At 42.9% G+C, this 144179-nt stretch overlaps 1 protein-coding gene across 1 annotated transcript; it reads right to left on the reverse strand.

Moving 5' to 3' along the window:
- Positions 1-12749: 12749 nt before the first annotated feature.
- Positions 12750-102334, reverse strand: LOC141982963 (collagen alpha-4(VI) chain-like). The gene is given in 40 exon segments (XM_074945574.1): positions 12750-13124; positions 14922-15190; positions 15425-15518; positions 17050-17721; positions 18383-18473; positions 28768-29261; positions 29355-29366; positions 36243-36279; positions 37534-37569; positions 46364-46426; positions 46809-46871; positions 46984-47019; positions 50562-50612; positions 51342-51404; positions 53011-53073; positions 53916-53978; positions 54161-54223; positions 64707-64742; positions 68705-68758; positions 70094-70159; positions 72165-72227; positions 72531-72584; positions 72672-72716; positions 75405-75431; positions 75954-76025; positions 78249-78302; positions 80808-80900; positions 80990-81135; positions 82575-82613; positions 82616-82652; positions 85129-85478; positions 87616-88191; positions 90702-91286; positions 91741-92298; positions 93310-93861; positions 95178-95801; positions 96561-97166; positions 99180-99769; positions 100190-100784; positions 102262-102334. Coding segments are annotated over 40 exon segments (8238 nt in total). The 3' UTR covers positions 12750-12951.
- Between the last annotated feature and the right edge of the window lie 41845 nt (positions 102335-144179).

The following is a 144179-nucleotide window of genomic DNA, read 5'->3' on the forward strand; positions in this document are numbered from 1 at the left end:
TCGCGGAGGTCCCCCTTCTTCGGCAGCAAGGCGAGCACCGCTCGCCTGCACGACAGAGGGAGGATCCCGCCCTGCAAGGACTCAGCCCAGACAGTAACTAGGTCTGGGCCGAGGATGTCCCAGAATGCGCGGTAAAACTCCACGGTCAGCCCGTCCATGTCCGGAGATTTATTGGTGGGCATGCGGCGGAGGGCTTCCGAGAACTCGGCCAGGGTGAGAGGCAGCTCTAGCCGCTCTCGGTCGCCCACGCTGACCGTGGGGAGGTCCTCCCAGAGCACCCCGCAGGCGCCAGGATTGGTCGGATCCGGGGAGAAAAGGCTTGTGTAGAAGTCGCGGGCTCTCCCACACATCTCCTCCGGATCCGTGAGGGGGGTGCCGTCTTCTGCTAGAAGGCAGATGACGTGCTTCTTGGCCCCCCTCGTTTTTTCCAGGGCATAGAAGAAGCGGGAGCCGCGGTCCATCTCCCGAAGGAGGCGAATGCGGGACCGGACGAAGGCACCTCGGGCCCGGTGGTCCTCGAGGGCCCGAAGCTCCTCCCGCTTCTCCCGGCACGCTCCGCAGAGGGACGGGTCCTCGGGGTCGGCGGCCAGGCGCCTCTCCAGCTCCAAGACCTCCCGTTCCAACTGCTCTATCGCCGCATTTCTCCGTCGGCTGGTGCCCCGAGTGTAGTCATGGCAGAAGAGCTTGGCGCGGACCTTCCCTAAATCCCACCATCGCCGCACCGAGGGAAAGGCACGCCATTGCTCTCGCCAGGCGAGCCAAAACTCCCGGAAGGACGTCACGAAGCTCTCGTCCTCCAACAGGCTATTATTAAAGTGCCAATAGGCCGGCCCCAGTCTCTCTGCACGGAGGGAGACCGTTATAGTAACTAAATGATGGTCGGAAAAAGGGGCCGGCCGAATGGTAGAGGAGTGGGCCTGTGAAAGATGGAAACGGGATAAATAAATACGGTCCAACCGAGAGTGGTGTGACCGATTGGCCTCCACCCGGACAAAAGTGAACGTGGAGGTGTCATCTGGGTGATGGTCACGCCAGACGTCCACTAGGGAGTGATATTCAACTATTCCCCAAAGAATATTCGCGGCAGCCGGGCTCGGCTCGGCGCCTGAGCGGTCCTGTTCCTCGAGGGTGGTGTTAAAGTCTCCTCCCAGGACCAGGCACTCGTGCGAATCTAGGGTGCCGAGAAAGTCGGACACCCGCTGGTAAAATTGTGGCCGCTTTGGGCTCATTTGTGGGGCATAAATATTAACAAGATTTACCACGAGCCCCTCCATACGGACTCGAAGGTGCAGCAGGTGGCCCGGCACGACCTCAGTGACCCCTAGCACCTCGGGCCGTAGGGTGGGGGAGAACAGGGTCGCCACTCCAGCTTGCCAAGTCGTGAAGTGGCTAAAGTAGACCCCGTCCCCCCACTCCAGCCGCCACCTGTCCTCAAAGGTCGGGTCCGTATGGGTCTCCTGCAGGAAAACTACAGAGTACCCTCCTTCCCGAAGGTAAGAGAGCACCTGGGACCTGCGGAGAGTCATCCTACAGCCCCTGGTATTCAAGGTTGCAATAAGAGTAGGCATCATGCGGAGGGCTGGTGGGGTGGAGGTTTCCCGGTGGCGGGGGTGTTTCTGGCCCCCGGCGGGTTGCGCACCAACCCGTGACCCATCTCATAGATGAGTAGATCGTTTTGGAAGTTGCGGGCCTGCTCGTAGGCCGCAGCACCGCGCCTGCCTTGCCCTTTGCCCTCCTTTATAAGGGCCCTTGTGGTCCGAAAAAGTTGCTCAAAGTCCCCCCAGAGCTGAAGAGCTAGCTGTACCTTATTGCGGGCACCACGGGTGTGTTCTAAGAACTTCCGTAGTGCATGCCGCAGCTCATGGGGGGATGGGGTTACGGTTCCCGGGGTATTCCCCGGTGGGACTCTTAATACAGCCTCGAGGTCCGTTAAGGCGGGTAGGCAGGGTGCGGACCACCGACGGGGGGTCTGACAGGCTGGGGTTATGAAATCCATTTCATGCCTTGAGGTGGAAGGGAATGGCGGGGAAAAAATTGCAACTCCTAATGGGTCGCGACTAGAAAGTGCAAAAACTGCTCCTTGGGGGGAATCTGCAGAAGGCGGAAAGGAAACAACCCCAGGGGCAGCAGGAGCATCGCAGGAGGGGATAAACTGGGTGGGGCTAGGGGAGGGGGCAGGGGCAAAGATAAGGCTCTGAGATTCAGGAGGCAAGCAACTGAAGAAAGGTGCCTCCTGAGCAGAGTCGAGGGTTAAGGGGTAAGGGAGGGGGCTCCCAGTAATGCTAGGCGCTGGCCCCGCGTTGGTCTTGGCGGCCGTGGCATCTGGTGGTGGACCACCTTCTGCAGGGTGCTCGCCCGGGAAGGCAATCAGGGGGAGGGAGTATGGGGAAAAAGGGGCTGGGGTGAGGTTGCCCAGTCTGAGGCCAGCCGGGAGTAGATCATCCTCTCCCTGGGTGACCGGGGTCAAATCTAGGGCCTCAATCTCCGCGTACACGGAGGAGAGGCCAGCGCCTGCTACCCCGGGGGCCTCTCCTCTAGGGCCCGCCTCAGCGGTCGCCTCGGGGTTCGCGGGGGGGTTCAGATGGTATCCGAGCAGAAAGGGCGTCCTCAGGGGTCTCGGAGGGGAGGGTCTCCCGTGGAGGGGGAGTTCTGCCCTCCAAGGCCAGTCTGTCTTCTCCTCCCGACACCAGCGGATGGACCTCACTCGTGGTCGTAGCGGAGGGCTCGATGTCAGTGCGTCCCTTCCTGGTCTTCCGGGGGGCTTCCGCGTCGGATGGATGCAGCGGAGCTCGAGCCTTCCGCTTGCTCCGTTTCCCCTGGACTAAGTTCCAGTCCTCCATAGCGTCGTCCGGGGGCTGGTTAGCAGGGGTCGTATCAGGGGGCGGAGGTGATGGTTCAGGGGTTCAGGGGGGCAGCGGTGAGGCAGCATGAGGAGGGGGGGGTTCTCCTTGGGGTGGGCCCTCTCCTATGCCCGATAATATCTTTGTCGCGCCCTCCTCCATAGGCTCTACTGAGGTGGTAGTAGCAAGGGTGGGACTCCCTTGCTCGCCCGGGCGTAGTAGGGAAGGAGTCTCCCGGGCCCGGGCGGGAGCAGCAGTGGATTGAGTAGGAGGAGGGTTGGTTTCAGGTGCTGGGCAGCCAGGGGCGTCGGCAACAACGGGGCCGATATCCTGCCGGGTCTCGGGGGTCTCAGGTGCCCCTCCCCTCCGGGCCAAAGGGCAGTCTCTGTGGACATGCCTGGCCGAGCGGCAGAGGTAGCACCGGGCCTCTCCGGTGGAGTAGAAGACCCGATAGCGGGCTCCCTGGTAGGGGACTAAGAAGGACCCCTCGAGCGCCTCCCCGTCACGCACCCCCGCCGGCGGTAAAAGCTGCACTTGCCGGCGGAAAGAAAGGACGTGACGGAGGGTGGGGTCCCTGCAGCCCAACGGGAGAGGGCTGATGACAGAGGTAAGCTTCCCCAGGGCGGAGAGAGCGGGTAACAGGGCAGCATTGGGTAAAAAGGGGGGAACGGAGGTAAGGACAAGGCGAACACCCAGGTCTTCTAGCGGCTCTAGGGGGACAAACAACCCCCCTACCACCAGGCCCCTCTCCACCGCCTCTTGGGCGGCAGCCTCCGTAGCTAAGAAAAAAAACGACCTTCCCATACATCTTGGAGGCCGCCACAATAGCCGTGGGTCCTACCACCTTCGCCAACGCCTGCACGTATGTCTCCACGTGGGGCGAGGCGGGCACCAGGAGGCAACGGACACCGTGCTTCCTGGTCAGGGCGGAAAAAGGGCCCCGACTGTTGGTGATTGTAGCGGAGGCAGTGGGTGGGCGAGATGACGAGGCGGCAGGCAGGGGGGAGCCTGCCACCACCCGGGCATACGTCCTGGGGGCCGGGGGGGGGACATATGTAGCGCTGGTGGAGGGAATTGCAGGGAGGGGCGCCGCGGTCGATGACGAGGCCACGGCTGTGGGGGCCGCCCCTGCCATGGAGGGCCCAGATGTTTTGGCGGGGCCCTTTCTTTTCTGCCCGTCCTGGCTTTTGCGGCCAGCTGGCAGAGAGTTCCTAGAACCTGAGGTGGAAGGGGGCATAGCAGCAGCAGTAATCGCTCCGGTGCCTCCTGCTGCCGGTGCCCCAGCAGGGGCGGTGGCAGGTTTTTTGGCAATCGTGATGGGGGGGGCAAGATTGGGGGTTGGGCGGGGGGGGTGGGGGAAAAACAACTAAATTTTTTAAAGGGGCCTCGCCTTCCTCATTCCCCGCCATTGTAAGCAGGGAGGGACGGAGAGACACCGGAAGGAAAAGGGGGAGGGGGGAAACAAAATAACCACTTCTCCCTACTAAGCTACAGGAGGGGAGAGGAATACCAAATGGGGTGATCAAGGGGGGGAGGGAAAATCCAATAATAGGGGCAAGCTATAAGCTAAGCAATCCGGGGGGGGGGGGGGTGTAAACCCACGCACATTTGTCCAAAGAGTCTCGTTTGGTCAGCTGTTATGTCCGGTCCGAAAGGCAAAGTTCAAAGCAAACAGCTGGATCTGAAGGCGGATGGCAAATTGCCAGCAGGGACGAAGCGGCGGGGGGGTCGTGACAGTTGTAGTAATGGTGTGGGGGGGTGGAGCGGGCACCGATGGATCAGGGGGGCAGCTTATTGCCACACCCCCTGTGCCACCACAAATGCAATTAAAACACAGTCAAACTCCCCCCCACGAGAGTAGAATTCGAAAAAAAAACCCCTCAGTCTTACGACCCCTTCACGATGATTCGTAGCTGTTTAAATTATGTCTCCTGTCTTCTGAAATCCTTCTTCTCCGGCCGTGTTGGCTGTGTTCCAAGGCTTCCGGCATGCTAAGAATGTTGTAAAGATAGTCCGAGCTGCCAGCAAAGCGGCTGGGTCTGGGGGCTTTCACTCCCCCTCCAAACAGCAAAATCGGCAATCTTCCCCCCCCTCCTCCGGGGGTTCAGTTAAGACAAATAGCTGCGCCCGAAAGCAGGCGAGGGGGGGTAGTATTGACTGCAAGATGGCGACTTATCAGCAATCCAAGGAAAAAGCAAGAAAGCGGTGGAGAATCAAACTAAATCAGCAAAGCGTCCAGCCCGGTCCGGGGGGGGGGACTAAGGCAGGGTCCAAAAGTAAGAAAAATCAGGGCCAGGGGGCTTTAGGAAAGAAAAGAAAGCAGATAGCTGGGGAGCAAGCTAGGGTCGGTCCGTCCTCCAACAGGGAAGGTTCCAGAACAATCAGGAACCTTCTGGAGACAATTAAGACAGGCAGATTAGAACACCTGCAGCCAATCAAGAAGCTGCTAGAATCAATTAAGGCAGGCTAATCAGGGTACCTGGGTTTTAAAAAGGAGCTCACTTCAGTTTGTGGTGTGCGTGTGAGGAGCTGGGAGCAAGAGGTGCTAGGAGCTGAGAGTGAGAACGTGGACTGTTGGAGGACTGAGGTGTACAAGCATTATCAGACATCAGGATAAAGAAGGTGTTGGGAGGAGGCCATGGGGAAGTAGCCCAGGGAGTTGTAGCTGTCGCACAGCTGTTCCAGGAGGCACTCTAGACAGCTGCATTCCACAGGGCCCTGGGCTGGAACCCAGAGTAGAGGGCGGGCCCGGGTTCCCCTCAAATCCTCCCAACTCCCGGTCAGACACAGGAGTCGTCGACCTGGACTGTGGGTTCAGAAAAACGGCCAAGCTGAGGGCTGCCGTGAAGCTCCAAGGTGAGCAAATCCGCCAATAAGCACAAGACCCACCAAAGTAGAGCAGGAGCTTTGTCACATATCACATAAAATAACCTATATAGAATATAACAAAATAGAAGTTATAAAAGTCTATTCCAGAGTCTGCAATTAAAACTGGATGTAATTTGGTGCAGATTTATGGACAAGGAGGAGATAGAAGTCTCTTTGAAGCATTATGCAAGTCACTTATTGGGAGACAGCAGAAATCCAGAAGTTTTTTATAGGCTTGAATATTTCATCTAATAAAAGAAATAACCAAAAAATTAGCATAGGTGCTATTATTCTCCAAGTTCCACATGTATGACAGTAATTCTTATAAAATTTGTAAAAATCACCTTTGCTTTTACTTATCTAAAATTACCACAATATATCATTTATTAATCATTTTTGCATCAATATTGTGACTTAGCCCCCCACACACACTTAATAGAGAATACTAATCTTTCTATAGCAGATACTTCTCAATTAAATTCCATAGGATAGTGTGAGGTCCCTAGAATAGAAGTTTTAGAAGTAGCTTCATATTGTTTCTATTTAGTAATAATTTTGAAGAGTGGTTTGTTATCGTATACAAGTCATACCATAGAAATGGACCTGCCCCTTTAAAAATAAGGTGGGGGCACACTCCGGGGGCTAGAGCAGTGGTTCCCAACCTTTTCTCTGCCACAGTACACCCTTGATACCTTTAATTATTTCAAGGCATGCCACAATATTGTCTCCAAATGTGGTCATGAATATTCAGGAGCCACTCCAGAATAAGGCTAATAGGGCTAAAATCACAACAACCGTGGAGGCGAACATTGGATTGCAATCTGTCTTTTGTGCCAGAATTAACATTTTCAACAGTGGAAACTAACATTAAAGCTAAATATAAGAATTCTGGACAAGAGCATGCTCAGTGGAGAAAGTGATGCACCTGAGAATAATATTAATAATAAATCATTTCTTCTCATTCCCAAAATAGTCTGCCCAAATGTGTGTAACTTTCTCTCTCTCTCTCTTTTTTAAATGCAATATAATTGTCCCACACAGTCTTGCCAACCTCAAAAGATCAACAAATGAGTCAGACCCAACAGATCAGGAGCTTAGGTCCCAAAATATGTGGTTATTTACAAAGATATTGCTTTTTTTTTCAGTCTGTCTGATTGGTGAAGTGCCTCTGCCCAGAGAGAGAGGGTTAGTGCTGTCCATGCTCCCAGATGTACTGGGTATGAGGATTCTGACCCCCTGCTGCAGGAGTTCTCACCCTCACATCTGCCCATCCCCTGCACAGCAATGAATTCTGCCCCCAACCTCCAAATCAATTCTGTGCCTCTAGTCTCCAAATCGGTTCTGTTCCCAGCCCCCATCAGTTCTGTCCTCACCATCCACCAGTCCAGTGTCACACCAATTCTGTCCCCCCAACCCCCTTCCTCACCTCTGCTTCTCCTGGGGTTTTCCCCAACTCTGGGCGTACTGCAGCAGGGTCCCTGCTCCCTTCCAGGCTTGTGGGGGGGGAGATGACCTCCAGGTGCTCTTCCTCCTGCTCTGGCCAGTGGCTGCGGGTGAGCTGGAGCACAGAGGAGCCAACTTGTTGCTCACAGAAGAGAAGGGGGAGAAGGAGATTGAGCTCTGATTGGTTGCTCTGCCCTGGCGGAGGCGGAGCAGTGAGACAGATGACCAATCAGAATGCGGCTTCCTCTTCCCCGTCCCCATTCTGCAGGACTCAGATTTGCTCTCTGAACCTCACTTTAGGGAATGGAATATGACACATGTATAATACCTGAAAGGAGCCTCCTCCAGGAAAGCAAAAGTACAGACTGCGATCCAGCTCTAATTAAAATACTAATTAAAATACAAAGGAAGGGTTTTTGTGCTCACATGGAGTTTTTCCAAAAAATTCGACAGCACACCTGTTCAGGCCTGACAACACACCCAACACGGGTTGGGAAACCCTGGGCTAGAGCGCCCTCAGTACCCCGCCACTGCTGCAAGAGAATGCTGGCCTATAGCTGGATGGTGAGGAAGTCTCTCCTTTAGGAGCCTCTTGCAGACAAAAGGTTTGAATTTCCAGAACAAACCACGTTCTCTCTGAAGGCTCATTCTTTTGATTAAGAATGATATCATAAAAAATTTATGGAAAGGTTATTCTCGCTATAGGTCTAATATCTTATATAGAATCCTATTGGTTGCATATCTATTCTACAGGACATTTCTTTAAGTGTTCCATTGAAGTCAATGGACATTTAAACTAAGGACTTAGGATATGGTCTTGTGATTACAGGACAACAGCCACACAGCATGGAACTTCTTGAGGTACTTTTTACAGAGTCCAAGTAGATTATTATGCTGTTTTCTAACTGAATGATACACTCTAGGGTTTGCCGTGGGACACCTGTACTTCTTGGGTGCTGATGTCACTTGGATTCAGTCTTATGCCTAGCTATGCAGCTATGGTGAGATCTTTCATGTGTCTTAAAGTTTGGTGCCTAGCTGCCTTAGGCACTTTTGAAAACTTTGCCTCTTCGGGCTTGTATGTACCTCACAACAGTCACGTATTGTGTGGTGTTCTATCCATATGTTGCATATTAGCACCTCTATCCCATCAGTCAGTATACATTGAATTGTTTCCAAAGAATTTGGAAATTAGCACAAAGTGTCTTTATAGCTCAGCGGTAATAACATGGCAAACTGTGAGCATGCATTTTGCACAACATTTTGTGAAGTCTGTTATAATCCATGTCAGGGCTAAATCTGGAGAAATCAGTGGGGAAAACTTCCAGGATCAAGCTCACAGTAAATATAGTAGACTGCTGTTCAGTGACAATAGAGGAGAGTAAGATAAGTTTTTCTTTTTAAAATTCTTTATTTTTAGGAAGGTTTCAGTATATTCTCCTGGTTATTACACTTCAAGACATTTTCTGCTATCCGTTATATCAATACAATTCCACTGCTTATTTTATATTCAAGTGCTTATGCCGTACCAGTTGCTGTGTTGTCTGAGCCCATCAGTTTCAGTGCAGTTGCACTTAAGTCAAACTGATACACAGAGCCAAACTCTGATGTTAACCAGATTTAGTCAAACCTAAGCACAAAAGGATAATAGCCAATTCAAAGCGAATGCTGGCACCCTGATATTAACTGAAGAACTGCACATAACATTGCCAGAATCTTCTAAGAGAACTTCCACCACAGGTTTCCAGTTTAAATATATCTGTAGACATTGCATGTAAATATATAATTTGGAGGAAACTGTCTGATTTGTCTCCTTTTCTCATCACCTAAATTTCAAGTGGCAGTGTTTTTATACTGGAACTGTTATTGCTGATTCTAAGGTGAGGGGAAAGAGCCAGCGAACCGGATACTTCTGAGCATTGTTGACCAGAGAGACACGCATGGCCAATTTATTTACCAGCACAAGCAAGCACAACTGTTTTGAGGTCAGTGGACATGAAAGCAATTTCTGGAATTAAACACTACTGAAACCAAACCATGAACCCAATTTAAATCAACTGAGTTGCATTCTTTTATGCTAGTGTCTAATTTAGCTCCTAAACTAGATCATGTTTCAGACACTGTTTGGTCCTGTCAGCACTGGTTGATCAATTTATGCTAAAAAAAAATTATAAATCTATGTACGTGAGATGTTAGTTATAGGCTGATAATGCCTATGTAACCCCTACCAACACCAACACCAAACTGACAGTCACAGAAAGGCCCAGGGGTGATTTAACTGCCTTTTTACCTCACAGGATCACTCTCCAGCAACTGATTCTTAGCATAACAGTGAGGTACCATGTATGACTGTTTGCACTGACATTGCCTGTAATGGATAGTGCACTTAATTTCCCAATCTGTCAGTTTGGTACATATCACAAGTGCTACATTAATTTTTTTTTTAAAAAAAGGATTGTTAAAATGTGTGCTTTAGTTCTCACAGTCAAAGGAAACAAAAGGATTCTGTGTGGCTTCTTTGTGCTTGGACAGTTTGGTAACAAATGCACATTTATTTTTATTCTACAAACTAAATTCCAATTCTGAACTGAACATTTGTAGTGGTTTCAGGCTCCCATGTGTACTGTTAACTTTGAATAGTAACTAAGGTTTAATAGTAAAATCTTTCCCTGAGGATTTGATGCTGATCCCACTTTTACAAGGGTAGTCTTGGCAGAATTCAATCTGTATTGTTCTATAATTATGACGGATATCTGTCTAAGCATTTTTTTTCAATTTTTGATTTAAATTTTCATAATAATAATGGGATGGGGTCAGGCAATTATTTAATGGCATTGAGATTCAAAAAGTCAAAGCTGCACACCTGTTAAAACATTGTCAACAGCACATAGCAAAATATACAAAGTAAATATCTTTAATCAAACTCTAGTTCTCAAGCAGCATTTTTCTTGCTTATCTGTAAACTTTGATTATTACCAGGGGAAATATTTTTTTCATCTGTTTGTGTATATATTGAAATTGACATTTACTAATTTAAAATCTAATCCTTCCAAGCCTACATTGGGTAACTCCTTTGACATCAATGAACATACATCTGATTTACACCATGGTGAGGGGGGGGAAATCAGGCTCTTTAGACCCCAGTCCTTGCTTGGGGTTTGCTACCATGGACTTCTGGTTGCCTTACTGGAAGATCTGCTTTAACCAAACAAGACAGGCTTTTAGTTATACACAATTACTGGACTCAATACAGAGTAGTCTGTGTGAAAGTTAATGGCCTGTGATATACAGACAATCAAACTCAATGATCTACTGTTCCCTTCTCAGCTTGAACTCTATGAATATCCTGCTGCAAACTTGACCGGTTTCAGTGGCATTACTGACTTTCCCCATAGGAGATCAGGAGGCCTGGAGGCTTTAAGATTGGCCAGAGTCTTTCAGCAGGATAGGCTTTAGAACATGTTTTCATCAGGTTTTTTTTAAATAAGAAATCAATGAACTATTTCTCTAATCAACGCAGAGAATCAGCCCCCTCCACCCCACACACACACAATCCAATCCCACCACACATACTCTCCAGCTGCAGCCAAATGGATACCATTTGGTGGGTGATATCACTGTGATATCACCTCCTCCAGGAGGGAGACTAGATTGCGTTGTAAGTGCTACGTGACCACCACTGATGTGGGGCAAGCTGTATACTGTTTCAAATAGGATGCTATGGGCTAGAGCCACAAAGGGGACTTAGGCTCAGTGTCGCTTCACTTTCTTTCAGGTGCCTTGCGCCTAATGAAAGTCACAGCCTCAAGCTGAGTGCCGAGGCTCCCAATACACTGCAAGGGGAGAGTTAGGCACTGAAGAATAGGATGCATGCTGAGTGGGGAGCCACCTAAGCTAGCCAAGAGGAAATGCTGAGGAGAGGAGCATGGCCTACGCCCAGCCCCTCAAAGTCCTGATTCCTCTCCTAGAGTTAGGCGCTTAAGCCCTTTCTTGCCAAAAAAAAAAAAAATGGTGGTGATGTTGCCACGGCCTCTACCCACCCCTTAACCTTTAGCCCAGGGATTAGAGCACTCACTGAGGATATGGGATATCAAGGTGCAGACCCCCGTCTGCCTGCTAGGGAGCAAGGATTGGAACCCACCTCTCCGGAGACTGCCATAACCACTAGGAGATGGGGTACTCTGGGTCAGGTCTGTCTCTCCTGTTGAAGCTGTTCCACTTTGTGTAAGTAATTAAATATCCATTGGGACAGAAAAAGAGGGCGAGTGATGCTGTAACCCAATGGCTAGGGTGCTCGCCTGGGATGTCAGAGACTCAAATGCCCATTCCAATGACCATTTATTTATTTCTACACGTGGCACAGCTTGAGCAGGAGGGATTGAAAAAGCCCCACCCAAGAATTTTCCATAGCCCAGCGGTTAGGGCACACTCCTGCCAGGTGGGAGATAGAGATTCCAATCCCTGCTCCAAATCAGGCAAAGGGATTATTTGAACGTGGGGGTCCCACAGCCTGAGGGAGTGCCCTACCCACTGCATTAAAGGTCATAAGGGAACCATATCTTCCTCTGATATTTTGTGCATGGCCTGATCTGTTAGGTGTCCTCTGAAAACAGCTACCTGATTAGGCCCCACAGGTGAGCTAGACGGGGGAATACCTAGTCTGAGCATTCTGCTGGGCCTTAGGTATGAGCTGGGTATCTGGACCGTGGCGCTGTGTGCATGCTGAATGGCAAAATTTAAGGTGCCTAAGGACTTTGTCACCTGTCCTTGAAGGTGTCTAGCTGAGTTAGGGTTTTGAGGTCCTAAATTTTGGATTTAGGAGGCTAAAATAGCAGTTAGGCACCTAAATCCCTTTGTGTATCTAGCCCTATGGCTGTAAAGCCACATTTTTCCACTGGGCAATAAAACTCAGTGCCAGGTAGCATCATGAACAGGCTCTAAAAGTAGTAGCATGTGCACTTAAAAAACCAAAAACAAACCTTACCTGAAATTCTTTGTGCTTTAAAGAAAAATACATGGCTTTCCCAGCAGTACCAAACACTAATGACCTAATTCTTCTGTATTTGTCCTACACAATCATTGGCATTTCGTCTGTGTGTTGATCCCTCAGTGAAAGGAATTTGAGCTATGCTGATTTATATGTGCTGAGAAGCCAATCTACAAGGCTGTCAAAATCAATTTTAAAAAACACAGTGGCACACACCTTAATATTTTATGTAGAAAGAATTTATTCATATTGGGTTCTTTAAAAGAAGGCTAAGAATTAGGCTACATTAGACACAGACCAGAGCAGAGTGACCTATCATAGCTCTACATCTTTTGAGAGCTAAAATATTGTTTTGACCCATTCTTTAACTAGGATTAATTCAGACAAATGAACCAAAACACTTTGACATTAACATCTCACCTCCAATATTATTTTATACAAATGTCTGAGGTATTGATTTATTTTCTTCAGTACGCTTAAAAAGTTCACGTTTTGGTGTTATGGAGCAGTATCAAGTGTTGGTATTAATTTTTACCTTACCCTTTTAAATAATGCACTGTTGGCTACGAAAATAATATTTCCTAGACCAGTTCTTCCTAAATCAATTTTTGTAACTCCATTTTCATTATTCAGTTAGCAGGTAAGAAACAACTAAAAATGCCCTCTTGCAACATGGATTTTAATAAGAATGTATTTGTTTTACCTAAAATTTAGAAGCAGTATTGTTAACTTAGAGCTTTTTCTTTTAATCTCTTTTTCCCCATTGTCCTTACAGCATAGTTGAAGAAGTGAAGTGGTTTGACTGTCTCCACTCTAAGAAGATGCTATGCACAAAGCTTCACATTCCTCTTGAGTTTCAAATCTGTTTTTGTTGCCTCCACAACCGCCATACCAGAATGGAGTGCAGACTTTCTGCTCTTTGTCATAATGCCATTTCAGATTGTAATCTTGACACTCTCCTCCATCATGATCCACTGCACAAGCATCTAAAAAAGGCAAATAAAGGTTATGGTTAAAGTTTGTGAGGGAGAGAACCAAAATCATCAGAGCTGGTACTTCAGAGGCAAAGAATATTCTGTTCAAGCTGGCAGACAACAGAATTAGTAAGCTTTCTCAGGTCTTACTAGAGAACACGTTGTCTGTCTAGAACATGGTTGGTTGGAGGGAACACGATTCTATTCTCACTTCAACTAGTGAGGTTTTGAAATGAGCGGAGCTACATAGGGGAAAACAGAAGTGAAGGGCCATATGGTTTTAGTGTCTAGGCTGGTTTATAAAACAGTTATACCTGGTCTATAGTGATCAGGCAAATCATGTTAGCATGAACTGTTCTAACTATGTAAAAACTGTTCTTATTTTATCCTATTGTAGATGTGTTCGTAAAGAGGTGTTACCAACCACATCTTCCTCCAGCAAACGACACTAAAGGCCATGCTTAACAGGAGAAATCCATGAAAGTCTCTGATCCAAGTTCAGTGGTGATAAGTTATAGTGGGAATACGCTGTTCAGAAAATAGGTATAAGTAGTGTAACCTGCAGCAATCTGACATACAGCAGGCCAGATTTTGATCACATTTACACCAGTGTAAATTCAGACTCACTCGGCTGAAGTCAAAGGCGTGACTCCAAATTTTCACAAGTGTATGAAATCAGAATCTGGCAAAGAAGGAAAGCCAGGTATCAGGAAAGCAAACAGGAGGATGTAAAATAGTGTGGGACAATAACTTTATCTCGTACTCTCCATCCTACCCTTCTTCCTCATCAGCATGGATATGCTGAATTGCAAATCAGTGCCAGTTACAGCTCCTTACAGCTGGGAATCCCAAGCGGTGGTAAGTGTATGCAGTGAATTGATGGAACATTTTTTTAAAGTAAGTGGTAAGTGAACCAATGAAGTTTGGGAACTGCTAGATTATACAAGTCTTAAGAAGTTTATATCACTATCAATGAATTAACTTGAGAACCATAAGCTGCAGCTTGTAAATTATATTGTATTTGCATTGCAGCAGTTGATCAACATACAAACGCTCCCCACACCCATGCATCTGCCCTTTGTCAACAGGAATTCTATTGGGTTGTAGATTTTCAAAAAGGTGAGGGGGAGCCACTAAATTAAATGTGGGTAACTCTTATGGAATTTTTGTGACAATATATCTAGTAACCAGATCTTTAACTTTCAGCCTATTGCATCATATAAAGAAAATCTGCAATGAAATACACACAGCTAGGTGGAAAGTGAACAGTTATCACTGGCAGGGTATGATGAGCCTCTGTTTGGATGGGGACATACCTGATGGATGACTCAGTCCCTTGTGCAAGAATGGGCGGTAGTGGAATCATGGACGTACTGTCCCCCATGCTAAGGCCTGTTGTCCCAGGAAAGGTTAGTGTTCAGAAGAAGCGGCCCTGTTAGCTCAGTAATAATAGAGCAATTTGCTGAAAGTCTCAATATCCTAGCAGGCTTTGAGGATTCAGTTTAATTTGGACTGACAAGAATTAGCTGCCTCTTTGTTTTGTTTAACTAGAACTGCAGCTGTATTTCTCTGATAAAACATTCTAGATCCAAGTTAAAGACTAAATGACAGCACCAGTTCTGCCCTCTGTTACACACATGGAAATAGCACAAAGCAAATTAGGCTGTATTTCATTTGTGTGGCCAACAAAAAGCTTAAGAAGCCAGGGAACTGACTAAATACTATGAGTCTGAGACAAAGCCCATTGCAAGCAACAGCAGTCTTTCCACTGACTTCAAAGGGCTTTGCCTCAGGACCTAGAAACCATACCATAGTTAGCATATGCAGCTCCAGTTTCTACTGTCTCCCCTAAGTTTTCTTCATTCTTCTCTGGGACTTCTCCATATTCCTCTAGCTTGGTCTCTTTGGCATTGCCCTCTGTGAAATACTACTTCTCCTCAAAATCATATTTTTCTTCTTGTCTGACATTTACAGGTTCCTCCTGAGTGGCTTCTGTAATTTCTTCTATCATTCTGCTTTCCATTAGCTCTTCCAAATTCCCACCACTGTCAACTCCACCAAATTCAGGGAAAGGTATCCTGCAGGGGAAATACCTCACTTTAGCAATAGTTTGTATGTGAAGAAGATGCAAAAGGCTCATTCACTCAAGTTATTGCTAATGGAAAACTTTGGGCCTGATCCTGTTTCCATGAAACCTAACGGGAATTTTGCCATTGCCTTCAAGGGGACAGGTCCCTTATTTGGAGAACAGGCTGTACATATGCAATTGTACTCCCCACATCCCTGAAACAATTCAGAAGGAGTTACCCTACCTCTCCAGAACAGCTACTTGCTGTTGTGCATCTCCTCGATTTAAGGCTTCACACTCTTCTTGCAGTTCTGGAGAAGGATAACTGTTCATTCCCCCTGTAGGAAGAGCACAGGTAGCAAAGTCTAAAAAATGCATGAAATTATTCTTGTGAATTTAAGTAAGGATCTTCCAATAAATAAGCATAGCACAACTAGAGAAACTGGAACCAAGAGACAGGACAAAGGAGAAATAAGTCCACAGAAAATAGCACTGGATATCACCCATATAGCCTGTCCAATAACAGAGGCTCAGGAAACTCCAAATTCACCTTGTGTAGATGCATCTGATTCTCTAATATACTGAATATCTTTTTATACAAGTTGGAGCTTCTATTAAATGTATTCCTGGTGTGGCTTGAAATCAATGACAGCTTCAAAATTAGACTTGATGCTTTTATATTGCTTATCTCAAAATGCTTATGAACATTAATGAATTATTCCTCATATCTGTGAAAATAGGGAAGTATTATCCCCACTTCACAGAGGTGGGGAAAAAACAAGATAGAGAATAAGTGATTTGCCAATGGTCACAGAGGAAGGCTGTGGTAAAACCAGGAATAGAACTTAGTTCTTCCTTGACTGCACACCTGATCCTTTTCAGAATTTGGCCCAAGACATCATTGTAATGTTTTGTATTATAGGTATTTCTATGGTGCTCATCACCATAGTATCAGAATGGAGTTTACCTTCTTTTGTATACTAAGCGTAGTAAGATGAGGCCCTGAAACAGGAACCCTTGTATCAGAGGCCTGAACTAAAGTAATGGTCAAGACTTTGCTAACATAAAGCAAAGTTCAGCTGTGAGCCAGAGGCAGGCCCTGCTCACAGAAGTTGGCAAGAAGAAGGCTGCTAATTGCACGTATACACATATCTAAAAGGTATCAAGTACTAATAGGATGAACATGTGCAGAACATTCTGGTACAAACACATTCCACAGAGATAGTGAGGAACAGGCTGTCCCATCCTAAAGGCAGGGTCAAAAGGATAATATGATGGATAGAGTTGTTTGTTCGAACCAACATGTACCAGAAGACAGGCAGCACCTCAACACGCAGAGGGCTTGTACCTTGAAGCGTCAGGAGTGATGTGTAACTTGTTTGTACCTGTGTATAAGAATGCATCCCTGAGTGGATAGCTTTGTCTGGCCTAGGGGGCAGTGGAGAGTCCTGCCACTGACTGAGCCGGTCCATTGTCAGGGAGCACATATTTGTAGTATGTCCTGTAGAGTCTATAGGGAACTATTACTGTGCTTCGTTTGACAATAAACCCGGGTGCCTTCGCACCTTGTGAGAGTCTGTGGTCATTGGGGGTTCTCTCGGGGTCTGCTGTGTCAGCTATCTGCACAGAGGCAGGACAGCACACAGAGGGAACACACGCATGCAGCCAGCTGTTATCAACATTGAACAGAGCAGAGCACCACACCGGTGACATCTGACGACACTAAGCATGACACTATAAAAAACTCAAAAACTTCTATTACTAGAAATTCTTGCGCTTCTCATGACTGACGGTGAATGTGCATGACTGATGGTGAAGCATTTCTCATTGCTTCAATAACAGGAGTAAGTTGGATTGTGTGCTACTTACGTTTTAGGAGGGTTAGGAAGACACGACTAAACTTCTGAGCATATGCCATTTCAAGTTTCAGAGCCCTGCCCAGTTGCACTAGGTGCTGTTCTGCTGGGAAGCTCGAAAGCTCTGTCAGCTCGCTGCTGGTAATATAGTTTCCAAGTGCTAGGGTGAACATGATGAATCCTTGGCACTTGGCTTGCAGTGAGACCTCTCTCAGTTTCTGTCTGTCCCAGGAACTCGTCTTACTTCCAAGTATTGTAAATATGACCCTGTGTTGTCTCGGCTCGGGGGCTTTGAAAAATATATTGTCAATTGTCCATTGCAGAGCATGACCAATGGCAGATGGCCCTTCCAGCTGGTGAACAGATTCTTGGATATGTCTCTTCATCAAATGTTTACCATTGTACATGATCAGATCAAACTCTTTGTTCACTGGGCTTGTGTTTCTGTTGGAGATAAAGCTTCGAGGAGCCTGCTGCACCAGTTCCACCCTCGCCCCTTCATCCGATCCCCTCGGCTGTGAGGTGATAACAAAGTGATCGAGCATGGTACTCACAAAGTCTTTGGCTCTCTCAAACTCATCGCTGTCAATGCTGCCAGAGCTGTCCATGACACAAGTGATGTCCATGTTCACCATGACTGGTGGGGGAACTGTCACTTCACAGTTTGTATCTGGTTTGCATTTAGCTAGGCAGGAAGCATTGAACTGTAAGCTATTTTACAGTGTAACAAAAGCAATCACTTTAAAACTGCAGTGAGGGTTTGTTTGTTTGTTTTTTCATTTAAAAAGTTTGTCCTAAAAATTATTTTGAAAGCTCTTCTAAGTTGGTCCGATAAACTACACTGACTGACTCCCTTTAAATTATGTTCTGAGATCTCATGGGACGTAACGCAGCAGTAGTAACAGAAAATGACCAACATGTGTTGAAGAGCTCATCTGTTTTTTCTTTCCTTGAAACCTAAACAAAATAAATGATACTGGAACAAACTCTATTTTTTATCTGACTGTTGGCTGTCATTCCTAAATATATCTGTTCCGTCCACTCCCTTTTCCTTCTCCCTCCTGGAAATGTGGAAGTTATAGTAAATGAGCCTCTTTTCCCAGAAGCATAACTCTATTGAGTAACTTCCACTAGAAGGAAAATGCCAAATTTTATCATTTCTTTCACCACGCAGTGGACAACTAAACAGCATTCTTATTCTTATATCTAATTCTTACTATCTATCTTGGCTAGAAAATTATTGCACTAATATCCAGAGGACCTGTTGCTGTGAAGGTCAGTGCATGGATACAACAACACTGTATCAGCTAACACTGATTTTTGTTAAGTGAAATGAGGAGCCTTACCATAGCAGAGTGTGCAATATGTGATGCTTTCCAAGCGCTGATCTTGCTGCCTTTCCCAAATAAGCAGTTGAAATCTTCTAGTGTCATCCATCTGTTTTAAAGCAAACATTTATTTAGAAATAGCTTAAACAAGAAGAACTGCACTCAAAGAATAGACCACTTTTCTGAACTAAGGGTATTTTTCTGCTGAAACAAACTATCAATAACTCAACAAGTTAATGGTTATAACACTGAACTGGCCCAAGCTAGAAATTGCGTAATTTCTTGGGTATTGTGCCAGTTGTCCATGAGCTCCTGCAGCTGCTGTCCATGATTAGGACAATTAACATGTGGAGGAGACAAAACATTCAGAATGGAAGGAAAAGTTAGCAAAAAATAACAAAAATCAACCCCCACTCTGATAAAGTACATCTGAAATAAAACTTTATATAAATTCTGCATCCAAGTAGGAAGGTCTAGTAGGTAAAGTGTTGTACTAAGATTCAAGATCAGCTTTCAGTTCTGGCTCTGCCGTAGTCATTCTATGTGACTTTAGGCAAGTTGCTAAACCTCTCTGTGCTAAGTTCCTGTCTGCAAAATGGAGATAATAGTGCTTCCTTTCTCCAACATTTTGTCTGCCTTGTCTGTTTAGATTGTACGATCTTTAGGGCAGGTACTGACGTCTCACTCTGCGTTTGCACAGCGCTAGGCACAATGGGTTTCAGATCCTGGCTGGGACTGTTAGGTGCTACTGCAAACAAATAACATAGCGTGGTCTCAGGTTCTGTGGTGTTTAACTAATATGTGGAGAACTAGAAGAATTCTTCCACGGTCTCCGCCTCAAAGAATTCTTTCACAACAATGACAACTCCACTCACAATTACCATGTTCCCACTGACAAGTTAAGAAAAAAGAATCATCTGACTGGATAGTACAGAGTGCAGAAAACCACACTCTTGATCATTACAGTGATTACTTCAGGAAAAAAAAATTAACTGCAAAATCCTTAACAAACATCACATCAACCATAATCTCTCCACCCGCCAAAAGAACAGCCAAACAGTACCCCAAAAAAATTTAAGCACCGGATAGTGATCAAACTGGCAAACAAAGAGTGTGACATTGTAGTCCTCAACATGATGACTACGTTAAAGAGGTCAAATGACAACTCTCCTACACCACCTACTATAAAGAACTCAGAAGACCCCACACCACAATTTACTCGGGAATTTAAGGATTCCATCAAATCCTTCCCCATACAACTCCAAGAGAAACTCCACAATCTCACCTACCCACCCAAGCAACCTTCTACATGCTTCCAAGATACACAAACAAGGGAACCCAGACAGACCCATCATATCTGGCCACAGCACCCTTACTGAAGGAATATTGGGACTCATAGAATCACTCATCACACAAAAGGCCAGCTTCATCCAGGACACAACTGACTACCTCCACAAAGTCCACAATATTAACAGCCTCCCTCGGAACACCAACCTCACCACTATGGATGTCATTTCCTTATACACCAACATCCCTCACAATTATGACCTCAAATATTTACAAGACAATGGACAACCCTCTGATATCCACCCCAAACACATCATCAAACTCATCCATTTCATCCTCACTCATAACAATTTTACATTCAACAACAAACATTTTGTTCAAACCATGGGAACAGCCATGGGTACTAGGATGGCTCCCCAATATGCCAACCTCTTCATGGACCACCTTTGAAGAATTGCTGGACCATTGCACCATGAAACCAATAATTCATCAATGATATTTTTTAACCTCTGGACAGACAGCTTAAACTCCCAAATAGATTTTCACCAAAACTTCAACAACCACCACCCATCCATTAAGCTCTCTCTGGAACACTCCCACACTAGCATTGACTTCCTGGACACCACAATCAGTTTCAACAATGGAACCCTACAGACAACCATGTAGAAGAAACCCCCGGATCACACACCTACTCTCCATAGATCCAGTAACCACCCCAAACACACCAAGAAATCTGTTATCTACAACCAGGCACTCAGATACCACAGAATACTCTCCAAGGAGAAAGTCCAGGATATACAGTTTAATACACTTAAAATTGCCTTTGCCAAGCAAGGACACTGCACCAGAGAAGTAGATTGCATCATGGAACCTGCCACCCAAATGCCCCCAAGAGAACCTGCTTCAATACAGAAATAAAACCCCCTATGACTGCACGCTCCTAACTGTCACCTACCACCCCACACTGGAACTCATACAGGATATCAAACTACCACCCATACTCAATGGGGACCCCATCCTTAAAGCAATCTTTCCTGAACCTCCCAATCCTGACCTTCAAACAACATCCCCCCCAACATCACAAGCTCATCATCAGGAGCAAGCTCCCCACAGACCAGGACACACCAACTCAAAGTGGCAGCAGACCCTGCCAGAACAACAGATGCAAAACCTGCAGACATCTCTCCACTGCTACAATGAGCAACACCCCCCCCCAACACACCTTTCAAGATCCATGGATCCTACGCATGCCTATCACAACACATGGTGTGCCTCATCCAGTGCACTAAATGCCCCAATAATAAATATGTGGGTGAAACCAGACCCTCACTTTGCTCTCAGATAAACTCACACAGGAAAATGATAGATAAAAACAACCTATTACTATGGGTGAACACTTTTCAGAAAGCAATCACTCTATATCTGACCTATCTGTCCTCATCCTCAAAGAAACCTGCACAACACTTTCAAAAGATGAGCCCAAGTGCTTAAATTCATAACTTTGCTAGACACTAAAAATCTGGACATAAGAATGGCCATACTGGGTCAGACCAAAGGTCCGTCTAGTCCAGTATCCTGTCTTCCAACACTGGCCAATGCCAGGTGTTTCAGAGGGAATGAACAGAACAGGCAATCATCGAGTGATCCGTCTCTTGTTGTCCACTCCCAGCTTCTGGCAATCAGAGGCTAGGGACACTCAGAACATAGGGTTGCATTCCTGATCACCTTGCATCTTGGCCAATGACCATTGATGGACCTAATCTCCATTAGTTCTTTTTTTAAGCCTGTTACAGTTTTGGCCTTCACAACATCCCCTGACAATAAGTTCCATTGTATTGTGTGAAGAAGTACTTCCTTGTGTGTGTTTTTAAACCTGTGGCGTATTAATTTTATTGGGTGACCCCTGGTTCTTGTGTTTACCTAAAGGAGTAAATAACACTTTCCATATTCACTTTCTCCACACCAATCACAATTTTATTTACTTCTATGATATCTCTCTGAGTCGTCTCTTTTCCAAACTGAAAAGTCCCAGTCTTTTTAATGTCTCCTCATACAGAAACTGTTCCATGCCCCTAATCATTTTTTTTTTTTTGCCTTTCTTGGTAGCTGTTCCAGTTCTAATAGATCTTTTTTGTGATGGGGCAAGTTTGTTCCCCAGTCACCCAGTTCTGTGAGATCCTGTTGTAACTCTTTGCAGTCAGCTTTGGAGGAGGCAGCATGGGCCAGGGGAGCTGAGGGTTGTGGGGAGATGTGGGGAATACAAGAGCAGTTCCCCTGAAACTGTGACAATGATATATTTTATTTCATTTTTTCTAGAGGCCCTAATCTAGCACAGTACTTAAACATGATTAAATTCAAGCACTTGAGCAGTTCCATTGATTTCAATGGGACGACTCAGAAGCTTATAAGTAAGCATATGCTTAAGAGTTTGCTGGATTGGGGCCTCAATGTCAGAATATATTTAATAAGAACTGGAAAGTCACACTATTAAACTTTGTAATATTAATAGCAAAAGTGGGCCAGTTGTGAAGCTTCCATCCAAATTCAAGTTTCTAAACCTCAGATCCAAACCCAAGCCACTTCACAAGAGAGTGTTGGGATTCGGAATTCTGAACTGGCCATTCATAAAAATAAACTTGACCCATGAAGGTGAAATCTGGACCTAGATCTGATCTTCCTCGTGTTTCTGAGTGGTTTGAATTCTGTGTCCTAGTTTGGGGTCCATCTCTAGTTAAAAGTGAACTGTAAAGAGAAAATGGAATGGCAGGCAAGCTGAGAAATGTGACTTGACCATCCCTGCTAACTGGGCTGGGCACAGGAGATTGAGCAGAGAAATCCATTTTTATTTACTTTCCAAAAATTCTTTCAAACCACTATCCTCCTGCCATGAAATCTGTTTTTACAGGTTTGCTAATGATGCCCCATATTCATCATTCTGTGATACTACAGATACCAGAAGAGTCAGATGCCAGAAGAGACATCATAGCCCCAGGAGGGTTAGCATGAGATTTCTGGTACCTGTGGTGCCCAAGAGCCAATGTCTCCTTGTAAACCCAGAAGAGAGAGCAGATTTAAACGTTCAGAGTTCAAGAGAGCATGAAACTGTTAAGAGGTAAATGGGTGGGGTCCGTGCAGTCTGCCTGGAGGATTGAAGCCGGTGGGTTCGGACGGCCAGCCTGGGATGACGGATCCCCCTCGTCCCCCTCCAGGGGGTGTCAAGAGGGGACCACTGCTCGGACGGCCCCAGCCCCCATTGGGTGCATTTCCACTGAGGCGATGCACCACAACTGGCTCTGGGTCGGCTGGGCCAGTGGACGGTGTGAGGTTGGTAGTGGCCCCCAGCGCACCGGGATTGGATCTTCTTCGAGTCGGGTTGCTTGGGAATGCAGCCCAAAGCTGGTGGTAAACTCCATCTAAGGCTAATTACTGGCACGAGACCGATAGTCAACAAATACCATAAGGGAAAGTTGAAAAGAACTTTGAAGAAAGAGTTCAAGAGGGCGTGAAAACATTAAGAGGTACATGGGTGGGGTCCACGCAGTCTGCCTGGAGGATTCAACCCGGCGGGTTCGGTCGGCCGGCCCAGGACGATGAATCCCCCTCGCCCACCTCCAGGGGGTGTCGAGAGGGGACCACCGCTTGGACGGCCCCAACCCCCATTGGGTGCATTTCCACCAAGGCGGTGCGCTGCAACTGGCTCTGGGTCGGCTGGGCCCATGGAGGGTGTGAGGCCGGTAGTGGCCCCCGGCGCACCGGGACCGGGTCTTCTTCGAGTCCGGTTGCTTGGGAATGCAGATTTAAATGGAGAGGGAAAGTAATTTTATATGGTTAAATTAGAACTGATTCCTGACATAATTATTGGGTGCTAATATTATCACAAGAGCTTTAAAAGATCATATCAAAGGATTGGTTTACAAATATCTCTGTTCTTCACATCAGTGGTTCTCAACCTTTCCAGACTATTGTACTCTTTTCAGGAGTCTGATTTCAGCCCTAGGTGGCGGGGCTAGAGCTTTGACTTCAGCATGTATATCTTAGCTTCGCAGGGACCCTGCTTGCCACCCCCTAATGCTGGCCCTGCACTTACAACTCCCCCCTCAAACCCATCCCACAACCCCCAGACTGAGAAATACTGATCTAGTATATAGAGCAGTGTAAACACATCAATGTCTGTATGAAATTACAGTTTGTACTAACTTTGCTAGTGCTTTTTATGGAGCCTGTTGTAAAACTAGGCAAATATCTAGATGGTCTACCCTACAGAAGACCTCTACATCCACCCAGGGGTACGTGTATCCCTGGTTGAGAACCACTGCTTCCAACTGATAAAATACATCAGTGCAATCGAGAGCTTTTCCATGTGTAGCTCTCTTTTAGAACAGTCTCCGTGTGCTATTACATAGTATCGTAAAACATGACATCAAAAGTAGCTCTAGAAATCAAAACTCCTTTGTCTCTTGAGTACTTGCCCTAAACGCTGCTACATACCATCAGCACCTTTAAATTGTGCCCTCCCTGCCCCCCACTATCAGCAGTTACCAGTCGCCTCTGGTTTGAACTTTCATTTTCTTGCTGGAGGGTTCCTGACATTTCTTGAATTTGCAACCCGGGGAATAAACAAGACTGAAATGTAGACAATAAAGTAAATCTGAGGCTTCACACTAGTCTTGTTTTGTTTGGATTACGGTTCCATATGGTCTTGCCCTTGGAAAGCATTTGTTACAGCAAGAATAAAATATATGGTCCTGAAATGTGTTGCTTTAGCTTGCCAGTGTGACCTTCCACTGTGGTGGTCAGACATACGCCTTTTACTCATCCCGTTGATTTTAATATATTGCTACACAACAGGCAGATTAGCTGTGTTTAATAATGGAAAACAGAATCTGATCCTTATCTTCCTAATGGCAAAATTCCTTGTGGCACTGGTGGTAATAAGGACTGCCTCTTAAAATGTACTGTGAATACATGTAACGTGGTGTTCATTATGAGATTTTTGTTACTGCAGTTATCTGATGCTGTTAACTTCACCTACCGTGCTTGGGTACACAAGCTGCTTATGCCAGAAGGTAGATATCTGTGCTTCTGGGTTTTTTTCCCCCCTTGCATAAATTGAGGCAACAGTGGGATAAACCCTACAATCTTATTTTGAATCTATATTTTATTTATCAATTTTGTTTTGAATCTGTATTTATGACACCAGTGGGACTTTTGCTTGAGTAAAGAATGCAAGATTTGGCCCTGTACATTCTAGTTGAGAGGAAAGAGGATGAGGAGCCCTGGTTAACGTTATTTTCTAATTACTGCAAATAGATTATTTATTCTATTCAGGTTCTTATACTACATGTATTATTCTGGTACCTGAGCACTAATTGGTTGTTTCACTCTGCACCTCTCCAAGTTGGGGCCAGAGTGATTTCATAGTCACAATACTCAAGCCAGTACTGGGAATCTATAGACTAGAAACAAATCTCAGGTTATCCTGTTGGGTTTTTTTTTTGTATATCCATGTAATATAAAAGAACACTGATAAAGACACAAGGCCTAATTCTCCTTTCAAGGGTTGCACTGGTGCAATTGGAGAATTTGGTCCATTTTCTTTAGCCATAAACATAAGAAGAAAACAAGGAAAGAAAAAGTGGAACCACTAAGCATTGAGGTTGAGGTGGAGATTAAAGATAATCTAGGTATGGGCTAACACCTAAATGAATGCTTTGCCTCAGTTTTTAATAAGGGTAATGAGGAGGTTGGGGGCAGTAGCAGGGTGGCTAATGGGAACAAGGATATGGAAGTAGAAACTACCACATCCAAGGAAGAAGCCAGATTCAAACATTTTAATGGGATGAAATCAGGGGGCCTGGATAATCTTTATCCAAGAATATTAAAGGAACTGGCACATGAAATTGCAAGCCCAATAGTGAGTGGTTTTCATGAATCTGTGGACTCAGGGGTTGCAACCTAGGAAAGGAGAATTGCACATATCAAGTACCTATATTTAAGAAAGAAATAAAAGATCTGGGAAACTGCAGGCCCGTTAGTTTGACCACAAGTGAATCAAAGATCTTAAAACAAATTTTGAAAGAGAGAGTAGTTAAGGATATCGAGATAAATGGTCACTGGGATAAAATACAACATGGTTTTACAAAAGGTAGATCATGCCAGACCGACCTGATCTTTCTTTGAGAAGATAACCAATTTTTTAAACAAAGGAAATGCAGTAGATCTAACATATCTGGATTTCAGTAAAGCTTTTGATACAGGTCCACATGGGAAATTATTAGTTAAATTGGAGAAGAGGGGGATGAATAAGATAATTGAAAGGTGGGTAAGGAACTGGTTAAAGGGGAGACTACAGAGGGTCACACTGAAAGGTGAACTGGCAAACTGGAGGAAGGTTACTAATGCAGCTCCTCAAGGACCAGTCTTATTTAATATTTTCATTAATGACCTTGGCACAAAAAGTGGGAGTGTGCTAATAAAATCTGCACAAAAGTTGGAGATATTCCCAATATAGAGGAGGACCGGAATACCATACAAGAAGATTTGGACAACCTTGAAAACTGGAGTAATGGAAATGGGATGAAATTTAATAGTACTAAGTGCAGTGTCATAGCTTTAAGGACTAACAACAAGAATTTTTGCTATAAACTAGGGATGTATCAGCTGGAAGCAATAGAGGAGTGGAAAGACCTGGGTGTATAGGTCGATCACACGATAACTATGAACCGCCAACATGATGAGGCCATGAAAAAAGCTAATGCAAATCTAGGATTCATGAGGCAAGAAATTTCCAGTAGAGATAGGAAAGTGTTATTACCATTATACAGGGTACTGGTAAGATGTCATCTGGAACACTGTGTGCAATTCTGGTCTCCCTTGTTTAAGAAAGATTAATCCAAATTGGAACAGGTGCAGAGACTGGCTACTAGGATGATCAGAGGAATGGAGAACCTACCTTACAAGACTTACAGCGCTTGGCTTGTTTAGCCTAAAAAATACAAAAGCTGAGGGGAGATATGATTGCTCTTTATAAATACATCAGAAGGATAAACACCAGGAAGAAAGAGGAGTTATTTAAGTTAAGGGCCAATGTTGGCACAAGAACAAATGGATATAAACTGGCCATCAATAAGTTTAAGCTTGAAATTAGATGAAGGTTTCTAACCATCCAAGGAGTGGAGTTTGGGAACAGCCTTCCAAGGAGAGTAGTGGTGGCAAAAAAACCTAACTTGTTTAAAGACTGAGCTTGATAAATTTATGGACGGGGATGGTATGATGAGATTGCCTACAATGGCATATCCACGACTGCTATTAACGAATATCTCCAAAAACTGGCAATCGGACACTAGATGGGGAAGACTCTGAGTTACTACAGAGAATTCTTTTCCAGGTGTCTGGCTGGTGGGTCTTCCTGAGTTGCTCCAGATCTAACTGATTGCCATGTTTGGGATCGGGAAGGAATTTTTCCCCAGATCAGAGACTGTTGTTTTTTTTTTACCTTCCTCTGCAGGGTGGGGCACAGGGTCATTTACTGGTTTGAACAAGAATAAATAAATAGTGGATTCTCTGTAACTTTAAATCAAGTCTTGAAAGCATGATCTGAGGACTTCAGTAACCCAATCAGAGGTTATGGGTCCCCTACTACAGGAATGGGTGGATGGGGTTCTGTGGCCTGCAATGTGCAGGAGGTCAGACTAGATGATCTTGGTTCCCTTCTGGCCTTTGAGTTTGAGACTTTGGCCTAGTAGGGCCCCATAAGACTGGTGGGTGACTGCTGGTATGGTTAGTGTGTGCTTAAATCTGTTTAATTTGTTTTTAATATGTTTTGGGAATGCCTTTACCTTTAAAATAAATATGCTTGCCTAGAAAGAGCTGGGTGGTAACTTGTAACTGCTGGCAATACACTGTTCATAGCCCTAGAAGAGAAAGCAACACACAGGCAGGCACTGTCCATTAGGCAGATTGGCTTGCTGGGGATATCACAGTATGTGGCAGGGAGCTGTGAAACTTTAAAACCCCCTGGTCAGAACTTCAGAAGGGAATGTGTCAAGGCTTCCTGCCCAGAGAAAAGTGATGGCTGGAGAGCTGAGACCCAGCTTGGCACTTCTGGAGTTGACCACAGAGGTGGGGATAGAAGTGCAGTTACCCTGAAACTGTGACAGTAGCTAAGGCAGCATTTAGTCTCAAAGCCTGCTATTGCTGATGATACAGAAGGAGGCGAGAACTCATCTTGCATCTTAGGTTGATCTGAAGGGCTGGCAACAAGAAAAAATGTTTTTATTTAACTTAAAACTGAGCACAGTTGATATAGAAATAATTCACAGATAAGGAATACGGAACCCATGGTACCATTTGTGGAGGGTTTCTTTGCAGAGCAGAACCAAAAACTTTAAACAACCCCTGAAATGTTTTCTTTAAGGTTTGGTAGCATATGGTATGCAACAGTTATTTTTCTATTTACTGTGCTTCAGTTTAAAATCATGTTTTAAGACAAAAGCTTTCTCCTTTGTTGTAGCTAATGGCAATGCATTTATTAAAATGTTTCACTGAATTCAGTTTTCTTTGGGGAAAATAGAGTGGTTTGTCTGCATTTGAATTCTCCAGAAAATATGGCCCCAGGTTTGTACGTAAACCAGGCTGTATGTGTTCCCCGACAAATGCTTAGCAATTGTCAATGTTAGAATGGGACATTCTATGACACAGCAAGTGAAATGAGCCTGGTGTAATCTGGATTTACACCAGGACAGACAATAACAGAAGTGAGTCAGTTGTTTCATGGTCATGAAATAAATCAGGATTAATTTTAATTCAGATGTCACTAAAGTATTCCCTTCTTAAAAGCTGTTATGATCTAAACCAGAGGTTCTCAAACTGTGGATCGGGACTCCAAAATGGGTCAGGACCCCATTTTAATGGGGTCACCATGGCTGGCTTAGACTTGCTGGGGCTCGGGACCCAAGTGGTGCAATGAAGTTTGAGAACCCCTGATCTAAACCTTCCTTTTGTAAGTTATTAACTTGGGTGCATAAATATTCTCATGAATTAGCCAAGTAACTGTTAATGAAAAGGATGATCACTTCTCACTGAGATTTCCCATTTGCTGTAGGCAGCCAGCTTACCGAGAAGGCACGTCTGATATTAGGGACTTCACTGAAGGCAATCACAACAGGAGTGATATCCAGGGCACCAAACTCCAGCACTGCTGTGTTGATGGAGGTAGCATCCTGTGATGGGCCACTGGTGAAAAATATGGCAACTTTTCTTAAGAGAACACCCTGACGAACCCGCTTGAACACATTCCTTGCAATGAATCTCATGGCCATTCCAATATTGCGTCTGCCCGAGGACCTCTCCAGCGGTATTCTCTGGACTGCTTCCAGCAGCAAGTTGTTCCTCTGGAATTCTGAGAATCGGATGAGGTACCTTGTGTTGGTATTGTATGAAACTATGGAGATGCGGGCACCAGTCGGACAGTTGCTTTCGCTGAGCTTGATGACCCGCAGCAAAGAGATCACAATATCCCTCATTCTTTCAAATGCTGCTGGGGTAACATCTTCAGACATATCGAGAGCAAACACCAATTCAGTTGGATATACTGGACATTTGGCTGTACCTTGAAATAAACATACTGTGTGAAAGGGTATCCATAAACCAATGTTGTCATTGTTTCTACAGTCTAAGGAAGAAAGAGTATAGAGCTATTTACCTGATAAGCAAGCTAGAAGGGAGCGATGGGAGAGAAGAAAAAAAAGAGAATTATTTTATTTTACAGTTACCTTGATTAGATTGTATCCATTCATACAGTGGCATGAAATTACTATAAGGTGGGTGCACAACTGGTTGAAGGACCAAACAAAGAATAGTTATCAGTGGTTTGCTGTCACTTTGGGAGGACATATCTAGGCATCCTGCAAGGGTCAGTCCAGAGCTATTTAATATTTTCATTATTGACTTGGATAATGGAGTAGAGTGTATGCTTATAAAATTTGTACATGACAACAGGCTGGAAGGGGCTGCAAGCACTTTGGAGGACCAGTTTAAAATTCAAAATGACCTTGACAAATTAGAGAGTTAGTATGAAATCAGTAAGATGAAATTCAATAAAGACAAGTGCAAAGTACTACAGTTAGGGGGGGGAAATCAAATGCACAACTACAAAATGGGGAATAAATATCGAGATGGTAGTACTGCTGGAGAGCAACCTGGGGGTTACAGTGGACTACAGATTGTGGCCTGCGTTGTGCAGGAGGTCAGACTAGCTGATCATAATGGTCCCTTCCGACCTAAATATCTATGAATCTATGAATGTGTCATCAACGTGACACAGCTGCAAAAAGACTAATATGATTCTGGAGTGTATTAACAGGAGTGTTGTATGTAAGACACAGGAGGTAATTGTCCCGCTTTATTTGGCACTGCTGAGGCCCCCAGCTGGAGTACTGTGTCCAATTCTGGGTGCCACAATTTAGCTGAGAAAGATGTGGACAAATTGGAAAGAGCCCAGAGAAGAGCAACAAAAATGATAAAAAGCTTAGAAAACCTGCCCTGTGACGAAAAGTTTTAAAAACTGGGCATGGTTAGTCTTGAGCAAAGAAGACTGAGGGGGGAACCTGAGAACAGTCTTCCAGTCTGTTAAGGGCTGTTATACAGAGAACCATGATCAATTGTTCTCCATGTCCACTGAAGGTAGGACAAGTAATGGGCCTAATCTACAGGAAGGGAGATTTAGTTTAGATATTAGGAAAAACTTTCTACCTATCAGCATAGTTACGCTCTGGAATAGGCTTCCAAGTGAGGTCATAGAGCCCCCATCATTGGAAGCTTTTAAAAACAAAGTGGACAAGCTGTTCAGGGATGCTCTAGGTTTACTTGGTCCTGCTGCAGCACAGCAGGCTGGACTTGATGACTTCTTGAGGTCTCTTCCAGCCCTATATTTCTACGATTCTGTGTGATACTCTTGCTTTGAATAAAGAGCCTGATTCAAAGCTGCTTGAACCTTTGATTAGCTCCAGAATCTGTATTATCTGCTTCTGTCATCAAGGGGGAAATTGTACCTTCTCTTCTCCTATCCACTGGTGCAAAGGACCCTACAGCAGTCAAACTGCAGGTCTGCTGAGTAGAATTTAAGAAGGCCATGCTTAGGGTATTTACCTCCTACATGGCCCGGAGCCCAGAGGTGTGGAGGTTGCGTGTGTTCTATTGCAGAGAAGGGTGGGGGCTCCATGGCTGAGGGGCAGGTGATAGGAAGGTACTTTCCCCTCTCCAGCACAGAGTTCCTCAGTACCCAGTTGAGTTACTTGTGCAAGGTGCTTTGGAGAGCAGGTTAGCCCAAATGAGAGAGAGACAAAGAGGAAGGAAATATTAATGGGAGCCAATTAAGGGAGATCATGTAGTGGAAGACACAATGAAGATGACTGGATGTGGAAGCTGCAGTATGTACATGATCCTGGAGGGGGTACCTGGAAAGAGTTTCGTCTGCATGAAGTGCCATCTGATAGAACTGATGGAAGAAAAGATCCAAGGATTGGAGATGCAGGTGGAAAGTCTGGTTGAGTTTAGAAGGGGGTTCGAGTGGATTATGGAGCAAAGACATGAGGCAGCTGAAGGGAAAAAGCTCAGACTTGCATATGGAAGCAGGACTGAAGAACTCTGAGGGGAGACTGCTGGGTGAAGAAAATGGACAGTGGAAGCATGTGACTAAGAGAACCAGGCAGAGGAAAAGACGGGCTAGTGAAGGAGAAATAGAGCTCAAGAACAGATTTGCAGAGTTGGAAAATGAAGAAGGGGCTCAGCAGGTGGTCACTGAAGGTGGAAGGGCAAGGAAGAAGAGAAGAGCAGCTAGTCCTATAGGAAAAGGGGAAGAATCAATGGTGACTACAACAAATATGAGCCCCAGGAGGATACAGGATGGGTTGAAGAGGATTACAATGGAGAATAGGAATGCAAAGAACTTGCAGCCAGAGGGAACAGGGGGTAGACTGGAGAATCGCACTGTCACCAGGAAAAGGCAGGTCTATGTGATCAAGGACTCCTTACTGAGAAGAATGGACAGGCCTGTAACCAGAGCTGATCCAGAGAATAGAAGGGTGTGCTGTCTTCCAGGTGCTAAGATACGGGATGTGGACCTGAGGTTGAAGAGGATCCTAAAGGGAGCAGGAAAGAATCCACCGATCGTCCTTCATGTGGGAACAAATGATACCAGTAGATTCTCGCTGGAATGTATCAAGGGAGACTATGCCAGGCTGGGGAAGACACTTAAGGAAATCTAGGCTCAGGTGATCTTCAGTGGGATTCTGCCTGTTCCTAGAGAAGGGCAACAAAGGTGTGACAAGATTATGACTATCAACAGATGGCTCAGGCAGTGGTGCTATAAGGAGGGCTTTGGGATGTATGGCCACTGGGAGGCATTCATGGTGAGAGGACAGTTCTCTCGGGATGGACTTCACCTGAGTAGGGAAGGAAATAGTCTTCTAGGATGGAGGCTGGCACAACTGATTAAGAGAATTTGGGGGAGATGGTTGGGAGATGTCCAAGTAATCTCCACACCAGATTTTAGCATTGAGAGGGAAGAAATCAAAGTAAGTAAGGATACAGCCGTGGGTAGGAGAATGGACATAAGGAGGAAGGGCAATGTGGATACCAGTCTAATAGGTCATACTGGCTGTAGAATGTCTCTGCCTAATCGGGTAAAGAATGTGAACGAGGCCAAACAGCAAAAATTAAGATGTTTGTACCCCAATGCGAGGAGCCTAGGTAACAAAATGGAGGAACTAGAGCTACTGGTGCAGGAAGTGAAACCAGGTATTATAGAGATAACAGAAACATGGTGGAATAGTAGTCATGACTGGACTACAGGTATTGAAGGGTATGTGCTGTTTAGGAAAGACAGAAATAAAGGTAAAGGTGGTGGAGTAGCATTGTATGTCAATGATGAGGTAAAATGTAAAGAAATAAGAAGCGATGGAATGGATAAGACAGAGTCCATCTGGATAAATCACATTGGGGAAGAAAACTACTAGAGCCTCCTCTGAGACAGTGCTCGGGGTGTGCTATAGACCGTCGGGATCTAATTTGGATATGGATAGAGCCCTCTTTAATGTTTTTAATGAAGTAAATACTAATGGAAACTGCGTGAAACTTTAACTTCCCAGATATAGACTGGAGGACAAGTGCTACTACTACTAATAATAATAATAAGGCTCAGATTTTCCTGAATGCAATAGCTGATGGATTCCTTCATCAAGTAGTTGCTGAACCGACAAGAGGGGATGTCATTGTAGATTTGGTTTTGGTGAGTAGTGAGGACCTCATAGAAGAGATGGTTGTAGGGGACAACCTTGGTTCAAGTGATCATGAGCTAATTCAGTTCAAACTGAACGGAAGGATAAACAAAGATAAATCTGCGACTAGGGTTTTTGATTTCAAAAGGGCTGACTTTCAAAAATTAAGGAAATTAGGGAATTGAATTGGATTGGACTGAAGAATTTATGGATCTAAAGGCAGAGGGGTCTAGGATTACTTCAAGTCAAAGCTGCAGAAGCTATCGGAAGCCTACATCCCAAGAAAGGGGAAAAAATTCATAGGCAGGAGTTGTAGACCAAGCGGGATGAGCAAGCATCTCAAAGAGGTGATTAAGAAAAAGCAGAAAGAATACAGGGAGTGGAAGATGGGAGGGATCAGCAAGGAAAGCTACCTTATTGAGGTCAGAACATGTAGGGATAAAGTAAGAAAGGCTAAAAGTCAAATAGAGTTGGACCTTGCAAAGGGAATTAAAACCAATAGTAAAAGGTTCTATAGCCATATAAATTAGAAGAAAACAAAGAAAGAAGAAGTGGGACTGCTAAACACTGAGGATGGAGTGGAGGGTAAGGATAATCTAGGCATGGCCCAATATCTAAGCAAATACTTTGCCTCAGTCTTTAATGAGGCTAATGAGGATCTTGGGGATAATGGTAGCATGACAAATGGGAATGAGGATATGGAGGTAGATATTACCATATCTGAGGTAGAAGCGAAACTCGAACAGCTTAATGGGACTAAATCGGGGGGACCCAGATAATCTTCATCCAAGAATATTAAAGGAATTGGCACATGAAATTGCAAGCCCATTAGCAAGAATTTTTAATGAATCTGTAAACTCAGGGGTTGTACCATATGACTGGAGAATTGCTAACATAGTTCCTATTTTTAAGAAAGGGGAAAAAAGTGATCTAGGTAACTACAGGCTTGTTAGTTTGACATCTGTAGTATGGAAGGTCTTGGACAAAATTTTGAAGGAGAAAGTAGTTAAGGACATTGAGGTCAATGGTAAATGGGACAAAATACAACATGGTTTTACAAAAGGTAGATTGTGCCAAACCAACCTGATCTCCTTCTTTGAGAAAGTAACAGATTTTTTAGACAAAGGAAACGCAGTGGATCTAATTTACCTAGATTTCAGTAAGGCGTTTGATACCGTGCCACATGGGGAATTATTAGTTAAATTGGAAAAGATGGGGATCGATATGAAAATTGAAAGGTGGATGAGGAATTGGTTAAAGGGGAGACTACAGCGGGTCATACTGAAAGGTGAACTGTCAGGCTGGAGGGAGGTTACCAGTGGAGTTCCTCAGGGATCGGTTTTGGGACCAATCTTATTTAATCTTTTATTACTGACCTTGGCACAAAAACTGGGAGTGTGCTAATAAAGTTTGCGGATGATACAAAGCTGGGAGGTATTGCCAATTTAGAGAAGGACCAGGATATCATATAGGAGGATCTGGATGACCTTGTAAACTGGAGTAATAGTAATAGGCTGAAATTTAATAATGAGAAGTGTAAGGTCATGCATTTAGGGATTAATAACAAGAATTTTAGTTATAAGCTGGGGACTCATCAATTAGAAGTAACGGAGGAGGAGAAGGACCTTGGAGTATTGGTTGACCACAGGATGACTATGAGCCGCCAATGTGATATGGCCGTAAAAAAAGCTAATGCAGTCTTGGGATGCATCAGGAGAGGTATTTCCAGTAGGGATAAGGAGGTATTAGTACCGTTATACAAGGCACTGGTAAGACCTCATCTGGAATACTGTATGCAGTTCTGGTGTCCCATGTTTAAGAAGGATGAATTCAAACTGGAACAGGTACAGAGAAGGGCCACTAGGATGATCCGAGGAATGGAAAACCTGTCTTATGAAAGGAGACTCAAGGAGCTTGGCTTGTTTAGCCTAACCAAAAGAAGGCTGAGGGGAGATATGATTGCTCTCTATAAATATGTCAGAGGGAAAAATACCAGGGAGGGAGAGGAATTATTTAAGCTCAATATCAATGTGTACACAAGAACAAATGGATATAAACTGGCCATCGGGAAGTTTAGACTTGAAATTAGACGAAGGTTTCTAACCATCAGAGGAGTGAAGTTCTGGAACAGCCTTCCAGGGAAGTAGTGGGGGCAAAAGACCTATCTGGCTTCAAGATTAAACTCGATAAGTTTATGGAGGAGATGGTATGATGGGATAACATGATTTTGGCAATTAATTGATCTTTAACTATTCATGGTAAATAGGCCCAATGGCCTGTGATGGGATGTTAGATGGGGTGAGATCTGAGTTACTACAGAGAATTCTTTCCTAGGTATCTGGCTGGTGAATCTTGCCCACATGCTTAGGGTTCAGCTGATCGCCATATTTGGGGTCAGGAAGGAATTTTCCTCCAGGGCAGATTGGAAGAGGCCCTGGGGGTTTTTCGCCTTTCTCTGTAGCGTGGGGCATGGGTCACTTGCTGGAGGAATTTCTGTACCTTCAAGTCTTTAAACCATGATTTGAAGACTTCAGTAGCTCAGACATAGGTGAGAGGTTTTTTGCAGGAGTGGGTGGGTGAGATTCTGTGGCCTGCGTTGTGCAGGAGGTCAGACTAGATGATCATAATGGTCCCTTCTGACTTTAATATCTATGAATCTATGTATATATTTTTTCTCTTTCAAAGGCGTAGTTGAAATGATACATTTCTATAGCTTTACTTTTTCCCTGATGAGTTTGACAGTGTTATCAAATGTAAAACGGATGGGCTGAAATCTATAGTGACTGTGTGTGTGTGTCTCTCATTTATATTGTTAAAATGAGCATCGTACATGCAAGTGCAAGGTAGCCCCGGAGGCTAACGCCTTGTATTTATCCACGGGATGGGTACAGCACAGGCAGAGGTAGTGCAAGGTTCCCTGAACTATCCATCAAGGTGACCCAGCCTGTACCTGGAAGGGTTAGCTCTATGCAGGAGATGGTAACTCACTTTCCACATCCTCTTCAGTCCATGGCCCCTGTGGTGAGTCTGCTAACAAGGGTGCTCATTAACGAGGACTGTGACCCGTGGTGAATAATTCAGATGCAGAAAAAATAAACAGGGAGTACAAACTTGTTTCTCATACATTCATGAATAGCCACAAGAGGTAACAACTTGCAGTCACTACCAGCTTGTGTCAGACTGATACCAGCCACCTAGAGACCTCAAAGCTTCAGATCCATCCCCTGAGCCATTGAGTTGCCCACTATGTTTCCATTTAAAAACTATGGCTATGCAAATTCCAACAGGGGAAAAGAAATAAACCCAGTACGTACGGCAGTTTTCTCGTGTGAAATTAACAAGTCCACAAGGCTGTGGGGGGGAAAATGAAAAGATGGTTAAGGGCCAAGAGCCAGAGTCAGCTCCCACTGGAAAATTCATGGGACTCTTTCCATTGACTCCCGTGGGAACTGGATCAGGTTCCAAGTCCCGAGCTCACTTAATCCTGCATAAATCCAAGTAACAACCTTACAGTCTGTACAGTTATTCAGGATGTACACTGGTGTACTTGAAAGCAGGATCTTACCCTAACGCAATAGTAGAAGTTTCCTACGTTTCATTGGACACTTAACCTTTCTCAAATGTATGAAGTAGATACTTTCTGAACTGTTCATTTTGTATAATATATCTGTGCATTAAGATCTATAAGATCATGGGACAGTCGTTGGCCTGGCCAGTGCTGCTGGGGGAGTGGAGAGGGTGCCAGGGGAAAACCTGATCGTCTCAGCAGGATTCTACAAGATGAGGAGAGCACTATTCTGTGAGGGGCATATTTCTGCATGTTGGAAAAGGAGCAACAGGTGCCCCCTAGTTAGCTCATGCTATTGACTGCTGAGTGATCTTGCCTGAGTTGGACATGTGCGTTAGCTAGCAGGCATGTGACACACCTGCAATAACCTGGACAAAGCTTACGGAATTAAGATAAACATTATTGATTTAAGTTTAATAATTTGAGGGTCCATTGTATTAAAAATGTAATTGTGTATGTGTTGTTGTGGAATTGTATGTAACTGCTTCAGGAGACTGACTAGTGCAATCTCTGGAAAGTATTAGGAACTGCAAAGGGCTTTGGGGGATAATGTGTGAGGTTGACTTCCTAGCCAGTACCTGGGGGAAGGAAATGCAAAGAGAGGGGCAAATTTGCATTTCCCTTCTCCCAAGTTACTTTGCTGTTTACCCTGGAAGTGTGTGCGCTTGGGTCAAGGCTTCTTTTGCCCTCTTTCCTCACTCTAGCACACCCATATAAGAGGGCAGGGTCTAGCCCGAAGTCCCTTTTGAGGTTCTGTAAACTAGTCCAAATCACAAAACTGAGAAAAGAGTTTTAATGTTTTAATTGTTTGCAAAACTTTTGCCTGGTTTAAATCCATATTAAAAAATTGTTTCTAAGTCCTTGGTTATTTATTTCACACAGGGCTGTAATTGTTTTACTGCAACAAGTACATGAAGGAAGCTTTCCTTCAATGGCTAGTAGCAAACTCTGTACAGTCAATGCTTCTTAACTGGAAAAAATGAAACTTAACTACATGCAGCATGCACTTAGGTTTTAGAAATGAGATGATTACATACAGCCATGGCTATGGTACCCTTTGGTCCTTTGGTGCCCTGGAAGAGATTTAACAGCGGGTTAGAAAATCACTCTCATACTAAGAGCAGGAACATATTTAATATATATTTAATGATGACAAAGGCCCTAGGAAAAAATCAGGCATTTCTGTGTTAGTGCACGTGTTGTTTTCTTGACAACTATTTATGGCTTTCCAATGTGATTGCCCAGAATATTTCCTGACACGGATGTCTGTAGACTGTTGCACAGTTGGGATGAAGACTGTCACTTTGACGTACTTTCTCCAACGAATTTTTCCTGCATGTTACCTAAATTCAGCATTTGCTGCTGCTGTAAAGTGGCATCATTCAGGATTATATTAGTTTCCAAAGTTCTTGCTAGTAGAGGGTGTCACGGTTCAGATATATCTGCACATTCGACCCCTCTCAGTATGCAAGACCTCTTGCCTTTGCGTCTCTGGAGTGGAATCCCACGATTCTCCCCTTCTCAGACAAGGTGCTGGGGTATAGCACCTTGTGTACCAATCCTGATTGTTCAGCAGGCCCAACTGTATTTTGCTGCCCTGCAAGACTCCCCTTGAGGAACTCTGACTTGTGTGTGAAATAGGGACCCAAACAGCCTTTTCAGAACAAAGTATTGTTTAATCTTATCTGCAGGAACACAGCATAATAAGAAAAAGGGTTTAATAGAACAGTCTGCATGCTTCTGTCTTACCTAAAGTGTAGGCAGGCCTATATATCCAAACACTTCTACCTCCGGGACTGGGTGGACATTCTGTACCCCTGCAATCTCTGCCTCTCTTTCTCCTCATTTTCAGGGGCTCGTGTTTTTACCCACTCTAAAGTTCTTTGTTTCAGCATCTGAATGGAATTCCCCTGCCTCTGTGTCAAGCCAGGCATGTGGAACCCAGCATGTCAGAGGTAATCTTTAAAGGGATCAACACCTGTATTGTCTCTAAGTATCAGTGAATGTGTAGCTACCAGCAATGTTTGCCCACTTTCCTGTCTACATGCAAACTAACCCATGACTAAATTTACCCGTAAGTAATCATATAGCAAACACCACAGGAACAATAAAACTAGTGGATGGTGTAGGATTCATAAAGGTTTATGCGCTTGGCAACATTCAGGGCACACCCGGAGTGTTGTGTAGGAGTAGTGCACACACTGCTCCTTTCAAGGGCATCAACCTTGGAATCTCGCCAAGATGATATGAACCATGGGAAGCCTCCCAGGACTGGACTCAAGGCCCGAGAGCAAGGAATGCGGTAGATAGAAATTGGTAAATAAGAATGTTAAACAAAGCCAATGTATTCCTTTTACCTGTTGGAGAATGTAATGCGCGGGGGGAGAGAGAGAATAAAGGGGAAGGTGGAAAGCTGACAGGCAGAAGCCCGTTAGCAGAGACCAGCCTGCTTGCTTGCTAAAAGCTGTGTTCTGTCTTGTCATTGAACCGCCACAACTGGCACCCAAACGTGGAGTATTTTTCGTTGTGGTAAGTATGGGAAGCTCCCTCTCTGCTTTGCAAGTGCAACACCGCAATGAGCTACAGTATTTGCTGCGTAAGGCTCAGCATGACTGCCCCAGTCGAGAACTCACTCTTCTGCTACAGGAGGTGAGTGCCCAATGCCCATGGTACCCTGAAGCCGGAACCCTTAAGCTAGCGGACTGGGAGCGGTTGGGCCAGACATTGCACAAAGAGCCTCGGGCGTCCGTGCAGGCTTTACATGCCTGGCACCTCTGCCGCGACGCGATATAGCGTGTCGCCCCGGACAGGCCCTCCCTCGCGAGGCTGGTGATCTCGCCACGCCCGTCCGCTCCTGCAGCCACCCCCCTCCTACCGATGCAACACGGTGTGTCACCTCAGAAAGACCCTCTCCCGCGCCAACAGAGGGGCTGCCGATCCCGCCACCCCCGTCCGCTCCTGCAACCATCCCTCCCCCTGCTTCGCCCCCAGTGCCTCTATTACCACTGCCTCCCTGGCCTTCCCCACCGGAGCCGGTGTGTGATCGCCCTCCGCCCGTAGGGCCCCATGCTCCGGGGCCCCCCGGGGGGTCGTCTGCGTCTGCTCAGAGGCTTTCGCTGGTGCAACAAATGGTTCACGCAGCGAAGACTCGCTCAGATATTACAGCAGAGGAGCTGGCTGATCTGGTCTCAGTTTGTCCGGTGACCTGGCAGGATGATGGCCAGGACAACCAGGTTGCAGACTGGGTCAGTTTGCCTTACTCGGTGATCAGAGAGGTAAAGAAAGTGATTCGCGAGTTCGGCCTCACTAGCACGTATGTGCGTGGTCTCATTGAAGGGCTAGGTTCTGGGTACACCCTGGTCCCTGAAGATTGGAAGGCGCTGTTGCGCATGATGCTGTCACCCAGTCAATATGTTATTTGGATTAGTGAGTATCGGCAGGAGGCGGAACGCCAGGCCCAGATTCATAGAGCGGAAGGTATTATTTTTGAGCACTTGGCAGGGGAGGGACCGTTTGCTACCGTTGAGATGCAGACTCAACTCCCTCAGGCCCTCTTCCCCCTTATTTCCACCTGCGCCCAGCATGCTTTCCGGAAGGTCCCGGATTCAGGCAAGCCTACTAAAAGCTTTGTCAGTATCCGTCAGGGTGCATCAGAGTCCTTTCTGGATTTTACCAACAGATTGCAGGAGGCTATCCTCCGACAGGTGGATAACGCTGCGGCAGCTCAGGAAATCCTGTTAAAAATGGCAGTTGAAAATGCAAATGAGGATTGCCGCCGTGCTCTCCAGACGGCGCAAGCCTCTGGCATTTTAGAGCTCTCAGACATGCTACGGGCATGCCAGAACATCGGCACACAAGCCCATAAAGCTGGAGTTCTGGCTGCAGCCCTGAAAAAAACCGGGAAAGAGGGGAAGCGTTGTTACCGCTGTGGTAAGGAGGGTCACTTTCAGCGGGAGTGCCGCTCATCGACGGCGCCCGCCCGCCCCTCAAAGAAGTGCCCCAAGTGTCGGAAGGGCTATCACTGGGCTAATCAGTGTCGTAGCGGGTCGGGAAACCGCACGACGGGTCCCTCCCGAACCCAGGGCCAAACGGGGGTGTTTCTCACTCAGACAACTGTTCCTCTGCCTTACAATCCATAGATTCCATGAGGGCGGCGACTGCCGGAAGTGCAGGGCTTGATTTGATTATGCAGGAGGACGCTGATTTTCAGTTGCCAGGGGAGGTTTGCGCCATACCTACACAGGTGACGGGACCTCTCCCTGCCGGATTTGTGGGTCTGGTTCTCCCTCGCTCACACGCTGGGAAACAGGGTTTTTTTGTCATCCCAGGAGTCATTGACGCCAATTACACCGGCGTTATTAAGGTTCAGGTATGGACCCATCTTCCACAGTTGCTCCCGCGTGGACGGTCAATTGCACAATTGATTTTAGTCCCCTATCAGGTGCCAGCCGCCGAGGATCGAACCCGGGGTGGAGGCGGCTTTGGATCAACGTTGTCTCACTCGCCGTCTCACAGCACGTCCTCTCCACTTGTTGCTCTGACAATGTCAGTCCGCCCCTCAAAACCTCAGTTAACACTTCTCTTAAATGATGTTCCTTTCACAGGGCTGGTGGACACTGGAGCTGACGTTACGGTGATTCGTGATCCAGAGTGGCCGGTTAGTTGGCCTACGGTTCCTTCTAAAGAGTTGTGGGGGATCGGGGGTAGTAAACCCGGGCGCCAAAGTTTGTCTTGGGTCACGGTCTCTAAACCAGGAGGCTGTGCCCTTGCTACAATCCGCCCTTTTGTACTCCCTGTCCACCTCAATATTTGGGGCCGTGATTTACTTACAAAGCTGGACACCACCCTCGATATTAATATATAATGGCTCAAAACCCTCCCTCACCCAGCTTGCCATCCGCATTACCATTGGTATGGCAATCCTTAGAGCCCATATGGATTGACCAGTGGCCCCTCCCTCTAGAAAAGCTGAAAGCGCTTCATTCACTTGTACAACAATATTTGCATGCACAGCGCTTGGAGAGCTTTACTAGTCCTTGGAATTAGCTGCTGTTATTTTGGCCTTTCAATTTTTTGCTGATTGTCCCTTTAATTTGATTGTGGACACGCATTATGTTTATCAGGTAATTGATCATTTACCCCTTGCCCTCATTACCCCTCAGGTCGATGCGGACCTTCTTCGCCTGTTTTTGTCCTTACAGTATTTCATCACCACTTGTAATTTCCCTTATTTTGTTGCTCATATTTGCAGTCATACCCCTCTGCCTGGGCTACTCATTGAAGGCAACGCGCGTGCCGATCGCGCGTTACGTGGTCAGGTAAATTCCCTTTTTTCTGACCCCACTGAAAGCCATGCCTTTTTTCATCAGTCTGCCTCTGTTTTGGCCCGACAGTTTCATATTCCTGCTGATCAGGCACGTTCTATTGTTCGTTCCTGCCCCCACTGTGCCGCTGCTGCCCCTACCTTTTCTTATGCCGTTAACCCCAGAGGTACCGCAGCGAATCAGCTATGGCAAATGGATGTCACTCATGTGCCACAATTCCGCCCCTATTCCTTTTTACATGTTTCTGTTGATACTTATTCGGGGTTTCTGTGGGCAACCCCACAGCGTGGGGAAGCCACTGCTAAAGTTATTCACCATTTGCTAGCCTGTTTTTCTGTTATGGGTCACCCAAGCCAGATTAAAATGGATAATGCCCCAGCCTATTGCTCCACAGCCCTCTCCACCTTTTGTGCCCAGTGGGACATCCGTCTCAAACACGGGATCCCTTATAATTCCACAGGCCAAGCCATTGTTGAACGTGCAAATCGCACGCTAAAAACCTTGCTTGACAAACAATTAAAACAAGGGGAGCTGCATCTCCGAACCTTAGGAGACATTCAGCAACAACTGCATATCCTTTTGTTTACTTTAAATAATTTAACGCTGAACGCAGATCAGCAGACCCCCGCGGATCGGCATTTTCACAAATGGAAAGACCGTGTGTCTATTACCGTCAGCTGCCCGATCCGCAATGGTTGGGCCCAGTGCCTTTAATCACTTGGGGTCGGGGATATGCCTTTTGTGCCTGCTATTTCCTGGAGGGGTTGATTTGGGAGCGCTTTCTCCGTTACGGGCCCGAATGACATATAACCTATGGGAAAGATTGGCTTCAATAGCAAATGTTACCCACTTTTGTTTATCTGATTCTGTAGCAGCCGGAGAACTGTTAGGTACATGCCTTATTTCAGTATGTCATCACCCTGAGGAAACTGGGAATGAGATGATGCTCGCCGCTTACTCGAACCTCTCTTCCCAGTACTCTAGTATGGCTAATTGGGGCCCGGCCAATCACACTTTACCTTTTTAAGCTTATTTTTTGCTGCTGCTGTGTACAATGTATTCCTTTTTGTTAAGGCTTTGTCGAGACCCGCCCTGGCAGGCTCCACGAGTTATGACCTTGCCTGTCCGGGAGTTAATTGGCTTGCAAATGCAAATTGATGGCTACCATGAGATGGCCGAGCACAAATAAACAAAAAAGGAGGGGATGTAGGATTCATAAAGGTTTATGCGCTTGGCAACATTCAGGGCACACCCGGAGTGTTGTGTAGGAGTAGTGCACACACAGCTCCTTTCAAGGGCATCAACCTTGGAATCTCGCCAAGATGATATGAACCATGGGAAGCCTCCCAGGACTGGGCTCAAGGCCCGAGAGCAAGGAATGCGGTAGATAGAAATTGGTAAATAAGAATGTTAAACAAAGCCAATGTATTCCTTTTATCTGTTGGAGAATGTAATGCACGGGGGGAGAGAGAGAGAATAAAGGGGAAGGTGGAAAGCTGACAGGCAGAAGCCCGTTAGCAGAGACCAGCCTGCTTGCTTGCTAAAAGCTGTGTTCTGTCTTGTCATTGAACCGCCACAGGATGGAACATATAATATTTGGAAAAAATTACAGGCAGCTCCCTTCCTTCATAGAGGGATCCCCCTGTCCTGGCTCCCCACAAGGATCCTACTCCAGTGTGAGGCAGAAGATTCCCTTAAGGACAAAACAGGGAGTATTGATTGAAATAAAAGTGATTTAAGTCACCAATTTTAATCATTATCTAAAATCATCAAGGAGGAAACCTTAATTTAAATAATTGATTTTAATCTGGGTTTGCAACTGTATTTAAAGAAAGGTTCATTTACTTGGTTGGTAACCATTACATGTCGCTTTGCAACTCAGGATAGCTTTTACACTAAATTTGGTACTTCTCTTTGCTAACCAGGAGGATACACAATCGCTACACACATTTTTAAGCAATTATACCGATACATACATTTATTCGGATTTTTTATTTTTGCATTTCTCATTATTTTTTTAAATGGTGAATGATATAACTCTTAGTTCCTAAAGTAACTTCATTCTTTCTTTAGGGAGGCAGTGTGGGGTAGTGATGAGAGCACTAGACTAGGACTCAAGAAACCTGTGTTCTATTCTTAGCTCAGCAACTGGTCCTGCTGGGTGACCTCCATGTCTCAGTCCCGCCTGTGACTTGCACTCCATATGTTTTATGGAAATATGCTTATGAGTGTGAACAGGATGTAACCTGAATATGCTTTATGCAAAAGGTCTCTTGTAAGGTATCATTAAAAAGCTTACAATCTACTGTGTGTGTTCATTCTATTTGTATGACTATCATTCTTGTACCTAAAACTAGAAATATGAAGTATTACTCTGAGGTCCTATTGTAATTATACAAAGCGTGGGCCATTAATGGTGGCTTAGGATCTTGATGGCTCCCATTAACTAGAACAATTGGTTGTAAATGGCTCTGTTTACTTGTAAGCCTTCCTGTGTCCCTGTAAGTCAGGCCAGAAAGAACAGAGGCTTGGGGCCTCACAGAACAAGTGACCATGTCACCTGGTACTGGAATCCATCTTAAACCTGGTGCTTTTCCATTTAGAAGGAGGGGTAGGGACCCAGAGAGACAAAAGATTCCCGCCTTGTGCCAAAGCTATAAAAGGGGGTGGAACAGAACAAAGGGGGCTGCCAGTTATGAGAAATCCCCTAGTTACCACCTGAGCTGCAACTAACAAGAACTGTACCAGGGGAAAGGATTGGGCCCAGACTAAGAAGGAGTCTATTCTGTGAAAGAAGCTTATTGGAACATCTCTGAGGGTGAGATTTACCTGTATTCAGTTTCTTAAATGTATTAGGCTTAGACTTGCGTGTTTTCTTTTATTTTGCTTGGTAACTTACTTTGTTCTGTCTGTTATTACTTGAAACCACTTAAATCCTACTTTTTATATGTAATAAAATCACTTTTGTTTATTAATTAACCCAGAGTAAGTGATTAATACCGGGGGGGATCAAACAGCTGTGCATATCTCTTTATCAGTGATTTCATAAAATATCAGGGTTAAGAAGGGACCTCAGGAGGTCATCTAGTCCAACCCCCTGCTCAAAGCAGGACCAAATGCCCAATTTTTGCCCCAGATCCCTAAATGGCCCCCTCAAGGGTTGAACTCACAACCCTAGATTTAGCAGGCCAATGCGCAAACCACTGAGCTATCCCTCCCCCCCAATAGAGGGATAGTGGTATAGAGGGTGGACAATTTCTGAGTTTACCCTGTATAAACTTTATACAGAGTAAAACGGATTTATTTGGGGTTTGGATCCCATTGGGAACTGGGTGTCTGGGTGCTGGAGATGGGTGACTTGCTGAGCAGTTTTTGGTTAAAGTCTGCAGCTTTGGGGGTGTGGACCAGACCTGGGTCTGTGTCGCAGCAAACTAGTGTGCCTGGCTCAACAAGGCAGGGTTCTGGAGTTCCAAGCTGACAGGGAAAACGGGCTCATAGGTAGTTTCAGCACATCAGGTAATAGTCCCAAGGTGGTCTCTGTGACCAAACCCATCACACCCCCCATTTGTAAAATGGAGATAATGATGCTTATCTCCTAATAAAGTGTTTTGAAATCTATCGATGAAAAGTGCTATGTAAGAGCTAGCTATTCTTCTCAGCAGTTGGTATAACCACTGAAACATGTTTATTGGCTAATACATGGTTCATTTTTTCACTAGGGATTTGTGTCAAACTGTATTTAGATGGAAATAGGAATTCAATTTAAAATATACCAAAAAAGCACTATTTTTATTTGTTAACTAAAACGATCTTATGTGTTGGGAACATAAGAAATAGAAGTAGATTTATCAAAACATGTAAACTAATAGAGTTATTACACAAAGGTGGTATTAATTTAGTCAGTGAATTCACAGATTATTTGGGTTATCACAGACCAGATTTTCAAAGGTATTTAGGTGCTTAAAGATGCAGATAGGCACTTTTAAAAATCCCACTAGACACCTAAAGAGATTATAATATTCATAAAATATTACAGACAGTAAAGAGCTCAATTAAGTGCCTAACTCCCATTGAAATAAACGATATTCCCCCCAATTGTGTACATAATTAAAAAAAGAGGCACTCTAATATTTGAGGTGGCCTCATTGATGCAGCATTGTATGTATTTATTTAAACAATTTCAATAGACTATAGTAAATTTTGGCCTTAACACAAGTTGTCATAATTTCACATTTAATTTTAAACACGTTTGTTTTTAAAAATAAAAATGTGTTTAAGTTAAATAAAAATCCAATTTTGAAATTTTTTCAATCAATTTTTATCTTCCCTGGGAGAGAAAAGATTGGGGAAGGTACAATTCTGCCCTCAGTTAATCCCATGCCATTCCATGGACTCCAGCAGGTTTTCTTGGACATATCTGAGGGCAGGATACATCTGTCTATTCATGCTTGACTAGTGAACTACATTTTATTGTGAGCAGCATTGTCAAATGCATCATTAATTCCAAATCCCAAGGTTAATATTCAGTTTTTAAATGTGGCACCTGTGGTCCTGGAGGTCCTTGGTCCCCTGGATTTCCCTCTAAACCTGGAAATCCAGCATTTCCCTAAAAATAGAAACTCAAGAATAGTTATCAAGTCAAATTTTCAGTTTGTTGATTCAATGTTTATAAGGACAGACATGGGGGACAGATCCATCGCCGATGAAAGTCTCCATAGCTTCACTGAAATCCAGTTGAGGAGCTGGCTTACTGCAATTTAAATAAAGATGATGTAATATACAATATAGAACAGCCCTCATAAGTAATAGAAATCAGTGAAGAACATTAATGATTGAGATCATCATACCTCTTAGACCTTGAAGCAATAAAGTAATAAGACTGATTTTCAATCCCTTTATGACTAGGGGCCACTAAACTCTAGAAACTTTCTTCAAGGCCCCCTTAACATATACTTATCAGAAAGATTAAGAGTGTTCATTATACTTACCCTTTTCCCTCTAATTCCTTTGGACCCTCTATCTCCTTGACTGCCTGGATCACCATCTTCTCCCTATGAGTGAATCAAAACCAGAATCTCTGTAGTGAAGAACACACACAAAAATATAGACACACACAGTCCACAGCAACATATACCAAAATCAGAAAATATCCATTTTATATACCTGTGGACCGGGGTATCCTGGGAATCCAGATTCTCCCTGGTATCGGGGAAAAAAAGAAACAGACCTTAAAACTTTATTAACCTTTTCACTGCTCCTTATTTGAAGATATTTTTAATCAGAAAAAAATTAAAGATTTCTTAGTTACAGTCAATTTAATTTACAGCAGCCATTTTTCAGCCTCAAATGGCACCATTCCATTCTGCCCATTTAAAGCTACATCAATTTAAATATTTCCAATGGTTTTTATTTCTCTTCTAAATACTATTTTATTAATTTTTTTGTTTCATTTTTAGTGAAATTAAGTGGAATTCTATTTTAGTGATCATATGAACATTGTATACGGTTCAAATCTCACTTTCCAGGAGCTGTTTCCTAATGGTACCAATGTGTTGGCCCCTCCCTTATATCAATCAATGGGGCATTCAGATTCAAGGGTTAGATCAGAAGTAGGGTTGTGTTGTTGTCGTGTTTATGTTTACTTCAGAGAAAGGAAATCATTTCACAATCTTTTGTGTGCTTTTTGTCTGCAGGTAAGAAATGTAATAGCTTCCATGAGTACCAGTCAGAGCTAAAGTACATCCTTTCCTGACCAGGAAACTAGCAGAATTCACTCTGTGTCTTTGTAAGATTGTCCCATGCATGTGTCTACCACGCATAGGAAGCTCTCTCTTATGAATCGGGACACAGTGATTGTTCTCACACAACCATCAAAATGGGGGGTTGCCCAAGAGATCCTTCAAACATGATTCTACCACAAATGATTTATTTCCATTTGCATGGTAGGTTTGTTTTCCGAAGACATTGCATTTAATTAAGTGTAAGTTAGCTAGTGAACCTATACAATTTATAGTAACCTTTGTAGAGGACTATATTTAAGTCATCCCTTTGTTGTTGTTAAGTGTTCCCTTTGTTGTTAGGAGGATCCCAACTTTTTTTGGATTAGATTCTGCCTCAGCTTTGGCCAGGCACACTATGAGGGAGAAGGGAAATAAGGAACCTTGTATGGCTCACATAAGGCTCAGAACTGGCCAAGCTCACCTAGCGATTATGCAGATTGCTATCCATTTACTCTCCCAAATGACGGGAAAGGCTAGGGAGTGAATGGAGCCCTGGCTCCCCCTTCTGCTGTGGAACTCATGGCCGCAGGAAGTTGTTGAGGGCAAGAACTGTTCAAAAAGGGACTGGATATTTACACTGGTAACAAGAATATCCAGAGTTAACATATTTAATAACATTTTTGCAAGGGATATTAAACCTCATGCTTCAGAACTAATCTCTAGCACTTAGAGAGAAGGATGAGATGTTTGGGCAGATTACCTCACTTCTGCCTACTACAGGGTTTAAACCAGTGGTTCTGAAACTTTTTTTTTTACCGGTGACCCATTTCACATAGCATGCCTCTGAGTGCAATCCCCCGTTATAAATTATGTTTTTTATAGATTTAATACCATTATAAATGCTGGAGGCAAAGCAGGATTTGGGGTGGATGCTGACAGCTCACGACCCCCCATGTAATAGCCCCGTGACCCTCGAGGGGTCCCAATCCCCAGTTTGAGAGCCCCTGGCTTAAACCTTCCTATGGAGCATTTCATAGAATCATAGAATATCAGGGTTGGAAGGGACCTCAGGAGGTCATCTAGTCCAAACCCCTGCTCAAAGCAGGACCAATCCCCAACATTTGGTGCTGGTCACAGGCAGGGATAGGACACTGGACTAGATGGACCTTGGGTCTGATCCAGTCTGGCAATTCCTTTAATCCTTGTTTCATGTACAGCATGCTGGGTAATAACATGAAAGGAATCCAAGCGTGTAAAACTACACTGACTCTTTATGAAGAGAACTGTTGACAGTGATATTGCAACGGCAACTAGAATTCATGCCATGAGCACAGCAACTGACTTCCAGTGCCTCCTCCAAACTCTTCCCTCCTGCAACCCATGCGCCTCCCTCCAAGCAGGTTGCTATATTACTAAGTAAAGCTAAATTGCAATAAGCATGCCCACATAAGGTTTTGAACCAGTTTAAATCTTTTTTAAACAGATTTCAGTTCAACAAGAGAGATGCTCATATAGACAAAGCCCAAGGTAGCTATCAAGGAGTTAAGTGATTTAACCAATAGAAATGTATTCAGAACTTCCAGGGAACAATTTCTATTGGAGCTGTCATTATCACCCTTAGGAAAGCTCAGGCTAACTGCAGCAGACTGGTAAAAACAGATAATTATTTAGCTGAAGTATGCCTAGCATAAAGTTATGAAGGAGTTTTCTCTTTCTCTTAATGAAAGAAAAGACTGGGGGGGGGGGGGAGGAGAGGGGCGGGGTTAGGAAACTTTGCCAAGAAGAAAAGACACCAGGAAGATGGCACATGGTATGCCATTTGTTTACATATGAACTAAAAGGAATTATTAATGCATGCTTAGATCAAGACTGAGAAGATTCAGGGTGGTGTTTGTGCACACCACACTAACATTGAATGTGACGTGTATCAATATTAACAGCTAACATGGGTATGCTTGCCGGTTCTTTCTATATTTTTCAAAAACTTCCTTCCCAACCTTTGTCCTTCCTTTTATTTCTTTTTTTTTTTTTTTGTATGGCCTTTAAGTAGAACAGTTGTTGGGGATTAACTAGAGAAAAATTTTACAGAGAAGAAAGCAGATGCAGTGGAGCAAGTTCTGAGATTGACACTCATCTATTCCCCTCAGATTTATTTTTGGAAAATATTATTATAATAGTGTCTGTTGACAGACTCTCTTATTTCTTAAAGCCAGTTTTCACTGGATGGTGTCCAGAAATCTTTTATCATCCTTTGTTGTATGCAGGGTTTTCTGTTTATTCCAATCAATAAATATGCATAATGATTGGAATGAATATTATAGGATTTTTATTTATTTTGAATTAGTATTGTTGTAAAATTTTATGGTCAGATTATTTTTCAAATGGGTCCCTGCAATGTGTTACACATTTTTTGTTAGCAAATCATTGCTCTCTCTCCATGTACTCGGGAAAGGGAATTGAGCGAGAGCGTGTCACAAGCTGTTTTTGCTCAAATTTCCCCCTTCCTGTCTCCACACCCAAAACAAAACAAAAAAAACAACTACTAAATACAAATATCTGGGGAGAAGTTCACAGACTAGCGGGCCAGATCCTCAACTAGTGCAGAAGAGTTATCCATTGATTCCAATGGAGCTACGCAGAATTCCATCAACTTTGGACCTGGCCCTTACTTTAAATCTTTTATTGTAAATAGTTTCTATATTTTTAGAAGAGATTATTTAATTATTTTTGTAAATAAATATTAACTTAGGGCTAGATGGTCCCTAGCTCTTCCTTGCTGAGCATACGTGCATGGGGATGTCCCAGGAGCCACTATGCCAGAACTGGAGGTAACTACCGCTACTGCAGCTCCAAATTCAGAAAGCCTGATATACAGGTACACATTACTGGGGATGGGATTAGCCTCTCGCATTCTGGGGAGGGACTCGGACAGTGTCCGAAATGTCCTTGGTCATGACAAAGAAATGACTGGTATCTTATTAGGCGTGACATTCCATGACAAAGACCTCTGCTTGATCTCACCTTTGCTCCTTTGCTTCCTGCAGGACCATACCCATTATTGCCATCTGGGCCCTGCACAGGTTGGAAAAGATACTGCCGGTTAGTTTCAAATGCAGAATTAGCTGTAAATTCAATACTCCATTGGCCTAAAGGAGCACTCATGATTTTGGGACCTTAGAAGCTATGGCTGATTATGTAGCGGAGGGTGTCACAGACACAGTCTAGCAGCTATGGCAAAAGCCACCAAGAGAAGATACAGCCTAAGGCCAATATCCTCCTCTCCAATCTACAGGGCACCTCACTTATATTTTCTCTCTCCCTAGGGCAAAATTCTTCTCTCCAATCCACAATGAGAGGAGAATTTTTCCCTGGAAGTCTTGAAAGGAGGGAAGGATAGGTCCAGTATAGAGATTGCACCTTGACTGGCATATTCATTTGCCAGGACTCCATACCAAATAAATAAATATGATTGTAAGATAGTTGCTTGAAGACGAGAATAAGTTGTTCTGCTCTTCTGTCTGATGGGTGGCTGAAAAAGCGCAAGTATCTTCCTTGCAACAAAATAAAGATACATAGACACTAAGACCAGAACACACCACTGATGATCATCTAGCCCGACCTCCAGCATAACCCAGCCAAGAAGGCTGTGACATTAGTGAGAAGACTGAAAACTGAGCAAAAAGATTTTAAAATATCCTAAATGGACAAAAATAGAATGAAAAAGAAAATGAGATGAACTGCAAGGCCTCACAACTCCCAGCAGTTAACACAGAGAACCCGAAAAGGAATAGCAAGACTTACAGGCATGCCCCTTGGGCCAGTGGGTCCCAGCAGACTCGTCTCACCAGGATCTCCAGGTTCACCCTATTACAATTTAAATACAAAAGAGATTACACTTTTTATATTTGGCTTACCAGAGAGTATTTTGGTTTTAGTACAAAGGGGTTAGTCACTAGGGTAAGAGTTGCGCTTGCATTTTCTGCAGATTAAAAGATGTAAATAGTAAAAGTTCAATAGCAGACCAGACTCAAAGCTTTTATGGGGGCTTCTTCTCATAGGAACTGGAAGGCACAGATCGAGTCAGACAATGCTGTGTGCACACATGCAGCCAAATCCCACAGGCCTTACTCTGGCAAAACTCCCATTGTTACCAGTGGCAGTACTGCCTGAATAAGGCCAGCGAAATATACCAATCACACTAGGAACCTGACTGGAACTCTACTGGCATGAAACACAAGTGATGTCAGAGTGAATTGAATTATTCAGCTTGTCATTGTGAAGTATGCTCTTAGCTATGTTCTTGGTTCTAGTTGGATTCCTTATGCTTTCCACTATCTCATGACGCAGTTTATTCCAGCAAGAACCACACCAACTAAATAACAAAGCCAGACTGAGGAGACTGAGTGTGGCACAGCACTTCTTAGATGGTGACTTACTCCAGTAGGAAGCAGCATTATCTGGTGGCTACAGGCTGGAGACAGGGAGTTAAAATTTCTAGGTTCTATTTCCAGCTTTGGTCTTCTCACTTCCACTCTCTTAACCTCAGTCTATCTCTGTAAAAAGTGAGTTTAAAATACCTACTTCAGAGAAGTTGGGAGGCTGAGTTAAGTAATATTGGTAAAGTACTTTGAAATGCTTGGATGAAACACCATGTATAAAGGATACTGTTGCTTTTCTTTAACAGATTTAGACTGCATATCAAAGACATAACCACAGGTAATTCAATGAAAGGAAAGGAGGGGCTAAAAAGTCTTACAAAGAAACAAACCATAAATCAAAACCTCCTAATGTGATATCAGACTAAAAATGTGGATTTCAATCCATTTGGTCTAACATCCTCTTGACCTAATCATCCCCACAGTACGCACGCTTTGCGGATTCCAACGTGATGGCCACTGTCTTGCTTGACACAAAAGGGATTGATCCAAGGACCTCCAGCTGTAAAACCATAAACTGCTACAGCTTGAGCTAAAGAGCCAAGGATTTCTTGTTGGGGTTGTAATGGACACATATCCTCTGCAGATTGGGAACAGAGGGGGAACTGTAACACACTCATCTATGGGTTACACCTGCACCCTAGCATGCAGGAGCTTTTTGTGAGTGACCCAGGCCAGGATCACTCTATGATGATTGATCTATGATGGGAACCAAGGCATCTACTGGTTAGAACAAGAAATGGGAAGTCAGGTTCCACATGTATCATCCTACTGTAGCTCTGCCACTGATTGGGCAACCTCGAATAAGTCACTTAGGTCCTGATCCTCAAAGATATTTAGGTACTTAACTCCCATTGAATCAGAGAGTTAAAGTGCCTAAATACACTGGACCTAAGCTTTGCTGCCCATATTTATCCATATGTAAACTATACTAATACTTACCTATATAAGAGGGGTTTTGTGTTTGTAAAGTGCAATGAGATCATTGAATGAAAGGTGCTGCAGAAGTACAATGTACTTCTTAAAATACTTACCTGTGGTCCTCTAGGCCCTGGATTCCCAGGAGAGCCTGCTGCACCTGGGGCTCCTGGATTAGCCTACAATCAGAAACACAAATTAAAGGATGCATTAGAAAAAAGATAATGGCTAATGTTCACCAGAGCTTGGAATGACTCTAGAAGTATTCATTATATTTGGCCCATCTACTGGCATTTCTCAGAGCTTTCAGGAACCACAGTAATAGTGATGTGCAAGACAGCCATGCAAATTCTTTTCTCTTTTCCATGTAAACTCTTTGAGATTTCCAATATTCCTAAGATATTATTTGTTAAAGCATCATAGAGGCTATATATACACAAAGTAACTGGATCTGAAAGCACGAGTCTCATCACACAATTGAAGTTTATGCCTAAATCTTGATATTTGTCCAGATCCTGACTGAGTTACACTGGTGTAACTCCACAGTAATTCTGTTGAAGTCAATGGTGTTACACCAGTGTAAGCGAAAACAGAATTCCGCCCACACCATCTATGCTGTCCCCTGTTCTTTCATCAGATCCCAGGCTTGAATCTCATGGGCAAGTCCCTGTAGCCACTCCCAAATGAAAACTCTTACTAACTAAAAGGGTTTAGTTACACTGGTGTATGCCCAGAGCAAGCAATGGAGTTACTCCAGTATACACCAGTATAACTGAGAGCAGAATCTGGACCTAAGCGTTTTCACTGTAACCATGAAAGAGCTCAGTAACACAAAGTTTCTCTTCTCTCCTGATTTACAAATGTCCTGATTTGGATGTTCATTACTAAGCTTTATAACGAAAAAATCCTCCACTTACATAGATCATATTTACAAAGATCCAAATATAATTTTGAAAAAACACACTGTCGAGAAGTAGACAAGCATAAGGTGCAAAATAAGGATATATTCTTTAAAACTAACCTGAGGACCTGGTATGCCTTGTGCTCCAGGAGGGCCTCTGACCCCCTGTGGTCCTCTTAGACCCTGGTGGATAAAGGAGTTTTAAAAAAATTATAATGTTGCTAACGTGCCAGGGCAGAATTTCACCCAGGATATTTGAAATCGGTGTGAACAAAATATTCCAAAAGGAAAATAGAACATTGAACCTAATGGCATGCTTTCTCCATACATGTCATGTAAAATAACTCAGACTTTCTTTCTGCTACCTGTGAGCCTCGTAGGCCAGGATCTCCTGGATAACCTGGTTCCCCACGATCTCCTCACCCACCCTGCCAGAAAGTGAGAGAAAAAAAAAAACACTTTACTTCATGACACGTTTACATCTACAAATAAACTGATCAAGCAATATTACTGCTGTTTACAGAAAGCTACAGTGATTTGCAAGCAGCAACCACCACTGAAGAAACATCAGCTGAAAAGAGTGGGGGCCAGGTAGCCTTTTTCTTGTTTTGGGGTCTGAGATGGATGGAGGAGAGGAGTAGGAAAGGCTAGTTGTATTTGTTTCACATGGTGATGAATTCATTTCAACAGGCCAATGTCAGCACTAATCTAGTGCAGCCCACTCAGTCAGTGCAAGAATTATCACTAGCCACAGTATAGAGGCGACAAGGGTGGTGGGAGTGGAGAGTTTCTTGAGTCTTCTTCCCCCTCCACATGCACACCTCTATTGGACTGCTCAGAATCTAGCCCAGCACTGAGAGTTTTCCCAAAGGTGGGCACCGGTATATGCCTCCCAGTTTAATTCCAGTTGCTCAGAAAGCTGCATCCCAAATCTCTGTGGAAAAATTAAGTTGTTAGTTTTTAAGATCAGCAGCGGAGTGTCACTCACATAAAGATGGCATCTGCACATGAGTCAGTTCAACTGATATCCAGGAGAAAGATCTCTTCATATTGTCTCTGTTGGACTGAGTCAAGTGTATGGGTTAGATCCAAGCAGTTCTGGAGAACACTGGAGGTGGTCTTTCATTGGGGAAATTATAAACATATGTCCAAAGATTCTGTGGAACTCAGGCAATTCCAAAAAAACAAGTCCTGGGAAAAATTGGATTTAAAATACTATACTCCACAGTTCTGAAGAATTCTTCATACTATGACTGAACTGGGAAGGAAATCAAAGGAAAAGAGAAAAAAACACGTGGATCTGAACAAACCTAGTGGTAGCCAAAGTTAAGATACTACAACATTGGGCATCTGATACAATGCCAGCTGTAGAAAAATGTGTCCCCCTCTATATTTTGCTGTATGCATGATTTTCTCATACAAGGCTGCCTTGTATGAGAAAAGGCACATTGGAGTTGGACCCAAAGCCCATTGAAATCAATGGGAGTCTTTCTACTAACTTCAATGGGCTTTGGATCAGGCCCAGAGATAACTCTCTCTTTTTCTTATGTTTCCCTTTTTTCTTTATTTCTTTTTTCTTCCTTAACACTTTCTCTTTTCCTTTGCAACCTTACCTAAAACTAGTAGTGTTGTTCATGTGTACAATGCACACATCTTCTCCTAGGCTCTAGCAGACTTACTGTCTTTCTGCCCATTGGTTATCCCTGTCTCAGAATGGCTGCCTTTTGTACTTCTTGTAATCAAAAAGTCATTGTCACAAAGTATTTAAAGTCTGCCTTTTTTGTTTTCATGGAACGCAGAAGCCGATTGGAGGTGAAACTCCAAAACGTTTTCCTTTTCAGAAAATAGTGAAAAAGTGCCATGTTGCTGCTGGATGGCAAAGTACTTTATTTTTTTGTACCACTTTAACTCTAGTGCTGTCGGTTTAGCACCTCTTAGAAGCCATTAAAAATCGTAAAACTGCATGGACATTAGTGAGTGCCATTTTGGCCCTCTCTGTGCAATTAAAAGACATCAGAAGTTTTGTCAGCCCTGATCACAAAACACTAATATCTGTCTTCATTTGAACGGCATTGGTTTTTTGTTTGTTTGTTTTAAACACAAAATGCTCCAGGCTGCCTGATCTAGTAGGAGCAAAACTTTCCCATGCTGTTTCTTTCGAGAGCCAAATCCTGTGGTCTAAAAAAGGGCTGCTGAAGACACTAGATGCAGTAGAGGCCAGGCGATTCTGCTTGCTGTATAGGGGGGAACAGCATGTGGGTCCCCCTGCACTAGTGTGCTGTGGAGCTGTGTTCTCTGCATCCCAGCACACAGATGGTGTCTGGGGTGAGACGAGGCCAGAGGATCTATGACTACATAGAACCAGCACCCAGACCTGTTGCGGAAGAGTGCAGCAGTCAGAGGGCTGCTGCTACCCTACAATTGCAATAGCAAGCAAGGAGCATCTCCACTATTGCTGGAAGCTTTCAGTCCGGGCAGAGGCCTTAGCCCTGAATGCCCATTAATTCACGCAGATGGCTATTCTATTTTGAAAAGCTGGGATGTAAGTAATTAAGAGGAATTGACACCATTGTAATTCGTGTGCAAAGTTCTCAGTTGTGGGCCCAGCTTTGCCCCCTGACTTTCTGAAGGGATGGCTGTGCATTAGGAACAACTGCCCTAAAAGGACTTGTCCGTTTCTGCACCCAATGATTTTATGAAGAAAGGTCAACATTTTCTCTGACAACCACATTAGAACTCCATTGCTTACTAGCACCACATACCACATAGTACAGCCAGACAAATGACAATACCCCTCATCCCCTGCCCCATTCTCTAAAGCTGTGATTTGTAATGGTCTTAAAACTGATCTGTTAATCTCACAGAACATCAATTATTACTTTTTGGCTGAAGCCCTAGAGCAAGATGCAGTCTTAAATCACTTAGATTTCCCATAGTGACACCTCCCCCTCCACCCCCCAAAAAAAGGGGCACCAGGAAAGAATGTAATTTTCTGTTTGTAACAGGACTACATCAATGCAAACTAGGTATCCTTTAGTTTGCCCCAGTAGGGTTTACAAATTGGCATTTAAAGCACAAGAGCTCTACAATTCACACCCCCAGGACAGCACACCCACACAGCCATACCAAGTAGAAAAGACCTAAGACAAGGTTTATTGACACCAAAGGCAGTGATTAAGAAAGAGACTAAAGGGGAATTCTATATAAAGAAAATTCAGAGGCAGCAATACTAATGTGTAATATTTCATTTTAAATATCCAGTCTTTCTGCAACATTTTAAATTAAGCATTTGTCACAGGAACAGGAGATCAATTCTGAAAATGTCTGATCCTTTCCAAGGAAGCCCCCAGATACCACTGTAATGTGTTCATTAGAAAGTCACAAGATACAGCAGGCTTTAAATCCAAACCTTCTTAAATAAGGCATAAGATTAAAGCTCTGTCTTTTTAAGGCTGTCTGAGGGAAAGGGTAGCTGAGTGACAGTTGATCATTCTTGTAACCTGCCTTAAGGTCCAATTTTGGTCCCCACACTACAGAAGAGATGTGGACAAATTGGAGACAGTCCAGTGCAGGGCAATGAAAATGATTAGGGGGCTGGGGCACATGACTTAGAATCTTAGAATATCAGGGTTGGAAGGGACCTCAGAAGGTCATCTAGTCCAAACCCCTGCTCAAAGCAGGGCCAATCCCCAATTTTTGCCCCAGATCCCTAAATGGCCCCCTCAAGGATTGAACTCACAACCCTGGAGAGGCTGAGGGAACTGGGGCTATTTAGTCTGCAGAAAGGAAGAGTGACAGAGGATTTGATAGCAGCCTTCAACTACCTGAAGGGAGGTTCCAAAGAGGATGGAGCTAGGCTGTTCTCAGTGGTACCAGATGACAGAACAAGGAGCAATGGTCTCAAGTTGCAGTGAGGGAGGTCTAGGTTAGATATTAGGAAACACTATTTCGCTAGGGGGTAGTGAAGCACTGGAATGAGTTACCTAGGGAGGTGGTGGAATCTCCATCCTTAGAGGTTTTTAAGGCCTGGCTTTACAAAGCCTTGGCTGGGATGATTTAGTTGGTGTTGGTTCTGCTTTGAGCAGGGGATTGGACTAGATGACTTCTTGAGGTCTCTTCCAACCCTAATATTCTATGACTCTATGATTAAGCCTAATCCTTTAGAAAGTAGGGCCTGATTCAAAGCCCAATGAAGCCAGTGGAAAGACTCTCGTTGAGTTCAACGGATTTTGGATTAGACTTTTAGGATATGTCAACACTGCAATAAAAGACTCATGGTTGGCCTGGATGAGCTGACTTGGGCTCACAGGGCTCAGGCTGACGGGCTATCAAATTGTAGTATGAACATTCAGGCCTGGGCTGGAGCACAGATCTCAGACCCGCCAAGGGGGAAGAGTCTTAGAGTCAGGGTGCCAACCCCAGCCAAAACATCTACACTGCAATTTTATGGCTCCACAGCCCCAGCCTGAAACAGCTGACCTGGGCTAGCCATGTTTGTGCTATGGGTCTTTTATCACAGTGAAGATGTTTCCGAAGACTTGTGCTACAGTCTGAGGTATGACTGCAGTACAAGTAGACATCCCGGCCGAGCCTGAATAACAATAGCAGTGAAGCCGCAACAGCATGGGCTAGCCACTCAAGTACATCCCAGGATCCTGAGCGGGTTTGTACAGCTTGTACTGCTGCCCACGTTATTCAGATCAAAGCTAGCTCAGGTATGTCTGCCCATGCGGCAGTCACACCTCCGACTGCAGTGTAGACATAGCCTTAGTGGGTAGGCAGACAAGATGGACGGAAATAGAAAGTGCAAGTAAATGAACTCAGATGAGGGGTGGTGGCAGGAGCAGTAGCAAAGACCAGTGACAGAATGAAAGGTACAACTGATTAAGTGAGCAGCCTCAGGATGCATTGTAGGTAGGTAAGTGACCATATCAGTAGGTACAGTGGAAAGGTCAGGAAAGACAGAGACAGAGGAGCCTTAAACACAACAAGGGAAAAGGGCTTAGAAGCCAGAAAAGATAGGAGACCCCAGAATCAAGGAGAAAAAAAAAGAGTAATGTAGAGCAAAAAATTGACCCTGAAAATGAAAAGAAGGGAATACTGTGGCACAGAGACCCCCTTGGCAAAGAGTCCCCTTTTCTTAGCAAACAACTCTCACCTCAGACCTGACAAACTCACTACACCAAGCACATCTTGCAGGATATTTATCCATAAAGCAAAACATGTTAGGTAACTACAAAAGGCTCGTAACTTGTCAAGATTTATAATCATTGCAAGATGTGTGTGCGGGTAATATTTAAGGAATACTGTATTTATATTGAAAATATGCTTTAGAGACTTGGAGTAAAAGTTAGTCACCAGGGGATAGTGTAGCTGAGTGATGGCCCCATTGGGGCTGTCATCCCGTCCTGTTTAGCTGGTGATGCAATGCAAAGCTCTATTGTTTAGCCTTTCACAATACTAAGACATGCAATGTAAAATCATCAGAGGCAAAGCATCAAAACCTCTTAATGGTAAAAAAAAAAAAAAAAAAAAAAACCATTATAACAAGACAGGGCTTTGCCCTGTCCGTGAATAGAAACAAAAGGCTTTTTTCAGTGTAACATGAGAGGGAGAAGCAGTCTGTATCCATTCACTGAGGAAAAACCCATGTGGAGCTGGGATGTTTTTGTGAATGTTGGGGCCTACTTCTTGTGGAACCAGCCAGCTCTGCAACAGATTGAACTCTGGGAGGCGGGGGCAGGGGAAAGCCTACTTTATTAGATAGGAAAGGTAACAATTAATAAGGGTAGAGTCAGGTTATGATTTTGTTTTGTATTGTAGCCATTTCCATCACTGTCTCTCATTTCTAGTTAAGTCTTTACCCTTCTTAAATAGACCTATTTTTGTTTCATTATAAGTGCTCATAAGTGCTGTGTAGTTTACAGGAGTAGTAATTTAAGGTAACACTGGTACACTAGGGACACTGTGCCTTTGGGAGCAGAAGATCTGGGATTTCTGAGAGTAGCCAGTGTCAGGGGCTGGATATCCAGGGGAATGATTCAAAAGGACTTAGGGACTGGGGTGCACCTACTTTTAACCTACAAAGTGAAGACAGAGCTGGCATAGCCCAGAGGAAAGCTCTGGAGTGGCTGAAGGGCTGGTGCTATTACAGAGCTGACATCCAGCCAGGCACAAGAAAGACTCCCCTCATGGCGGAGGCAGAGGCTATCAAGGTGTCTCACAGTTCTGGGTGCCCCAAGAACGGTCATAAACACACAGGATCAGATTCAACTCTGGTAGTGAAAAAGGGCTGGACAGTGGCTGGATCCGGAATTGGGTCCCTGGCATACAGCAGCTCCCAAAGGGTGCAGAGCTGCCATAATCATCTCCTGTGCCACTCCCTCCAACCTACCCTGCAGGGGGTACATGCTGAGGGTGAGGGGTGCTGGACTCTGGCTACCCTCAGCTGACATTCAGTCTCTTGGGTACCATTGCCACACAGCATCAAAGGCCAAAATACTTGTAACGGATTCCAGCCCCAGGGGTTCCTGGCCAGGAAGCCAATGAGACAGAGGTTTCGTATTTAGATATAAACTCACACGGCAAGTTGTGAAGTAGGAATGTGACAAAGGCACTATCTGAGGGGTCACCTGGAAACCAGACTGCAGCTGTCATGTTCCACTGGATACTGAATTTGAATCAGACTGCCCCCGATGTCACAAACTCGCGATGCCTCACAACAGCTCATAGCAAGCCAAAGATCAGTGCGTGAGATCCACCTCCACCAACAAAGAGACCCCATAAGCTACTGGGAAGTGCAGAAGGACAAAAACTCAGTAGGACTGTATATCTATTCAAAGACTGGTTGGCTGAAGACAGTGTTATGCCATTGAAGGGACTCTTCTGTAGCCTACATTTTCTTTGCATAAATTAATGTTTTATTCAATTTTGGATGCTATTGTTATTTATTAAGTTCCTCTTTGTGCTTGTCACTCAGTTTAAATTTATTCACAGCATTATTTTGCTTACGTTTGAGAAACCCGGCAGCCCTTAGACCTTTCTCATGCTCCCTAATGGAAATGCTGCCAGAATAAGAAGCAAGTAAGCATTTCAGTGCCTATCCTGTGCATATGGGGGGAAATGTGACAAACTCATGTAAAACTCAGCAGCTATTTCCAGGGGAACGGCAATGGATTTTTGAGGGGCTAACTCCACACACACATACATCCAACCTGAAGAAAAGCTACACTGCTGTACCACAATTGCTACTTGAGCCCAGTGACTGGAAGTGTGCTAACTGCCCTACTACACCAAACCCACCCCCATGCAGTTCTTAATCACTGGAACCACATCTGCATGAATTGGAATGAAGGGGATTGCACAAGGTGTAAATCAGGAAAGAACCTGTCTCTTACCATTTTGTAAGGGATAGCAGCCATGTATAGCATCATGTATTCAATAAGGTGGTGGAGCTCTGCTCTCTCCTGCAGTGTAGATCAGGGCCCTAAAGGCACAATCTTAGCCTGAAGATAGTGCCATAGAGCCAGAGGCAAAAGCGCAAAGCTTCTCTACATTTAATTTTTGTTAAGACAAACAAGCGAACAGCTCTGGGAAATTGCTTGGTGAGATCTATGCAGATTAGTAAAAGGAAAAATGAAAAATCAGAAAAATTAATATTATCCAAAACATATGAAGAATTACATTAAGACATGCCTATTGAGGCACTATTGTTTACGAAGTGACTGGTCACACATCACTAACATCATTATTTGCACTGAAGGAGCACGTAGAGGTCAACTAAGAACAGGACCTTACTGTGCTAGGTGCTCTATAGAGTAATATGGTCTCTGCCCTTAAGAGCATAAAACCTAAGCAGACAAGACAGAAGACGGGTAGGGCAAAAGGATATAATATGCAAGCAGAATAAGCAAAGTCCTGGTTTATAAACATCATCACAGTCCCACCATATTTTCTTAAGGTACCATGGGGAGGGTTTGTTTCCCTGCTTTTAAAATCATAGAACCTTCTTGAATTTCTTCAATGTTATTTTACTTTTGCCAGCTCATTATTAGATCCATCTGCTTTCAGATTTTCTTTGGTAACTGCATGGTTGAAGTGACTCCTGAGATAAACAATTCTTTTTCAAGTACACTACCTAAAACTTAACCAGCGATAGAATGGAGACAGAAATGTCTTCATCAATTAAATCTCTCTACAGTGTTTCTCTTCTTTGTTGCATCGCAGGGGTTAAACTGCTAATGGTTTTATAAGGGAGATACATTTTTTTCAGATTGTGCTTTAAGGTTCTTTCCTGGCACCTCCAATCAGTAGTAATTACTGTAGTACAATTGTGTTCAATCTATTCCTGTAACAGGTCTGGGCCCAATAGTTTGGAAGTTAATTTTTCCCATAAATTCCACTAGTTCCTAGAATTCTCTGTCCGCTGTAATTCACAGCATTCTGTATTTTAATATCCTGGAGCTGATTTGCTAGTTCTATTTGCAATCAGAGCACAGCTTTTGATTTGGGGGGGCGGGGGTATTTTTGTTTGTTTGTTTTTAAGGCAGCTTCATTTAAAACTAACAACCAGTTTGAAGAACAAATTATTATAAACTTGCCCTGAATCAATTTAGGCTGGAAATTACAAAAAGGTTTCTAACCATCAGAGGAATGAGGTTCTGGAACAACCCTCCAATAGAAGTAGTGGGGTCAAACAACCTACCTAGCTTTAAGATGAAGCTTGATAAATTTACAAATGGGATTGTATGATGGGTCACCTATGATAGCAGGGGACTGGACTTAGTGACCCAGGTGGTCCAGTCCTGTCTTATATTTCTGTGTCTCAGATGCATATCTACTATCCCTAATCAAGACCATCAGCATTCCAGCACTTGGAATTTCTCTTCCTGGACCGGCTTCAATCCTGTGTGTTATTTTTGTGAGCGCCAGAAGCAGCTCATGTGTTGCGGGTGCTCAGAGCTGGATGAAATTTGGAATTCCCAGTTCATGGGGAAATTCTGCCATTTCAAAATTTCCTGCTAACTGGAGAGTCCAAACATTTCCATTTTGGAAACACAGTCTTTCCAAAATCAAATATGCTTCCCAGATTCCAGTGCCCCCCAGCTCCAGGGCAGACCACAGGGCCCAGAGGGCTTCCAAACTCCCAGGCCAGCTGGCTCCCCAACTCCCACAGCTTGGGCAGCAAGCTGACCCAAAAGTCAGGCAGCCTGGGGAACCAGCTGGCCCAGGGGTCTTGCTCTGTGGCTGGGAGTCTGGAACCCTGAGAGCCACAGCTCAAGTCAGGGCTCTTACTGCTTCCAGGCTCCCCGATGCAATGCCAGGCACCTAGACCCTGAAAGCCAGGGCTTGAGCTGGGGCTCAGAAGGCTCCCTGGGTTGCCACACTCCTGGTTCCAGTGGCAGGAACCTGGAACCCACACTAAGCTCGGAGCCAGGGCTCCCAGGGCTTTCAGGCTCCCACCTCAGCAGGAGAGAGCCTGGATGTCCTGAGATCTGTATTTTCAGGACTTCCAGGCTCCCTGCCACAGAGCTAGAAGACAAACCACAATCAGAACCAAGGCTCCCAGGGTTTCCAGGCTCCTCATTCTGATACTGGGAGACGGGAAGCCTTGGGGTCCCTGGCCCTGGGGCAGACTGTCCCCAACAGCCCACTAAGTGAGCTGGCAAGGAAATAACAGGGTTCTGTTGGAACTCTGCTTGTGACTCAATGAAACTTCATTTAACCTAAAGTGTTGTCACAAAACTTCTCAGGTTTGACTCATTGCCATTTTCCAACAAAACTCTGGTCTCATTGTTGGTAACCCTGTAGTGGAAGAAGAGGTAACTCTGGTTGTGTGTGTGTGCGCGCGCGCGCAGGGCAAGGCAAGGCAGACGTAGAAGGAATCACTCATCTCTGTCTTGCCTTGTCAACAGTAGTGCAGATATTCACAAACCTTCAGCCAAGTTTTGTGTTGGTTTTAAGGAGGCTTAATATAATGGATCTGCACCAGCCTGCCTCCCTTCTTCTCAGTGGTCAGCTATTGCCCCTCACTAACTTTTTAATTTTTAACTGGTTGAAAAATATGTGTAAGCCTTAGAAGCTAGAAAATTCTCACATTCTTATCTAGCAGTGGTTATAGCTCCACTATTTGATAGAAATGGCACCAGTCCCTTGGTTTAGCTTTAAAAGAAACAAACCATCCACTGAACAGTGTTATCCTATATACACCACAGAGGCAAAATTCTGACTTTGGCTATCCATATGCAAATTTCATCAGTTAAAATGGAAGTTCCACATGCATATCCCAGTGGGAAATTTGGACATCTACTTTCTGGATTTGATTCTGAAACCAGAGATAACTTAAGCATTTGTTGAGCAAGGCTGCAAGATGGCATTTTGTTGCTTTACACCAAACATGACCAATCCCTGTTCTCCATTATCACATCGCTATATAGAGGGCTGGCATAAAGATTCTCTGGACATACACACTACTATGTAAAATGACCCCATTAAATGTGGGGTGTTTTCAGGTAAGGACTAGGGAGAAAATCATCAGGTCCCTCAGCCTTGTGTTGCAGGAATGAGCCCAGCTGCCCATTCCTTATAACCTAAGTGATTGACGTACCTCAGCTGATGTCAGTTTACATTGACGAGGCTACCATCACAAAAAATGAGCTAGAAACAGGCTTTTATTTCAGAGAAAGCTAAGATTCTCCTTTACATTTTTGCCCCTTCCAAATCAAAAAGACTGCTGGTCACGTGTTTCCTGGGACCTAAAGGCTGAGTAGGCTTGCAATGGACTTCCTGATTATTAAATACTTGCGTTCAGTTTCTGTGATCACACTGAAAATATCCCCTCTAAGACAGGCAAAAGCTCAGACTTGAGAGATAGCTATGTACAGATAGCATATACCAGTAATGATCACTGACCTTTAAGCCCTGGGGACCTCTCCGACCTTCTGCACCCTAAAAGACAAGGGCAATTTATCCAGAACTATGACCAGTAAATGAAAAATAATGGCCCTGGAGCCAAACATGGTACATTAATGGTGGGGAAATGGCTATTCCCAGACAAAAAACCTTGGTTAAGTGAAATTGAAGTTGAGTGTTCATATCAGTAAATTAAGGGTAGAAACTTTACAAAAGTATTATATTTATCAAAATACAGTCATTAGAAATGTAGGAAATTCAGAAGGAATTAAGCCTTAATAGGCTCCTCTGACTCCAATGAGTCAAAATAGGCTTGTCAGCTCCCAATGAGCTTATATAGGCTTGTGGGGGAGTAAGAATCATAGAATATCAGGGTTGGAAGGGACCCCAGAAGGTCATCTAGTCCAACCCCCTGCTCGAAGCAGGACCAATTCCCAGTTAAATCATCCCAGCCAGGGCTTTGTCAAGCCTGACCTTAAAAACCTCTAAGGAAGGAGATTCTACCACCTCCCTAGGTAACGCATTCCAGTGTTTCACCACCCTCTTAGTGAAAAAGTTTTTCCTAATATCCAATCTAAACCTCCCCCATTGCAACTTGAGACCATTACTCCTCGTTCTGTCATCTGCTACCATTGAGAACAGTCTAGAGCCATCCTCTTTGGAACCCCCTTTCAGGTAGTTGAAAGCAGCTATCAAATCCCCCCTCATTCTTCTCTTCTGCAGACTAAACAATCCCAGCTCCCTCAGCCTCTCCTCATAAGTCATGTGCTCTAGACCCCTAATCATTTTTGTTGCCCTTCGCTGGACTCTCTCCAATTTATCCACATCCTTCTTGTAGTGTGGGGCCCAAAACTGGACACAGTACTCCAGATGAGGCCTCACCAGTGTCGAATAGAGGGGAACGATCACGTCCCTCGATCTGCTCGCTATGCCCCTACTTATACATCCCAAAATGCCATTGGCCTTCTTGGCAACAAGGGCACACTGTTGACTCATATCCAGCTTCTCGTCCACTGTCACCCCTAGGTCCTTTTCTGCTGAACTGCTGCCTAGCCATTCGGTCCCTAGTCTGTAGCGGTGCATTGGATTCTTCCATCCTAAGTGCAGGACCCTGCACTTATCCTTATTGAACCTCATCAGATTTCTTTTGGCCCAATCCTCCAATTTGTCTAGGTCCTTCTGTATCCTATCCCTCCCCTCCAGCGTATCTACCACTCCTCCCAGTTTAGTATCATCCGCAAATTTGCTGAGAGTGCAATCCACACCATCCTCCAGATCATTTATGAAGATATTGAACAAAACCGGCCCCAGGACCGACCCCTGGGGCACACCACTTGACACCGGCTGCCAACTAGACATGGAGCCATTGATCACTACCCGTTGAGCCCGACAATCTAGCCAGCTTTCTACCCACCTTATAGTGCATTCATCCAGCCCATACTTCCTTAACTTGCTGACAAGAATACTGTGGGAGACCATGTCAAAAGCTTTGCTAAAGTCAAGAAACAATACATCCACTGCTTTCCCTTCATCCACAGAACCAGTAATCTCATCATAGAAGGCGATTAGATTAGTCAGGCATGACCTTCCCTTGGTGAACCCATGCTGACTGTTCCTGATCACTTTCCTCTCGTGTAAGTGCTTCAGGATTGATTCTTTGAGGACCTGCTCCATGATTTTTCCAGGGACTGAGGTGAGGCTGACTGGCCTGTAGTTCCCAGGATCCTCCTTCTTCCCTTTTTTAAAGATTGGCACTACATTAGCCTTTTTCCAGTCATCCGGGACTTCCCCCATTCGCCACGAGTTTTCAAAGATAATGGCCAAGGGCTCTGCAATCACAGCCGCCAATTCCTTCAGCACTCTCGGATGCAACTCGTCCGGCCCCATGGACTTGTGCACGTCCAGCTTTTCTAAATAGTCCCTAACCACCTCTATCTCCACAGAGGGCTGGCCATCTCTTCCCCATTCTGTGATGCCCAGCGCAGCAGTCTGGGAGCTGACCTTGTTAGTGAAAACAGAGGCAAAAAAAGCATTGAGTACATTAGCTTTTTCCACATCCTCTGTCACTAGGTTGCCTCCCTCATTCAGTAAGGGGCCCACACTTTCCTTGGCTTTCTTCTTGTTGCCAACATACCTGAAGAAACCCTTCTTGTTACTCTTGACATCTCTTGCTAGCTGCAGCTCCAGGTGCGATTTGGCCCTCCTGATATCTTTCCTACATGCCCGAGCAATATTTTTATACTCTTCCCTGGTCATATGTCCAACCTTCCACTTCTTGTAAGCTTCTTTTTTATGTTTAAGATCCGCTAGGATTTCACCATTAAGCCAAGCTGGTCGCCTGCCATATTTACTATTCTTTCGACTCATCGGGATGGTTTGTCCCTGTAACCTCAACAGGGATTCCTTGAAATACAGCCAGCTCTCCTGGACTCCCTTCCCCTTCATGTTAGTCCCCCAGGGGATCCTGGCCATCTGTTCCCTGAGGGAGTCGAAGTCTGCTTTCCTGAAGTCCAGGGTCCGTATCCTGCTGCTTACCTTTCTTCCCTGCGTCAGGATCCTGAACTCAACCAACTCATGGTCACTGCCTCCCAGATTCCCATCCACTTTTGCTTCCCCCACTAATTCTACCCGGTTTGTGAGCAGCAGGTCAAGAAAAGCGCCCCCCCTAGTTGGCTCCCCTAGCACTTGCGCCAGGAAATTGTCCCCTACGCTTTCCAAAAACTTCCTGGATTGTCTATGCACCACTGTATTGCTCTCCCAGCAGATATCAGGAAAATTAAAGTCACCCATGAGAATCAGGGCATGCGATCTAGTAGCTTCCGTGAGTTGCCGGAAGAAAGCCTCATCCACCTCATCCCCCTGGTCCGGTGGTCTATAGCAGACTCCCACCACTACATCACTCTTGTTGCACACACTTCTAAACTTAATCCAGAGACACTCAGGTTTTTCCACAGTTTCGTACCGGAGCTCTGAGCAGTCATACTGCTCCCTTACATACAGTGCTACTCCCCCACCTTTTCTGCCCTGCCTGTCCTTCCTGAACAGTTTATAACCATCCATGACTGTACTCCAGTCATGTGAGTTATCCCACCAAGTCTCTGTTATTCCAATCACGTCATAGTTCCTTGACATCACCAGGACCTCCAGTTCTCCCTGCTTGTTTCCAAGGCTTTGTGCATTTGTATATAAGCACTTGAGATAACCTGTTGATCGCCCCTCATTCCCAGTATGAGGCAGGAGCCCTCCCCTCACAGACATTCCTGCCTGTGCTTCCTCCCGGTATCCCGCTTTCTCACTTACCTCAGGGCTTTGGTCTCCTTCCCCCGGTGAACCTAGTTTAAAGCCCTCCTCACTAGGTTAGCCAGCCTGCTGGCAAAGATGCTCTTCCCTCTCTTCGTAAGATGGAGCCCGTCTCTGCCCAGCACTCCTCCTTCATGGAACACCATCCCATGGTCAAAGAATCCAAAGCCTTCTCTCCGACACCACCTGCGTAGCCATTCGTTGACTTCCACGATTCGACGGTCCCTACCCAGGCCTTTTCCTTCCACGGGGAGGATGGACGAGAAGACCACTTGCGCCTCCAACTCCTTTATCCTTCTTCCCAGAGCCACGTAGTCCGCAGTGATCCGCTCAAGGTCATTCTTGGCAGTATCATTGGTGCCCACTAAGGCTCATGGGTAGGCGGGGAAGGATTAGGCTTGTCTTTGGTGACTTTCCCAAGTTTCTAAGGCTCATGGAGAGTCCAAGGCCCCCACTGAGCACAAGGCTCAATGGTGGTCATAAATCAGGAATTCCTTGTATGATATATTTAAAATTTGGCAGAAGACTGTGCCTCCATCACAGACCAACCCTTCCAAACTTGAGGCCAATATTCCTTTGGTGTAGATTTTTTGTGTGGATAAAAAGTGGGGAGCAAAATAGGGCTTATAAATGGCAACATCATTGCATCCTCAACTATGGATCAGCTACTTCCATTCCATAAGGATAACTGCTCTTACATCAGTGCCCTCTTCACCCAACTCTCCTGGCACTCCATCTGTTCCCGGTTCTCCCTGCAAAATGAAAAGACACAATCAGCCTTTTAAAAAAAAAAATCAAGTATACATATTTCTTTTTATAGCCCTTCTTTGATATTTTTCCTGGAAATTTTTTCTTCTAATTGGATTGTAATCACCCAAAGCACAGCATTTGTTAGACCTAGTTCTGTGGAAAATGTGGTTAATTAAAAGTATCTAGCCAGAAGGAACTGGTCTGCTTTTCGGTTCCAACCCTTCAACCATAATCATCTGAGATTAGACAAAGGCTTTTGTGGGATCTTTTGTCTGTCCCTGTCTTCCAGAGAAAGCGGTGGGGATTCTGAGGAAAGATTAATCAGAAAGCAGTGACTTTTGTTGCCAGGAATTTATTAAAGTGCAGCTTTTCTCTGAAAAGCGATTATGCAAAAAGGGCAACTTCTTAAGGTCCGGGGCCTGATCCAAAGCCCACTGAAGTCAACAGGGGGGTTTCCGTTGACTTTAATGGTCTTTGGATTAGATCCTAGATATATTTTCACACAGTGACCAAGGAGTTTTTGAGATGTGACCAGATTTCATATGGATATGCCTATACCCACTGTATCTCTAACTTTGGTATTTGAATAGAATGTTGATAAACCCTTCCTTACAGCTTGGAAATCAAGAAATGAGGAACTATGGGCAGAGCTCCTTTGGTTATTTTATCTGTACTGCATCATTGCCTATCAAGATCAGGGCCACTGTACACACATATACTAAGTTTCAAGTTCCTGCCCCTATGCGCTTACAGCGAATCTAATTTAACCAGAAAGGATTCAGAAGACATTTTGTAAGCATATATCCAAAGCTGAAGAAACAGATCAGAAAGGAGTTCAGTCTACTCTTAAGGAATAAATCATTTTTAGCAAGCTGACAAGGATGATTTTGGTATTCAGAGTGCTTGATTTATTTTTTTTCTAAGCAGTATAGTATGAGAAATCCATGGTATTTCACTCATCAGAGTCCTATGAGAAATGAAGTTGGTGGCTCAATCCACCCTGAGAAGTCTTCTGTAGAAATATATTCATGCTGAATCCAGGTAACAAATTACAAATGATCTTCCTTCTGGTCAAACTGCATTCGACATCCATCAGCAAGCACAAAAACGTTACCAGCTCTAGGCACAGCATGGCGTTTCTATGGATTGATACAATAATAAAAAAGGGGCACACTTCTCCAAAGCCCTATGTGCTGCAGACACAGGTTATAAAGTAACATATAAAATTAAATAGCAGCTCACCCCCAACAACTGATAGAACTCAACCCTCTAAGAAACACACAGGTCTCCTCCCCACACAGCCCTGTTAGCCCTTAACAGTGCAAAGCTGTGTTTACCTGCTGCCCTGGCTTTCCTTTTTCACCCTCTGGACCAGAGACATTGTTGTTAATTCCAGGATCCCCCTGAAAAAGTCAAGACGATGTTAATTATTTTCGGCAATTTCTTCTTTGCTAGTGTAGCTGCAAAGGCAGGATATGGAAATAGGAGCAGAGTAATAATAATAATAATAATAAAAAAGGATTAATTCAGAAGATGATGGTAGCAAGAGGCCTCTGCAGATGCATTTCCACAATCAAAAATGAAAAGCTCTTTGCCCAAAGAGATGAAAAGAAAGTATCTGGATGGGCAATGAATTCAAGCTTGTAATTAAATGGTTGATCTGTCTGTTTAGGTATAATTACGCAGGGTCTATATAATAAGATTCCAGGATTGTCACTGTTTGTCATTCTGAAGCCTAAAATGTCTACTGAGTCAGTGGAAGTGATGGAAACAGCTACATGCATGGCTGAGAGTTCTTTTCTCTTAAGAATATCACCAGGTTCATTCATCACTGGGATTCACGGTCTGTTAACACACAAATTGTAAGTTCTCAGCCATTTTGCCTTTACAAACAACACCTGTGCAGTGTACAGCTACAGTAGCTCCGTGTCTAAGACATGCCTAGAGTCCCAGACCATTGTGATATAAGAGGTAACTCAACCAATCCTACCTTTACCCTAGAGCTAATTTGTATGCAACAGTTTCATTGGTTGCATAAGGGAGACTGCTCAGATGGTGGATTAACTGGCCCAACAGCCACACCCCTGCAAAAGTGGGGGTTTACATGTGCTGATAAGAACATAATCAGTGATCTTCAGCAAGATTTTATCCTGAAACGAATTGAATTATGCACAAATATTGTCCTTTTTTAATACAATACAGTGGGACTCAGGGAATGAAATCCTGACTGAAATCCACTGAAGTCATGACAATGGCTAAATTCTCATTTGCTTCAGTGGGGCCAGGATTTCCCTGATTGTTACTAGGACATCTGACAGTGTTCCCGTCTTAACTGAGCATTAGAAACTGGCAGGAGCCACATGATACTCTTTGCTATTTGGAGAAAAGGGCTGCAAAATGCACCTGAAAAGGTCCTGAACCTATGGTCTGGAGAGAGCAGAGCCTCCACTGCATTCTAACTCCTGGTCCTCAGACACAGCTGAAGCTGCTCCATAAGATTAGGGCTCTGCAGTTCATAACAAGGAGGAGTGAAGTAAAAAAGCAGCTGCTCTCTCCATCAGTGTACATTTCCAACCAGAAATCAGCCCCCGAGTTTCTTCTAGTGGAATCAGCAGTAACTCCTCCAGATGGCTGCAAATCTGTTTAGAGGATGGGGTTTCAGTTCAGCCAGCAAGTAGGGATTGCATGCCAGGATGGTTACAGAAGGGGCTGTGTTACCATGGATAAGGAAGCAGTGAGGCCTGTGCTCCTGCCCCTTTCTGGTATTATTAAGATGGGTATGTATCTTGGGGCATCCACAGATTTCAGGTGCCAAACCTCCAGCCATTAATGAGAGGGGAACTCTCAAAATTCCCTATCAGAGACAGGCAGGAAATAGTTTTCTCATCCAGCAAAAATCCCATCAGAGGGAGAGTGAGAAAGAGAGAGACCCCCCACCCTGGAATAGCCAAAAGTCCCCGGTCTGTCTGAGTCATAGCAAGGAACTAAACCTGCGTCTTCCACATCCCAACTGAGTTCCCTAACCACAGGTCTGTTGGATATTCTGGGGTGGGGATTTCTCTCTCTGACCAGAAATTCCACCCTAGACCTGAGAAACTGATACATTTCCACAAAATGTTTCAGTTTTATCAAACTGGCATTTTCCAACCAAAAGCCATTTAATCATAAAAATTCCTGACCAGTTCTATTCCCGATTTCCTCAGCAGGGTAGTGCATGGTCCAGGATTATCAGGATGCCCTCAAACATTACAACAAAATTGACATTTGAGGCAACTTCATCACCAAAATCTGGACATAACATGACAAATCTGGACTCAAAGATGAAGGTTAAAAGCTCTATTGCTATTCACTTCACTGAAAGTCTTTTCAGCCTGTCAAAAGTTAAGAGATACCACAGACTTTACTTACATGGTCTCCTCTTAGACCAGGCTCTCCACGCTCACCCAATTCTCCTCTAGGTCCTTTTCTACCCTTAAGTCATGAAGAAAGCGCATACAATTAGAATACAGGTAGAGAGCTACAGTATTAATGTCATCGTTAGATCTTTAGGGCCAGATCCTCACTGCCATAAATTTGCATAACTCTATTAAATCAATGGAGCTACACTGATTTGCAACAGATGAGAATCTGGCTTTTACACTTAAAATATATCTAACCAGTTTATATCAAATAATTAGAGAATGTGCAGCTGTTAAGAGGTCACAGAGGTTGCAGATTTGGCAGTAAAGGTTGGAAAGGTGACAGAAGCTTCCATCAGGGCTAAATACACTTTACCTGTCTTCCTGCGCTGCCTTTTTCTCCAGAAGATCCAGGAGATCCTCGTTTTCCCTAGAAAAATAAAAATACAAACAAACAATGTTCTTTCTTTCAGGTGAACCTCATTAATTTAATTCAGTACATGTGAATAAAGGTTACCTCCGATCCATCAGTCCCATCAATTCCATTTTCACCATCTTCACCCTGTTGGTATAAATAAAAATCCACATTAGCACACTAGTGAGCATTTTGGGGCAAGGAACCTGTCTTTCTATATGTACAGTAAAGCACCTAACATGATTTTGAATACTTTCAAAAGAAAGAATAATAGTTATTAAAAATATGAACTTCTTCAAGAATAAGAACCCTCTTTACTTTGCCATCAGTCATTTTTTCACATCTCCTTTACCACTTGCAGCATCCTTAAAATCTCAACAGCTTCCAGTATATAATCAGTTTGCATTTGATCTAGCATTTAGGTTCTCTTGTATTTTTGGTGCTCAATTGTTTTACTTATTTACAGTGTACTGTGTTCTTTTTAGGGCATTTTATATTGTGGTTGTTATACTTAACAGCTGGTAACAATTCATAGATTATTTATGGATTCAAAGATGACCTCCTGTATAACACAGACTAGGAAACTTCCCCAAAATAATTCCTAGAGCATCTCTCTTAGAAAAACATCTCTTTACTGGAAGTACAAACTATGTAAGAGTTTTGTAGACTTTGGGACAAATAAAGGCAATCCATTTTAATGGATTGTTTTAATAGAATTGTGCTTATTGGCATCAGGGTGGATTTTGATACTTTGACTCTAAAACAGCTTCACTCAAAACTGTGAATGCCTCCATGTTGTGTTAAAGATGTCATTTATCCAAACATTCTTAGAGCCAATCTGATGGGTGTGTAATTAGTGTTGAGACACCTGCTTTTGATTACTCCTTTCCCAGGGCAGCAAGGGCTAAGAGCTCTGAGAGGACGACCTAGTCAGATCCAGTGGAAAGCCAATGATTCCTCTGGTTGATCTCAGAAAAGGGTTAATGGGATCTGAAAGTAGTCCAGTCAGTCCTTCATCACTGAAATTCTTCAGCCAGGAGTTTTGTTTTTTTACAGGACTGGTAGGACTAATACATTACACAATCTACAGTCACCTTTTTGTATTGCAGCTGAGATCATATCACTAAAAAAATCAGAGCAAGTATCAGCCATTTCTGGAAGACAATGTCTTATAAAATAGCAACCCAAACCTCAGAAGCTTGTAATGTGAACTTGCTGTTCAGATGAAGAATTTGACCTTTGAATGTAATTGTCCTGAAGATTTACAGCTACAAGACATTAATGTCAGTGGGGGAACTCCTGAAATGTTTTAGAATTGCCCTAGTAGTTTTCTTTTAATTGAAAACTAAATGGAGTGCTCATCTTCTCCTTTTTGTTTACCCTTTACAAAAAGAAGAAATCTGATGCTCAGCTGGAATAAAGAAAGAGATGAAAAGGGACCTTAAATTGTTTTGTTACCTTGAGAATTGAAATGGGTAATACGCAAACACCCTGAAAGTGACTTTAAGGGCCTCTTCTAAAGACCATTGAAGTCAATGGGACTCAATCTGATAGCTCTGATATCTTCGATATCTTCGTAAATTGTTGTTAGCTTGGCCTTGGCAGTAATTAGCACTATATATTACATGCTTATGGGGCAAATTTCATTAGTTAGTGAAGGAGAGAAAATTAGACTGTTCCAAATCTCTTAGCTCATAAATCAGTGTTTACTGTATAAATATTCCACAACCACATCCTAAGAGATCACCACTTTTGTTTTTGCATTTTTTTATTTTTCTTTCTTGTGTTAACAGATCTGACCCCAAGTTTATAGTATCACATACCAAGTACAGCTTTTTCTAAATAACTGTCTCTAAAAGGCTTGGATGAGACCAAAGTTCTGATTCTCTTGACCTTACTGAGTTACCAGTATTGAATCCTTTCTTTGAAGTGGAGAGTTTCATTTTTAAATAACTTAAGAGGACACAATGAGCAGAGTGACTGAAGCACGTGTTATGGCTGAGATGCACATCCCAGATGAGAATGTTAGCAATGAAAGATATACGCTTTCCAAATGAAGTTTCGTAATGGTAGCCAAAAAAGGTGAAGGAGTCTTTGTATGTCAATAGGGTGGGCTTTGATTCAAGGACTGCACTAGTTTTTAGACTGCACTTTGTCTACGGAACACACATTAAGGCTGACATTTTCCTAAGGCAATTAGGCATTCTACTATCATTGGGTTTCAGCGTGATTTGGATACCTAACTCCCCTAGGCTCTTCTGAAAATCCCACCCTAGATTTCAGTCCATTTGAGCCAAAATCAGCAATGGTTTTGAAATCAATAATCGGGGCTGAATTGACCGTTCTTTTACTGTTATGTGTTTTAGATCTTTAGAAAAAGAGAAAGGTAAGGGAATTCAGGAAACAGACTTACCTACTCCCAGCACCTTTGCATTACCTCCTAGAACCAGCTAACCAGAGCTAGGGGAAGTTCTGGCAAACCTCTCTTGTGCCCCCAATAGCCATAATTTGGCCCTTGGAATAGTGTCACATTGGTAATTACTGCTGACTTTTTCACTGTGAGCAATTTAGGTCAAATTTCTGCAGTCATTCAGTTCAACTGAATCACACATCCATCGTCTCTTAATAGTCTAGGAGCAGTTCCCAACCCAGCATACATTTGCACAATTATATTGCAAATCCACACAATGTTTTTAAACTCAATTTTTGATACCCTTTGCCTTTGGGTCTTTAGCTAGCTTTCATACTTTCATCCTACAACATAAAGTAGAGATGACAGGACTGTGTATAATCAAGAGCCGTTTTATTGGAAGAAATTATAGAAAGAACACATACCCGAATTCCTCGATAGCCTCTTCCTCCCTGAAATTAAAAATAAGTTCTGTTAAAATTTAAACTATACCAAAAAACAGCTGAAGTGTTTTCAAGAGCTGGTGCAGGAGCAAGAAGCAGCTTGCTGAATCGATCACAGGCAGCTGCCAATGAAGGATCGAGTTTCAGGATCTACCCCATGAAAGCTCCTCGGTGCCCCACGGCAAATTGACATTTCTGTTCCTGTCCTAGCAATCAGGTTGGTTTGGCTTTAACTCCTCACTAGGGCTCTGTAGCAGCTCCATGGGTGGGAGATTCATTGGAGAGCTGCTGAATCAGCAGACTGTCCAGCCACCATTGCAATGTTCTTGTCCTGGCCAGCACCATCTAAGACTAGATACAAGACCAGCACACCCAGAAGCTAGAGGGTCACTCTGGTATTCTGAAAACAGGGCATAGCCATCCATAGGTCCTTAAAGAATGCAAAGAAGGGAACTCTTCTAGGTGCAAAATAGGTATATGGAAAGTAAAAATAAAAGGGGGGGAGGGATAAAGAATTCTTCTAACACTTGCCTTAGGACCTCTAACACCCGGGCATCCTCCTTCTCCTTGAGTTCCATTGAAGCCCATTGGACCTCTCTCCCTCTACAAAGCAAGGTAGAATGTTAAAATTCATGCGTTAAAAATTGGTCACTTGTTATTTAAAAAGCTACAATTAAAGCAAGCCAGAGTTCTTTAACTATCATCATCCACTGCACTAGGGACCTGACTAGGGCCCACTGAACTCAATGGGAATCCTCATATTGTCGTCAAAGGGCTTTGAGTCAGTCCCTGCAAAGTTGGAGCTGCATCACTGTTCTATGTACTTACTATCATGTTATGTTTTGTCCCCCCACCACACACAAAAAACTTCCTGACTCTGAAATCTTGATTTTTGAAGATTGATTCTTTTTAAAACTTTTCCTGAACTGAATACCCCTTTCCTCTCATATGGACATCTAGTCTTGGAAGGATTATTCCATGCGTCTCTTAGGGATGACATGTAGACTGGTGAAAAGATACAGATATTTTGTTTGCAGTGTTGTTGTAGCTGTGTTGGTCCCAGGATATTAGAGAGACTAAGTGGGTGAGATAATATCTTGTTTTGGCAAAAGAGACAAGCTTTTAAGCTTACGCAGAGCTGTTCTTCAGGTCTGGGAAAGGAACTCAGAGTGTCACAGCTAAATACAAGGTGGAAGAATCTTTAGCAACAATCTTGTCTCAGAGATCACATCTGTAATCTTTGAAAAAACTGGAGACAATTTAGGAGCATCCAGGAGCAGCCCCCAAAGACAGCAGCAAAATCTTTCATGAAGACTCATTAGAGTATTGTCTTAAGAAAAAAACAAATTCAGAGTAAGAGAGAGAGAGATCATTTGGGGTCTGATTGTGAAAGACCTTTGCAAAGACAGACAAGGGAGGAGGAGGGCACAAGGAGCCTTGTACCTCTTGTGCAGTCCCTGGGCCCTCTTCTCTACCAGTGTAATTACTCCAGATTTACACTAGTGCAAATGGGATCAGAATCTGGTTCCAGGTATAAAATAGTGATATACTGGCACAACATTATACAAAAGTGCAAGGGCAATAATGCAGCAGCATTCTGGACCTTACGCATAGCCCCATGTCCTACTGGACACATTAGACCTAAATTATGAGCTGGTTATCATGGAATAATAAAGCAGGGAGCCTGTAGTTATGTGGTACTGCCCCTTCAAGTTCTCCCCTCCTCAGTGCACCACCCATCTTAGTCCAGCACAGTATAATCAGCACAATATACCTTGTGTTAGTTATTTTATTACATTCGATTGTTTTGGCTTCCTCAAATTCTCAATGTACTGCAGATTTTTATATTGAAGTCAGGAAAAGCTGGAGGGCTTAGCAGCTGAAAGGGGAAAGTGGGGACATGGGAGTTGCTTTTAGGTTATAACACCCATGAGGCAATGAGGAATCAATGCATTTCCTTTTTCCCTCCCCTTTCTTGGCAGGGATGGAGGTGACCTGAAATTTTGGAAAGTTCATTTCTTCCATCTTTCTGCTGCTTAAGGTGAGTCATGGCCTCTGGGGTTGGAGGGCACAGCAACAGAGTGCTTTCTCCACAATCCCAGTTTGGAGGCGTTCTCCCACGGCCGGCACCAACCAGGCTGTCTTCTGGTCAGCCCCAGACAGTATCTCCAGTGGCAAGGTCAAGCTAGCCAAGCACACGCCAAAGCAGAAATTACTCCCATGGGGCTTGCATGCTTGTATATAGTTATCTCAGAAGGGGTTTTTGATGTGCATCAATAAAGTCTTTTAGGAGAGATGTTCAAGTGACGTGGCTGCAACACTATAAAACTAGTTCTCTGTTTATACTGGAAAATAAATTAATTTTTGTTGGCCTTCTCTGGGTGATGTCCCAACAGAATTTATGATTTTAAAAAGGAGGAAAAGAACATTTCTAGCCTTTTGAGTGTGTTATGCTGAAGTCTACAGCAGTAATAAATAACTCATTGCAAAGCCGTTGGTAAATGCACCAAAAATAATAACCTTATGCTGCTATACTTGCAATTGGCTTTTCTTATGATTTGCTGGTTTATGCTGAGAGGGAAAGGATGGCCTTGTGTGAGAGGCACATGACTGTAAATCAGGAGCTCTGAGTTCTACTCCGAGCTCCGCAACAAGTAGATGTGATGTTGGCAAATCATTTGGTGCTACGTTCACCAAAAACTATGTGCAGTAGAAGTCGTAGGCAATCCCCTTTCTGTGTACAAACGGTGGTGGTACATTTTCCAAGGTCTGTGGGGGGTTCCCAACATCCCCCTTAAAATGAAGGAAGGCAAAATGTTTACTTACAATTCCACCTTCCTCACCAGGATGGCCAGGAGATCCCTTGAAGCCTACACCTCCCTGAAAGAAACAAATGAATAAGATAAAACTGTCTCAGTTTTCCTCTTCCGCAACACAGTGCTCCTTTACATTTGATTACAGGAGGGTGGCTGCAGAACCGTGCATGTGCATATAGAAAACATACCTTTCAAACCAGAGTCGATTGTAAAGGGGAGAAAAAAAGCTGCAACTTGGACATTTCCACAACCACTACTAAAAGCCGTATACACTTGAGAAATAATCATTAGAACAGTGTTCAGGATAAGCCTTTGGTGTGCTCTCTGGTGACAGCCAGAGAGATCATTGATCGGTTTGATTTTATTCAATAACTTCATTAATGATCTGGAATAGGAAATAATAGACATGCTAACAAAGTTCACAGAGGGTACTATATTGTAAGGAGTTAGATACCATTGAGAACAGAGAAATAATATATTCCAAAGAGACCTAGAGATATTAAAAATATATGCAAAGACTAAATTTATTTTTGATTTGGAATGATGAAAAAAACTCATGGTCTCTTGGGGAAAATAACCCAAAATGCAAATATTCAGTGTGCAGGAGAAGCCTGGAAAACCAAAATGCTGAAAAAGAACTAGGAATGGCAGTGGACGGGCAATTAGTCATGAATTTTCAATATAATACGGCAGCAAAGTTTGCTTGAACGATTGTCGGCTGCATTTGCAAAGGCTTCATATCACAGGACAAGGAGTTAACAGTCTTTCTCTACACAGCCCTGCTGAAACTGTATCTTCCATATAGCTTTTATCGTCTGGACACCATATTGCTGGAAAGATATTGACAAAATAGAGGGGTTCATAGAAGAGCAGCAAAAATAAGCAAGGAGCTGACAGGATTGATTTATGAGTAAAAATAAGAACTGCATACATACATCTTGCCTAAGTGAGGACTAAGAGGGCTATAATAACGGTGAACAGATATCTGAAGAGGGTGTTTAAATTTTTCTGTGACTATTAAAAATAACCTGAGAAACTGTCTTTCAGAAACCCTGGGTGTTTGCCATAAAAGAGTGGTTTTTACATCTTTCTTTTCCTTCCTACAAAGTATACACTGTCAAGATGATGACTTATTTATAGGAAATAGTTAATTAAGCCTCTCTGGATGGCAAATTATCCATGAACAGGCAAATTTTGTCTGCTACTGGAAATTGTTTGAGCATTATACAGGCGCATATTCCAACATGTGGGTTATTTACAAATTATTTGCTTCAATTATTCAATATTTGTGATGTCAGACAATTCACTCTGATCACATGATAAAGTTTCACCTTCCTGAGTGGATGACAAATTTTTATAAACAGCAAAAGGGAAAACAAATCCAGGTCAAACAGAGTAACCAGTGCACAGATCTGCACAAGTTTTTGATTTCAGAGAATATTTTTGTAACTAAAAGAATGATGCTATGAATGTTAGCCTAGAATGAAAGAAAAGGGTTGTGAATGCAAAATGTTTGGCTCTTGTTTGAATCAATGTTTGCAAATACTTCCCCTCCTTCCTCTCCAGTCCATATTCATTCAGCAACAGTGTATTATAACCAATTGTTTGTCTCTCTTCTAAGTGAGACACATTTTTCACTCTGCGTTTTATTAAAGAAGCAGATAGAATGGAGAGGGCCAGATCCTGCCATGCTCTGTGACAAGAAAAAGAAAGGAGGCCAAAGCTGAAATATCTGGAACTTAATCTCTGGGCCTCAGTTTATTCATATGTAAAATGGTTAGAACAACAATACAGGGGTGTTACAAAGCAAAGCTTAATTAATTAATAACAAGTCTCTCAGATAAATGGCACTATAGCAACTCAAAGTAGTATTATTAAATATTATACAAGAAAAATGGCTACGGTTTGTTTTATAAACCAGCCTCTGTTTGGAGTGGCTGGCATGTTCCATGTTATAGCACCATTCCAAGTGGGAAAACTTCAACCAGTAGAGCCCCCCCATAACCTGATCTGATGGATTTCAGGAAAATATCGGAGAAAGCAACGTGAGTAACAAGATTTTTTTAAACAGAAAGTTTTGGAAGGACAGTACGATGCCAGGTGTGGCAACTCTGGCACATGGATGCAGTGGTGGGATGAGAAAGAGGAACGAGAAAGCATAAGAGAGGTGATGTTGGTGACCGGTGGGAAGCTGGCTAGCGTTCAAACTGCTCATACAGCAGTAGTAAGCTACCAAAGGCAATTAGCCATAATTACTAATAAAGCTCATGGTCAAGTGAGGAAGGGACAGGGTTATTTCTGATTACTGAATTGGCCTAAGGAGCGTGTTCAATGGCCATTAGTGTCAGAAGTCACACAAGCCACCTGTTTTTCTGTGTGTTTTACTGGTCAATATTTTTATAAGAAAAACATATACTAGGATAAAATTTACATTAGAGAAATGATCAAGCTTTTGTTTCCTGTTGTACTGGCAAGATTTGCAGGTGTTTTATGTGTATAACACTGAACTACTTTAAAGAAAGATTGGCAAAACAAACTAACTAACCAGTAGACATTTTTGTACACTTACCTTCCTCCCAGGAGGTCCAGTTACACCACGAAAACCATGTTCTCCAACACACTTAGCAAGAATATTGCAGCATTTTCTTTCAGCAACCACGTCCTGCAAAACAATTCGTGATATACTAGTTTATCAATCAGATTGTCAAAACGTGATGGTTTTGTCTTTGTTCATATCACAAAGGGACTTACAAGTTCTTTCCGTAAGATGTTTGGAAGTTCTGGAAATCCAATGCTCAGAGGTTGCTTGTATCCAAATCCTCTGCCAAACTCTATTTCCTGAAGTTCATTCAAATCCTGTATATTTTCCAGGCCAACCATTAAAAGTGCATCAAGGCCTTAAAAAAGAAATATGTTAAAACTGTTGTTTACCTGATCTGCTTTAATAATTAGAATAATGACCGTAAATTATTTGGTTTTTGAAGTGACCCATAGATAGAGCTGGTCAGGAATTGTTCAATTAATCTGTTTTGTCGAAAAAATGTGGATTCGTCAAAACCAAAACCATTTGCAGAACAGGGTTGGGGTCGACAAATTTACCAACTCAGAAAAATGTTGAGGAAAGGATTTTGAAAATGTCAGTTTCATTTTGATATTTTCAAAATGAAAAGTGCTGGTTTTCCTGTTCAAAATGACTTTTTGTTTCAAAATTTGAGCTAACTGGAGGTTAAAGAAGAAAGAAGGTTGAAACCAAAATGAGACATTTCAAAAGGTTTCAACTGACCTGAAATGAAAAATGTCGACTTTTCAGTTGGTGAATATTTTCATGAGCAGACAGCTACTTTCTGTAGTAGAATTCCTCCCAAAGTTATGTTGCCTCCTGAAATGCAGTGTCTTAGGCAAAAAGAAAAGGAGTACTTGCGGCACCTTAGAGACTAACCAATTTATTTGAGCATAAGCTTTCGTGAGCTACAGCTCACTTCATCGGATGCATCCGATAAAGTGAGCCATAGCTCACGAAAGCTTATGCTCAAATAAATTGGTTAATCTCTAAGGTGCCACAAGTACTCCTTTTCTTTTTGCAAATACAGACTAACACGGCTGTTACTCTGAAACCTGTCTTAGGCAGCCATCTATTTACTCTGTGCTTACATCTATTCCTTGCTATTACAGCAAGGTGAGAGATCATCATATAGTCTCTGATCTTAGACTTAGAGAGGAAAATAGAGGAATCTGGACATTTAAATCACGCTAAAAGTGGCAGAAACAAAAACAGTCAGCCCTCTTGGTTTAATAAAGAAAGATTATTAGCCTAGAATGAAAATGGAGCTGGTGGCAGAAACCCTCATGATGATACTGGGAGAGGTAAAGTCTACAATTTATTCAGGGAAGTGACAGCCCTGGCTCACTCAGAGAAGGGAGGGTGCTCATCAAGAATTCTTGGGCAATGCCACAACCATGCAAATCAGCATGAGTATGTGGAAGGTCTGCAGTGGGAGAGGAATGTAGCACTCTTTGAGTATGTCTGCATTGCAAAATAAACCAAAAACCCCACAGCAGCAAGTCTCAGAGCCCAGGTTGACTTACTTAAGCTTGCTGAGCTAAAAATAGCAGTGTAAACATTTCCTTTTGAACTGGAGCTCAGCCTCTGAAACCCAGCAAAAGATGTGGGTTTCAGAGCCTGAGCAAGAACGTCTACACTGCTATTTTTAGCCCCAAAATGTGAACCTGAGTCAGTTGACCCAGGCTCTGAGACTCGCTGCTTGTGAGGCTCTTTTTGCATTGTAGATTTATCTTCTGATGCAATGCAATGCTGGGCTGTCATAACAGGCCATACCTTTAATGCGAAGGGAGTCTGCTGTTGTTCTGAGCATTTTATAGTATCATCCAGCCCATCTGTAAACACTAAAAGAACCTATGAAGAAAACAGTGAATTACCATGGTGGTTAGCAGAAAATATGAAAAAACAATAACCATAATAATATCACCACATCTTTTCCTGGGTAGTTCTCAAAGCGCTGTGCAATCTTTGATGAGTTGAAATTTCAGGTTAACTTAAAAATTGCAATTTAGTATTGAAAATTGGTGACAATGTAGCTTAAAAAGGACAGAGTCATGGTAATTAAGCCCCAAAATATCTCTGGTTTGACAGTGGCTCCATTTGGAAGGATTTACCTTGTAGACTGCAACTTTTATTAGTGTAAACAGTTCAATTAAGTACCCAGGTGTTCTGGGCAAGGGGCCATTTCTATTCTTGTTTACAATTTGAAGGACTTTCACTGAAGTCAGTGGAGTTCTCCAGATTGACCCTGTTGTAACTAAGAGAATTTAGAGCAAGCAGTGTTTTTCCTTTGGGTGATGGCAGTCCAGGACTGAATTTGTCAGACTAACAACATAACAATGCTGGGCTGGGTTCTCTGGTCCATTCTGCCTACTTGATGCTTGATTCAGCCATAGCTGGACAGCAAAGAATTCCCCAAGCACACAAGAACTCTCCACTGGTGTAAAGCTGGCATATGCGGCTGAGTCAGCTCCTGTGCCAGCCACTCCACACCCCCAAGGTAGGAGGAGAGAAGGGGCATATTAACACCAAGACAGCGGGTATTGGTGAAGCAAAGCTTCACTACCCCTATCCTCCAATGGTATAAAGTCTCCAGTGGCATAAATTAGATCAGGCCCCCCATCTGCCCTAGTGGAGCTCAGATGCAGTGGCAAATTGAGCCCCTGCTGTGCAAATAATCTATCACAAAGTGTTGGAAAGTACATTTCTGTTCCCACTCTAAGCATGGTGGGATCAGTTTTTGATTGGAATAAATCCAAGTCTTGCTCAGTTAATGACTTCAAGATTGGCTTCAGTATTCCATAACCAAACATAACAATAAACAACAGATGAACATCAAACTACAAAGAACCAGAATCATTGAGTCTCATCCAACTGATGAGCAAAAACTTATTGCTGTTCAGTGACCTATGAAAAATGAATTCAGGATGTCAGTCCTGTTCTAAGTAAATAGTCAGGTGTTTATGTCACGCACACAAGTGCCAGAACAAAGGGCAATAATGGGTGCCCTTCTGGCTGTCGCCAATAATTAAATGGGTATGAAGTCTGAGCTACCTTCCAATTCCTAGAATGGTGACGACAGTGGAGTCATACAGATGTAGCTAAAAGCAGCATTAGGTCTGCAGGATCTTTGTTACTCGTCATCATCCATGAGGAGGGAAGAATTCAGCTCAACTCTCAGATTCCACATTGCATTAGTAGAATTGGCAGTTAGAAAAACAACATTTTTATAGGTAAACTGAGCAAATTTGTTCAGAAATCATTGAGATGCAATACAAGTGGACCCTCATGATGCCATTTCATAGTCGTCATTCAGAGAAGACTTGCACTTTACAGATTTTAACAGAAAAAGAAGAAAAACCCAAAACATTAGATATGCACCACTCCACACACCTATATAGAGAAGAAAGAATTCTAAAAATGCTGAATATGGAGTTTATATTCTTATCTGCCAGCATGGGGATTTGTGTCTGCGCCTCAGAATGGAAGTGAGGATACACTTTTCAGTGAGCATTCTAAATTAAATTAAGAGCACTCTAAACTAGCAATACCTTATAAGAATTCAGATAAGGTCTCCCTGGAAGATGCACTTAATATCCTAGAGGGGCTAAAGTGCCTTTCCTGAACTGGGATGTTTTTTCTGAATCAGGGCTTTAGTATGTAAAATTCTTTCCAGAACTAGTTTCTTAATCAGAAAAAAACATAAAAGGCACTGAATCTGAAATACTAGGAGGTGTCTAATTTCTATTCAAGTCAATGGAAAGGTTCCCCTTGACTTCAATAGGGATTGGATCAGCCCTTTAGACGTTTGCTTTCTCTTGGTCTCATTTCAACCTGGATGAACTATTTGCAGTGGACATGTTAGTCTACAGATATAGCCACTTCTCTGTTCATAAATTATCCATTGATAGACCTTGACTTTACTCATTTGTTATTTGAAATTATGTATAAGTGGTTTCTGTGAATATGTTTCTGACATGAAACATTCGCAATGATGTTTGCTTTGAGTCATTACTACCTGGGTTGTGTGATTAGCTATCTATTACAGAGTATTGTTCTGCTCCTTAATCTACTAACTGCTTCCAAGATGGACAAGTGAAAACTTCCCATGTAAGTACTTGCGAGCATATGGATTTGCCCAAGTATTTGAATTCCAGGAGCAAAAATTCACTCACAGAATTGTTTGCAGTAAGGGGTCATGAATGCTGTCAAAATGAATTCAAGGATTTATCTAAAAGAGCATTAATGATGTTTTTATTTCCTATGCAATGTTCACCAGCATTAGACTTAATATACTTTGAAACAATATAATTTATTCCATTTTATTTACCTTCACTTTAGCAGAGGTCAGGCTGAGGGATTTCTCCCAAAATGACTGTAAGAAGTCTGCATTCAGATATGTGTCCACAATTGTCTGTACAACTAGGAATTTCTGGACGATCTCTTCGTCATAGGCTTCAAAATCGGAGTCAAACAAGGACTGGCCGTTCTGTGCAAACACTTGGTACTTGAACCTGATGTTGATTTGAGACTCAAGAGTACAGCTGTTGTTAGTCAAGGACTCCATCCTGTGTAGAAGTTTGGGCAGGTACTTTTGCAGTTTCTGCTTCTCATGCAGTGCAGATATAGGCTTCATGCGCCTTGAAATATCAATTCCTACAGAAACATCTATGTTGCAGTCTGAGAAGGGGATAGGGAAGAAAATCAGTCATCAAATCCAAGCACTATTTTATGATCTTGATTTCTATCTGTACCAGTGACAAAACATGCTCAGTTTAAAACTGGGAGAATTAGAGAGCCAGATCTTCAACTGGTGTAAATTGGTGTCACTCCATTGACTTGCATGGGGCTATGTCAATTTACCCCAGCTGAGGAGCTGGTTTATATTATTGCACATAGTCTCTCTAAACCACCTAGCTAGGAAATAGCACCAGCACTCAACCCTGTAAAACTATTTCTATGTGATATTATTTACTGCTGGATTTGTTCTTCTGGGGCCGCATGCAGGGAGCCTGCCTTAGCCCCACGGCACCAGGGGTGGCGGCAATCCCGTGGGCTGGATCCAAAGCCCTGATGGGCCAGATCCGACCCACAGGCCGTAGTTTGCCCACCCCTGCTTTAGCCACTGTCTGCATAGTTGTGGATGCACTGGTCATGTCCCACCGACCCAGCTTCCAAGCTGCAAGTCTCCCAAATCATCTGTGGTGCTCAGAGCAAGGTGCCTGATTCTGTGTCAGTCTTCTAGACAGGACAAGAAGCTGGAAGTCTAGAAGCCCTGAAAGCCATGGCTGAGCTGGGAGCGTCAGAGCATGGGCTGTATTTCATTTCAAAAGTTTTCTAAATGAAACATTTCAATCATTTCGAAAAATTTTTTTTCAGATTTTCCCTTCCACAGGAAGTTTCTAAAACTGTTACTTTTCATTCCAAAAATGGAATGTTTGTTTGTTTGTTTTTTAAAGAATTTCCCATGGAACAGAATTTCCAGTTTTCACCCAGCTCTGCTACCAACTCTTGCATGAAAATAGGAGCTTTGCGTTTCTTATGAGTTAGTCTGCACCTGCTGCTTATGTCCTGCTGAAGTTCTAGGGCCAGATTTAGTAAAATAGGAGCTTTGTGTTTCTTATGAGTTAGTCTGCACCTGCTGCTTATGTCCTGCTGAAGTTCCATCTGGCCCTAGAACTTCAGCAGGACATAAGCAGCGGGTGCAGACTAACTCATAAGAAACACAAAGCTCCTATTTTCATGCAAGAGTCGGTAGCAGAGCTGGGTGAAAGTTGGAAATTCTGTTCCAAGGGAAATATATATATTTAAAAGTTTCATGTTTTGGAGTGGAAAAAAGAAGCCATGGCATGCTTATATATATATTGTAACAGGGTCGGGCTAGATGGCTACAGGAGAGTGATAGAAGGCAGATATATTAGCCCCAGATTAAGCGGGTCCCTTTTCCCTGGGTAAGGTAACAGGGGCGGTTCCAGAACAATCCGGAACTTGCTGGAACCAATTAAGGCAGGCAAGGTAATTGGGACACCTGGAGCCAATTAAGAAGCTTCTAGAATCAATTAAGACAGGCAGGCTAATCAGGGCACCTTGTTTAAAAAGGACCTCACTTCAGTCAGTGAGGGGCGCCCAAGGAGCTGAGAGTGAGCGGGCATGCTGCTGGAGGACTGAGGAGTACAAACACTATCTGGCATCAGGTCCTGTGGTGAGGATAAAGAAGGTGTTGGGAGGAGGCCATGGGGAAGTAGCCCAGGGAGTTGTAGTTGTCACACAGCTGTTACAAGAAACACTGTAGACAGCTGTGATCCACAGGGTCCAGGAGCAGAGGGCCCAGGTTTCCCCCATACCCCCAACTCCCTATTGGATACAGGAGTAGTTGTCCTGGACTGTGGGTCCCACCAGAGGGGAAGGTGCCTGGCCTGTCCCCCGACCCCACTAGGTGGATCAGCAGAGACTGTGGGGATTGTTCTCCTTCCGTTTCCCCATGCTCGCCAGTGATGAAGTTAGCTGAGTGAATGGCAGGTTTGAGCCACTAGCAAAAGTGGCCAAACTGAGGGCTGCTGTGAATCCCTGAGGCAAGCAAATCCACCAATAAGCGCAGGACCCACCAAGGCAGAGGAGGAACTTTAACTATATATATATATATATATATATATATATATATATATATATATATATATATATATATATATATATATATATATATATATATATAAAATTATCTATGATCTACAGAAAAGTGATTTCTTTCCTTTGCTTAATCACAAAAGTGTGGGACACTTTAGATAGATATACTCAATAAAAGATTTCTGTGACTTACCCTGGCTAGGACGATCTTCCAATTCACAGATTTCAGTGACAACCTTCCTCTCTATGGTTTTCAGCTCTTCAAAATTCTCCAGCACATACACCCTGCGTGCATCACCGGCAATTCGAAGCAACTCAAATGAGTTTGGACTTCCTAGGCCAATTGCAAAGATGTGTGTCCCATCATTCCTCACAGCAATAGCTGCCTCATCCACCATGTCGTTAGACTGCCCACCAGTAATCACTACTAGGCTTTACAAAACTCCTTGTTTTTTCCTGCCACCATTGGCAGTCTCAAAAAAGCTCTTGACAAACCTCAGACCTTTGCCAGCGAAGGTGGAGGTCTTTAACTGGACAATGCTTTCAATCCGTTCCTTTATGGCTGTGTCGGAGTGGAATTCATTGAGATATATTTCCTTCTGGGGATCTTTGCTGTACTGGATCACACCAACTTGGACTTTGTCCTGAGCGATAATAAAACTGTCCACGATTTCCTTCATGAATGTTTTCATGGCAGAAAAGTTACTTGCAGGTATTCTTTCTGACCCATCAATCAAGAATATAAGATCTGCCTGTTGGTTGCCACAAGCTGCAGGGGGGAAAAGAATTTACTTAGCTATGCAAATCTGGGAGAGTTCAGTCATTGCCTTCGTTCTCATCCATTTCACCTTTCCAACACCCTGCCCTCTTTGGGTGAAATTTCCCTCTGGGCAGAGATGCCAGCACAAGGGCAATCCACCACATAAGTTCCACTTAAACCCTTAGGTCCTCTGTGCAGAAAGAAACGTCACCATGTTTCAAGTAGCAAATGCTGGGAGAAACTAGCTCCTGGACACTTTATACACCATAACTATGACTTATTATGGAGAGACGGTGAGACTAGACTATGCAGAACCTGTGTCTGAAGTCAGGCTGTCAGCGGAATAAGGTTAATCTTTAATTCTCACTGAATGACAAGCAAGTGGTGGACAGTCAGCAGGTGTAATCAAGTAAAACACCATCCCTTTCTCGCCAAAATCTGAAGCGTCATACTAAGAAAAATTGCTTGCATTCTAGGAGACGAATGATGAGCTTCCTGACTGCCTTGAATGGCATGGGAACCAGAAGCTCTGTTGGTTTACTAGAAGGTTGGGCAGTTTCTTGTTTGTGAACAAGTTTGTGCTGCAGGAGCTATCTATCTCAGGTGCATGACATTTATTACAGGCAGCTTCTCGTCTGTGAGCTTGGTACTTCAAACTGAAAGTTTACATCAGAATTGTACAATGCTTGTATATTTCAGTGAACTCAATACTGTAGATAATGTAGCAGTAAAAAAGTGATTGTGGTGAAAAGAAACCAGCACAATATGCTAGGAGAAGAGTGTGTAGAGCAGTGGTGGGCAACCTGTAGCCCATCAGAGTAATCCGCTGGCGGGCTGCCCCACAGTTTGTTTAAATTTGCATGGCCCACCACAGCTCCCAGTGGCCGCGGTTTGCCGTTCCCAGCCAATGGGAGCTGAGGGAAGCAGCAGCCAGCATTTCCCTGTGGCCCACACCACTTCCTGCAGTTCCCATTGGCCGGGAACGGCGAACTGCAGCCACTGGGAGCTGCGGGCAGCCGTGAAAATGTAAACAAACTGTCTGGCGGTCCACCAGGGGATTACCCTGATGGCCTGCAGGTTGCCCACCACTGGTGTAGAGAGTCTTTTCTCAAGAATTGTTTGAGGTGAATGGAGAAGTAGGGTATCCAAATAATGTGGGTATTTTCCCCATGTCCCAGAAGCACTTTAGAAAGGGAGGACATTCTTCTGCTGGGAAAATCACCCATTTTGCAAGCCTAGGGCCACACTCTCATTGGGTAAAGGCCCATTTGATTTTTCAGCAGACAGAAAATTTGTGCATATATTTACCACAACTGCAAACACTGTTACCACAAATGTGCACATAAATGGGTCTTTAGACACTTACATACACATTTGCAGTTGTCCTGCTAAATATAGGTGTGTTATTGTGGTACATTTCTACAAGCACAAGCGAGCCTCTACATGCTGAAAATTTGCCTCTCGTAGCTTAATTCTCACATAGTCAGAGGTGAAAATAAGCCGGTCCAGTTCGGTATGGCATACCAGAAAGAGCCGGTACACAGCTGACCATACCGGCAGGACCGCTGATGAGGGGGGCCAAAAGGGGCAGCTTCCTCAGGGATCGTTCATTTCAAGGAAGTCTTATATAGAACAATTATGGAGTAAGGTGCCTATAAGGGATGTTTAAGCTAACCCAGGCAATTGGTTCTTACCTTATCTCTGGAAGTACAAGGGTTTTTATGCTTTATACATTTTTATTGGCTGAGTGAAGTGAGGCCCTTTACCTCAATTTCATGGCATACCTCTGTCTGTCTGTGACAAATAAATAAGAAATAATGGGGGGGAGAGGGCATGGGGGTGCACAAGAGCCCCTGGTATGGGGAGGGAGAAAGGGAGACTCTGGCATAAGGAGAAGGGGAAACAGGGGGCACACAGAACCCCGGGCGGGGAGGGAAATGGAGGAGTCCAATATGGAGGGAAGAGGGATATGGAGAAGGACACAGAGCCCCTGGCATGGGAAGGAGAAAGGGTGGCCCTGGCATGGGGTGAAGGGAAAATGGTGGGACACACAGAATCCCTGGCATGGGGAGAGGGACATAGGGGGGTCCTGGTATAGAGAGAAGGGGGATGGAGAGCACACAGAACTTCTGGCAGTAGGAGGAAAGGGGGGACCCTGGTATGAGAGAAAAGGGAAACAAAAGCCCTGATCCAGCAAAAGCACTTGAAGCACACAAATGTTCCCATAAACATCAAAGGGCTTAATCATGTGCTTAAAGTAAAGAACGTGCTTTGCTGGAAAAGTGCATAAGAAAACGATAGTGAGGGGGATCTGATTTTTGACATGTGTGCTGCTTTCCATACTGGAAACTGTCTCTACACTATTTCCACCCACCCCTTAACCTTCTCTCAATAGAACATTTTAAAAATGGATATTACCTGTGACTGACATTGCCTGTGACAACCTAGATAATCTGGATAAATGGGAGAAAACATATAAGAAAAAAAACACAACAGCTCAATTTAAAAGTCTCACTTACCTGGCTTTGCCTCATCACATACTGTATGAGTGAGGTTTTCGTGTAAGCTTTCCAGTTCATTATAGCTCTGTGCAAAGAACAATTTCTCTCGCTCTCCCACAATTTCTTCAAGCTCTGTTCTACTTGCTTCGTCCACTCCAACAGCAAAGACATTGATACCATCTTGCTTCAAAGATTTTGCTGCTGCTGGAAGATTGGGTTTATCCAAGGGTGAAGTTGGCTGATCAGTAATAAGCACAAGAATCCGGGTGACACTAAAAGATGATGTACGACCTCCATAAGCCATACCAAATCTCTCCCTGGCAAAATTCAAAGCCCTTGCTGTGAAGGTTAGCCCCGGCATAGGTCTCAAATTAGAGATTGCTTCTCTGACCTGCGATTTAGCAGAGTACGTATTCAGTGAGAAATGATCCTGAGGATCAGTGCTATAGACCACAGCCCCAAACTGAACATTGTCTTTTCCAACCACTGAGTCATTCACCACAGCCTCCATGATCCTCTGCATGCCCTGGAACTTCAAGTCTATGACGCTTCTTGATCCATGCACTACAAATATGATGTCTGCAACGTCAGTCCTTTTGCATGCTGTTGTTAACAAAACAAAGGAAACAAAGCAGCAATGTTATGATCAGGTCTCTCTCCTCCTTGCTCCCCCCCGAGTAGTTCTTTTGATCCAACTGCTAGCTGAAACCAGAAAGTGCAAGGACATTCCAAAAAGCAAGATACAAAGAAAAACTAAAAAGGAGGGCTGTGGGCATTTCTTTCTGTCCAAAAGAAAAATATATACCTGCCTGAAAAGAAATAAAATATGGCTCCTGAGGAAAACTATGAGACTATGGTCTGTAAAGAGAGTGGTCTTATTTTCTGCTATTGCATTTCACTTTACTATCATTGGTTAATATCACAATGGAAGAAAAGCTGAAGATCTCTACTAGAAATATGTGGGCAGAGAAGAATCAAACCTTATAAAGGATTACTAGTAAACACAACAAAATAAAGAAGAATTAGAAAGACCCAACAGGTTATTACTATCATTTACAATCCTCCGGGTTGCAAATTTCAAAGAGAATCTCCTTTTCCAGAAAGGTAAGGGAATCAAAGTTATCCTCGAAGAACACTTTGTCTTGACTTCCAGCAATCTCCACAAGTTGGGAGTTGTTTGCCTGGAGAACACCAATGGCATAGATGGTGATACCTTTGTCCCTAATGGTCTCAGCAGGCTCTCTCACAATATCTTGGGCCTCCCCATCTGTGATCACTATGAGATACTGTTTTACTCTGGGTCGCCCTCCTTTGGGTTCATCAAAGTAAGAGGAGGCAAAAGTTAGGGCTTTCCCGGTCATCGTTCCAGATTTAATCTGCCTGATTCCCGAAATGGCTCTCCTTAGGTCAGTCTTGCTGCCGTAGCTGTTGAGTTGGAACTCCTCCTGGGGCTCTGAACTGAACTGCAACAAGCCAATCTGAACTTTATCAGCCCCAATATCAGACCTGTTCACAATCAGCTATATGAAATCCTTCATCTTCTGAAAATCAACAGGGTGGATACTCTCAGAGCTGTCGACCAGCAAAATAATGTCGGCTTTCATGTTCCTACAGGCTGGGAAAGAAAAGAAAAGACAAAATTCTGAATCTCCTCCTGAGTATATTTGCCAACCACTCAGACTGAAAACTACACAGAAAATCGTGTCTTCCATAGCAGACCTCAAGGAAAATAAAAGCCTAGTGTTTACTAACAGCTAACAGTTACTGTTAAATTCTAAATAGTAAGGATTTATGTTCTGGTGCTGAAGATACTGAGTTTCATCTCCACTGATGACCATGGCATGTATAAACATGTAACCACATCCTGTTACACAGGCTCCTTCCCCCATCTCAGAATGTGGCACCGTAAGATTTAGACGCTGCCCTTGATCCACAGCCGCTCTGGATAAAGTCAGTAATGTGGCCCTAAAATGAGTACTTCATTTTTTTTGACAAACTCACCTGCTCATGCTCAGACTTGGGGATCCAAAATCAGAGCCTTCATCTATCTCCTTTAGAAGAGCAATGCATTACAGCCACATGTTGTTCTGGACTGTACCAACAGTGCTCAAAACGTGCGTATGTTTAGGGTCTCAAATAGTCTAGCATTAGATTATAGGCACTTCAGAGCAGGGGGGCTGCTTTCTGTTCTATATTTGTACGGTACCTAGCACAATGAGGTAGGAACCTTCAAGACCTACCATACTGTAAATAGTAAATATATATATATATATATATATATATATATATATATTTACATACATAAGGCCATCTTTAAGAATTTCAGCCTCTGGTGTCAGACTTCATTTTCTTTTGTGAGATGTTCAGTTAACGAAATTATACCCTCCCTGTGTCAGAAGGCGAAGGACAGCCTGGATTTCATCTGGCAAAGCATGTTGCGTCTTCTGAGACAATTTACACAAGAGTGAAGTTGTTTATTCCTGTTTATTTAGCAAAGCTATCTTCAGTATGCACCACATCTGTGCTGGGCTAATGCAAATAGTAAATACTATTAATTATTATAATGAGCACATCCAGGTGCTGTCTACTTTCTAAGCGATTGGAGTGATTTAGGAAAACCTCTTACCTTCTGGGGAGCAGATATCCTGCACAATATCATGTTTGATGAGCTTTAAGGAATCAAAGTCGTTTACAAAAAACATTCGCTCTTCTGTTCCTGCGATGTCTTTCAGTTCCTTTTTAACTGCATACCTGACGCCAATGGCATATATAACGATCCCTTCTTGTCTCAGCTCTTCTGCTGCCTTTGTCACCTGATCCTGGGATTCACCATCCATAATGACTATCAGTAACTTGGGAACATTGTCCCTGGTGGCCTTTGCAAAAAGACTTTTCCTATACCTTAAAGCATCTCCAGTATTGGTGCCACCTCCTGACCGCTGAATAACACGGACTGCTTCCTTTAACTGATTCATGCTGTTGTACTGGCTAATCACGAATTCTGTTTGAGGAGTGCTTGCATACTGAACCACACCAAAGCGAACTCCATTGGCACTGCCCTGGAACGTGCAGATCATCTCATTCATGAATACTTTCATGTCCTGGAAGTCATTTGGGAATATACTACCAGACCCATCAATCAGGAAATAAATATCAGCTTCCTCTGTGTCTACACAACCTAATTGAGAGGAAGCAAAGGGAAAGGTGAAAGATCTTCCAATTACTGCAGTGCTACAGTATGGTTTAATAGCAATCACAAAAAAATGCTGGCTATAATATTTAGTGTTGAAAAAATTACTACATTTTCTAAGCCAAGGGCAGACAAAAATCATAGGAGTCAGGATAACATATGGGGCCAAATTTTGCCTAATTTACACCCTGGACACACATATAACTTAATCCAAGCACTTGGCATGTGGCCATAAGGTGTTCACAAGTGTTGCAGGACTTGCAATGCCAAAGTTCTCCAACACAAGCAAGGCTATTGACAACCTATTGTCTGCACCAGTGTTCACCCAGATCCATGTGGATATATGTGTGCATTTGTGTGTATACAGGAGGACACACAACCAATTTTGTTTAACTTAAAACGTGGCTGCTAACACTGTAGCAAAGCATTCTTTCAATAGGATCGAGCCAGCTGTAAATCAATGCAGTACTTGTCCCATACAGTTGAATTATCTTTGATCCACCACTAAGGCCCATTGCCTGGATCAAGGGGATACTGATTGTACCTCTGAGGATGATGGCGATGGTTTGGCACCCCAGAGGAGGCTTGGCCAACCCTGAGGGCTGACCTAAATTGTGCCCCTTCCTACCACAGCCCCTACTGGTGTTGCAGTGGCATGGAATAATTAGCGGGGAGGAACAGCCCAGCTCCTAACCCACACCTGTTCCTAACCCAATATGCCCCCAATGTCAGGGTCTCCTGCAGAGCTGGCTCTGTGCCTGGCAGAGAGGCCCTTGCATTGGTGGTATTCACTGGTGGTGAGCCTTAAATCCGCCCTACAGCATCCTTGCGTCAGCTGCATCACCATGCCTGTATATTTATCACTGCTGGTGGGTGGAGGGCAACAGTGCATGTCCCCTGGCCATGACTTCCAAGGCATGGGACTCTGGAGATAAATAGGGTCTTCCAAGAGGTCAAAGGCAAAGGGGGATGATGTGAGAGGGCAGATGAACTCAGCCCTCCTTCTCTGTGTAGGTAGGGAGAAGATCCATGAAAGGTTCTTGAGTGGGAGTGAGTCCCCTCCTCACCCCAAGCTGTACATTCTGATATCATCACAAGTCTCATTTTTCAATGATAATGTAAAAAGAATATGACTGAATTCATGGCCCTGGATACTTTATTTGACAAAGATAGAGGGCCATAGTCTGCTCTCAGTTACACTGATGCAAATTCAGAGTATATCCTTGAAAGCCAATAGAGTTACTGAGTTTCCATCAATGAACCTGAGCAAGATTTTGGGCCGGATGTTCATATGTCTCTCTTACCTTCTTTCAGGGTCCGTGATCACACTGGGACTACAAAGGTTTGTGACACAATCTCACTGCAAAGCTGTTTCTTTATTTTCCATTCAATATTTGACAGCTGCAGAAAAGATTCCAAGTTGGTGACATGTTTCCTTGCGGGATACGATGCAATTTTATCCAGCTGGCTACTCTCTGAGATATTCTTGGTGCCCACGGCATAGACAGCAACTCCATGATGTCTCAGTTTAGAAGCAGGCTCATCAAAGTCCTCGTAAGACTGGCCATCAGTGATAACCACAGCTAACTGCTGTACGCCTTGATTTTTCCTGCTACCTGCCTCTTGAGTAAAAACCTTCTTCCTCAGGAAATCTATGGCAGCACCAGTGTACGTACTCCCACCTCGATATGGCAATTTTGTCAGGTAGTTCAAGATATCTGATTTGTCCTCAAATGTATCCAGGGTGAACTCTAGCCTTGGTTCATCACTGTACAACACCAAGCCAACTCTGATATTATTTGGGCCAATATCCAGAGCATTGACTATTTTGAGCAGAAAGGTCCTGGTCAGCTGGAAGTTTCTTAACCCAATTCTGCTGGATTCATCCACAAGAAATACAATGTCTGCTACAGATGCTCTGGAGCATACTAAAAGCAAACCAATCAAAGGAAAAGGAAGATAACAAGGTTACTGTAGGTTAGACTGCGGGATCACTGAAGGATACAATTGGGATAGTTTATTAAAAGAAACCAATAGCACAAATAATGAGCTAGATGGGAATGAAAGAGAAAACCAGCTCCAAAATCCTACAAACTTCAGAGAGTTCAGATTTAGATCTGAACTTCATGGTTCAGGCCCATTTTATAATGAGTCTGAATCAGATATTAAACAGATATAAAGGGATATTAAACTCCCTTTTGTCCAAATTATGGGGAAGTTTGCAGATTGAGTCTCTCTCGCAGCCAAACCAAGACACTTAATCACACTACCACAGGACTTTAGGGAAGTTCTTCTTTGGATCTGAATCTGGAGTTTCTTACTACGGCCCATCTCGAGAAAAAAAAAGTGAACAGAAAAACACTGGGCAAAATCCTCCTCTCAGTCACAATGGGCCACCCCTCTGAAACCAATAATAGGAACTCCTGGGTGTAACTGAGAGCAGAATTTCACTGCATATAACCAGTGCAGGTAAGTATTAGCAACTTTATGTACACAGATACCGCATCCTTACTGCCATGTGGCTACATAGGCGGTCCAATCTTTCGCAAGCACTAAATTCAGACATGTGCATTCTGCCCCCTTCTACCTAGTTATTTGATATTTCTCTTGTTTATGGGTGAATTATAGAGTTTCTCTTCCTACAAATGTATTCAAGCAGCTGTTTTCACTCTTGTGACATACTATACCTGCTGGCACTTTTGCATCTAGGGCAGAGTCATACTGTTGTTGAACTGATGCTTCCAAAACATCAGTAATGTCCTGGTGCAGCTGACTGATGCTCTGCCCTCCATTGACTTGGTAAACCAAGGGAGAGGTGGCTATCACCTCCATTTCTTCCCGATCCGAATTTTGGACACCGACTGAGATGACTTTCACTCCAATCTTTTTCAGCTCCTCTGCAGCTTCTGCGACATCATCCTTTGATTTGGCAGAAGTGATGACCACTGCAAACTGGGGGGTGCCTTGGCTAATTCGGCTCCCAGCCTCTTCTTTGAAAAAGACTCTGTGCAGAAACTCCAGGGCACTTCCTGTCTGCAAAGGGCCGCCCAGGAATGTGACACGCCCCTGGATGTGATTGAGCACATCTTCCGTGCTCTTATAGGTGTTCAGTAAAAACTCCACATGGCCTTCCCTGCTGTACTGGGCTAGGCCGACCCTGTATTTGTCAGTCCCAACATCAAGCTGGTCAACAATTTGGTAAATGAAATTTTTTATTTGCTCGAAGGTAGAAGACCCCATATTCACAGAAGAGTCAACGAGAAAAACAATGTCAGCATAGTGCTTTGTAAATGCTGAAGAGAAAGAAAAAATGTGACAAATTAGTGAAAGGGGTGGCTGTCAACTTGGAATCAAGTCTGGATTTGAATTGTAAACAGAACTGAAATTGTAACTTCTGCACTCATTGTTCTCTACTATTTTAAATTGAGAATTCTACAGCCTATTGCGTGGATGGTGCTGAATTATAACGAAGTAACATTATATGACCCTTGTTCCTGCAGCTCTCTGGAATAGACAAGCATCCCACGAAGCTATCCCTGTGAAAACTTCCATGGGGAAAAAAAATCCCATTTTTGACCAAATCTACATCTGACTATATTTATATATGTGGGGCCCTAGACTTGCTCCCATTGAATCTTCCATTTACTTCTACAGGAGAAGGATTGAGCTACTGATCTTTATGCTCTGGGGCTTCCTGTTCTGTTAAATCACAGCTTGTATATCCATAGACCAAACTGCACTTCTACTTTTGTTCTTGAGACATAATTTCCATTGAAGGAGTTTATCTAGCTAAGGCTAAGGCTACACTTGCAGCAACATGTAGAGTATGGGCACAACACATGTAGCTGCACACTGAATTGAAAGGCAGGCTGCATCCACACTTGTTACTGTGGTGTGTATCTACACACTGCAGCGAAAGGCCTTTTCCCGCTGCCTCCTCTCTGCCAGAGCTCTTCTCCATTGCTGGAGGCTTTCACTGTCGCAGTGAAAGGCTCCAGCCACAGGGTGGCAGTGGGACGCTGCACTGCTAAAAAAAGCTGTGAAGACATGGGAGGCGCTGCTTGGGCATGTGGAATACATATCCTGGGGGTTCAGGCATGCAGGCATTCTCTTCTACTCGCTTAAGCCATGCTTCACTGTCTACATTGCTATTCATACCCATGCTACCTGAGAATGCAGTGTCTTTATTCTACATTCTGCCGTAAGTGTAGCTGGACCCTAAGGGGCTTATATGAGCCCATCACTGTACTATCTGAGCTCCTTGCAATCTTTAATGTATTTATCCTCACAAGATTCCTGTGAGGTAGGGAAATGCTAACACCCCATTGTAAATACAGGGAACTGAGGCAAAGAGAGACTAAATGACTCGCCCATGGTCACACAGGCAGTCTGTGGCTGAGCAGGGAATAAAACCATTTTCTGAGTCCCAGGGTAGTATCCTTGCAACTGGATCATCTTTCCTCTGTGATATTTTTTGTGAGGAAAAAAAATCCCTACTGAAATGTGATTTGCCATGGGAAACATCAAATGGACACAGAAGTTTTCATTTAGTATCACAATACTATTTCAAACTAAAAATTGTTTCATTTTAAACTGAAAAAATATTTTTTGTTTTTTCAAATTTGGGGGGAATCCCCTTATTTTTACTTTCCCTCCTTTTCCCCCTTTGGAAAAAGGAAGGGGAATTGAGAAAGTAGAGAAAAAATGCTTTTCACACCTTTGACTGTTTAATCAACACTATGAAATGGTGTGAAAATATAGTTACTGCCCCCCTGGCCACACACACAAACACACACTTTGTTTTCCAAATTCTGGAAAACAGTACAAAAGTGTTGGACAGTGGAGAAACCGCAATCTCGAAATGAAAAACATTTGGGAAAATAACAAGTTTTCATTGAAAACTACATTGATTTTATTTAAAGAAAAATCGTCATCAGAAAATTCTCAACCAGTTCTAGTCAGATGGAATTTTAGCTATTTCACCTAATCTGTGAGCCTGAGCCTGATTTCACTTAAACCCTGACCTTGGAAAGCCCCTTAAGCATGTGCTTAACTTTCAAGTATATACTTAAAACCCACTGACTTCAATGGAACTCACCTACATGCTACAATTTAAATACAAGTTAAAGCTCCCCTCCTGAATAGAGATGCTTTCCTGAATTGGGGCCCAAATCAAGATTAACTCCATCAAAGCCAGTGGAGTTACACCAAGGTAAAACCTGTGTAAGTCAGATCAGAATCAGGATTGTTGCATTGGTGCACCAAAAATGTCTGAAATGCCACCATTGTAAGGGCAAGTTACTTACCTTTAATCTGGCTCTCGACTGCAAAGCACATGGTTTGCAAAAGGCTTCTGGGGAGATCTTGAAGGACATCATAACTGTCAATACCAAACAGAAATTTATTTAAAGGCTTGTTGGCTATTTCCTGAAGCTCAGTTGAATCCTGGACATTGATTCCAACGACATAGACAGAGATGCCTCTGGCTTTCAATTTGTTGGCTGGCATTTTGACCTCATCATTGGATTCCCCATTAGTGATCAGGATGACTACCTGGGGGACGTTTTCCAGAGCTCTGCTACCAGCAGACTCAGTGAAATACGTTGTCCTGACAAAATCCAGAGCTGTGCCTGTGTAACTCCCTCCGCTCTTATATGGCAAATTCTGTATCTGTTCCAGAATGTCACTTTTCAGTGAATATTGATTCAGCAAAAACACCTTGAAGGTCTCATCGCTGTACTGGGCCAGTCCAACCCGGATCTGATCGCTGCTCACATTAAGGCTTGAAACCAGGATGTAGAGGAAGTTCTTCACTTTCTGAAAGTTTTCTGGGCCAATACTTGTTGAAGTAGGCACTAAAAATACGATGTCAGCCAAGGTGGCTTTTGTGCAAACTACATGAGAAAGGTGACACAAAAAATGAAAAGGCAAGTTGTTTCATTTCTTTCACAGTTGTGAGCTATCTTCATCCTAAAGGATAAGTTGATTTCCCCCTACCAACCAAAATTAAATGGTTTTCAAACTGATTTTTTATTTTTGATTCAACAAAGTAGGTTTGTGTTTAGAGTCTGCCAACCCACGGTGCTGTTTTGGATATTTTAAGCTAAACAGATACTGTAGGAACTTGTCACAGTAAGTGTGTGTTCAAAGTTAGTTCCTCAGAGTGCCTGTATGAGGTAGAGAAAGGGATAAGGAAGATGCAATGAAGTTAAGACCCACGATTTGATTGCATGTCACAGTTTTAAACACTTCACCTATGAATATGAAAGAGAAAAAAGAGTGGGGGGGAGGAAAACAGGGGCTTGTAGACATATCTTGGGAGAAGTGGGTGATTTGGTTCACCTCTTCTACTGTGCTACAAAGCACCTGTAGCATATTATGAGAGATATCCCGCAGATCAGTGAAGTCTTCCACTTCATAGACGTGCTTGTCATCTGGATCACTAGCTATCTCTTGAAGCTCCTCCAAACTAGCACCTTTGATGCCAATGGCATACAGTGTGATGCCTGCATCCTTGACCGGTTCTTGGATATTATCCTGAGCCTGCCCATCTGTTATCACCACTGCAATCTGGGGGACGCCTTCCTGCCTTCGACTTCCAACAGTTTCCTCGAAGTGATTCTCCAGCATGAACCATAAGCTCTCCCCATTTTTTGTGCCCCCTCCTTTGTAGTGTAATGCTTGTATCTTCTCTAAGATGGCTTCCCTGCAGTTGTAAGCGCTCAAGAAGAACTCAGTGTGTGGAGCATCACTATACTGAATCAGACCTATCCGGATTTTATCTTCCCCAACATCAAAGCTGCTGACCATGATGTACAAGAAGTCTTGCATCCTTCTGAAGTTCTCTTTTCCTATACTCCAGGATCCATCCACGAGGAATACAATGTCTGCAACAGAAGCTTCCCTACAGACTGAAGAAACATAACTTTTTTCAGTTCTTACTGGATGTATTATCTAATATTACAATCTCAGTTCTTGTTTGCTTCCTGGGGAAAATAAGGCTACTTAAAGTAAAAATTCAGTAAAAAGCCACCACTCCTGCCTGTTGAAATTCCAGCTATCAGTTTGCTTGAAAACCCTACATACTGAAGCCAGTGGTCATGGATGTGCAAGTTCCTGGAATCACAAGAATGCAAAGGGATGATGCAATGTGCGTTTGCAGGTCCATTCTTATGAACAGACAGGGTATTGAAATTCACACATACCTGACTTACTTATCTGGCCTGGTCACAAGAATAGATGGTAAAGTACACATATGCATGCCTGTTGATATATGCACTTAAACATCTTCCACCACAATGCCCAGCACTTATGGTTTGGTGATGGTGTGTTGTCTTACTGAAGTTTTAGATCACAGGGAAAGTTACTCACGTGTGTTTTATGGGCCCAATACTACAATCATTTACGACGAGGCATAGTGTTTATTAGCATGGGTCTAAGAGCTTGTCTACACAGCAGGATAATGCACGCAGTCTGACAGTGTGACTTCTAAAGCGTTTCAAACAGTACTACGATAAAATGCACTAGAAAACCTTTAGTGCCCACTAGCTGGGACCACACAGACCAATTAATGTGCAACACACCAGTGCACTTCAGAAATCACACCCCAGAGTGTGCATTACCCCAACAGGTAGACAAGCCTTTAGTCATATTGACTTAAACAGGAGTAAGCACTATGTCATGCAATAAATACTTGCAGTATTAGGGCCCTGGGTTTTTAGTCATTCCAAAATGGCACGTCACCACCACCTGACAAAAGGGTAAAATGGTTATGACCCCCTGAATTGTTAAACATAAGGAAGATGGCCTGCATACTGACAGATTGCCTTCCTCAATTCTTCTATCTTCCAAAAGGGCTAAAGAGTTGATGTCAAAATGTTGGAGTGCTTATAACTTATCTAGAGTTGATAAGCAGCCTTGCAATTAGCAATCAGTACTAAATCTGAACTGCATGTGTTGATGGAATAATAGGCAAAGCTGGCATGAGTCTACTCCGAAATGTAAATATGCTAATTGTCAGCTATTGCATGCTCATTTGTTTTTAGTAATAAGATTTTTCCCTAAATTTTGAAAGCACTGAACATCAGTACACTTGAACCAAAAACAAACAAAAACCCCAAAAAGAAAAAGAAACACCACTAAACCATTTGCCTTAAATTTAATTCTGTAAAATTGTCTTTAATATCCTAATGCAAATGTACTCCTGGTGAAATTATGCTGCAAGAGCTGTCTGGAATTACACAAAGAATTAAATGGCACCAGGGGGTTGTTTTTTTACATATATTTGAATGGATAAGAAGCACAAAGCCCAATCCTGCTTCCATTAAAGGCAAAGGGAGCTTTGCTGATGACCTCAATGGGAACAGGAGCAGGCTCATGCTGTATTACCAGTTGTCTGGTCAGGGGAGCAGAATTTGGCTGCAAAAAGAAGAAGAAGAAGAAGTGTTTTCTGGTTGTCCATTCTGAAAGCCTCCCTAGAGAAAAAGAAAATAAAGCCATGAGAAACATACAGAACATCTGCCTGATAAAGAACTTGTTAGTCTTGAAAAAGAAAGTTTCTATAGCATCTTATTGAATTTAAGGACATTAGCTCACGTGATGTTTCCTAGCTGTGTACAGGACTGCAATGTACTTCACCATGCCTTGATCTTTCAAAATGCTCCCATCCACCATACGGACATTTGCATTCAGATGCAGACAGACTGATACTGGAATGAATATAGATAATCTGATAACCTCACTGGATCAGGAATAGTCAAGTCCAATACCTATAATTTGAGGGGACTCATACAAATCAGTGCTGACTCAGCAAATATTCCTATTCCCATTCCTGTTGTCAAGTTTACATTTTAAATACTATGAACAGTATTTTATCTTCATATTTTCCTCACTCACTATAGGAAATAAAGTGTTTGATCCTGGAGTGGATGAGAGTTAGGCTACTGACTTGAATGGGAACATGATCAGAGCCAAAATGAACTGGTGCTGATGTTTGCGTATGCAATGAGCTTTTGTTGCTGTACGAATCAAAACCTACCTTGAGCTAGGTTTAAGATGTTCAAAGATGAATAGGGGCTTAAAATTAAGAAAAATGGGAGTTGTGTCCCTAAATCCCTCTTTTGGCTTTGAAAATCTCAACCATATGGCTGTTAAATATTCAGATGTTACTTAGTGGCCTTTGGTTAAAACGGTCATCAATTAATAAAACAATAATGAATTTAGAAATGGAATACACCAATAGAGATAAGACCAACAGTAATACAAACTGACATTACTGAATGCATGAGCAAATGCCACAAGTATGCTTATCCCAATTCAATGTTCAATTCCCATCTCCTTTCCACCTAGGGTTGCCAGGTGGAACGACCAGTTGAAAAGGGACCCTGGCAGCTCCGGTCAGCAACGCTGAGCAATCCCTTAAAAGTCCAGTTGGCGGGGCTGGCAGCCTCCCTACATGGTTCCACGCAGCTCCCGGAAGTGGTGACATGTCTCTCTGGCTCCAAGGCACAGTGGCGGCCAGGGGGGCTCCGCACGCTGCCCCACCCCTAACTCCACAGCTCCAATTGGCCGGGAACTGCAGCCAATGGAAGCTGCGGGGGCGGCACCTGCGCGCAGAGGCAGTACACACCACACAGAGCCACCTGGCTGCCCCTACGCCTAGGAGCCAAGGGACATGTTGCCGCTTCCAGGGAGCCCCCTGAGGTAAGCACCACCCAGAGCCCATACCCCGCACCTCCTCCCGCACCCCACCCCCCTGCCCCAGCCCTGAGCCCCCTCCCTCACCCAAACTCCCTCCCGGAGCCTGAACCCTCACCCTGCATCCCAAACTCCTACCCCAGCCCTGAGCCCCCTCCTACACTCTGAAACGCTTATTTCTGGCACCAACCAGGAACCTGCACCCCCAGGCCAGAGCCTGTACCCCTTCCTACACCTCAACTCCCTGCCTCATCCCAGAGGCCCCTCCCACACTCTGAACCCCTCGGCTCCACCTCAAGCCTGTAGCCTCCTCCTGCACCCCAAATCCCTCATCCCCAGCCCCACCCCAGAGCCCGCCCCCAACCCTCTGCCCCAACACAGAGCCCCCTCCCACACCCTGAATCCCTCCATTTCTGGCCCCACCCTGAAGCCCACACCCACAGCCGGAGCCCTCACCCCCTCCTGCATCCCAACCTCCTGCCCCAGCCCGGTAAAAATGAGCGAGTGAATGAGGATGGGGGAGGGCAAGCAACAGAGGAAGGGGAGGATGGAGTGAGGGGGGTGGGGCCACGGAGAAGGGGCAGAGCAGGGGCAGGGGAAGCGTGTTCCGTTTTGTGCGATTAGAACATTGGCAACCCTATTTCCACCCTCTTTCCTGACTCATGGAAAGCACAAGTTTGAGCCACGTATTCAGCATAGGCAATGGAAATTGTTGAAATGGGCAGAGAGACTTCTTTTTAAAAATGTTTTAGCTTGTGTAAACTATGTGACAACAACCTATTGACCAGAAGAAAAAGAAATGTTGAACCACAGCAACGAAGCCCAGGCTCGTCTCTTTCTGCAAGCTCAGATGGGAAGATTTCACATGTTTTTGTGACATGGCTGAAGAGCCGCTTCTGCTCTTTCTGACTGGTTCCCAGCTGCCCTTCAAAAGCGGCCTGCTCTCTAATACTCCCCTCAAGGTCTGGCCAGGATCAGAACTGAACTCCACAGTACAAAGCACAGAACGTTAGCAGATAGAAGAAAATATATTTGGTAAACATTAAGAATAAAAGGGCTGGATGGCCCCCTGTGCTGACAGGAGCAGAGGGGAGCCAGGTGGGTTGGTTCTGTGCAGAGGAGGGAATGAGAAAATAAGGTATGGTGACTATTAATTCTGTGGCCTGTGTTATGTAGGAGACCAGACTAGATGGATCCAAGTGTCCCTTCTGGTGTTTAAATTCTACGAATATATGAGCTCCACATCATGATTGCCTGCTGCTTCAGAGGCCTGTCAAAGGCCCTCCAACCCCTACGGTGTTCAGGCTCTGCAAGTCAGGAGAGAGGGGTGGGAGTTAATGGCTTCCATGTTTGCTCTCCTCCAGATCCTGTAGGCAGCTTAACATATATTATTCACACACAAGTTAATGCTGCTCATTATCTCAGGCTTCCCCATGGCTTCTCAAGCACAACTCCTGGGCAAAGCAGTCAATAGCAGCACAGACTCTCCAAGAACCATGTTCAGGGAAGGGCAGAGGAATAGCTCATTACAGAGGTCAGGCCTTCCCTGCAAAATCCCCCTGATCTGCAAAGATGGGAGAGGAGTTTCCCACAGACACCTGGACTCCTCCGGCTTGGATCCCTTGGTCTGAGCACTTCCATTGCCCCCAAGCCCTTCCACTTTTAGGGGAGCAGTAGAATGAAACTCCACAAGCTGAGCAGCACGAAGCTTTCTGGACCCTCTGTCCCTCTCCCTCAGTTTTTCTGCAGAAGAGTATAACATGGCCCAAATCAGTGCCTGAGGTAAAAACGTGCACTCAGTGCCTCAGGTAAAAAGTAGCTCTGTGCTTTACTGTCATTTTCAAATTGCTTTTTCTGAATGCTACCTCCCCTACGACTGAAACGTCTTTGCTAAGATGAATTTTAAAATTTAAATACTTTATCCTATGAGTTGGGAAGAAAACTGTATAAAGTAAATAAAATGCATTTCAGAATCGTCTTAATAAGACAAAACAGTTCTACTGATGCTGTAACCAGGGTCCCAGGGAAGCCAGCTGAGGTCACTCCATTAGGGTGAACTGCAAAGCATGGGGTAGACAATCCCCAAAGCTGGTGGATATTACAATACATAGGTTTACCAAGCCAGCACAAAACAGCTTCTGTATTACCTCACTGGTTACTCAGAAGTCAACACAACAGTTCCCTTAAAGTAACCCAGCCTTGGGCCTCCACATAGGCACCCAGGTCAGATATGATGAGGATTAATGAAAATCTTATTTCGTCATATAAAAAGGGTTTACCAATCCCAAAGAATCTGACACGTGTTACACTTTGTATAAGATTCATTGCAATTATATAACAGTGGTAGAAATAATGATTTGTATGGTTATATTTTAATTAGACAACGTCACACCCCCAACACGAGATTGGTGTAGAAGGGCACAATTAGAGCTCCTGGATACAACTTAAAGACCTTCCAACATTGACATGAGCTGTGTTTATACTGAATTCCTTGCAAGGCCAAATTATTGATGCATGCTTTGGCCCAAGTTAAAAGCTTAGTCCATACTTTGTGAAACACTTTAGTGATTCCAGGGTTTGGTCTATGTGTTGACTTAACATAGCCATTAAAGTTCTTCAGAGAGCATTTACTCTGGCATTCAGCCATGAAGGTTGTGCAGTGTTGTACCTCAGTTTCCCTTTGTGCACAGCAGTTCAAGCTTGTAGCTGTTTTTCTGTTGTGGAAAGTTTTAGGATTGTGTGCAGGCATTAGATGTGATACCTCAGCATTATTAGGCCTTTTAATACAAAGTGTGTTCTTGTTGAACCAAGCAGCATAATCATAAGGGTTTCTATTATGTACCACTCTTAACATGTTCAAGGGTTTTTCCAAAAGACCATGCATATTGTACATTTTTACAGTTTTTGGTATCAGCAACAAGTTAGTTACACTCATTAGCAATAACATCAGTTCTATCACAAATGTACATTTATAATTATTTTTGTGATGCCAAGCCTTTTGTTTAGATTAAATTATTCTTTAGGTCAGCTTGTTTAATATCCCTTTTGAACTTTTGTAGCTTTTTCTTTACCTTAGGGTTTTCCTTAACATAGGCTCCAATTTAACCAGTTTTGGGGGTTTTTGGTATTTTAGAGATGAGTGAGGCAAGTCTGTAAGGGCACTTGGCCTTTCAATGGTTAACTTGCCTTTCTTTTTTCCCTTGTTAGCGAGGTAACTTGCATGGACACCATGCCTTAAAGTGACGCAACCATTTTCTATCATTATGTTTGAACTACAGTTTTCCTGCTTTTCAACTACCGATTTCTGCATCCACAAGGCATCAGATGCATTATAGCTTATGAAGAAATCACATGACAAATCCAAAGTGTCCATGGTCTATTCACAAGGCTGTGTAAAGCCAGGAATCCAGCCTTTTCCTTGAACCTGAGACACAGTGTTCATTTCCAATATTAGTTAAAAAAAAGCCTCCTTTAAGCTATCCACACTAGATTTTTCCAAAGCAAATTCAGTGGATTCATTTTTACTTGAAATACTTTGGCCATTAAGCACCAACACGCTTTCCTCAGAAGAGAGACTGTTTACTATCAACAATGGCCCATAAAGAGTTAATGGAAGTAATAATACCTTGTTACCCACACTAGGCACAGCTATTGACTTTTTACAAACTTCAAAGGCTTCACTAAGAAATTGTTTCCCTCCTGCAATATCAATAACTGCAACTGATTCTTTCTGAGCTTTATTTATGTCCAGAACCGACATTGGCAAAACAGACAAATTACAAAACTCCTTCTGAGTTTCACTTACATCCAGAATCACCTCTGGCCCATCAGGAGGATTTTTACATAACCCCCTTTCAGGCAACCTGCTAGACTCCATGGTCAAAAGGTTAAAAGCATTCTCTTCCTTGTTGCAAGTTTCCACACTGTCAGTGAGTAACAGTCAAATCACACTCATGCTTTTCTCGTGCCCTGGCTATGATATCAACCTGATCAGACAAGATTGTCATCTCTTTACCCAGCAACAAAATAGAAGCAACAGAATTGCTTAGTCCCTGGGAGCTATTTATGACATTAACCGGATGCACCCTCGTTCCAATGTCACTCCCCCTAGTAGACACAAACTTAGGAACATTTCCAACCTGGGCTTCAGTTAAATCCAGAATCAGCTCTGAGACAACTGACAAATGTTCAACCATCATAGGCTGACAGCCTTCTTCTATCTGCTTTACAGACAGAGAAGAGCTGGAGAAACATTCCCATTTAACAGACAAACAGCTTTTGATATTATTTCCCTTGTCCCAGCACACATGGCTGTTCACGGACAATTGCTTGGAGCGTGGGACAGCTTCCTTAACAGGCAAGTTGCCACTTCCAACAGACACATTGCTGCTTTTCACAGGCAGCAGCTCATCATAGGATTACTTTTACATTGGTTAGGCTCACTTTCACAAGCTTTCCAACACTCACCAAGAATGTACCCCTTTCTTCCTCAGCTAGGGTTTTAACCTGATCACCAACTTTAATTTGCTCTAGAGAAGCATTTCTCTGATCAATGAGTACTTTCTGTACTTTATCTAATTCCAGATTCACTTCTGAGATATTAGACAGACATTCAGAAACTTCATTCACAGACAAACAGCTATCTTCCTCAGACACATATTTGGAGAAACCCCCCATAGGTAAATCATTGCCCCTGTTAGACACAGGTTTAGGATAATTTCTTTCCTGTGACTGATTTATGATATCAACCTGACTGAACAAAGCTTTAATATCATCCCCAATCAAAAGATCGTTCGGCAATAACTTTCTTACAACCACTATAATTTCATGTTTAATAGCATTTCATTCAAGGTGGATTCTGGCTAAAGGCACGCTTACAGTAAACTCAGAGGATTACAATATTCACACTCTGATCTGGTAAGTAATCTTCCTCTTTGACAAGATCTGCTTTAACAAGAGTGATATTAGAAGCTGTAATTTGCCTAAACAGCTTTTACCATTGACTTTTACATTCTCTACACAAGTTATGGAGTTACCTTTACCTGAGCTTACAGTAAAAGCATTTACATAAAAGGTGGCAGTGTTGGGGTATATTTGGTTAAACACAGACAACTGCTTAGAGTCAAACAACATACCAACATTGTTATAAACTGGATAGATTCTATCCCCATCTTTGCTGTTGAGAGGAGCTGGCTTTTCAGGATGATACAGTTCCTGTTCCTTCATTCTCTTGACTTGAAGCTTAAGTTTGTCCACTTTTGCCTTAGCCTCTAGTTCCTGCAATTGAATATATGCCATTCTTTGTTCATGTTCAAACTGCAGCTGGTTTCTTATGGCAAGCATTTTCGCTGGGTCTGCTTCCTGATCACTAGTCATTAGCAGATTTTTCCGTTCTTGCTCTGGGGCTTTTTTCTTAAAAGACAACCCTCTCTGTGAACACAATTCTTCCAGGCTTTTTCTGTCAGGATCGTCATACGATCCTGGGTCACTCACTGTAACTGATTTTTAACCCCTAAACTCTCCATATCAGAATTAATTTTTACAACCATGTGGTTCTGATCCAAAAACCCAATTAACCTGTGGTAATTTGTATCCAAGCCAGACTACGCCACTGTAACCGGGGCCCCAGCTGAGGTCACTCCATTAAGGTGAACTGCAAAGAATGGGGTAGACAATCCCCAAAGCTGGTGGATATTACAATACTTAGGCTTACCAACCCAGCACAAAACAGCTTCTTTATTAAATGAATCATATTATTCTTTATGATTTAACTGGGAATTGGTCCTGCTTCGAGCAGGGGGTTGGACTAGATGACCTTCTGGGGTCCCTTCCAACCCTGATATTCTATGATTCTATGATTCTATGAAATCAGTGGTTACTCAGAAGTCAACACCACATTTCCCTTAAAATAACCCAGCTTAAGGCCTCCACCTAGGCACCCAAGTCAGATATGATGAGGATTAATGAAAATTTTATTTCATCATATAAAAAGGGTTCTACCAATCCCAAAGGATCAGACACATTACCTCCCAGGTAAATGAATATTCTGGATCTTACCAAAATACACGCTTACAGCCAATTCTGATTAACTAAATTAAAAATTATTAAAAAACAAGAGAGAAAGAGTATGGTTAAAAGATCAATATACATACAGACATGAGTACAGTTTCTGAGATCAGATTAATAGCAGAGATGGTGAGCTTTGTAGTTGCAAAGAGTTCTTTCAGAAATAGTCCATAGGTTATAGTCCAATGTTTATATTTCAGGGCAGTCCAATCAGAACTGGGATCTCAGTCTTGTGACTCAAACGTCCCCGATGAAGCTTAAGCAGATCTGAGATAAAAAGGATTGGGACCCAAGGGTCTTTTATATAGTTTTCTAGCATTCACTTGACCATCCTGGGTAAACAATAGGCTTTTGATGTAACCTTCTGTTTCCTAAACCCCACCAGTAATTAGTTACACAAATTAACATAGGGCAATTTATCCATTAGGCAGTCTATCACAACTTCAAAGAGACATATAGACAATGACATTATTTCACCCAAGATTCATCTAAATGTTAATATTCCCTTTTGATCTCTGAATTAATAGTTATAGTGACAGACAGAAACTGTCTGTTTACATGGCTAGCATCTAAGATACATGCAATTAATATCACCTCTAATTCTCTAACAATATAGGTTTGCATTTCAAAGTTCTAGCCAATCTAACATCGAATGGCCCTAATTACCATCCACATACTTTCCAACATGCCTCTAAAGGTTGGCTTTGGGTTAGTTGGCCTGCAAGCTGTTCAAACCTTTCTGGCCATGTGTCACACTTTGTATAAGATTTGTTGCAATTATATAACAGTGGTAGGAATAATGATTTGCGTGGGTATATTTTAATTAGACAACATCACAAATGCTATAGTACATTAGATGGAATGTGCTTTGTAAGCATCCTGTAGATATCATGTTGCTCTATGCTAATACATGGTTAACCCTCTGAGCATGCACACACTGTGAACTCGCTGTTTCAGGTGCTTGAGCAGACTCAGGGCTAGTCTACACTAGAAGCATCTGGTGAAGACACTCTATGCCGATGGGAGAGAGCTTTCCCATCAGCATAATAAGACCACCTCTGCAAGAAGGGGTAGCTATGTCGGTGGGAGCAGCTCTCCTGCTGACATAGCGCTGTCCACACCAGTGCTTAGGTTGGTGTAATGTATGTCGCTCAGGGGAGTGGCTTATTCACACCCCTGAGAGACATATGTTGTACCAACATAACCATAGAGTAGACAAGCCCTCAATCTGAATTCAGTTCTCATGCAGCTAATCAAAGTGCTGGGCCTTCCCTCCTGACAATCATGTCTCCTGACACGAATGGAGTGAAATTTTTCTATCAGAACTTTTTTTGCGGGAGAGGAGAGGAAATGAAGATTTAGTCTGACTGAAACCTTTTGTGAATTCATGTCAAATTTAAATTGTTTCGGACAAAAAACAAACCAAAACAAAAAAATCCCCCCAAAATGAAACATTTTGTTTCGACATTTTTAAATGAAATGTTTTGATTTGAAACAACTTTTTGTTTAAAAATTTCCTTTGACTTCATTTATAAAAAATGCAATTAAAAATCTTAAAAACAGTTTTAAGTCAAAACAAAACTTCTCATTTCAGATCAAACAAAACATTTTGTTTGACGCAAAATTAATTTTTTCAATTTTTTGGAACTGCCAGCTAGCCAAAAAAATAATTTATTCACACCACTCTACTCCTGAGTTCTTGCTAAATATTATTGTGACGTTGCGCTCCATATGTTTTATGGAAATATGCTTATGAGTGTGAATATGATGTAACTGGAATATGCTTTATGCAAAAGGTCTCTTGTAAGGTATCATAACAAAGGTTATAACCTACTGAATCTATTCCTCCTATGTGTATGTATGTATCATTCTTGTATCTGAAGCTAGAAATATGAAGTATAACTCTGAGGTCCCATTGTAATTATGCAAAGTGTGGGCCATTAATGGTGGTTTAGAATCTTGATGGCTCCCATTGACGAGGACAATTGGTTGTAAATGGTTTATTTACCTGCACACCTTCCTATGTACATGATAACAGACTTAAAAGTCACCATTCTTCAACAAAAAAACTTTAAAAAACAGATTTCAACGAGAAACTGCAGAACTGGAATTAATTTGCAAACTTGACATCATCAAATTAGGCCTGAATAAAGACTGGGAGTGGCTGGGTCACTACAAAAAAATAATTTTCCCTCTGTTGATATTCACACCTTCTTGTCAACTGCTGGGAATGGGCCACATCCACTTTGATTGAATTGGCCTCGTTAGCACTACAAAAAGTAATTTTCCCTCTTTTGATATTCACCCCTTCTTGTCAAATGTTGGGAATGGGCCACTTCCACCCTAATTGAATTGGCCTCATTAGCACTGACCCCTGACTTGGTAAGGCAACTCCCATCTTTTCATGTGCTGTATATTTATACCTCCTTACTGTATTTTCTACTCCATGCATCTGATGAAGTGGGTTATAGCCCACAAAAGCTTATGCCCAAGTAAATTTGTTAGTCTCTAAGGTGCCACAAGGACTCCTCATTGTTTTTAGTAAATTGTGTCTCCCAGTTATGCGTGAAGGTGTAGTATGTAAAACGACAACGAAGAGGAGAGACTGAAAACTAGCTAACACTTTCAAACAAAGGATTTATAGACTGAGGACTGGTCTGCAAAAAAAGAAATGCTTTGAAAAGATTTGCATTGTACATGATGGCCTAGTCTTACACAAAGCAGAAAAAAAGAATACCCATCTGGAGATCAACTGAGGTCAACAAAGTACAGCATGATTCACATGCAGAGAAAGGCAGGAAGCAGACAATGTTTTCACTACCAGTGAACATACTGTCAAAAGTATCCAATTTTTCTTTTCAATAATGACAGGCCAGCTGATGAATAAAATACTTGTGGCAAGTATCTGTGATGATTAAGAGCATTGAAACTGCAATCTCAATTACCCAATAAACTATTTCTTAACTGTCAAGTAACAAATAGTTGTGCATTTAAAGAACTGTTTGTTTCCGCAATAGAGTAGATTGGTTTCCTTGGAGCAGTTTGGTCTGCCATGATCATATGCTAAGCAAAACCAGAAGGGTCTGGAGTTTAGTCTAAATACAGAGGGGAATAAGCAATATGCACTTTATGGTGTTTTAAATTTGACCCATGATTGAGGAAAGCCTGCGTTTCTTCACAGAGGAGTTCCCCTTCCCTTACTTTAGCCCTGTTTAGGATAATTGCAAGTTGGCCCTGCTCCACTGATTTGCTGGAAGGGGCTCTTAGGAAGCCCATTTTAGAATTCTAGCAGCTGGTAAGAAGGTTGGGACTATTTCCCTGCCTCTGGTAAAATTCCACCAGGATCTAGTGGATAAGTTACTGCACTTGGACCCAGCAGATCTGGTTCTGTTCCTGGCTCTGGCACTGACCTGCCATGTCACCTTCCGTATGACAAAAAGTGGAGAAGTGACTTTATTTCACTCCCACCCTTTGTCTGTTTTGTCCATAGAAATTGTAAACTCCTCGGGGCACAGGGTGTTTCTCTTACCTTATGTTTCTACTGTGCCTAGCCCAATGGGGTTCCAATCTTAGTTGATATCTCTAGATGTTATGGTAATATTACTACTAATATTAATAATAATAATGGTGACCAGGTGTGCAATATTCCTTGAAGTGTGGCAAATGTTGATGTTCTTCAAGGCACCACAAAGAATTCTTCAAATGCCAGAATGTGGTTTGATTTGGTGCTAGCAGGAGATTATTTGTTTTGCCTTTATTGAAGGTGGCAAGGGAAGCAGAGTATATCAGAATTAGTCCCCTCTGTATTTAGGATAAGGGTCCCCCAAAGGATTAGAGCTGCAAAGCACAGGACGTCTCTGAGTTTATCAGATCAAATGAGCCCATAGTGTGAAATAAAATCCATGTACACAGGCTTTTTAAAGTTCCAAGAAGAAATATATTCATGGCCATGACCTGTGCTAGGCGCTGGCAGGGTTTCTACAGGAGGTTTTTGTTTTGTTTTTTGTTTTGTTTTTACTGGGGAGTTTTTTATTTATGTTTCTGCCGTGAGTGCTGAAATATTAATGGAAATCTCAGGGTAATGAAACATGATTAACAATTATTCGTCACAAACATTTATCCCATCTTGGCTTGCTTTTCTGAGTGGAATGCGGTTGAGGTTTGAAATCTCAAATACAGATTAACAGTTTAGAGATTTGTGACTTCTCTAGCTGGAAACACATAAAGGTGTCTCCAAATATGATAGAAGAAATAGGGGGAACTGAATTTATAAGACTGGGATTGTGTGTATGTTTCTGAATCATTTCTCAGTAGTTCTGTGTAGAAATCCTGCCTGCCTAAATTCTAATATAATCTTCTTACACATTCTGCACAGGTTCCTTCTCCAAAGCGATGACTCCAAATCTGCCTGGTCTGATTGCTTTTGAGAAGGGCACGGATAGATTTCACTAAGCATGCCTAGGAAATACTCCAGATACTGCGAAGAAGAGGCTGTCCAATCTCCCCGGTGCACCTTCACATATCTTTCTCTCTGAATTATTAATAACTCTGGGCAATATTCCTGCCAAAGTTATTATACTCGGTTAAATTGAAATGTCAATGTCAGAGAGGCATATGCTAGGGAAATTTGGATTTTAGTCTTAAATATGAAATGCAACTCCAGATCTACTGGTCTCAGCATAATACCAGAAATATAGACCCCTAAGAGATGTACGACCTAAGAGAGATGGGCTCTGGCTGAGCTAAGCTTGGTACGACACACAAGTTTGGAGAAAAAGGGGGCTCTAAGACACCTTTTTTGTTCCCCCCAATCCTGGGGTCAGCAAGGGGCCGATTCAACCCCAGAAGCAATTGCTCTATGCTACTATCAAGGTAATGGTCCCCCTAGAGTTCATTCTACTATCTGGGGACTGTCAGAGCATGAGGTTCTGAGGCCACACCTGCTCCAGTCTCCAGCCCAACACACCACCTCCACTGGCTGTGCACCACTGAGAGATTTCGCTGCACAAGGGGAATCACCAGCTGCCCATTTAGGTAGCTTTTCAGGCACTGAGCAGCACAGACCAGCCCAAAGGGAGCTTAGGATCTGGCCTGTACAGGACTCTCTCTAATATCTGATTTAGGGTGGAATGTTGATGTGACGCTTTAAACCTGTTAAATGGGCTCTTCTTGTCCAGAACCAAAAGGCAAGTGATCTTGGTTTAGAGTCAGTTTCAAAGGTGGAGGTACATGACTAGTGATGTGCTTGCACACCCTTGAGCTGACTATTTTAGTTTTCAAGTCTGTGAAATTCCTCTCAGTTTTGGAAGATGGGATCAAATTAGAAACTAGACTTCAGCTGTGGAAATTGCTCCTGACTTTAAGGTCCATTTAAAGGCAGTGCTCAGTTTTAGCACATCTCCAAAAGACACCACAAACCAATCTCTGATGCTAAACAACAGAAATGTGGATTGATGCCTATCCCAGGAAAACCCTCACTATCTATGGTTAATAATTGTTGCCAATGTTCCCCCACCGCAGCCATTCTGATGAGCAGGAATTGCGGGATCATATCTGCCACCCACCTTATGCTACAGCAACCGAATTATGGCCCCAACACAAATGCTGGCTGGTGCTTTCTCCTGCCCTCCCTAACACTCTTACGCTGGCATAGCCACAAGGCTTACTTAGTTGATAGACAAAACAAGTTCGGTCAAAGCCCTTGTAATTTAACTGTGGCATAGTCCATGCCATCATGGTTCTGTAGAAAGTTATGGAAGTGGACTTTTCCCCCCTAAACTATTTGGAATCACATTAAATGTTTCTCCGGACCGTGAAATAGAATCCATTTTATATGATGATTTGTGGAAAAATTGATGTACGACTGTAGTTTCACTCTCAGCAATCCCTTACAAACGAGGCAGAAATGGAAGCAAAGTACCAAACTGAGTTCCTAAAGTCCCAGAGTTACAGTTCAGGCTCATCTCTAATAGAAAGAAGCATTTGTGTTAGAAAGTGTGTGAAAACGATGTTCTTAGAAACCAAGATTATCTCTTGTAAACTCATTTTACCTTTTAACTGTCTTTAAGCTGACCCCCCTGTGCAGATGCATTTTATATTCATGGTTAACATGGCATTTGTGTTCTTCTCACAAACAACACTGTTAGAGAATAAACATCTGGACAATATTATTAAACCAAATACAGTAGAAAAAACTGGGGTAACTTCCTGATGTTCATGAAAAGCTATGGACCACACAAGAGTGTTTGTCACACATTAGTTTACAACCAGACTTACTCCCACAGAGTTTTTAAAAGATAATTTGCAAGCAGCATGCAAACAATATATATTTTGCGAAGTTTAGTGTTCTTTTCTAAGGACAAGACATACAAATACACACACAAGTGGAAAGTCTGTCAAGAAAAACAAGAAGAAAAGGAGGACTTGTGGCACCTTAGAGACTAACATTTATTTGAGCATAAGTTTTCGTGAGCTACAGCATGCGTGCATCCGATGAAGTGAGCTGTAGCTCACCAAAGCTTATGCTCAAATAAATTTGTTAGTCTCTAAGGTGCCACAAGTACTCCTTTTCTTTTTGTGGATACAGACTAACACGGCTGCTACTCTGAAAGAAAAACAAGGATATCCCTATAAGTTATATGTGTTCATGGTGCGGGGGAAAGGATTTCCTTAGTATGACTAGCTAAGGAAGACAAGTCTAAAGTGAGAACATTATACTTATACAAACTCTGGAACCCCTAAAGCAACATTTCCTAAAATGTGGGACACATGCCCCTTTCTTTTCACCCCTCCCCAGAGGACCATGAAGGACTCATCAGGGGAGCAAGGAAGATCCATACATCAGGATGGGAGAGCCTTTAATAACAATGGAAGGATTGAAGGAAGGGTGCAATCAAGCCCCACTTTCATTAAAATGAAACCAACTTTCAAAAGTTTGGGAAACATAGCCCCAATGGATGGCAACAATGGAAAATTATCACAGCTGCTATAACATGAAAAGGATTTCCCAGGGGATATGGAAACAGCACAAGTTTCCGAAGACTAACTGGAAATGCAAGAGAATGCAATACTCGAGTTTTCAAAGTCCCAGCAAAGGTCAAAAGACAAGCCAGTTTGTTGGAGACCAGAGTCAACACAAAGGAATGGGCTACACCATTTGGCTGAGATTTGGGGGATTTAGTCACACAGCTCCTATTAATTTTCAGGAAACCAGTGAGGCTGTATCCTTTAGTTGGCTTTCAAAATCTCAGATGTTATTCCTGTAGTGAAACAATCTGGGCCAATATGAATTTATGGAGATTGCAAAGTGACCATCAGTCCTGTATTCAAATTGGATTAATAGCCACCACCATGCACCACTATATTAAACCTACACTTATCATAAACTATTAAAATAATTGAAATTAAATACAAATAATTATACTACTCAGTACAAAAAAAGTCAGACCACTGAACTGGTGGAAGTCAATGGCCTAGCACCCGGAACCAGCTGAAGTGCTAACTAGTTTTTGACAGCAATAGCCTCTTCTGCAGGTACAGAGACTATTTTCTTCATTTTCAGTTTATTCACCTGGTTCAGTTCAATGACTAGTTCATTCATAGTTACAAAACCAATTCAGAGTTAAAAAAAAAGCAGGAAAGCTTGTTTTTCTCTTCCAATCTATGAATAGAAATTAGGTCTGAAAGAATGAGAGCTACCACTTCTAAAATATTGAAGGACATAATGGCCAGAAACAATCAGTTCAATTCCCTAACTACAGATAATACTGCCTTTGTTTAATAAGTCAGTTAGTTTTAAATGCAAAACATGTTTAAATAAAACTTACTTTTTGTTTCTTATATATCCAGCACATTTAAGGTAGTTTTATTCAGCGAATTTTAAAAAATTGGAAAAATACTGTTTTTGTGAATTTTTAACTGAATTCTAATTTCCCTCCAAATCTAGCTTGACACAAATCACAAGTAGAAAATTAATCATTATCTGGTAAATAAGAATTGCATCATTCACCATTTTCTAACTTAATACAAAATATAAAAATTAAAAATGCAAATACATGTAAATTAAGATCTATAATTGCTTAAATAAATGTGTATAGATATAGTGCATCCAGCTGGTTAGCAAAAAGAAGAACCAAATTTAGCATATAGACTATATTTAGTTGCAAAATAACATGTTTTGATAGTTACCAACCAATGAGAATCAATCTTTCTTTAGGTAAATATGTACAAATGAAAAACACAATTAAAATTGATTATTTAAATCAAGATTTCCTGCTTGCTGATTTAAATGATTAAAACTGGTGATTTAAATCTCTTTGATTTAAATCAATCCCTGCTGACTGTCTCCAGCCTCCTCCTGGCAGCTGCTTTAAATAAATAAGATTATGAATTTAAAGCAGGTGGTGATCAAGCTCTCCATTTGCTACTGTCTATTTTGCCTTATTTCCCCAGAATCATAGGAACTCACTGCTTCTTACAGACTGCATAGATAGTTGGCATAGGACGACTTCATTCCTAGCTCCAAGAGATAATTTCATGGCCCTACCTTAGGAAACTCATGTAGCAAATCATTTAAGAGTACAGTATCATGGAATCACACCCTGACTAATCAATTCAGGAACGTGATGCCCCACTAATGCTGCCAATTAGGTTAACAGTCCTTTAACTCCACATGTATCAAGATCTCTCTGCACACTCTGCTTATTGCTGTATACACGTTATTCTTCATTTTCTCTCTATTTTTTTGCCTCAGTTAAGCAGAAAGAACACGATCTTGCTCATAACAAGTTCTAGCCCCACCTCTGTCTGTTTGAATGAATGTGATCAAATAGATTCCTCCTACCTGGTGAAGCACTTCAGTTTGGTCTCTAATTTTTCTGTACTGCCTTCATTCTTTAGAAAGTGTATTGGAAAAGCTTAAGCCCTGGAGTAGAAAGAGAAAGATACACACAGCTTCAGTCCGTATGTCTAGTTTTTCACATCAGTTTCTCTCATCCTCTTTCCTCCCCCAAAAGCAAATTAGAAGTCTACATTCCTCCAGCACAACTTTCTTGTCCTACAAAACAGTGAAACAAGTAAGTCTCCCTACTCCCACCCCCATCTGGTTTCACTGAAACATTTTAATGCTAAGAGAATGATAATGCACTTATGAAAATAATGAAAATATTTTCCAAGTGTCAACTATGCAAATAAGGAAAACTTTGATCATTAGAAGTTACTTTATCTACGTGGAGGACCGATGCATTATTTTTATAAGTGCATTATCAATCTTTTAGCATTAAAATGTCTCTATGAAAAAAGTTCCATCCATCCAAGAGGCTGTAAGGGGAAAGCATATTTTTCTGGTGGAGCCATACACAGATATATAGCAAAACACTAAATCACTTAAGAGAGGATTGGAGAAGCAAACATAATGCAGTTGGTGGCTTACCTAATTGCCTGGAGGTCAGTGTGATTAATGTGTCATGGGCCAGATGTTCCAGAGGTTGCTCTCCCTCAGGCTTCTCAGCAGGGTGAGTGGCTGCAACTGGCTGGGGGTAGGGCCAGCAGTGGGGGTTAGGTTGGGAGCGCCCTCCCACCCAAGCAGACCCTGCTCAGTATACTACTCGGATAACCTGCCCCCTGCCTCAGCCTGCATTCATCCCTAATATCAAGACATAGGCTGCTGCAAGCAGTCAAGGGTCTGCCAGACACTAGGAGGAATAGGTCTGTGCTAGGAAGTTGCATCTAGACTTACTGAAAAGGCGGGTCACATTGAAGTTCATTCATTTACTGCTAGCTTTTTTATAAAGACTTTCCATCTTTCTTTCCCAAGTGGTGGTTTAAAAGTTTACTTGCTTAACCATTTAGATGAATGGTTAACTATTTATAAGATAGAAAAACTGCCTTCATTTTGTGATGTGATTATGAGTTTCCCTCTGGTTGTTTGTCTGTAGCTTTTAAATCAGCATTTACATTTTTTTAAAATGTCTAACGATTCATTATTACAAGTGCATTTATTTTTGCTGCTGGTGTGAAATGAAAAAAATACAATGGGCTCCCGATGTAAAAATTCAGATCCTGACCCAAACTTTCTTAAGGTTCCAGTCATCCAATGTGAGCCCCATCTGGAGAACAAAGGGTTTACTAACCAGACCACAGAAAATAGTAATATTCCTCTCAATTCAGGAGCCCACACATATCACTGGACCTAGTAGCAGCACATCTAAGTATAATCTGTCTTAAACTCAATTCAACCCTAACAATGGGGCCACTAATGAAACCAATGGGATTACTCATGTGTTTACAATTAAGCACATGTACAAAACCGGAGTGTTCAGCACCTTGCAGAATCAAGCCCTAAACGCCTATTTTCCCCACTCAGGAAATGCATTTCCCCCTTTTCTGTACAAAGTATGTTTCGGTTATTTACATCAACACCTGCCAAATATAGTTTCATCCAACTTGGTCTGTGGCCCTAGACCAGAGTAGTTTGAAAAAAATGGATTTTTTTCCAAGGGGAAACTTCCATAAAAGGGGGGGGGGGGGAAGAATCATTTTCAACAAAATTTTTCATGGACATTTTTGATTTTTGGTGGAAATTTGGGGAAAAAAATGGGCTGAAAACCAAAATATTTCAATTTGGAAATGCTGCTGCAATGTCTCTTGGGAGTTGTAGTTCAGATGCTTCAAGAGCTGGTTCTCCTTTATAGGCCGAGATCTCTGGTTGGACAACATCTCCCATGATTCACCACAGCCCACTTCCTTAGAGAGAGGAAGAAGCACATCATGGATGATGTAGTCTGGCTGGGGAGCCTAACCCATAGAGAAGGGGGACGTGAGACAACTTAACTATAACTCCCACAAAGCACAGTCCACAGCATTTCCAAATCAAAATATTTCAGTTTTTGGCTGAAATATTTCAGGTTTGGGTCTTTTGTTTCCTTTATACAAAAATCTAATTTTCTCCAGAAAGCAGATGCTTTTTATGAAAAAAATCATTTTTTTTGAAAACCTATTTATCTGTCAAAAACAGTTTTGAAGGAAAAATTTTAACCATCTCTATTTTATACCTTTATCTAACTCCTTTGAGAATTTCACATATTATGAGTGCTTATAGCAACCCCATATAAGTATTATTTGTAATTTTATTATTTTAGTTACAAAAGGTTGATGTGAGCTTAACTTTAAGCACGAGTCCCCTCATCAAAGTCAGTGGGACAATCACATGCTTTAAATTAAAACATGAGAATAAGTGTGTACAGGATCATAGTAAGGGAGTTGGTTAAAGCTAATTTCCCAGAAAAGTAACCAATCCCCTTGAAATTTCACATGGCACTTCTCATCTCAGGCTAGAATGGGAAATTTAAAACTTAAAATTAAAAATAGAGTTTTAAAGTTAAAATGTTTTAACTTAGTGTCCCCACAGTTGGCACTGACAAGGGTCAGCCTTAACAGTGTTTACCAGTAGAAAAGAAAGAAACAATGATCAAACTAAAGCTATCCTAAAAGTATTGTAAAATGTGGTGTCTAAACCCCCAGGATGATACAGATATCTATAGGTATCTTTGTTACATTCATTTACTGGACTAGTAGAAAAATGTCAGTAGCCTAAAGGTTAATAATATCAGACCTACTTACAAGCTTCACATCTCTTCACTGACCCATTTAGTAGAGGATAAGAAGTTGAATAAGCACAAACATTTCATTCATGAAGATACCTTCTAGGCAGAGTCAAAATTGCTTAAGACAGTGGACAGATGTGAAACTCTTGCTCCTAAGAACATTCAGAAAAGCAGCTCATACACAGGAGTAAGTATTAAAATCCAGTCTCATCTGGAATAAGTTATTTATTAAAATCCCATTTTAGAATAGAAACGGTGTTAGGCATGTAACTCTCATTTGGCACTAACTAGGAAATTCAAAATCCTGGCTAACACAATGCACCATTAACATAAGAACAGCCATATTGGGTCAAACCAGAGGTCCATCTAGCCCAGTACCCTGTTTTCCGACAGTGGCCAATGCCAGGTGCCCCAGAGGGAATGAACAGAATAGGCAATCATCACGTGATCCTTTCCCCCTTTCCTTTCCCTGTTGCTCATTCCCAGCTTCTGGCAAACAGAGGTTACGGACACCATCCCTGCCCATCCTGGCTAATAACCATTGATGGACCTATCCCCCATGAATTTATCTAGTTCTTTTTTGAACCCTGTTATGGTCTTGGCCTTCACAGCATCTTCTGGTAAAGAGTTCCACAGGTTGTGTGAAGACATACTTCCTTTTATTTGTTTTAAACCTGCTGCCTATTAATTTAATTTGGTGACCCCTAGTTCTTGTGTTATGAGAAGTAAATAATACTTCCTTATTTACTTCCTCCACTCCAGTCATTATTTTATAGACCTCAATTATATCTCCCCTTAGTCGTCTCTTTTCCAAGCTGAAAAGTCCCAGTCTTATTAATTTCTCCTCATACGGAAGCTGTTCCATACCCCTAATCATTTTTGTTAACTCATTGTCTATTCATCTTACCTGAGCCTCAGAGCACTGGAGCCATCAGTATGTATCCTGCTAATGTAAGCAGTACAGACATTTAGAATGGGGCTGTATAGCATGTGTGTGACCATAATAGGCACATCTAGACAAACCAAAGGTGGAGTGACCGCCTGAACTTTGATTTGCCGCCTTTTGTTGCTTTGAGGTATCTGTCTATACAGTCTTTCCATTTGCAGACCTGCTGTGAATATACAGCCATTTAGGAGTCTTCTGCAGCCATTTTGAGGTTTTAAAGCTTTGGTTGGGATTGTCAAAGGAGTCTAAGAGTCCCCCATCTCCCACAGGCTTCTCTGAAAATTTCAGCCTTTGTTTTTACTTTAAAATGACAAATTTGATCATGAAACAAAGTTTTTAAAGCTTTAGAAACAGTCATGGGGGAGTGCTCATTACTACTGTAGTGATTAAAAGGTGGTAGACAACAGCACCAATCTGTACTAGGAACACAGTTAAATTAGTGTATGTGACAGGTTGGACCCCTTGGGAAGCCACCTGATGTGCTGAGATACCACTGAGTCTACCTGTTCTTCCAGCAGGGTCCACCTTTAACCTGTCTTGCTGAGCTAGGCTCTTAAAACCTCCTCTAAACACACACACACACACAGGCAGGGCCACACCCAGCAGATGATCAGGTCTGGGAAGACTCAGCTTAAGGGCCTTGCTCCAACACTCAGATGTCCACCTCCCTTGGAATGCAGACCCAAAGATATATTATGAAATTCGGCCCCTCCCTCAATGTGGAGAAAGGTATACACAACTTCTCAACCCCCCCCCACCCCCCATTAGAAATTACAGAAACCAAGTTTATTATTAAACAAAATAAATTTTATTAACTATAAAAGGCAGATTTTAAGTGGTAAAAGGGGTAACAAACAGAACAAAGCAGATTACTAAGCAAATGAAATCAAACACACAAACTAAGCTAGTTTCAAGTATCTCTCACCCTAGATATTGTTGCAGGCAGTCTGCAAAGTTTCTGTGGTTTAGAGTTCCAGTTATATTCCTTTTCAGACTGGACCCCTGTCTCAGTCTGGACTCCACCCCTGCCTTCCCTTTTGCAGTCTTTCTTCTTGGGCAGACAGGGCATGGAGAGGAGTCGTCCTGTTTGCCTTCCTCCCCACCCTTAAATTGGATTTACAAGTTTCCCAAACTTGATTCCCTGCCCCCTTTCCTTATAGTGGAAAGTTACAACAAGTCATAGAATATCAGGGTTGGAAGGGACCTCAGGAGGTCATCTAGTTCAACCCCTGCTCAAAGCAGGGCCAATCCCCAATTTTTGCCCCAGATCTCTAAATGGCCCCCTCAAGGGTTGAACTCACAACCCTGGGTTTAGCAGGCCAATGTTCAAACCACTGAGTTCAAACCAGTCCCAGGTAATGTTTTAGTATCATGTGACAAGACCACCTCACTCTGTAGTATCACAACATCCTTGAGTCAGTGGCAGTATGGAGTGTCAACGGGAAGGCCAAGCTTTTCACAGTCCATTGTTCTCGCTGATGGGCCATCCTCCCTGTCTGGCTTTTCCATTGTTGTACCTGAAGTGCTGGCAGTGGGCATCACCCAAAGTAGCATAGTTGAAATACAGATGCACAGTCAATATCCCTAACTTCAGATACAGAAATGATACAGGCATACAAATTGGATAATTGCATTCAGTAAATCATAACCTTTCCAATGATCCCACATGAGCCATCTTGCATAAAGTAAAATGAAAAGGAGTACTTGTGGCACCTTAGAGACTAACCAGTTTATTTGAGCATGAGCTTTCGTGAGCTACAGCTCACTTCATCGGATGCATAGCATATCGTGGAAACTGCAGAAGACATTATATACACACAGAGACCATGAAACAAAACTTCCTCCCACCCCACTGTCCTGCTGCTAACAGCTTATCTAAAGTGATCATCAAGGAAGGCCATTTCCAGCACAAATCAAGGTTTTCTCACTCTTCCCCCCCCACACACACAGACACACCTACAAACTCACTCTCCTGCTGGTAATAGCCCATCCCTCTTTGAAACCTCTCTTTATAATGCGCATGATAATCAAGGTGGGTCATTTCCAGCACTAATCCAGGTTTTCTCACCACCCCCCCCCCCACACACACACCCTCCAAAAACCACACACACAAACTCACTCTCCTGCTGGCAATAGCTCATCTTACAATGTGCACAGCAATAATCCAAGTTTAACCAGAACGTCTTGCGGGGGGGGGGTTTGTAGGAAAAAAACAAGGGGAGATAGGCTACCTTGCATAATGACTTAGCCACTCCCAGTCTCTATTCAAGCCCAAATTAATAGTATCCAATTTGCAAATGAATTCCAATTCAGCAGTTTCTCGCTGGAGTCTGGATTTGAAGTTTTTTTGCTTTAAGATAGCGACCCTCATGTCTGTGATTGCGTGACCAGAGAGATTGAAGTGTTCTCCGACTGGTTTATGAATGTTATAATTCTTAACATCTGATTTGTGTCCATTTATTCTTTTACGTAGAGACTGTCCAGTTTGACCAATGTACATGGCAGAGGGGCATTGCTGGCACATGATGGCATATATCACATTAGTGGATGTGCAGGTGAACGAGCCTCTGATAGTGTGGCTGATGTTGTTAGGCCCTGTGATGGTGTTCCCTGAATAGATATGTGGGCACAGTTGGCAACGGGCTTTGTTGCAAGGATAGGTTCCTGGGTTAGTGGTTCTGTTGTGTGGTATGTGGTTGTTGGTGAGTATTCGCTTCAGGTTGGGGGGCTGTCTGTAGGCAAGGACTGGCCTTTCTCCCAAGATTTGTGAGAGTGTTGGGTCATCCTTCAGGATAGGTTGTAGATCCTTAATAATGCGTTGGAGGGGTTTTAGTTGGGGGCTGAAGGTGACGGCTAGTGGCGTTCTGTTATTTTCTTTGCCACTAGCCGTCACCTTCAGCCCCCAACTAAAACCCCTCCAACGCATTATTAAGGATCTACAACCTATCCTGAAGGATGACCCAACACTCTCACAAATCTTGGGAGAAAGGCCAGTCCTTGCCTACAGACAGCCCCCCAACCTGAAGCGAATACTCACCAACAACCACATACCACACAACAGAACCACTAACCCAGGAACCTATCCTTGCAACAAAGCCCGTTGCCAACTGTGCCCACATATCTATTCAGGGAACACCATCAACCACACTATCAGAGGCTCGTTCACCTGCACATCCACCAATGTGATATATGCCATCATGTGCCAGCAATGCCCCTCTGCCATGTACATTGGTCAAACTGGACAGTCTCTACGTAAAAGAATAAATGGACACAAATCAGATGTTAAGAATTATAACATTCATAAACCAGTCGAAGAACACTTCAATCTCTCTGGTCACGCAATCACAGACATGAGGGTCGCTATCTTAAAGCAAAAAAACTTCAAATCCAGACTCCAGCGAGAAACTGCTGAATTGGAATTCATTTGCAAATTGGATACTATTAATTTGGGCTTGAATAGAGACTGGGAGTGGCTAAGTCATTATGCAAGGTAGCCTATCTCCCCTTGTTTTTTTCCTACAAACCCCCCCCCCGCAAGACGTTCTGGTTAAACTTGGATTATTGCTGTGCACATTGTAAGATGAGCTATTGCCAGCAGGAGAGTGAGTTTGTGTGTGTGGTTTTTGGAGGGTGTGTGTGTGGGGGGGGGGGTGGTGAGAAAACCTGGATTAGTGCTGGAAATGACCCACCTTGATTATCATGCGCATTATAAAGAGAGGTTTCAAAGAGGGATGGGCTATTACCAGCAGGAGAGTGAGTTTGTAGGTGTGTCTGTGTGTGTGTGGGGGGGGGGGGAAGAGTGAGAAAACCTTGATTTGTGCTGGAAATGGCCTTCCTTGATGATCACTTGATGATCACTTTAGATAAGCTGTTAGCAGCAGGACAGTGGGGTGGGAGGAAGTTTTGTTTCATGGTCTCTGTGTGTATATAATGTCTTCTGCAGTTTCCACGATATGCTATGTATCCGATGAAGTGAGCTGTAGCTCACGAAAGCTCATGCTCAAATAAACTGGTTAGTCTCTAAGGTGCCACAAGTACTCCTTTTCTTTTTTTCTTTTTACGAATACAGACTAACACGGCTGTTACTCTGAAACCTTGCATAAAGTATCTCAGTTATGTCATATTCATATCAAACATTTTCATAAAGAATATGGAATGACATGTCACAGTGTGTGTTTTACTATCCCTTGGGCCAGGCATAGCATAGCGTAAAGTAAATGCAGGGATAAGCTTTGACAATACAGGGTTCTTTACTGAGACATGTTTGGACCCTTCTGACAGTTCTGCACTGCTTTTTTATTTCAAGGATAGCACATATCACCTATTCATGTGACTACTCTACCAAATGTGACTTTTCATTTTGGGAGACATTTTAGTTTGCACTTGACCTGCATATGTGTCTTTCAAAGAGTTCTTGTGCTTTGTTCCTTTGTACAGGTGTTCATAGGGAATCCCAATGGAAATGAAGGAGGAGAAAAACCCTCCACTCTGCTTGCTCTGAGACTGGGTAAGAGAATAACAGAAGAACAAGAGGAGAGAGATGAAGGTACATGATGAATCCTATGTATCTCTGGAAAAGGAGAGAGGACTCTCTGTAGACTACTCAGTCATTTAAATTGTATAATATGTTCTGATACCACAGTGATGGGCATAGTATAAGAACATAAATAGGTAGGTTTTGTGTGTGGGAGACTCTTCGGACTCATGATGCAATGTCTCATGAGATATGAAAACAATGCTGTGTGAAACTTTCAGACTGAAATCCCTAAACTCTAGAAGATTTACCTGGCTTTGGCCAGAAACAGGAACTCTTCAAGGTTCACACAAACCTTGAAGACTCAAGCTGGGCCTTTCCTTCTCACAACTTTCCCTCCCCTAACAGACTCTAGCTTCCACTTCACATGCTAGGAGCTGTATGAACACATAAGAGAAATCCCTACCCTAAAGAGTTTACAATCTAATTTAAGACTATTTTTATTCTAATGTGTATTACTATAGCAGCTAGGAGCCCCAGTCACAGACCAGGACCCCATTGTGCTAGGCACTGTTCAAACCCAGAACAAAGACAGTCACTGCCCCAAATTGCTTACAATCCAAGTATTAGACAAAAGACAATAGATACAGACAGACTGGCTGGGGAGTACAAGGAAACAATGAGACAATTTTATCTCAATAGACAGGACAGATACTGAGTGGAGAAAGGGATAGAACACACAAGCAGAATGAACAATGTGATGGTGGTTAGTTCCTTGGATGATTTTACTTAGGATGGGATCATCTAAATGGAAAGAAAAGGGAAAGGCAGGGAAGGGAAGGTGGCAAAGGGGAACAGGGCAGACAGAGGAGAGGGTGAAGGGGCAGGTGTGGAGTGAAGCTAGGGTAGAGACTGAGGGAGAGACAGGATTGGAGCAAACAGCCAATCAGTGCAGGCAGAGGAAGTGAGACCACTTTCTATGGATTTGACTGGAGTATCCAAAGGTGGAAAGGGTCCCTGCTTTGTCTAAAAGACAAGGGGAAAAAGCTGAGTTTAACAAACAGTTACAGGGAATGAGGGAAAGAGGATGAGGGTGACAGTGAAAGGAAAAACATGGTTACACAGACTCGCCTTCGGTTGTGATGTTCCATACATAAGGGGCGACAATGGAATTCTTAAACAAATTAGATTGGGAATGCCTTAATCCTGACTACCTGACTTTACTTGTAAAAAATGCTGTTGTATTCATTCATTTACTTTAAAAAATGATTACTTATTGCAAAGTATTGAAATATTCATTTCTCTTGCCAAATGGTATGATAACTAAATTCCGATAGAGTCTCACGGACTTTCAGATTCATCATTTTTAATACTTTACCTGGCAAATCTGCTTTATTATAGTATGTTACTTTCAGATCTTGTGTGCTATGCATTGAGGTTTTTGATGCAGAGCAGTTTTTATTTCAAGCAAATTCTACTCTTTCATATCTAATACCAGTTGTCCAGTTTAAATATTTTCCTGCAGATAAAATAGTTTGAAGGTAAACACAAACCAGCTGATAGGAGCAGGTATTTTCCTTACAGTATCTGCATGCAAGAGACTGAAAATGTATATTCCTATGCTACTGTTAGTGTAAACAACAGCCCACAGAAGGGCCACACGCTAAAGCTTTGATGCTGAAGGATTTTTATGTTTATCTTTTCTTTTAAAAGAGCAGTCTAATGACTGAATTACAGGCCCAGGAGGATAGTATCTTTCAAAATTAAGACTGAAGGGCCTCAGGGTATTGGAGCGAAAGCCCCAGATTGAAAAACGGCTACCTTTTTAGGGACAGATCTTTCCTGTCTCACGCCCCCTAATCTTCCCTGCGGGGGCATGAGAGTTTCAGACTCTGAACCCAGATCCAAGTTAAAGTTTGGCAGCTAGATCTTCTCTCCATAATGAGCAAAACCAAAGAAATATAGGGATAATAATCATAATCTGGATCTGACTTTTGCAGCTCAGACCCATCTCTAACAAGGAACAGATGTAAAAGTGAGTTACCATTTGAGATCACAGACTTTAAGGTCAGAAGGGACCATCATGATCATCTAGGCCAGTGGCTCTCAGCCTTTCCAGACTACTGTACCCATTCAGAAGTCTGATTTGTCTTGCATACCCCAAGTTTCCCCTTACTTAAGAACTACTTGCTTATAAAATCAGACATAAAAATACAGAAGTGTCACAGCCACTAATACTGAAAAATTGCTTCCGTTCTCATTTTTACCATATAATTATAAAATATATAGATTGGAATAAAAATAATATACTTACATTTCAGTGTATAGTATATAGAGCAGTATAAACAAGTCATTGTCTGTATGAAATTTTAATTTGTACTGACTTTGCTAGTGCTTTTTATGTAGCCTAAGCAAATACCTAGATCAGGGGTCAGCAACCTTTCAGAAGTGGTGTGCCGAGTCTTCATTTATTCACTCTAATTTAAGGTTTTGTTTGCCAGTAATATATTTTGGCATTTTTAGAAGGTCTCTTTCTATAAGTCTTTAATATATAACTAAACTAGTGTTGTATGTAAAGTAAATAAGGTTTTTAAAATGTTTAAGAAGCTTCATTTAAAATTAAATTAAAATGCAGAGCCCCCCAGACCGGTGGCCAGGACTCGGGCAGTGTGAGTGCCACTGAAAAAAATCAGCTCACGTGCCGCCTTTGGCACGCGTGCCATAGGTTACCTACCCCTGACCTAGATGATTTGACATACCCCCGGAAGACCTCTGCCTATCCCCAGGGGTACATGTACCCATGGTAGGGAATCACTGATCTATGTGAGTTGAAGGGTTCTTTGTGCCATAGGGACCCTTGGTATGAGTATGTGCTTTTGTGTTTGGGCTTGTGGTAAAATTTTAAAACTGCCAGAAGTCTGTTAGTCTGCCCATATTCTGTTTTTTCTTGGACTCAGTCGTGCAATGAGCCCCATAAGGGATGGGAAATCGATGCCTGTGCATAGCTCATTGTAGGATCAAGGCCATAGTTTGCAAGTTCTTCAATGCAGGAACAATCTTACGATGTGATCGTATCGTGCCCAGCCCAATGGGGCTGTGATCCCTGATTATTGGGGGCTACTGTAATATTAACAAAATTAAGGCTAATTTTTGACTTGTGATTGTGGGTGTCCAAATGGAGGTGCCTCAAAAGGGCCAATCTAAATGCGGTTTTTAGAGGGTGGCTCCTCACCAAAATTACAGGCCTTAAAGCTACCACTAAAGAGTTCTAATTTATTAACTTTTACATGAATCAGCACAGAAACACTCTTCCTTTATTTCTTTACTTTAAGCATTTCAACTAAAAATGATGCTTTATTGCTTATTTATAATAGAAATGAAAAACAAGGGTTACATAATAGAATGGGGGAATCTTGTGTGAGCTGTGTAAAAATGATTGAGGAGGACAAGGTCTCCTATGATTTCTGGATCTGAAAGTAACATTTGAAATATAGCTCAGATCTGGCAGCAATGGAGACAGGACAAGTAAGCAAGGTCAAAGGGCTTGTTTAGATAAAGTGTAAAGATAAAGTGGAAGTAATGGATACAGAAAGCATGAGCTATGGAATTCATGCTATGGAATTGAGATCTCAAGAATAAGAGAGCGTTCGGAACAATTGCAAAGAGCTGCCATTCTTCTTTTGTTAACAATTCTGATTATATATTTGTTTTTAATATAAAGGCCCTGCTCCTACAATCCTCACAATACAAAACTTCTGACCCAAGTGAGTTCACAGGTCCTGATTTTCCTCTCGTTTACAATGTTGTAAATCAGGGGTAATGCCATCAACTTCAATGGAGCTACGCTGGTGAAAAAATTGTGAAAGAGAGAGGAGAATCCGGCCCACTGTTTTCAAAAAATATCTTCACAAAACATGGCCAGCCTAGAATTGGAGAAGTTTCATTGTTGTTGGGAAACTACAGAACTAATATGTTCCTGTTCCCACCTGTTACGGGCATTGATAAGTAGTCTTACATATATGTTGTACATAAAAAAAATTTAAGAGCTTTGACTAAGAGCCATAAAATCTATTTCTAATAAGAAACAAAACCAGCAAATGTTAGGAACAGATAGCTTTTTATAAGTGTGCTGCACTATTTACAGTAGATTATTTTTCAGTACACTAATAATATGATTTGACATGTTATTCACCTCTCTCCTAAACATCAGCAGGCAACTTCAGATATTTCCCTGGGGTAGAGAGCTAGTTTATATAGGTAAGATAAGATCTAGAATGTTTCCTGGTTCTTATTTTATCTGCAAATTCAGCTAATTGTAGTCTGTTGTAGAGATAAGCAGATAGTAGACTATACATATCTACCTGTGTTTGCCTCTTTTATCTGTGAGGGTGAATTACATGTGGTTAATTCATCATATGCCTGGGAAGTGTGTATAATGTGAAGACATTTTCTGATACACCTTTACATAAAGTTAAGTGAATGATTTACTTTGAGTTATTTGGAGTAATCTTTTCTTAGTCAGGCAAAATTCCTGTTCAAACCAATGGGACTTTTATCTGAATGAGGATTTGGCTGTGGATTCTTGGAGCAAAAATGTAAAGGAGTTCACATAATCAAGCTGGAGCTTAAGAGCTTTGTAGCCATCAGCATTACAACAACTATAGCTGTTGCTAGAGTGATAAGCACCAAGCAGCCATCTTGGAAAGTCTCATGGTGTTTTGAAGACACAGCACAGTAAGTGAAAAGTGCTGCAGGGAGTGGGGAGGCTGATACTTTGTCGGATATGTAATAGAAAGAGCAGTTAGGTGTGTCACTGTTATGAAAGATGATTTGTGAACTTCTGCATGTCATAGCTAAGGTAGAATTGAAGGAGATATAGATGTAAACATTAATCATGAAAAATCTTACCACTGTTAGAGCTGTACAAAAAGATGAAAGTTCCATTGTGTAAAGGATTTTGAGATTTCAATGTCTGCCTTCGTTCTGAGTCAGAGCAAAAACTAACCATTTGTGAATTTTCCTTTGCGGAAAATTTTTGAAAAGAAATTGTTTGGGGTCATTCAAAATGTTTTATTTCAGTACCGAGTTTTTAAAAATAGTATTATATAGTCTAATATATAATAAAGCAAAGCCAAAAAAAATCACTACCACTAGTTCTGAACATATCCAAATGAGACATTCACATTGTTAGAACTGTTTGCCATTTTTTTCTTAAACGAAGTCCTAAAGAAATCAATCTGATTTTACAAAGCGTTTGGATGGAGCTGCAACGGAATATGGTTCTGTCAAAGTTTCTCAGACTAGCTCCAATCACTATATTGATACATACTATCAAGGGTTGCTTTTAGGTGCAAAGGTGTCCTCATACAAGGGGCATAACAATTGTAATATCAGCCTGGATCACCCACTCCCACAGAAAATCTCACAAGAAAGATCTGGGGAGTGAGAAAACCTGAGTTTGCACCAAATTGTTGTCCCTGGGGAAGGGTGCGGTTCCCTCTCTTACCTCTGGAATGAGCAGTAGTTCTGCTCCCAACCCAGAAGTTTCTGCAATGCCCATTGGAGACACGGCCTGCATGTACATGGCCCTCTGTGACTTTGTTAGTGCAGCACCGGGGGGCTCTAATGAGCTTTGTAACCCTTCCCTTTGCCCCTGAGTTGTGCACTGTGGACCTTGGCCATAGCAGAGGATCTGACACCAAACATCTGCTCAGTAATGGAGAAATATATGTAATTTTATCAGCTTGTAGATGGTAAACTTCTATTTGTCTGTTACTATATTCTATTGATTCAGAGATCAAAAGGGCATATTAACATTTAGATGAAACTTGGTGTAAATAATATTGTCTTTATATTTCTCTTTGAAGTTAGTAGTAAGCTACTGATCAATCTTTGGATGGTTAATGGCCTTATGCTAATCAATGCAACTAATTATCTGTGTATACATAGGAAATAACTTAAAGCAACAATATACATTTCCTTGTCTGTGTGTTACCTGCTGTCAAGAGGCTATCACAGCCTGCCAGAGATCTATACAAGAACTCTGGCACCTGATCCTTTTTTCATCTCAAGTCTGCTTGAGTTTTACTAGGGGAAGTTTGAGTCACAAGACTGAGATCTTCAGTTCCAGACTGGATTATTTCTCATGGAAGAATTTAAAAACAGACTCTGCACATGGATTGCCTATGGGACTATAACCTGTAGAACTGATTCTGGAAGAACTTTCTACAAATCAGCAGCTCACTATCTCTACTATGTAACTGACCTAAGAACTTTCTTCATAGCTGTATGTATAATGATCTTTTAACCACAATACTCTCTTTAAGAGATCTTTTAGTTTAGTTAATAAGAATGGGCTATAAGCATGGATTTGGGTAAGATCTGAAATATTCATTGACCTGGATAATGTGTCCGATCCATTGGGATTAGTAGAAATTTATATATGGTGAATAAGATTTTAAATAATCCTCACCATATTTGACTTGGCTCTCTGGGTGGGAGCCGAGGGCTGGGTTGCTTTAAGGGAACTGTGGTTTTGCGGTAAACAGTAAGGTATTGTAGAAACTGTAAAGGAGTACTAGTGGCACCTTAGAGACTAACCAATTTATTTGAGCATAAGCTTTCGTCAGCTTCAGCTCACTTCATCGGATGCATTCAGTGGAAAATACAGTGAGGAGATTTATATACACACAGAACATGTGTTGTTGCTGGCTTGGTGAATCTAATTATTAGAATAGCCCAGCAGTTTTAGAGATTGACTGCCCCATTCTTTGCGGTTTTCTCTGATTGAGTAATCTCAGGGCTTGTCTACATTGGCATTTTACAGCGCTGCAACTTTCTCGCTCAGGGGGTGAAAAAACAGCAGCCGAGCGCTGCAAGTTTCAGCACTGTAACATGACAGTATAGATAGTGCACCAGCGGTGGGAGCCGCGCTCCAAGCTCTGGTAGCTGCGCCCCTTGTGGAGGTGGGTTTTTAGAGCTCTCTCCCAGCACTGTGCCATGACTACACAAGCCACGTTAAATATACCATGATACTTGTTAATTCAGAAAAGTTCATAGGTAATCTTGACGTGCATGGAGCTCAATATCTTATTCTATAGCTTTAATTTCCTTTCCCTCGTAATTTCTTCCAAAAAAAAAAGGACTTTCCACCACCAAGAAATCTATTTATAAAAGTGAAACTACAGGGCACTGCATAAAGTCACATCAAACCTTTGGTACAGACGAATTGAGATTTTTTAATTCAAAAGTTATAAGTGGCAACACATACTCTAAGCAACATTGAAAATCAAGCCTCATGAATGGAATGTAGTATTACCATATTTTTTGATTCGGTTAATTCTTTGGAAATTTGTGCCCTGAGGTATTTCCCTTTCACTGTGAGTAGTATAAGGGGCCTACCATCAATCAAACGTAGGCCCCACCCACCTGTCACCCTAAGACCTGCCCCCTGGGGGTATTACTTCTGGGGTCAAGACTGACACAAGACCAAAAGCAAAGGGTCTTGTGTGACCCCTCTAAGAACTTCTTCCACCTCCCTCTACCAATCAGGCTGGGTTTCAACCAGAGGACCTCCCCAAGAGCAGATTTGACCAATCATGGGGGAGCTCTGGGGTGGGATGACCTGCCCAGAAGAGGGTCGTGTGACTCCTCTAAGAGCTCCCCCTACCAATCAGAGCACAGCACTGCCCCAGGAAGTCCCAGCACCATGCGGAAGACGCCATTTCATTCCAAGAACGCATGTTTTAAAAATCGGGGAAAGTCTGAGAGGAAACATGGACTCCTTCACCACCCCTGTGCAATCTTCAGATTTTGTTTTAGCTGCAAGGGCCTTCAACCGTCTACCATCAACCCTAACGGTAGGGGGTCATTGTGTCCATTTTCACAGGCAGCTGTAAAATGTCGTGTTAAACCAGGCGATTAATAAAACTTGTTTAAATTTATCAATATGAATGTGTCCCTGCCATACTTGTGTTATGGAAAGATGGTACAAGTAACAGTCATGTCTACACAGATGGCTCTGTTAAAGAATATATTACACCCCCAGGGAAGATGGGAGCTTCAGCAGGGTGAACCCTCTTTTTCAAGCAGCCAAAAAGCATAGTAAAACTTTAAATAGAAGACAAGCAACAGCTTGGCTTTCAGACGAGGATGCTTACACTTTACACAAACAGGCTTGAATACATTTTAAAAGAAACCAGACCATTGTTTCAGATGTGGATGCGCAATGGCAGGCAGATTTGGTGGATATGCACTAGTTCTCCAAACACAACAGCAGTTTTAGGTACATCTTAACAGTGATAGACATTTTATCCAAATATGCCTGGGCCTTAGGCCTAAAAGACAAGATGAGTGGTGAGGTATCCAAGGCTTTTAAAGCTATTTTCAGTGAAGGTCGCATGCCTAAAAAATTACAAAGCGATCGGGGAAAAGAATTTTTAAACAAACCTTTAAGCAGATTGTTAAAGCAGCATGACATTCACCATTTTGTTACTAATAATGAAGTCAAAGCAAGGGTTGTGGAGTGATTCAACAGAACTTTAAAAACTAGGATGTGGAGATATTTTACAGCCCATAACACCTTCCGCTACATCAATGTTTTACCTGACCTTATAAAGAGTTACAACCAGAGCTTTCACAGAACTATACATACAAGACCCACTGATGTTAACCCTTCAAATTTTCTGAAGGTATGGAAAACGGTTTACAGAGACAGTTTTAAAATAAAACCAGTTGTTGCCCCTTTTAGAAAAGGTGACCACGTGAGGTTTTGAAAAAGGTTATGAACAAATGTTTACCGATGAGATATTCATAGTGGATGAAGCCTTAACTAGGGGCCAGAGATCTGTATACCAATTAAAAGATTACAAGGGTGAGACGGTTACTGGATCTTTTTACCCTGAAGAATTACGAAAAGTAAACCCCAAATGAGACAGGATTGAAAAAGTTCTAGTGGAGAAAGGAAAAGGGAGAAAAAAGCAGCTACTGGTGAAATGGTTGGGGGTGGCCCGATACATTTAACAGCTGAGTGGAAGCCTCTCAACTCTATGACATTTAGATGAAAACAAAAACGATTCCTCCAGGAGGGAGAGGGAGAGGGTTACATTACTTTGCCCAGCAATGCCAGCCCTGTGATTTTTCCCCCAAAACACCAGCTCGAAGCTAATTAAGCCCTTGGATCTCCTGGGTGCCTGGGAGGTGGGGTTAGTGGAAATACTGTACCCACACAGCTGGAACACTATCAACAAAAGACAACCCTTTCAAAATCATCTTTGGAGATATGGTGTGGTGTTTCATCCTACGATGAGGTTATTACTCACCCACACCTGAATTACTGGATCATATGAACAGTACCATAACTCATCATCCTGGACTGCATGAGGGGGTCATGAACTATGACCCTGTGGGCAGAAAAGTTAGACTTAAATCCGCCGATTTTACTTATATGTTTTCTACCAGCAGGGAGCTAGCTAACATTCTGGATCTGGGCCCCACGCACAGCGTCCAAAAAAATCCCCTTCTTGGCAGATATCACAGCGGGTTTCAACTCCTTGTATCTATACACTGATATCGTAAACCACCAGTTTGTGGGGGACTTTTCCATAACACTGTGTCCCCGTCCGAGGAAGGAACAATGAGTTTGTCACCATCACCTACGATAAACCTCATTACGTCCCTGTCAGTAAACAAACACCATCACCATTGAAATAAAGACAGATCAGAACAGACACGTCTAATTTCGCTTTGGCAAGGTGATCATCAAGCTGCATCTGCATCCCCGGAGAGAGCGAGGTTTCTAAAAAGCAAAGCGCTATGGTGACCCTAAAAAATTACGGTGACCCCACTGTCTACAGCAACGATGACAAAGCCCAGGCTGGATATGCCCTTCCTGGATATAATGCCCCCCCCCCCCCCCGTGATGTACGGGGCTCACATGGGCGGAATATTCCATAGCGTCTCTTGAAATCCCATACTGCTTTTGAGGAGGGGGCTAGAGATTATTAAACCCCACGTAAAAACCGCTGTTCAAAACATAGTAAACCACGTCTCCCGTGCTGTTCTAGAGAAGGTGGGGAATCCAGTTACACAGGAGGGGTTGGGGCTGATGTACATTAAAAGGAGGAAGAGAAAGAGAAATGAGTCATACCTGCAAAACCCTTTAAAAGAAGGGTTTTGATGCGCAGGCCCGGCCATAAGCGAAAGTCCAAGAGGAAGCCTGGGCAAAAGAGGAGATGCTCTCTGCCTGGTAAAAAGAGATATTTTAACCAAACATGGCTTTTATTCACCAAATCCGAACTAGACTTGTTCTAAATAGCCCTCATGCAGACCAGCATCGACAAAAGCATCTACATCGAGGTGCTGCTTCCATTGGCCATTACAGAGGCTGCCCCACATCGACTTTTTTATAGCAGGGAATGGCATAGATTATATGGATTTAAACATGCTGCTGTACCTATTGTGACAGGTTGGTCACAGATACCCCCTTGGGACTGTCACCTGATATGCTGGAATTACCTCTGAGCCCATTTTCCCTGCCAGTATGGGACTTCAGAACCCTGCCTTGTTGAGCCAGACATGCTAGCCTGCTGCAAACAGACTCAGGTCTGAATCACATCCCCCAAAAGCTGCAGAGCAGGTCACCTATCTCCAAGACAACATGAAGAAATGGAGTTGGATGGCGGGAATCTAGGGTTTGTGTGGCGGGCAAAGCTGACTGCCCTGAGCAGAACAATAGAGCTGCTGGGTCATCTACACAGAGACCTGTTTTTTCAAGAAAAAACTTTTGTTGAATGGTGTGGATGTGAAAATTAAACTGATGTGCAGTAAAGATACCTTCTGTTTAATATGCAGTGCAGCTGAAGGCTTTAAACTGCTCATTGTATCAGCATCCCTTTTTGTGAAGGGAGTAAGGGTGGCCCCGGGCATCCGTCTGGGGCGTGCGGAGGCCCTGCTTACTGCTAATGCTAAATACCCCATGGACCATGTGGGAATGAAAGTGTTTAGCCTCCCTGTGAGCAGCAGGGTCAGTAAACAGGAGAATCTGTTCTTGGGACAGTTACCCAAAATGCTTGTCCTAGGATTTGTGGATAATGATGCCTTTAGTGGAAGTTACGCTAAAAACCCCTTTCATTTTAAACATCATGGTATTAATTTTGTGGCCTGGTATGTGGATGGTGAACATATACCAACCAAGCCTCTGCAACCAGACTTCAAGGCCGGACACTGCGTGAGAGAATACATGAATCTGGTACAGATGGCTGGTAAACACATGAAAGATCGTTTTCTGTTAATCAACCATGAGGAGTTTGCACAGGGTTACACCTTGTTTGCCTTTGACCTGTCTCCTGACCAGGAATGTGCCAATCACTATTCCCAGATTAAAACTGGGATCCTGAGAGCAAAAATACATTTAGGAAGGCTTTGACGGCCACTGTCAATATGATCGTGTAGGGGGTTTTTGACATCAGAGAGAAAGCAGAGGCGAAATGTTCTGTTTGACTACATGTGAACATGGACACTTTGCAGCTCTCACATGTCTTATTAGCGGATCCTTACACGAAAAAGAATTGCTTAGATGTGTTCCCTTGTGATTGGCTCCCGGGCAACAAGCTGTCTCAGAGACCCCTAGGTTTGGTGGTCAACACACATCCACACAGCCACCCGGGTGAACACTGGCTTGCCTTGTATCTGGTGGAGCATAACCATGGAGAGTTTTTTGACTCATACGGGCATCCCCTGAACACTGTGTTGTTTTATAGAAGCATTATGAATTTTTTAAACAAAAATGCCACCGACATTGCGTTTCACACTAGACGATTACAAGACCCACACTCCATTGCCTGTGGCTATCACTGTGTGTTTTTCTTATATCATAGTAAGGGTTTATCTTTTGAGCAGATTTTAAAATTATATTCTAATGACTTAGTGCAAAAGGACCGGATGGTGATTAATTTTGTAAAAAAAAAAAATAAATAAATAAAATGTAAATTCTTGGGCATGCCTAGCCTCACTCAAAACATGTTTCAACAAATCCAGACATGTATATCTTGCAATGATTTTCATAGCCATGTTACTCAATAAAGCACCCCAGGTGAGGAGTTTAAAGGCAATTGATGTTTGATGGGTTGTTTGTTTTTTTAAATTCAGAAAAAGTACAGATATTAAATTTTTTTTGAAAAGTATAGAAATGCTTTATTTAAAGCAGAACATTACCAGTTTTAATTTTTTTTAGAACATAAAAACATTACACAGCCATTTGGATCTTTTAGCCAATTTTCATTTTTTAGATGGCAAAAAAAGGGGTCACTGTTTCTCAATCCACCCTGGTGTCGGCGGTAGAGGCCTTCAGGCATTCCAAAAGATCTCTGTTGGCCACATTGCCCATGACAGAAGATGGTAAGTTCTGTTCTGCCATGGCATTCATAAACACATCCCCATCCTTTAGGTACGTGTCTGCTAGGAACAGGGTGTGTCTGGGTGACGGCTCTGACTAAGCGGAGCATGTTAGAACCATTAACCACAGAGCCTCTGTACACAAAAGGCTCTTTATCTTTCCACGAAGAGATATTTTTATCCTGGCCCAGCTTATTTAGCAATACATATTTGTGTTATCCAGCACCTCCTAAGCAACAGAGTCTGAGGTCTTTGGTGTTTCTGGGGGTTTGGCAATCACACTATGTTCCTGTTCCGGTAAAAACAAACTTATTTTCCCTTTATCCGCTTCGCTCTGCTTCATGTATGTTAGGTACTTTTGAAGCACGGCTCTGTAAAGTTTAGCCTTTTCATATTCGGCCAAGTCAGTCCTCTGAAGAACAGACTTCATTTCAGCATCCAGTAAGTGAGTTGCGGTCGTTCTGATATTTTCCTCTGACGAAGGGGGAGCCGTTATTGCTCCAATTGGTGGCTAGGAACCACGTACACTTTTTCTGCATACTCCATTATCGATTAGTCAAAAGCCCCGTTATCAGAGGGATAGCAAAACTTAAGAGGTCCGATAAATCCCCCAGACTGCTTCACCAGAGGATTCTCTCTTTTAAGTGAAACCCTTTTATTACAAAGTTGTTTTTTGTTTTTTTTTATAAGCGTGTCTTTCAGCATGCACGCTTGATTCTGTGTCAAAGGTATGTTTTCTTTCAAGGTATTGAGTGCTATTTCTGAGATGGCTGCTACTAAATCGTCAAAGGCCGAACACAGTTTAACCTTCCTTTGCTGCAGGGACAATTTGATAAGTAATTTTAGAAGGACCAGGTTTCTTTTCATGCAGCTAGACAGGTTTTCAGTCAGCAACCCCGGCTGTTAAAAAGGGCCTGCTGATAATTCATCTCTTTTTATACCCAGCTGTTGTTCTTTTCAAAAGTATAAGCCGCTGGCCAGGCTGGAGGGAAAAGACTGGTTCTTAGTCTGTAAGCTTCTGGTGTGGAAGCATTTAAATCCACCACCAGATAGCTATAAGGTCTTTTGGTAGCATCCTCAAAAGCTTCTAGAAAGGATTGTGCTTTGCCAGGGTAATTTGCCAAGCAAGCATAACGATTTGTAATTTATCACTGGGGTTTATGAACAGAACCATGTACCTTTGTTTAGGTTCATCGTGCGACTCTTTTCCCCTGACAAAATACGTTCTGAACTATTACATAATGCTCAGGTTCCTGTGATGCACGTATTTGGTAAAGGCTCTCTTGATTTCATAGCTTTCACAAGCAGAGTTCTTCAGATCGGCTACAATAATCATTTACTTTATTGGTAGGAAACAAGTGGTCATCAAAAGTATCGGGCAGCCCCTCCACAAAAATTGATAAAGGGATATTTACCAAGTAGTTCTTTATACAGAGGTTGCCAGCAACTGTAACACCACACAATGTTCTCAAGCATAACACACAATGTTTGTGTAGCATTATCCAATGCATTTTTTATAAAATTACTTTTCCCACAGTTGTAGGCCCTGTGAGAATCACAGAAAAGGGGTGTTCCACCTCGTATCCATTTTCAAAAGCCATAGGGCAGCGTTTTAAACCCTTCTCCAAGGACCCTCTTGTTGTAAACTACTTTCTGCATTTTCTTAAGGGTCTTGGTCTCTATTTGCCACTGATTTTTGTTCTTTATGATAGAGGGCTGCTGCACCTCTATCTTTTTTGGGGTGTTCTCTCCCAGGGCCACACTATAGTCCAGGACTAGATCTTTCAAAGTTGATCTTTTCACAGTTTGCTACATTCAGGGTAATCCCTTTGACTTTCATACAGGCCTTTCTTCTGACAGCTTGTACCCATACGTTTTTGGGCCAGCTGACAAACTCGGTGATGTGTTGATCTGGCGGGATCTCCCCTAAATAATCCCCCAGAGGAGGGTTCCAGTCACCCTCCCTTTTTACAGATATCACAGAGTCAGTGTCGTGGTACAGGCACTGCTCTTGCACCTGTCTAGCATGTTGTCTAGTTCTAAGTGGGCCTAAGCAGTGGTGAAACAGGCTATGAAGATGTTGGTATTGCCAGAGACCAGTCGCATTTTTTGCATGCTTCCAAGACATGCACACTGTTGTCCAAAGTTGTCCCTGTCACAGGGTTCTGTGCTTTTTCACAACAGGTGACACAGCCCTGGTAAAAACACCTGTTACCCCATCAACGACAGTATAACCATCTAGAAAGTAGGGGCCTACCTGTAATTCCCCACCCTGTAAAGCATGCCGTATCTGTATATTTTCTTTGTGAGTGGTATACAACAGCCACTGAATAGAGGGGGTCAAATATCTCTTCCTCCTGTAATAGTTGTCTGGAGGGAGAAGAGCTACTGTGTTAGGCTGCAAAAAAACCAAAACTTGTACATGGAGACAGGAGACAGATGCCAGCGTTCTGTACCGGAAAGGATCTATACACAATTTTACCTCTGAATTTACCAGGGCCTCTCGCTACAATAGCTCCCATTTGTCATTTTCATGATCTCTTCTCTGTACAGGATACAGGCTGTCAAATATAAAGGGAAGGGTAAATCCCTTTAAAATCGCTCCTGGCCAGAGGAAAAATCCTCTTACCTGTAAAGGGTTAAGAAGCTAAAGGTAACCTCGCTGGCACCTGACCAAAATGACCAATGAGGAGACAAGACAAGACACTTTCAAAAGCTGGTAGGAGGGAGAAAAACAAAGGGTCTATGTCTGTCTGTATGTTGCTTTTGCTGGGGACAGAACAGGAATAGAGTCTTAGAACTTTTAGTAAGTAATCTAGCTAGGTATGTGTTAGATTATGATTTCTTTAAATGGCTGAGAAAAGAGCTGTGCTGAATAGAATGACTGTTCTGTCTGTGTGTCTTTTTTGTAACTTAAGGTTTTGCCTAGAGGGATTCTCTATGTTTTGAATCTACCATCCTGATTTTACAGAGGTGATTCCTTTACTTCTATTAAAAAAGTCTTCTTGTAAGAAAACTGAATGCTTTTTCATTGTTCTAAGACTCCATTCCTGTTCTGTCCCTGGCAAAAGCAGCCTACAGACAGACCCTTTGTTTTTCTCCCTCCTCCCAGCTTTTGAAAGCATCTTGTCTCCTCATTGGTCATTTTGGTCAGGTGCCAGCGAGGTTACCTTTAGCTTCTTAACCCTTTACAGGTAAGAGGCTTTTCCTCTGGCCAGGAAGGATTTTAAAGGGGTTTACCCTTCCCTTTATACAGGCACATCTCAAAATGTTGATATCCTGCTGATAATATGCGAGCTCTTTCTGCAAGTCAAACATCTCATCTCGGTTGTCCCGATACCAGTCAAGAAATTCTGCTTTCTCCCCAGGCATCATGCTATCTACGCACAGGCCCCATGTAAATTTGGTTTTCTAAAGTGTTAAAAAAAGTGGGCAATTCCCTTTGCAGCCTTCAAACCCCATCGCCTGCAGGAGCTTGCTAAGCTTCATGGGCAAGAGGTTTAAAGAGTCTGTAAAATGAATGCCCAGGGCCTTAACTTCCACACACATTAATTTACTACCCTGAGTTATCAGTTCTATGCACATCTTTTCCTTCAGTAAGAGTCTAATGACTAAATACGCATTGTAACCTTTGGAATAGTGCACTAGGAATGTGTAGTCCTGGAACTTTGCGCCATTAAAGGTCTTAAAGGTAGAAGGACACTCACCACCCTTAAATTCCCTGGATTTTTCTGGCTTTAGGAACATAGCAAAAAACTTAATTTGGCACATGCAACCCAGTCTCCTGCATGCATTCAAAATTGTAAAAAAAAAAATATATTTTTCCGATGATTTGGGCTTTCTAATGCTATCCATAAAACACAGGTGGCTGTCTACATCACTGGTGATCAAACCCTGACACTGCTTACAATGCCTCCCTTTACACCTGTGGCCCTTGTCTATGTGAGACTGACACTGATCACAAACTTTTAGACAGTCATTCAACTTGTTTTTTCGATGCACAGTTGACGGGTTTGTCTAAACACTCTTTGTAGCGACAATACAGTCTACAGCTAGGATACCTCGGCTGCATGGCCACACTGTCCAAGCATGTTGCACTCAAGCAGAGGTAACAATGGTACCTGCAATTGGTGAATCTAATTATTAGAATATCCCAGTAGTTTTAGAGATTGTCTGCCCCATTCTTTGCAGTTTGCTCCGATTGAGTAATCTCAGTGAGGCCCCTCCAGTGACCCCAGTCACAGCTGCATTTCAGTAATGGTAAACGGAATGTCTTATGTAATTTAATATACTGTGGTACATTTATGTTAATTCAGAAAAGTTCCTCTTTTCTTGACGTACATGAAGCGTACTTGACGTAGTCTTGACATACATGAAGCTGAATATATTACTCTATATCTTTAATTTCCTTTCCCTTGTAATTTCTTCCAAAACTTTCCACTGCCAAGAAATCTATTTATAAAATTAAGACTACAGAGCGCTGCATAAAGTCACATCAAACCTTTGATACAGGCCAATTGAGATTTTTTAATTTGAAGTTATAAGTGGCAACACATACTCTAAACAACACTGAATATTAAGCCTCATGAATGGAATGTAGTTTACCATATTTTTTGGTTCTGTTAATTCTTTGGAAATCTGTGCCCTGAAGTATTTCCCTTTTGTTGTGATTAGACTTATATCACAAAAGCCTTTGTGTATATGGGATGCCTGTCTTTCAGAGTGGGAGCTCTCTGAGGTTCCTCTATATGTCCGCCCTCTAGCGCTGTAGGGGCAGGCAGCTCCTGCTGGGAAATTAACCTATTCCTGCCATTACCTAAACTGGATCTGATCTGGGTCCATTTCCCTGTTAAACAATTGTTCAGCTGTCACAGTTTACAACACATTTATTAGAACTTAAATTCCCTCTTCCCAAGACTGGCCACTTCTCACTTTCTTAACAATCACCTATATGGGCTTGATCCTGCAAGATGTTGAGCCCCAATCCAGCAAAGCACTCAATATGCTTAAATTTAAGCACAAGCAGGGACATTGACTTCAACCTAACTGCATCAGGGCTGGCATGCTCAGCATCTTGCAGGATCGTGCCCTTGATGAGCAACTCAAACCCCCTTTCATTTTCATTATT

The sequence above is a fragment of the Natator depressus genome, chromosome 2 (genome assembly GCF_965152275.1).
Source record: "Natator depressus isolate rNatDep1 chromosome 2, rNatDep2.hap1, whole genome shotgun sequence".
Taxonomy (NCBI): Eukaryota; Metazoa; Chordata; order Testudines; family Cheloniidae; genus Natator; species Natator depressus.